We start from the raw sequence: 141075 nt of genomic DNA, 5'->3' as shown, positions 1-141075 counted from the left end.
CTCGAGAGCTCGAGAGGAATCCCCCTCGATCCCTAAGTCCAAGCCTTGAGCTCTTCCAGTCTGAGCTTTGGGTCATTGAGAACATATCGACTGGGGCTGATGGGAGCTGTGGGCCTACACGCCGACATTTTGTGTCCCTACAAGAAAGAAGATTCCACCTAAACATTAGGAAGAACTTCCTGACAGTAAGAGCTGTTCGACAGTGGAATTTGCTGCCAAGGAGTGCGGTGGAGTCTCCTTCATTGGAGGTCTTTAAGCAGAGGCTTGACAGGCATATGTCAAGAATGCTTTGATGGTGTTTCCTGCTTGGCAGGGGGTTGGACTGGATGGCCCTTGTGGTCTCTTCCAACTCTATGATTCTATGATTCTTAATCTAGCCTCTTCCCCACCACAAGGCCCGCAGAGGCACTCTGGTGTGGCCCTTTGAGAGGGCCATCGCACCATCCCAATAGTCAAAGGGATGCGGCAGGGCAAAGGGACTTCATCCTGGCAAGTCCCTGGCAATGTCAGAGCGATCCCAGAAGGTGCTCTGACACTCGTCAGCAGGGTCGGGCGCAACCCTACTGACTCGCGCCAGGGTGCCAGTCTTAAACACAGCATTCCGGGATCCAAACAGAAGCTGGGATTGACTTCTTTTTTTCTGGGATGTCCCGGTTAAAACGAGACAATTTTTTTGGGGGGGGGATTTATGGCTATGGGTGGTCCCAAGTTGGCGAAGGCTATACTAAGTAAGACATAAATAATCTTTTGGGAATTATAGGGACAGAACTACCTAAACTGTATGGAAATTTACAGCAGCAAGAATGCTACCCGCCCCAAAATGGAAAGAAACAAACGAAGGATGGACACAAAAACTTATGGGATATGCAGAAATAGCAAAACTTAACCGGAAGAATAAGAAATAAGAAATCAAGATAACAAACTTTTAAAATAAAAGAATGGAAATGGTTTGTTGAATATTTACAGATAAATTGCAAACAGATAAAAACATTGGCAGGATTATTGTAATAACCTGCAGTTTCATAAGAGTATATATATATTAAAGTAGATAATTTAAAGAAGATAATTAAATGAGCAAATTAAATGAATTTGGATATGCAGAAGAGATAGATAGATAGATAGATAGATAGAGGACCCCAGAAAGAGGGGGAAGAAAGTCAAGCTTTGAAATGTTAAAATGATTGTAAAACTAATGAAATGTATAAATTTGAAATGTATAAATAAAAACTTTTTTAAAAGACATAAATAATTCACACCCGTGCATACTTAAATCCCTGTCCATACCAAAACTCGAGATGAGCATGGAAACTCTGGCAAACCGTGACGGTTTCACAAGACGGGGAGTGCTCTGCACGTTGTTAATTAAAAGCAGCTTAAAATAGCACAAAAGAAAAGCAGAAGTTGGAAAACAATCCAGAACATGCAAAATAAATAAATAAATTACTTGAGGTTGGCAAAAAAAAAAAAATCTCTCCAAGGCTCATGTGATGCACACCTGCTGAGAGAGGGTGTCTCATCACATGCTTGCTTGGCCACTGCAGAACTCAACACCAAGATGCAAGGGGTGTGTCTGGCACAATAAACTAACCTCCACCCACTGTCAGCTTGAAGACACTGAGGTTGTGACAGAGGACTGCCGCTGCAATATATAGGGCTGTCATGATTCAGCTCCAGCCCGTGTAGCAACAGATCTGTGGCTGGCATTTTTCGCAGCTCCCCAAGAGGTGTCGTTTTCTACCTGTCTGCCTTCCAGTTGCCTCCGTTGTGAATATTTCGGGGCTATGGCCGGGAGAGCTGCCGCTGCCTTGCTTATCACAGCATCCATCTTGCAAATAGGTAAGAAGCACGGGGAGGTGGAATGTGCTTGGACCAGACTTGCACACCCGACTGCAGCTGTGGGCATTGCTTATTTCCAATGAGGGTCTGTGAACTGCAAGGTTGGCAGGTCATTTAGGGGGAACCTTAGGATCGGTGTGTGTGTGTGTGTGTGCGCAAAGGCAGTTAGCCTCTCTAACTGGTCCTCTTCCCAGACCACAGCTTGACACCCCCTCGCTAACCCTGGTACTCACTCTTCTTGAGTGGCTGGGCTCTGATCATGCTTTCTGCTTGCCTGGATGGGAGATAAAGACGGGGATGTGAGAGTGTGCAGAGACTAGCCTACTGCACAATAATGGTTCAGTTTTGGCAAAAGATTCCTGCATCTCAGGGGGTTAGACTAGATGATCCTTGTGGTCCCTTCCAACTCCACAGTCCTGTTGTTGTTGTTGTTGTTGTTTAGTCGTTTAGTTGTGTCCAACTCTTCGTGACCCCATAGCACGCCAGGCACTCCAGTCTTCCACTGCCTCCCGCAGTTTGGTCAAACTCATGTTGGTAGCTTTGAGAACACTGTCCAACCACCTCGTCCTCTGTCGTCCCCTTCTCCTTCTGCCCTCAATCTTTCCCAGCATCAGGGTCTTTTCCAAGGATTCTTCTCTTCTCATGAAGTGGCCAAAGTATTGGAGCCTCAGCTTCACAATCTGTCCTTCCAGTGAGCACCCAGGGTTGATTTCCTTCAGAATGGATAGGTTTGATCTTCTTGCAGTCCATGGGACTCTCAAGAGTCTCCTCCAGCACCATAATTCAAAAGCATCCATTCTTCGGTGATCAGCCTTCTTTATGGTCCAGCTCTCACTTCCAGCCCAGCCCTCACTTCCTATGAATCTATAAATATATGTATTTACATATGTTGCTCAGCCCACTTTTTTAAAAAAAATATTTGATTTTTCAGCTTAAAATTTTTCAGACATAAAGCATAAAGCAAGATTCCAAGGAATCTCCTGGACTTCCATCCTCCCCTATGTGGGTCCTATTATTAACCAGTTCCTCCCGCATCTTTTATGACAATCCAAACCCTTTACTTCTTCCTTTATGCTCAGAGTCAACCTTAAAGTACAAGTGATATTCCAATCCTACTAACAATTCTAACTGTTCACAGTGGTCTTTAAGATACGTTATAATTTTTCTCCATCCCTTATTAAAATTTTGGTATTCCTGATTTCTGACTCTTCCAGTCATTTTAGCCATTTCAGCATAGTCCATCAACTTCACCTGCCATTCTTCTATGGTAGGAACTTTACCTTCTTTCCATCTTTGGGCCAGTAACATCTGTGCAGCCCGTGGTCGCATACATACATAAATAGTCTTTTCTGCTCCTTTGGGATTTCGGCACCTAAACCCACTTTGGCCCTCTGGCCATGTCAACCACGAGCATGTCTTCCACCCCCCTCCAAGTCATTGCGAACATCCGAAGGACCTATAGAAAATGTGTGCAGGAATATTTCTCCCTGGAGATCTGGTTTAAGAGAGTCCTTGAACTGTTGCCTGGCTGGAGTGAGTCTGCTGCTTCCCTCTCCTTAAAAGAGGATGGGACAAATTTATAGAGGAGGGTGAAAGGTTGTTTTCTGCTGCTCCAGAGAAGCGGACACGGAGCAATGGATTCAAACTACAAGAAAGAAGCTTCCACCTAAACATTAGGAAGAACTCCCTGACAGTAAGAGCTGTTCAACAGTGGAATTTGCTGCCAAGAAGTGTGGTGGAGTCTCCTTCTTTGGAGGTCTTTAAGCAGAGGCTTGACAGGCATATGTCAAGGATGCTTTGATGGTGTTTCCTGCTTGGCAGGGGGTTGGACTGGATGGCCCTTGTGGTCTCTTCCAACTCTATGATTCTATGATTCTAAGGCTATTGATGGCTACTTGCCATGATGGCTGTGCTCTGAATGCTTCTGAATAGCAGCTTCTGGAAACCAGAGGAGGGGAGAGGGCTCTTCTTGGGCTCAGATCCTGCTTGCTGGCTTCCAATGGACATCTGGTTAACCACTGTCAGAAAAGGATACTGTGCAAAAATGAGCCTCTGGCCTGATCCAGCAGCCTCTTCTTTTTTAAAAAAAAATATATTTTATTAATTTTCCAATTAAAACCAATTATATCACATTCATTATTTCAAATTATACACATATATATATCAATCAAACCGAATGTTATGCCAAATCGTCTAAAGAATTTTTTATTTGGGTTCCCATGCTTCAAGAAATTGGGGATTCCTCGCAACCGTCCACTGCCGTCTTTTTTCTAAAGTTCAAATCGTCCTCCAAGTTCATAATAATCCAGATCTTCCCCTTACAGTCACATAGATGTTTTCCACTTTCAACCGATTGTTTCCCAGCTGCTGAGATAAATATCAAACAAGGTTTCACAAATGTTCTTTCTCCTGTGTGGGTTAATCAGTCCAGCCTCCCCATAAATCTTCTTAGTCTGGAGCTCCCTGTTGCGTCGAAGCAGCGCCATCTTAAAAAGCTCAAATCACTTTCGTTTTCTCTCATAGCCATGAAGATTAACGATCTTTATAAAATTTACAGCTTTTCCAGGCAGAAGACCCAAACATCAAACCATAAACTCTTGGTAAATTAATGGATCTCCTTGCCCTATAGCTGAACTTAGCTTCAGGTCGCTGCTCCAATTCAAAGTGCGTCACAGCTCATAAATCCTCCGAACGCGTCCAGGACTCCTTCCGTCCGACTAGGGGGGGGGGGCTTTTCTCATCGGCAACTCCACATCTTTAAAAAATATGCTCAGTAACAACAGTTTATAAAGTTCAACTCACACAGTCTTTTGCTTCTCTTTCACTCCAAACAAGCCAGGACATCGCGTCTGGGAAGGTACGAAGTAACTCATATGAATAAAAATTAAAAAAAACTCAATTCCCTTATCGCTCCGTCCCCATCAATCCTTCTTCCAGATGATATACAGCCTTTAACTCCTCTCCCTCAGCAGCATAGATTTCTCAGCAGTAAACAGCGCTTCTTCCCCTCCTTCTGAAGTATGTCCATAGATTTAAGCCTAATTATCTTCTTTAACCATGGAAATCCCCGCCATGCAGATTAGCGTCCGGGAGTCCTGGCCCTCGTAAGTGCTTTTCAGCCCAAGCTCCCCCCACTCCATAAACAGTCGGAGTGGGTCTGGGGGCATCGCGGGCCAGCGGCCCCTCTCCGTAACCCCCGGAGAGGATAGGGGGTTGCCATTTACTCCCCTAGCAACCGCCAAATTCCTTACGAAGGTCAGAGGGATGGAAAACAGGTCCGCCATTCCTGCCGGCGGAAACCGGAACCTTTTGTATTTTTATTGTTCGGCTCCTTTTGTATGATAAAGTGGCTATGACATGAATGCTAGAAGCCTCAGACAAGAGAGGGGAGTTTTGCACTTTCCCTGCCTTCCACTTTTTCAATTGCAACGCTCCTCAATCTGATCTCACCACCACCCTCTTGGGGAGGGTGATTCCCCCCCCCCCCGGGAGCATCGAGGAAAGAGAGAAAACGCATCACCCCAGATGAGGACACATATTTGCGCATGACCGTTAGCAAATGCAAATTTAGAAATACCACTGGTCCTGCTAGCTAGGGTTGATGGGGAGTGCAGTCCGACAGCAGCTGGGGACCCAAGTTGGAGAACTTTGTGTGGGTCTCTGTGTGTGTTGGGTGCGGGCAGGGGTATTTATAACATTTTAAACAAAGGATTTCAATTTTAACCAATCGTGTGCATCATTATCTCATTTCATGTTCAATACGCATGCGCAATAAGCATTGCTAACTAAACTCTGGTTCTCACCGTGACCTGTTACATTGTGTTAGTATGCATGTTGGGAACCTGTGTTACGTGTAGCCATTTGTACCATGTACCAACTTATGTTCCAGCTTATGAGCTGTACCTTTGTGATTGACGTATTAGCTGTCCTTCTGTCCCAGTGGGGGACAGCATCTTGCCAAATCATCAGTTTCTTAAAGCAGCGGGTTACCATAACCTCTCTATTAGAAACATAACCAAGGATTTATAGGGGTTCACATTATCACATTCATTATGGCCCTTTGGGCCACTACCACATTGGGGGCTTGGGGTCCCCTCAGTATCTGGGGGCAAGGAGTCAGCTCCCCTGAATGTTGAGGGGGTGGAGGAGGGCAGGTCTGGCCTTTCCAATGTGGGAAGATTCGAAGTGCACTGTGTTCCCCAGCAAGATCACGCTCTCTGAGGAGCCCTGAGTGCCTTTCCTGTGCCCCCTACCTTGAGAGAGAGGGACAGATAAAGAGAAGGGGTTGGTTTTTTTAAAAGAAGCTAAGTAGCTTCAAAGAACAAGCACTTCAGCCCAGACATATACAAATTGCACAACCACAAGGAAGTCGCCCAAAAAGAACCGGCAGGCAGGCGTCAGGGTGAGGTGAGTGGCAGTGTGATTTAACTCGTCCCTCCCCAGGGAGATCTCAGAGCACAAGAATCTTGCTCAAGCACTCCTTCGGGTGCTAAAGAAAACCAAGGTGTGTACGTGTGGGGTCAGCCGAGGTCATTCCCAAGGGCCCCACCCCTGACATCTGCGTAGTCAGGTTTCGAGTATGAAAAGAGACGACGTTACTTCTCCCAGGCGCACAATCCTGTCATCGGGGTGAATGGGGTATCCCAGATCTAGCAGGGAGGAAGACCTGGGGTGACCTTCAGTTTTTAGGTGTGCAAGCTCTGCACAAATGGGGGCGTTTGAACTTGAAGAGCTCCCGAGTGGGGCTAAAGAACACTGTTGATCTCTCTTCATTTGCACCCAAACACTGTTGATCTCTCTTCATTTGTACCCAAATAAAGGCCTAGACGGGGATGAAGAGAGAGACCTGTTGGGTCCCCGGATGAGATCAGATTCTGGATGAGATCAGATTCTGTCTATCTCATCTTGTTTCCCACTATGGCCAAACAGGAGTTTCTGGGGAAACCAAGAAGGAGGCTTCGGGTTTTTTTTTTTTTTGCTTGTTGCTGTTATGAGCCTTACAGAATTACAGTTCCCCCTCCCCAATATTAAAATCTGTGGTACAGATGTGTCTGTAGAGGCTCGACTTCCTCTCTGGGCAGAATCCAAGGGGAAACTTAAAGGGGAAGCTGGTTGGGATGGTCAGTGCTTTGAGCTCAGCACTGGGTTTCACTTCTTCATTTCACAAAACGTAGGTGCCACGTGAAAAGAACCTCAAAGCGGTTTGCAAGCTCGCATCTCTGTGTAGATCGAGCCAAACATCACAAAGGCAGGAGCACCCTCCCCCACAACCTTTGTTCTAAGGAACCCAGACCCTGAAGGCATGTGCTGGGGCCACGAAGGTTTCTCCACACATGGAAGGCAGGGTCACAGCATGATTCTCCCTCTTTCCTCACTTTAGCCCTGGGCCAAAACATCACCGAGCCACGAATGGGGCTCCATTGCTACAAATGCGACTTCGACCGACCCTGTCCAACCTCAGAGATGAGCGTGACCTGCAATGAAGGAGAGAGCTGCAGCACCATCAGAGGACATTCAGGTTAGTGCCACTGTCCCAGGGATGGGCTTCCCTCCCTTCAGCCTCCAGCCAGGAAGCTCATTGCAGCCGTGGCCTGCCCGGAGGTGGCGTGGGGCTTCATGGGTACCCTGCAGGCCAGTCCAAATGTCTACCCCAGTTGGCAGACTGGCAGGAGGCGGAGGCAGGAGGCAGGAGAGAGGCATGGCCACCGCCCAGGCACGTCCTAGCAGGCCCTCTCCCCGGCTCCCTGTCCTTCCCTGCCTGCTGCCGGGGGTCCCTGGGTCCCAGAGTCTGGCCTGGTCTTGTTGTCTCTGGCAGGGGCCAGCAACTGTGGAGGTGCTTGCTTTCTTGCTCGGCATGCTGCTCTCCCCGCACGGTTGCGGAAGCAGTCCAGGCCCATGGCGAATGGGCAAGGAAGGAGGGAGGCGGGCAAGGGGCGATCCCAGTGCAGCCTCTCTGCAGGCATCGGGGGAATTTACCTGTCAAAGGCCGCATCAGCCGATCGAACTCTGCCCTGTGTGGGCGGGCATTCAAGCTGGCTCCAGAGGAGGGAACACTTCAGCAGTGTCGGTGGTTTGCCTGCCCCGGGCGCTGGCAGCCCATGCTATGCCACTGCCTCTGTGTTCCCCAGTAACTACCATACAGTATATATACTGCCTCTGCTGCTGGAGTTCATAGAGAGAGCGCTGTCTTGTGTCTAAATCCCCTTTTCTGAGCCAGCCTCTGTGAAATCCCTTTTTAAAGATGGGGATTAGGCAAGACCTGTGCTTGCATTCTGGGTGCCGTGCAATGATCTCATTCCCACCACCACCACCCCGGGCTTCGTCTCTCACAGTGACATTTCTGGCTACAACAGGCTTAACATGCCTATGTGCTCCCATTATGATCATCAGTATCTATCAGCCCTGGCACGTCCTGCTGATCCTCAACCTCTGTAGGAATATAGGTACTGTCTTATATTGACAGGTAGGTAGCCATGTTGTTCTGCCGTAGTCCAAAAAAAAAAAAAATCCTTCCAGTAGCACCTTAGAGACCAACTAAGTTTGTCATTGGTATGAGCTATCGTGTGAATGCACACTTCTTCAGATGCACACGAAAGCTCATACCAATGACAAGCTTAGCTGGTCTCTAAGGTGCTACTGGAAGAAATTTGTTTGTTTTGTTTTGTCTTATATTGAGTGAGACAACTGGTCCATCTAGCTCAGCACTGCCTACACAGACCGGCAGCAGCTTTCTGGGATCTCAGGCAGGACTCTCCTCCAACCTGGAGATGCCGGGGATTGAACCCGCAGCCTTCTGCTTGCAAGGCAGGTGTTCTGCCACTGAGCTGCAGCCCTTGTAACTTTGCACCTGCTTGCTCCTTGCAGATTATAAAGTCCACGAATCCATCTACGGGAAGGGCTGCGTCTCCGCCAGGAAGTGCAGCGGCCTGGACAGAATCAGCTACTCCAACAACCCTTTCCGCGTCACCTACTCCTGCTGCAACACCGACTACTGCAACGGCGGCTTCTCTGGGGCACCCCGCCTTCCCTTGGTCTGTGTGGGCACTGTCTTGACCATGCTGCTTGCCTACCTCTTGTGAGACACAGAACCTGCCTGCCCTGTAAGGATACTGACCTGCTCCCCGCAGTGACTGGCTCCTCTTGCGCATGTCTCCTTCCGCCTCCAGAACAGCCAAGGCCCTGTTTCTCGTAATGGACGCCATGCCATCCTTTCATATCTACAATGTCGCTCCCGGTTTATATTTCTGCCTTAGCTTCTGGCCTACAAGTTAGCCCACTAAACTGTCACAAACCAGCTCGTTTATTATCTCCATACCAGAAGTGATCTGTCAAGTTTCCTACAGATGCAGGAAACTGCTGCTCGTCCGCCTCGCTTCTCTCTCCAGCCACTGGCCGTGGCTCCGCAGGGCTTCTGACAGCCGGTCCCGATCCTATTTATTTTATTTATTGACAGAGATCAAAACCGCTTCACGGCCAAAAGTAATTGATATCCGGACCACCTGCAGATGTTTTCCTGCCGAGTTATGGCCGCTGCCCTAACATTGACATGACAGTGAGTTGGTTTGGTGCTGCCCCCTGGTGTGCAGTTCCTGAATTGTTGCATATCACACAAGCGTCCGTCCGTCCGTCCGTCCTTTTGTGTGGGATTTGCAAGCTACTTTCCCCCAAACAAAAGATTTTGGGAGAACTTCTTAGAACCTCACAAGGTGATCAGGTTTCATGACATAGCACAGTAGTTAAGGCTGCAATCCCAGGCATGCTTTCTTGAAAGCAAACCCCATTCAATTCATTGGGACTTTCTTTCGAGTAGCCTAAACATGCGTAGGATCAGGCTGAAAGAGCCGCAAAACTTTCTGGTTCAAATGTGGCCTCGGCTAGGAATGCGGAATGTGGAACTTGGAATAATCAGGTCCCTATTCTCTAGCACTCTCTGACTGGCACCATCTCTAGGGGCCCCCACATTTTTTTTCCTGTGGGTGCCAGGCCTCCACCCCCTGCCACGACTGCTGCCCGCCACCTCTGTGGCCGCCTCTGCATACCACCCGCCGTGGCAGTGGCAGGGCCTGAGCACTAGAGGTAAGGCAGTAGGTGGTTGTGGGGGGTTGGCGCGCGGAGGCAGAGGCCCCCGTCCAGTCACTGCCACAGCACCAAAACACGAGCACTGTGCCATCATGTCAGCATGGCATGATGTGACATTATGACGTCACGTCATGCCATCATGATGGCACAGTGCACGTGTTCTGGCATCACGTCACGTCACAACATTATTATGGCACCGCGGGGCGCACACCGAAACCACAATGTGGAGCCCAATGTCGGTGCCCCTGCTGATTGGCAACATGGAAATGATAATAATACTGACCTGCTTTACAGGTCAGGGCTGTTTGCAAAAGGGCTTTCAAACAGCCCCACACCGAGCTTTGACTGTGCGTGCCTGTTCCCAGCAGAAGAACAGGGATGTCTCACCAAACCTAACCCCCACTGGTCGGTTGATGAGCGGGAACTAAATCCTGCTCAGTTTGACTGCACCAACAAGTGCTCAGCTGTGAAACCGGTCCGTGCAGTCAACGCAGGATCAAACCCTGTCCCATCAGCTGGCGTCACCCCCTCATTGGAGGCGAAGGTAGGCATGGTTTATTTAAAATACCCTTATGGGCCAAATCCCCCACCCTAACAGGCCAAGGCTGGCCCATGAACTGGAGGTTGTTACCCACCCCTTGTTTAAACACAGATTACTACATAGGGTTAGCCTATATCACAGGCTCTCACCAGCACAACCGTGCAAGGGAGTTGTTTTTCCTTCCCAGATTGCAATCCTTCACAAGCTCTTAGACATGTCCAGAGCTTTAAAGAAAGAAAAAACTTTCTCAAAATCGTTTTGCCTATGTCTACACCACTAGTCTTCAAAAATACAGTTATTATAATACTGTAGAAACGACGTCTCCTGCGAACAGACTGCTGGTGCACTAAAAAAAGATCGTGTATGTTTCTGTTTGTCTATCTACAATTCCCAATTAAAACATTAAAAAATGTTCCTTGCAAGTATTGTTTTGCTTGAAGGGACCCATGTGAGCCTGAGAGCATGATTCTTTTGCCAGCAACAAGAACAAGGTCAAAGGAGCGGCATGAAGAGGTGCGAGGAGGAAATTCAGTTCAGTTCACATTTAAAGGCAGACATGCCCAAGTCACACTTTCCGAGACAATGTGCGAACCAAACCACAGCCACCCTTCAATATTTGCACCCCTATGAATTGTGCAGTGCAGTTCTCCAGCCAAGCAGTGTGCACAAATGACGCATATGTGAGAGAAAAATGCATAAATTACCCAGGTGGCGCTGTGGGTTAAACCACTGCGCCTAGGGCTTGCTGATCAGAAGGTCAGCGGTTTGAATCCCTGTGACGGGGTGAGCTCCCGTTGCTCGGTCCCAGCTCCTGCCAACCTAGCAGTTCGAAAGCACGTCAAAATGCAAGTAGATAAATAGGAACCGCAACAGCGGGAAGGTAAACGGCGTTTCCATGTGCTGCTCTGGTTCGCCAGAAGTGGCTTTGTCATGCTGGCCACATGACCTGGAAGCTATACGCCGGCTCCCTCGGCCAATAATGAGAGATGAGCACCGCAACCCCAGAGTCGGTCACGACTGGACCTAATGGTCAGGGGTCCCTTTACCTTTACCTAATCGCAAGGGATGCTTTGCAAAGTGTAGATGAATTTTCATGAAGACTTTTCTTTTCTTTCACAACCACTGAGCATGTGAAAACGAGGCACGACTTTAAGATAAGGTTACCTACTAGAAGAGTTTTTTCAATGAATCCGGGGATACTTTTCAACTTCAGTCGGAATGATAGTAGAAGTAGAAGAAGAAGAGTTTGGATTTGATATCCCGCTATATCACTACCCTAAGGAGTCTCAAAGCGGCTAACAATCTCCTTTCCCCTCCTCCCCCACAACAAACACTCTGTGAGGTGGGTGGGGCTGAGAGACTTCAGAGAAGTGTGACTTGCCCAAGGTCACCCAGCAGCTGCATGTGGAGGAGCGGAGACGCGAACCCGGTTCCCCAGATTACGAGTCTACTGCTCTTAACCACTACACCACACTGGAAATGATTTGTAAATCCGGGGACTGTCCCCAGGAAATGGGGATGTCTGGTAACATTATTTTAAGACGGGGGAAAAATGAGAAACAGAGAGAAACATAGATTGAGAGATTTGCACACTCCACACACACACACACACTCACACCTCTGAGGTAGAAAATCCCACAAGCACCTCCTCTCTTCCTCCCTGTCAGTGAAAAGGCAACAATCTTTTGCCCTCTCAGAACGAACCATCTGAGGCAATTGCCTGTCACTGTCTAATGGTACCGCAAGCTCTTGGGTTGGAAGCAATTCCAAGCACATGGCTTTCCCCTAGAGAATCGTGGGAGCTGTCCTTTCTGAAGCGGGCTGGTCGTTGTGGCTGTGTGAGGGGCAAACACCCAGGCAGCACAAATGTTCATAGATTCCAGAATGAGGTGCTGGGACACTGTCGCTGCTGTTGTTTTAAATAAGTTTTACTCGATCCTCATTTCACAAAGAAACAATAAACAACAAATATGTCAACAACTGCAGAGAGAGGGGTCAGGATTGTCCCAGCAGTGTATCTCAAGTTATGGGTCTTTTCAGAGGTGAGTCAAAGGAAGGTGAAGTCCATGTTGGGACATTGTTGTTCTTTTGACTATCTCTTTGCAAAGGGGACCTGAAGTTTCACATATGATGAAGTTTCTTCTGGAACTGTGCATTATACTCCCTGCCGTTACGTTAACACTGCTGATGTGGTTTCTGTTTTCCTTTGGGTGTCTAGATGTTTTTGCTACTGTTGATTTAAGCACTTACCCCTCCTTTTCTGAGCTGAAAAGTGCCCTACACCCCTCGTATTACTAGCAGAACACGTTTCTGCCACCACATTCTGAGCACATTACCTGTGTCTGTAGGATTTTTGTGCTTATAATCATTCCCGGGTGAGATTGTTAACACCCTTCTTCTTGTAGTCACATGCACAGCTGCATTTTGGATGTCCATGACCGGCATCTCTCATCGCCCTCTTACATAAGATGAACTTTTCTCACAAGTTGTGAGAAAAACAGTTGGCAACTGTCCTATTCCAACCTTCAGCAATCTTATGAACTTAGAGGAAGGTATAGGCAATATTCCAGCCTTCAGCAATCTTATGAACTTAGAGTAATGTATATAGGCAATGGAGGCTTCAGGACTCAAACTGTCTCCTTCGGTGGATGATGGAATTTGCAGGATCCCATTCCCACCAACTCTGAGGCTGGGCTAAATCCCATGTCCTGGGGGGTGAGAGGGGAGCTGTCCAGCAATAGGAAGGGAGCTGTACAGACAAGAGTGGGGGGACAATGCTCTTGGGTGGTTGACCAGAAGGGATCTGACAGGTATACCTGATTCTGACAGGTAAAGGTAAAGGGACCCCTGATCATTAGGTCCAGTCATGGACGAATCTGGGGTTGTGGCGCTCATATCGCTTTACTGGCCAAGGGAGCCGGCATACAGCTTTCGGGTCATGTGGCCAGCATGACTGAGCCGCTTCTGGCGAACCAGAGCAGTGCACGGAAACGCTGTTTACCTTCCTGCCGGAGCAGTACTTATTTATCTATTTGCACTTTGACGTGCTTACGAACTGCTGGGTTGGCAGGAGCTGGGACCGAACAACGGGAGCTCACCCCGTCATGGGGATTCGAACCACCGACCTTCTGATCAGCAAGCCCTATGCTCTGTGGTTTAACCAACAGCGCAACCCGCATCCCTTTTCTGACAGGTATACTAAGCTAAACCTGGCATATACCTGAAGGAGTGTCTCCACTCCCATCGTTCAGCCCAGACACTGAGGTCCAGTCTGAGAGCCTTCTGGCAGTTCCCTCACTGCAAGAAGTGAGGTCTTTTCATTCACCCAACCCTTTCAAGCAACTAGCACATTTAAACAAACCAAATAATCTCAGAAAAGCTGTGTTTTGTTTTACGGGTCTGCTAACGGATAGTAATGCCTCTGCCCCCCCCCCAAAGTATTTTAAAAATCAAAAGTGTTATCTTGCTTGTTGTTGCTTTTGTTTACTCTTTTGTATATTCACTTGCATTTTAACATTGCATATAAGTCACACACACACACAAATTATTATTAAATTTTCTGTTTTGCAATTTAGAATATTTATTTAAACAACCTGAAAATATCAATGACTTCCCTTCTTCTACCAGACTTTTAGGAGACATCTGAAGGCAGCCCTGTTTAGGGAAGCTTTTAATGTTTAATAGATTATTGTACCGGTATTTTAATGTTTTGTTGGAGGCCGCCCGGAGTGGCTGGGGAAACCCGGCCAGATGGGCAGGGTATAAACAAACAAACAAACAAACAAACAATAACATTATTATTATTATTATTATTATTATTATTATTATTATTATTCCATGGTTCATTTTGCGTAACATAAATCCTGCATATTTTACATAAACCAAACCACTAAATATTCCATTATTACATCTACCAAAACATATTTACACTGTTGAATTTATCGTAATGCTGCCGAGCGTTTTCAGCTGTATAAAATTGTTTTCCCATATGTTCAATTAAAGGTAAAAGTATTGAAAAATTGAAAGTGTTATGTTGCTTGTTGTTGTTCTTGTTTACCCTTTTGAGTACCTAGAAAGAAACTCTGTGATCACTAAAAGTCAGCATGGGTTTCTGAAAAATAAGTCATGTCAGACTAATCTGATCTCGTTTTTTGACAGAATTACAAGCCTGGTAGATGAAGGGAACACTGTGGATGTAGCCTATCTTGATTTCAGCAAGGCCTTTGACAAGGTGCCCCATGATATTCTTGTAAAGAAGCTGTTAAAATGTGGGTTAGACAATGCTACCATTCAGTGGATTTGTAACTGGCTGACTGACCGAACCCAAAGGGTGCTCATCAATGGCTCCTCCTCATCCTGGAGAGTAGTGACTAGTGGGGTGCCACAGGGTTCTGTCTTGGGCCCCGTCTTATTCAACATCTTTATCAATGACTTGGATGATGGGCTTGAGGGCATCCTAAACAAGTTTGCAGATGACACCAAATTGGGAGGGGTGGCTAACACCCCAGAGGACAGAATCACACTTCAAAATGACCTTAACAGATTAGACAACTGGGCCAAAGCAAACAAGATGAATTTTAACAAGGAGAAATGTAAAGTACTACACTTGGGCAAAAAAAAAATATGAAAGGCACAAATACAGGATGGGAGACACCTGGCTTGAGAGCAGTACATGTGAAAAGGATCTAGGAGTCTTGGTAGACCACAAACTTGACATGAGTCAACAGTGTGATGCAGCAGCTAAAAAAGCCAATGCAATTCTGGGCTGCATTAATAGGAGTATAGCATCTAGATCAAGGGAAGTAAGAGTACCACTGTATTCTGCTCTGGTCAGACCTCACCTGGAGTACTGTGTCCAGTTCTGGGCACCACAGTTCAAGAAGGATATTGACAAGCTGGAACGTGTCCAGAAGAGGGCAACCAAAATGGTCAAAGGCCTGGAAACAATGCCTTATGAGGAACGGCTTAGGGAGCTGGGTATGTTTAGCCTGGAGAAGAGAAGGTTAAGGGGTGATGTGATAGCCATGTTCAAATATATAAAAGGATGTCATATAGAGGAGGGAGAAAGGTTGTTTTCTGCTGCTCCAGAGAAGCGGACACGGAGCAATGGATTCAAACTACAAGAAAGAAGATTCCACCTAAACATTAGGAAGAACTGACAGTAAGAGCTGTTCGGCAGTGGAATTTGCTACCAAGGAGTGTGGTGGAGTCTCCTTCTTTGGAGGTCTTTAAGCAGAGGCTTGACAGGCATATGTCAAGAATGCTTTGATGGTGTTTCCTGCTTGGCAGGGGGTTGGACTGGATGGCCCTTGTGGTCTCTTCCAACTCTATGATTCTATTCTATGATTCTAATTCATTAGTTTATTTATTTATTTATTTATTTATTTATTTATTTATTTATTTATTTATTTATTTATTTATTTTGCAGTGAGAATGGCTGCTGAGCTCAGTTCGTGCTTGCTGCCTTCCCACGATATGGCTTTAGACAAACAGTGTAGATGGAGCCCCAGACAGAAGTTGGGATGGTAAGGGAGAACAGAGTGCGAAACGGCCTTGCTGATAGCTCAAAGCACCTCCACGTGGTGTGCAGATCTTGCTGGTGAGAACAGGCAAGTTATTGCCACTGAATGAGGTAGCTGAGAACAGTATGGCACACCCTGCTCGGGGACGACGACGGACAACAGTAGATTTTAGCCCTCTGTCATGGATGCTTGAGTTCAGATTCCTGCATTGCAGGGGGTTAGACTAGATGACCCTCAGGGTCCCTTCCAACTCCACAGTTCTATGATTCTATGCCTAGCAACAGCTTTTTAGGGGTTTCAGGCAGGGGCCACTCCAGACCCTGTCTGGAGATGCCAGGGATCAAACCTGGGACCTTCTGCGTGTGGAGCAAATGCTCTACCGCTCAGCCATCGCCCTTCCCCTAAAATCCATACATTTCCATGTATGTAAGCATGCCAAAAGTTCAGCCACGGCTTCTTCTTGCGGCAGCTTTCGCAAGCGGCTTGAGCAAGGTGTCTGGACAGGCCTGGTCACTCAGATTGCTTCAGAAACGATTGCATCAAGCACAGCTGCTGTTTCTGGGTATGCAGCGTCTCTTCCAAGTTGTGCATCGTTCCCTGTTCCCCAAGCAGTTTCGTTCAGAGAAAACAGGCCTGGGGTCCTCGTCCAGTTTAAATCACCATTGAGCAAATCTTTTGCTGCTCCCATGCCTTGCCTTCAGTCTAGCACGCCATGTATGAGAAAGTGGGATAATAATAATAATAATTATAATTATAATTATAATTATAATTATAATTATAATTATACCCCGCCCATCTGGCTAGGTTTCCCCAGCCACTCTGGGCGGCTTCCAACCAAATATTAAAAACAGTATAGCATCAAACATTAAAAACTTCCCTAAACAGGGCCACCTTTTTGTCTTCTAAAAGTAAAATAGTTGCTTATTGCCTTGACATCTGCTGGGAGGGCGTTCCACAGGGTGGGTGCCACAGGGGGTGGTGAGGAAGGCCCCCACTAGGGGCGCAGGCGAGGGAGGGCACAAAATCAGCTAAAAAATATGTCCATAAATAAAAATATTGATTATTGCCTCATAATAAAAGGTTTTAAATACAGTGGTACCTCGCTAGACGAATGGCTCGCAGGGCAAATTTTTCGCAATACGAATGCGTTTTGCGATTTCAATGGAGACTCGCAAGACGAAGTTTCCTATGGCGCGCTTTGCAAGACGAATTTTTTCCATCCCATAGGGTGCCTCGCAAGACGATTTTTTTTATTCGTCTTGCGAGGCACCCTATGGGAAACCGCACTTCAATGCGTTCCCTATGGGAGCCGCTTCGCAAAACGAATTTTTCCGCTGTATGAAGCGACTCGCGGGACGAATTAAATTTGTCTTGCAAGGCACCACTGTAGTGGGTCTTTATATGATATGTGGGGGGTGCGGGGGCGCTGTGGGTTAAACCACAGAGCCTAGGGCTTGCCGATCCGAAGGCTGGCGGTTCGAATCCCCGCGACGGGGTGAGTTCCCGTTGCTCGGTCCCAGCTCCTGCCAACCTAGCAGTTCGAAAGTACGTCAAAATGCAAGTAGATAAATAGGTACCGCTCCGGTGGGAAGGTAAATGGCGTTTCCGTGCGCTGCTCTGGTTCGCCAGAAGTGGATTTGTCATGCTGGCCACATGACCTGGAAGCTGGCTCCCTTGGCCAATAACGTGAGATGAGCGCCGCAACCCCAGAGTCAGTCATGACTGGACCTAATGGTCAGGGGTCCCTTTACCCTTTACCTTTTTTTCCCTCTCTCTTTTTTTCCTGTGCCACATTCCTAGGGGGTACAATCTGGATGGTTTTGCCAGGGGTGCAAGATCACCTAGCTACGGCTCTGCCCCACCCCACCCCAATTCCTTGTTCTCACCCAACCCTCTGGAAGCCATGCTCTTTCTCGCCTCCACCCACCCAATCTTCGTGCTGCAGCTGCCCCCACCCGCCGCCTTACCAGCTGTCTCTCAGCCACTGTCGCCACGGCAGCCAGGCCTCGGCCATAAGGCTTCTCCTGGCCTCTTCTGCCTCACCGCAGCTGGAAGAAGTTGCATTCCTGCTTCCAGTAGTGTGTTTCTGGATATGCTCTGCCCACTTCTGGATAGCAGAGGCCATGACGGAGGCTGCCACGACAGCTGCAGCCACCCCAGAGGAGGCAGTAGAGGTGAGGTAGTGTAAGCGGGACATCCCAGAATTCAAACAGAAGCTTCCATGGCTTTTGTGAATCTTGTGATGTCCCACTCCATTTGGGACTACAGAGTGGAATGACATGTTGGATCTCTTACCAAAACTTTCTGTTCAAACTTTTCCATCCCGGCAATCCTTCTTCTGTGGCCTTTAAAAATTTTTTTGCTTAGGTCTGTGAACCACCCAGGCTTACCTTCCAAGTCCCGGACTGCAGAATCCGGGACCGGCAGCCGTGTGACACCGGAAGTTGCGTCGACGTAACTTCCGGCGTCGCTTTGCCCTTCTATGGGCACCAAAATGGCCGCCACTGACTTCGAAAGTCGCTTGTACGCATGTCAGGAAGTGCGTCGACGCAACTTCCGGTGTCGCTCCGCCCATCTATGGGCACCAAAAATGGCCACCGCCGACACCGGAAGTCGCGTCAATGCACTTCCGGACATGCGTAGATGCAACTTTTGAAGCCGGCGGCGGCCATTTTTTGTGCCCATAGAAGGGCAAATCGGAAAGAAATAAAATGGCCGCCGGCAGGAGAAAATAACGGAGAAAAACGGGAGACGAAGTGATACGGGGGACCACCGGGAAAAGGTAAGTAAAAACGGGGTTTCCCGGGGAAAACGGGGTACTTGGCAGCTATGCACCCATGCGGTTTTTGGACTTACTGTTGACACTGCCATGTTTCTCAGGTGGAATACAACTTGATTGCCTCTCTTACGCCGTGAGTTCTTGCAATCCGGAATATGCCATGGGATCATTAATTTCACATGTGGACTCTTAATGCAGTGAGTGCTAACTTCTGTGTTTTATTACAGTTTTTAACCAAGGACAAAAATGTTTTCTTATGCAAGAGATTTGGACTAAATGCGTCCTGGTGGAAGAGCTTTTTATGAACCCGAGTTTGATTCCAGGGGCAGGGCTTTTGTTTTCCTCTTCTGCGTTGAATCTAACCATGTGTGGAAAAACTGAGCAGCCAAAGTTCTCTTTGCAACTTCTTCTGGCTGTGTTTTCTAGTGATGCTTTAGCCCAGCTTTAAATTGAAGCTTTACATCATCTTCGCCTTGAATTGAGCTAAGAGTTAAAAAAAAAATTATGTTCAAGCCCACAGAACCATCAACAAGAGATTGTGGCACTTAACTTTGGAATTCTTCAAATTAGTGTACTCCTGTTACGTACTTCTCTCCTATGAAATCATTTAATGTGCCTTTCAGGAAAATAAAAACATCCTCTTGGGTCTTTTAAAATCCCATCTTTTAAAAACGAAATATGGAAAATCCAAATACTGACTCCTCTTTTGGGGGGGAATTTCCAGCAGCAGAATACCACATTCCCTTGCCTTGATTTATTGATGGTTTTTAATTCTTTTCCTCTCCAATAAATATGATTAAAGTGTGAGATTAAGAGTCTCGCGCTCTATTGACTGAGCTATCAGTTTATAACAAACAACAGCACATGTGTAAAATAAATTCAAATCCAACACAGGCACCATCTGTGAATAAAACATATCCACTCAGAAGGCACCTGTCTGGTACATAAAGGGAGGGATACGGTTTCCATTATGTAGTTTCTGTTTAACGAAGAGGCAGTAGAACCCAACCCATTATGGTACAATTCTGTTAACCCTTTAGAGAACAAGCCAAACTCCCCCACCACCCCCTGACCTCCCCAGCCCTGTGGGGCTTTACAAAGCATAGAATCATAGAATAGAATAATAGAATCATAGAGTTGGAAGAGACCACAAGGGCCATCCAGTCCAATCCCCTGCCAAGCAGGAAACACCATCAAAGCATTCTTGACATATGCCTGTCAAGCCTCTGCTTAAAGACATCCAAAGGAGACTCCACCACACTCCTTGGTAGCAAATTCCACTGCCAAACAGCTCTTACTGTCAGGAAGTTCTTCCTAATGTTTAGGTGGAATCTTCTTTCTTGTAGTTTGAATCCATTGCTCCGTGTCCGCTTCTCTGGAGCAGCAGAAAACAACCTTTCTCCCTCCTCTATATGACATCCTTTTATATATTTGAGCATGGCTATCATATCACCCCTTAACCTTCTCTTCTCCAGGTTAAACATACCCAGCTCCCTAAGCCGTTCCTCATAAGGCATCGTTTCCAGGCCTTTGACCATTTTGGTTGCCCTCTTCTGGACACGTTCCAGCTTGTCTGTATCCTTCTTGGATACTGACAAGCAGCTACAGTCCTTCTGCGTGTGGACAGGCCAATTATGACAGCCATCCCTAAACAGGTTCAACACGCAGGGGCATCTTACCCATAGGCGCTAGGGGTGTGGGGCACCCTGGCGCCGGGCTCTCAGGGGCACCAGGCCGAGAGTCCGGGGCCCGAGAGTTGAGACCTGGGAAGAGCCCGCCCGTCGGCCGGAGCGCCACAGCAGGCTCTTCTGCTGCGGGCGGCTCTGCACCATGAGTTTGGGGGTGACTGAGCCAGTGAGATGCTGAGGGGGCCGGCCCAGGCCGCCCTCCTGCACACCTGGGACTGGGCAATCGGGGGGGGGCACCAGACAGATCTTTGCACCCCAGCACCACATAGCCTTAAGATAGCCCTGTCAACAACACGTGTCTTGCTTTACAGAGGAATCATAGAATCGTACAGCTGGAAGGAGCCCTGAGGATCATCTAGTCTAGGGTTGCCATATTTCAAAAAGCTCTTTTAGGAAGCCCCCCCAATTGTTGAGCCCTTTTAAAAGGAAACCACCGGAATTGCCGAGCCATTTTTCGAATGACTTGACTAACGTCCGGCGAAATCCGGCAGCCCTCTGTTTGAAGTGGTTTGGAGAGCCTAGTCGTTGTGCCATCAGGACTCTGTGTGTGTGTTTGTGTTTGCATGCACCCACCCAACGCCGTGAGTGGATCCCTCTCCCGCTTGCTCCAGATACCTTGCTCTCTGACTCACTCTGCCCTTGTGGTTATTCTCTGCCTCCGAGGATCATATGCCACTCAGAGGCAGGCTGTTTACTGCTGGGAGACCCACCCAGCCAACCTAGCCTCAAGTGGGTGGGGCATGCATATATATAGCACAGATGGAATAAACCCCTTCACTGACTCATAGCCACCGGGATTGCTCCTCTTGGAAAGTCTGCCATTCCCGACTCTTCTCAGCTCAGAAGCTACATGATGGCCAGGCTCCTTGTCCTGTGTGTTGCAGTTCTTGCCTGCATCGGTATTGGTAAGGCGCACGTCCAGCTTAAGTGTTTTATCCCTGTTCTTGTATATTTTCTAATGAATTTGTTTCTCATATCTTTACCTCGCCGCCACCCACAAATTCCTTTACTTTGTGGCTTGCCAGAATCTTCTTAGCTAGTAACAATTTCTCATTCGACTGACCAAACTAGGAAAATTACCTGCAGGGAGAGCAAACTCTTTATTCTTGGTAGAAATATTCTCATAAGGGGGGGTTCAAAGGTATTGCCCTTTATATATTTGGGCAGGGGGTAACTGTCACTAAAGCTGTCATTCCCCTAGCTGCTGGATAAGAGAAGTAGAAAACTTCTGCTTTTGTGGCAAACTATGTGTTTCCCACTATATCTGAACTGGATAAAGAAATATGTTTTTTTTTAAAATAATAATAATGGATGGATTGCACCAAAATGGGCAGCTGGGGAGGAAAAAGGTTGTTTTTTCCTGTGCCAAATAAAGGCTTGACCTTTTTTTTAAAAACACAACAACAAACCCTCCAAACTGGACAGCTCTAAGGAAGACAGAGATCAAGGGCAACCCCCCACCCCCACCCCGCGCTAAATAAACTTCACACCGGATTATTTGTGAACATATGTACAATATTTTTGAATGCGATGTTGTGCAAATATTTTGTAAGTTGCTCTGAGAGCCCCTTGAGGCTATAAACTGGGATAAACGTATTCTCAATAAATGCATTAAAATAGTTCTACATTGCAAACTAAAAAGGGAGGGTGGGGAATGGGCTTAGTGCCATCCCTTAGAAAATAAAGAGTCCCAGTCTCCTGGGTTTTGGCTGTTGTTGTTTAGTCGTGTCCGACTCTTCGTGACCCCATGGACCAGAGCACGCCAGGCACTCCTGTCTTCCACTGCCTCCCGCAGTTTGGTCAGACTCATGTTGCTGGCTTCGAGAACACTGTCCAACCATCTCGTCCTCTGTCGTCCCCTTCTCCTTGAGCTCTCCATCTTTCCCAACATCAGGGTCTTTTCCAGGGAGCCTTCTCTTCTCATGAGGTGTCCAAAGTGGGCTAGCACCTCTTTCCCCCAATCTTATCTTTGAGTTGTCAGGATGGTCTGCCTCCTCCTTATCTTTGAGTTGCCAGAGTTGTGCCCTGCAGATGTTTTGAACTACAGCTCCTACCAGCTCAGAGGGTTTACCTCTGTTAGTCTTCGGCAGGGGAAAAAAAAGTCTTGTTGCGGCATCTTAAAGACACAAATAGATTTGTGGCTCTAACTGTTGTGCATCTCTTGAACTAGGTTCTAATCTACAAAAGCTTAAGCCACAGAGTAAGCCAATGTTGTGATGTTGTTAGCTGCTGCCCCTAGGGTCACACTGGTGACAGAAGAATGGGAGAGCTGTATTTTGACGATAAACAAAAAAAAACAAAGAAATCTGTTATCCTTAAAGTTGCCACAAGACTCTCTCGGGGCAAAACTTTCTCACTTGTCAAGACTGATTGATCTGAAAGTCAGCCAAGGTGGATTAAGAAGGAGATACACACATACAGATCTTTGGGAGGTATCCAAGTAAGCCTTGCTCAGAGTAGACCTTATTGAAATTAATGCACGTGACTCAGTTTTCTCCATTGGATGGGGTGGGGCTACTCTGAGTAAAACTTACTTGACTACCACCCATTCCCCCAAAAAATATATTCCAGTGGCCATTTGAAGAGGTGATTTGTTTTGCTTTTTTGCACACAGTATACCGTATTGGCTCAAATATAAGCCTCACTTTTGAAATTAGAGGGGTGGGGTGGGGAGAGAAAGCAAAGAAAGAAAAAATACCTGAATATAAGCCGCTCCATTCCTCGCTGCTCTTGGTTGCATACTGGGGGGGGGGGGGGACGACGACAAGCCATGCTGTGTTGCCAGTGGCCTTTTCCCTTCCTCGCTCTCTCCCTTCCAGGCCTTGGGGGAGAGGATGGTGGACTACGTGTAGGGCGGGTGCCGCTTTCCCCATGCTTCTGGCTGCATACTGTAAGGTCACGAATATAAGCCGCGCCTTAACTTTTCAGGGTCGGAATTTGGGGGGGGGGAAGTGAGGCTTGTATTCAGGCCAATACGGTAGTTAAGCTGTGGAATTTGCTCCGGTAATAGGTAGTGGTAGCCCCTAACTTGGGTGGCCATAAAAAAGGACTAGACAAATTCATGGCTATCGATACCTACTAATCATGACCTTTGATCCAGCAGAGTTATTCTTGTGTTCTTATGCCCCTCTGGCCATTTGGGGATGGTCCCCCAAGACCACTTGCACAGGCAACCGATAACCTTACTGCCACGTGTTCCTATTGCGATTCAGAAGGAACCAAGGCATTACAATGTCCCCTCTCTAATTCACTTTAGCAAGCCCTGAGTGTTGTTGCTTTTTTGTAATGGCACCACCAATTGATCACCTCCCTATTGGGATCACCCGCAAACCTCCATATTTCCGCTGTGCCAAACACTGTATTTTTCTGTGTATAACACGCCCCCGTGTATAAGACGCACCCCCTATTTGGGGGGACTCGAAATTAAGAAAATGGGGGGGGGGGAATTGCCCAGTTGTTGAGCTTTTGGGGGGGAGGATTGCCCAGAGTTGTTGAATCACCCGCACTACCATCGCTGACAATCTCCTGCTCACGGCAGCAACCAATCCCAGGTCCCCACTCATATATTCCGTGTATAAGAAGACCCCATTAGTCTAGCGTACTAAAACATTGTCTAATACATGGAAAACTACGGGTAATTTGCCTCCCTGGTGCTGCCTTGCCCCACCCTGCTATTTAAGAGTCACGGCTTTGAAACTCTCTTTGAAACTGTTGAGAAAGCACAGGAAAATAAGTCAAGGAGCTTAAGGAGAAAGGGGGCAGGTGGAGATCTTGAAAGCATCGGACTTAAGATGGAATGGGCGGGGGTCGTAATCAGGTAACAAGTTTCTTTTAAAAAAGAAAAGAAAAGAGGAATGCCACAGACAAGACAAAGGATATATTGTGGAATCTCTAGAGAGAGTGGTGATCTCTAGAAAACACCCATCAGGGATGGGCCAGGGATAGCTCCCGTGTTTAAAGACTAATGCATATCCAAACATGTAGCGTTTTTGTTCCTCTTCTTAAGACATCTATTTTTCCTTCCCCAACACCATCACTCACACACCGTGGTCAGCCAACTTGAGAAAAAAGAACATGAAGAGTCGAAACAAATCAGGGGGACTTTTCTTCTTCCCCAAGCACTTATTCTTCCTTTAACGATGGGTGATGGTGAGGGAAAGTCTTGGGCCCAGCCTTAAGATTACCAAATGTATTGCAGCGTTGCGTAGGCAAGGCTTCCTCCCTGGTAATCGTAAGCTGGTGTTCATCCAGGAAAGTTGATGTTCCAGTAAAAATGACTAGCCCTTAGGGTGCCACACAAAACTCAGTCGCTGGGAGTAACTTCACGCTTTTGGAACTGAGGGATATCGCACGCTTCTGCTTGCCCCGATTCTAGACAACGCAGGTCTGAGCGGTTTCCCACTCGAACCATTCCTTTCCCAGGGACAATTTGATTGCCACTTGCTCTGATTTGAGCACTAAATAGCGGTTCCCCCCCACCCAGGGGAAAGCAGCGGGATAATCCCAGGTTATTCACGGTTTCAGCCTGCACTGTTCCAGATTATGCTCTTGAGTTTTTAGAGGTGTTTTGAAATGCAGGGCTGAGAATGGGCTGTTTCCTTAACATTTCTTCAGTAAAAACAAGATAGTTTTTAAAAACAAACAAAAAAACAAAACAAAAAAACCCTCACCCTCAGCATTCACATTTCTGCTGAAATTCAGAAGTTGGCCTTGGTTTTTTTTCTATTGGCAGATGTGAATTCAAAATTCTTTGTGAGTAATAATAATAATAATAATGTATTATTTATACCCTGCCCATAATAATAATAATAATAATAATAATAATAATAATAATAATAATAATAATTTCCCCAGTCATTCTGGGCGGCTCCCAACAGAATATTAGAAACACGATAAAACATCAAACATTAAAAAACTTTAGGGAAGCTGCCTTCAGATGTCTTTTAAAAGTCAGGTAGTTGTTTATTTCCTTGACATCTGATGAGAGGGTGTTCCACAGGGTGGGCGCCACTACCAAGAAGGCCCTCTGCCTGGTTCAAAGTGCAAGTAGATAAATAGGTACCACTCCGGCGGGAAGGTAAACGTAAAGCGCATTTCTGTGCGCTGCTCTGGTTCGCCAGAAGTGGCTTAGTCATGCTGGCTACATGACCCGGAAGCTGTACACCGGCTCCCTCGGCCAGTAAAGCGAGATGAGCGGTGCAACCCCAGAGTCGTCCGCGACTGGACCTAATGGTCAGGGGTCCCTTTACCTTTACCTTTTATGTTGTATACTAACATGAGTTTGACCAATCTGCGGGAGGCAGTGGAAGACAGGAGTGCCTGGTGTGCTCTGGTCCATGGGGTCACGAAGAGTCGGACATGACTAAATGACTAAACAACAAAACAACAAATGTTGTATATCTTGCTTATCTCCCTCTCACTGACAATTAACTCATTCAATGAAGATTAACGTTGGCACTTCTTCACACAGTTAGACTTTGGGTTTTGCTCCCACAAGACATGGTGATGGACATAGACAGGATTAGGCAGATTCCTGGAAGATACAGCTATTAGTGCCTCCTAGACCCAATACCTCTGTTCTTCCTACACTGTCTGCATGCCTCTCAACATTAGTTGCTTGGAATTACAAGTGGGGAGAGCCTCATTTCTCTTTGGTTGACCACCGTGAGGTCAGGATACAGGACTAAGTGGGACTTTGGCCTAATCTTGTAGGGCTTTTCTTCCGTTCTTTTGCCACGCAAGGTGGTTCGTGTCAGGAAGCAAAAGAGCAAGATGCAAATTTCGCAATTGCGGATGAGGAAAAGAAGCAATGGGTTGCATAACCAGCTAAGTCAAGGGTGGGGAACTGGATCCAGACAGCAAGTCAGAACCTGAAGTCCCCTAATAGCTATGTTGGCCAGGCAGGACCACTTACCTGTCAATTCCCCAATATCACAATGAACTATTTTCCTTTGCAGACCAACTTGAGTTCACAGCCCATTGTCTTGGGTTGGTGAGTCACTTAGTCCCTAAAGCATTGAAATCCGTGGATTTTTGTTAGTCACCAGCTGACGCCCATTGGTTTCAATAAGTCTACTCCAAGTATGAATGATACAAACTGATGAATTGCTTCATTTATTTCATGAGTTATTGTGTTACTGTCTTAAGTACGTTTGTAGGGAGAAGGGGAGAGGGGCTTCTATCACATCACCATCACTGGGCAGACCTCCAACCACCACTGAGTGTACTAGAATCTGCTGTCGCATCTTGGGCTGGTTGCTGTTGAGTTCACGATTATCTCTGTCTGCCACACAGATGGGTGATCATGGGATCAACTCAGCACACATGTAGCTTAGAGATACACTGAGAGTCTGCGTCATTATTGACTTTCAGAGAGATTCAAAAAACATTCCTCCTTACCCAAAAGGATACTGATCCTGGCAACCCTGAGAAAATCGTTCTTAGAATGTTTTAAACTGTTTTTAGAATGTTTTTCTCCTTTTTATTATTTAAGCATTTTGCAACCGCCCCCCCCGGGGGGGGGGCTCTTCCTGGAGGAAGAGCAGGATATAAATGGAACAAGTCAATAAAAATAAATTTATTTGTGTGCCCTGCCCTTAGGAGTAACCACAGGTAGGCACGCCCTAAGTACCTAAATGGGAATAGATGTTTCTAGTAGGTTTCAACCAGGAGAAGAAAACCACCGTTTTGGAATTTATTACTGTAAAGACCGAGGTCGTGCTTTTCGACCGAAGTCATCATTGTGTTTGACAAGAGCTCAATGGGACTTATTGCAGGATAATAATATGTGAGATTGCAGCCCTCCGTGTATCTGCATGGATATTATTGTTTTCCTATGAGGCCCCTCTTCTGGTCCGCTTCACCTGTGGAGCTGAGAGAGAGGGTGATGAGAGAAAGAGCCTTTTCACTCACGACACCCTATTTTTGGAACAGTTATCCTCCGTTGGCTTGCTTGGCACGCTTCCTGAGCCTCCTGGCATTTTAACTACCAGATTAATACCCCCCCCCTTTTCTCTTTTGGCCATGGCCTTCCAGATCTCCTGTTTTCAGATTTGTACTTTTAACCTAGGGCATGTTGTTTCGTTTCGTGTTGCTCTGTTGCTGGTTTCCTTGCCATTTTCTTAAACCAGCTGTTTTGAGGTGCAGGATCAGGACCAGGGCCGGCCCTATGGCAAGGCTGGGTGGCGCCGGGCCACCAGACAGCTGTGCTGCAAAATGGGGCGGGGGGGGGGCGCCGGAGGGATCTTCGCACCACAGCGCCAGGGCGCCAGGTATGCTTAAGATGGCCCTGATCAGGACAGAACACAAGAAGAACCCATTCGGATCGGGCCAGTGGCCCATCTAGTCCAAAATCCCATTTCCACAGTGGCCAACCAGTTGCCTAGGGAAAGCCCACAAGCCACACAGGAGCGCAGGAATAATAGAATTGTAGGATTGGAAGTGACCCTGGGGGTCATCTTAGTCCCACCCCCTGCAATGCAGGAATACGTAGCTGTCCCATATGGGGATTGAACCTGCAACCTTGGTGTTACCAACACCATGCTCTAACCTCTTGAATTCCCAGGCAACTGGTATTCAGAGGGGTATTCAGAGGCAGCATACCACCTCAAATATCAGAGGCAGCACACAGCCATCCTGGCCCACGAACTTGTCTAATCCCCTTTTCAAGACTTTTAAAATGTTAGCCAGAAATATAATAAATGAAATAAATATGTAGCCCTACTGGCTTATGTTAGGGATTTAGTGTTCATTCGATCTAGGCTTTCCTCCAAAAAATATTGGGAACTGTAGTTTGCCCCCTCACAGAGCTACAGCTCTTTGCACCCTTGACAAGCTACAGTTCCTAAGATTATTTGGCGGAAGCTGTGTGGGTTTCAATGTACAGTGGAGATGTGGCCCTAGACCAACGGTCTACCTTGAAAGTTTACCCTCTGTGAGAAGATCGTTGTGGAAAGCTTGCACAATGTGCCTGAAATTCCCTTGCGTTGTGTGGCTGCTACAGAGGAATGTTATTGAGGGGTGAGAACAAGGCGTAACCCCGCAGCCTGGCCAAACTGTGTTGCCACGCCTTAGAATTCACCCCAGGCAGCTCTCTTTGCAGTGCTCAGGGATTTCCCGGCCAAACCACAACACTTCCTTGGCAAATCAAGGCTGAAAAGATTCCTGAAGGATGGAACATTTGAAGTCCACTGGTCTTGAGAGGCTGAATAATAATAATAATAATAATAATAATAATAATAAATAAATAAATAAATAAATAAATAAATAAATAACATCCACTTTCCTCAGCCAGGGCCCTCCTCCAAAATGTCTTCTTCACATGGTCCACTTGAGTCATCACAATCCGGCCCCCGCCTCTTAGGGCAAGAATTCCAAAACTGCACTCATACAGAGAGAGTCGAACACCTTCAAGAATGGTTTCACAACTTGTGGGGGTTCCCCCCCCACCCCTACAATAAATTGCAATCCTCCTTCGCTTTGCAACCCAAACACGTCTCAACCAGTTTCCATGGGTCACAGTATTGTCCCGCCAGGAACTAGTTGTTGATCAAAGGCTGCCGCCCGCAGAGAAATCTGGAAATTTCTGCCTCGAGCTAAGCTGGAGTGTTGCGGTTATTTTCCCGTGGAGAACTCAGGCAGGGAAGCGCCCTGGGGGTTGTGATGATGACTCAGAAACACACGGGCACCCTTCTTTGCCAGCATCCCTACTGAGTGGAATTCTTTCAACTCGCTCGCTCGCATTTTATCGAAGAAAGCCATTGCTAAAATCTTCCCCCGTTACTCACTTGCCACACCCCGAAACATGCTGCCTGTTATGCAAACCCTTTTGGCCGTTTCTCCCTGTCTTGCGGAGAATGGAAATTAAAAAGCTGAAAAGCCGTTTTCATAAATCACAAGAACAACTGGGCCGCGACGACCGCACTACAAAAAGAGAAAAGGCGTTACGTGCAAGACTTAAACTCTGGTTATCAGGGAGGGGGAGGCGCCATAGCTGCCAAGTTTTCGCTTTTCTCGCGAGAAAGCCTATTCAGCATAAGGGAAAATCCCTGTAAAAAAGGGATAACTTGGCAGCTATGGGAGGCGCTAACGTATGGCCTTACAGATTTCATTAAAATTTTAAGAGAAGCCCCACTTGATCTGGCCTAAGAGGGGGCAACTAATCCATCATCTTCTCAGTGTGCCCAACCTGATGCCAATGGGAGAAATAAAAGTAGCACATGAAAAACTTAATTTTTATCTGTTTCTGTGGCTGGCTTCTATGCAGTAACACCAAAACATGAAGGCAGTCTTTAAATAAACATACTTAGTTGTTATAAGATTGAGGATTGGGGGGGGTCTTTTGGGTGTCCTCTGGGGGACCCCATCAGTCTAGCTGTCTCCTAAGCTTTAGTACTGGAATCTACTTTGTTGTATTAATGGCTCTAGCCCAGGGGTCCCCAGACTTACCCGGCTTTGGGCCGGAGGGCAGGGGAGTGCGCGCCCGTGTGCATGCGCACACACACTTACTGGCGCGGTGGCGCGCTTCCAGGTCGGAAAAAATCGCCAAGAATCGTTTGTGTGCATGCGTATGGACCTCCCCCGACCCGGAAGTGCACCGGAAATGACCTCTTCTACGCATGCGCACAAACGATTTTCGGCGCTTTTTTCCAATCTGGAACTGCGCCGCCGCACTGCGCGCCGCAAGAGCGGGCGGCGGCAGTGGGCGGCAAGGGGCGTTGCGGGCCGGATTGGGAGGCCAATTGGTTCGCATCTGGCCCGCGGACCGTAGTCTGGGGACCCCCTGCTGTAGCCAAATCTTTTAAGTGCCAGCAGCACTTCCTGAAACCATTATTTTTTCCTCCCTCCACCCTTCAGGGCAGGATGTAATTGTTATTTTCCTGCCTGAGGCTCTGTCCTCTGTGAGCTTGCCCTCACAATTCGAAGCAGTAAAAACACTGCAACACACACTTTTCTGTGCTCCAAATTGCCCTCTTGCTATTTAAAAACAAACCCAGGAACTGGTAGCGGATGCATGTGTTAGCATATAATGTGTCGTTTGGGATTGGCCCCAGAACTATACACCCTATGAACAGGGCCTCCAAATCTGATGGCGGTGCCAGGCTCAGTCATGAGGAAAAACACAGTGGGGAAGGACAGGGAGTTTTACAAACCACAGTGTGGCTTCACAGTCTGTGGGAACCACCCGGGTCAGGCAGGTGAATGCTCCCAGGTAGATTTCAGACGCTTTACTTCTCTCGTTTTCAAGGCAGAGCTTTCTGCCATCTTACCAAACAGTGTCTTGTCAGCTATGCAAAAGGATTCTGATCATCAGGGAGGGACAGCAGGCAAGCAAATATTATTTTTCCCCTCTGGCCTGACTCAGAAAATCCTGTCTCTCCCCACGAACATTGCCATCGCCGCCCTTTTCAAGGATGCGCGCAAACAGGGCATACTGCTCCAGTGTGCAGGAAACACACATTTTAGAGGCCCTGGGAAAGGTCTTGTTTTCCACGAAGGGCTGTGGTTTGGAGCAGAGCTGTTTTTTCCATACTGGGCATCCACCTCGTTCCTGTCTGCAATGTTTGCTTCTTGCAGCAAAGCTCACCGCGGGCTGTTTGCTAGTCCTGCCGACTGTTGTGTGTGTGTGTGTGCTTGAGATTATAGTGTCTTATTTGTGTGTGCCTTTGGCAGGGCATCACTTGCTTATTTAAAAGAGCTTATTTTAAACTTATTTTATTTTATTTCAAAGAGCTTATTTTGCTTATTTAAAAGAGCTGTGAGTGCCCATTATCCCACTCTGCAAAACACTGGTGACATGAGGGAATGGTGGGTTAAAGGGTGCAAAAAGCACGGGCAATTCTGACCCATGTCCCTGTATCTCTTGGGACCAAATCCTACTTGTGAGATTATATGTGAATCTTTTGTGATGGGTATGTGTGCCTTCTTAAAATGCCTACATTTGGTGGGGCATGCACCTTGGTTTCATTTTTTTCCTTATTTAAAAAGGTTTTATTAAAAAACTTTTTTCATAATGCAATGAGATAAAATAATGCAATAAAACAAGGGGGGGGGAGAGAAGAAAACACAGAGTCCTCTCTCAAAGGTAGCTCTTAACCCTTTTCTCACACGGAAACTTGTGGACCGGACCCTACCGACTCCAAACCTGGGAACTTTCCTTCCTGCTCCCAGTCTCTCACCCTGGGAGGTCTTCCCCTCCCTGTATTTCCTGAAAAACAATACTATTTAGGTCTATTCAGTCAAGTAGGGTGGGTCCTTCAATTCTACAGTGTAAAGATTAGACAACATAGGCAAGACCGTGCAAGTACATTTCTATGCTATTATTATTATTTTATTATTGCATTTATTATTATTATTATTATTATTATTATTATTATTATTATTATTATCATCATTATTATAGTATTTATATTCTTTACTCCAAGGCACTCAAGGTGGCAATCATGGTTATCGTCCATTTCAGTCCCACAGCCCAAAACGTAAGAAGAGTCTGCATGGGCGTACCCAGCACGGGGCGGGGCGGGGGGCAGCTGCCCCCCTAGAAGAAAAAAAGGGGGGAAATGGTATAAACAGCTCGCGGTATGCGCTGACGTCAAAGCAGTTCACTTTCTCCGTTGGGTGCACGATCTTGCCACAGCGGGCAGGGCCATCTTAACTATACCAGGTGCCATGGTCTGGCGCCCTGCCAGGCAGGGCCAGGCACAGCGGGCAGCTGGAGAGCACGGCACAACAGGCAGGGAAGCTGCCAGCTGTGCTCCGCCTCGGCCTGCTCGGTTGAAGCGAAGTCGCAGCAGTGGCAGCAAAGCTGCCTCCGTCGAGGGAAAGTGCTGCCCTACAATGCTCCGCGGCACTTCATTTGCATGTATGCAAATGAGGTGCTGCGGAGCATTGTGGGGCAGCACTTTCTGTGTTGCGCTCTCTGTGAATTGAAGGAGTGTGGGCTGAAGTTAGCCCAGGTCCAGGTCCAGGTTTCCCTTGACGTAGGCAGCTTTGCTGCTGCTGCCTCGTTTTAGTCACCACTGCTGGTAAAGGAGCGGGCAAGGCAGAAGCACAAGCGTGGGTGGCTCCATGTGCTGCCTCGGTAATGGCTGGAAATGGGCTCCCTCCCCTCTGGGGTGTGTGGATGTTGACCACGCCTCCTGGGGGGATCGGGTGGCTGGGGTGTGTGGCTGGGGGTGGGGGCGTGGCTGGCGTGCCCCCCCCTAGTTTTAATCCTGGGAATGCCCACAAGAGTCTGATGGATCAGGCCTGTAGCCCATCTCATCCAGATTGCCACTACAGTGGTACCTTGGGTTACAAACACTTCGGGTTACAAACTCTGCTAACCCGGAAGTAGTACCTCGGGTTATGAACTTTACCCCAGAACGGAAATTGTGCAGCGGTGGCACGGCAGCAGCGGGAGGCCCCATTAGCTAAAGCAGTACCTCGGTTTAAGAACGGTTTTGGAAGTACAGAACAAATTATGTTCGTAACCCGAGGTACCTGTAAAGTTAACTATTTGTCTGGAAGCAACACTTTTCGCAACTTGTAATTAAGCCACAGTTCTAAAGACAGACAAGCCCAGATAGCTGGAACAATTGCTTTTAAAGGTCTTGCATTAGCCCGCCTCTTAGTGCGTCGTTTTCTAATCCCACCGGCAGCAATGATGGAATTAAAAGATAGACTTTTTCGTAGCTTGCTAAGTTTTCAAATGCCGCTACAGTGACAGTATTCAAAGGCTGCGTTCACCGCAGAGATCTGTTGCTCTTTTAAAGGGGGAGGGGGCTATGAATCTCTAGCAGTGATGTCTTTCTCCGTATCTGAAGCAGAGTTGCCCCCAGATTTCACTTCAAACGGAATCTGAGGCGGATCTGGAGAGCCCTTCTCGGGCAAAGCTTCCAAAGGAATTTCAAGGGGAGCAAAATGGATCTGGGCAAGATTAGTCACCATCTCTAAAGACAGCCCTATCCGTTGCCTGGCGTAGGCTGATGAGGACTGTGGTTCAAAATATCTGGAGGGCACCAGGTTGGCAGAGACAGTGTGGTGCTTGGCTCACAAATAGGCAGAGTGCTGTCACACTCCTTTTAACTGTTTTTACAACATTTTGGAAACATCTGAAGGCAGCCGTGTATAGGGAAGGGCCTTCTCGGTAGTGGCGCCCGCCCTGTGGAATGCCCTCCCATCAGATGTAAAAGAGATAAACAACTACCGGTCGGTACCTGACATTGGCTAGAAGCCACCCAGAGTAGCTGGGGCAACCCAGTCAGATGGGCAGGGTACAAACAACAAATCATTATTATTGTTATAACTGTTTTGTATGTGTTATCAGGTTGTCACAAAAGTCGGGTGCCACCCCCGATCTCTACCAGAGATGCCCAGGGTAGCTACTCCCAGCTTTTGAGGCCCCTAAGCATAATAAATATTAAAAGTAACAACACATGAAACCAAAATAAAGCAATAGAATCGAGATATTTCTTAAGGAAGAAATGCTTTTCCAGCTGGGAGAGTATGCCACAATTTGGTCTGATCCACCTAAAATAAGAAATTGCAGACCTTCTCGAAAGACAGAAAGTCAACAAATTTCTAAATCTGAGGTCCACCTTTCAGCTAGAGGCCCTGGCAAAAGGCCCCCCCTGCCCCCCCGTTAGCCCTGACCAGAGTCCTAAGACTTGTGCCCTAATGTCTGGTCAGTAGAATTCTCAATTATCTCTCTCACCTTTTGAAAATATATATTTCTCTGTGCTTCAGGATCTGCTCTGCAGTGCTTGAAATGTTCGTTCACGTTTCACGGAATGCCCTGCCATACCACCACCACCACCTGCCAAGCTGGAGAGGTTTGTGCTACCATCCGGGGATCATCAGGTAAAGATACTTCTTTAGTTTCTCAGATTATTCTCTCTCCCCCCCCCCTCAAACCCCACCCTTTCCCTACTTCTGTTGTCTGCCCTGCTGTTTCCCCCCCATAAGCTGTTCCTGGCATAATTTTGTTCCCTCCCTGAGAGAGCGTTTGGGCCAGTCCCCATGAAAAAAGTCACGTATGTGGAATAAATTACATTGCTATTTAGAGTCTACATGCATAAGCCTGGCAAAAAAAAAAAAAAACCTCTCCCATTTTGTCAAAGCTGCTCAGCCATCTTAAATCTGGCTGACTCAGGTTCATTAAAAACACTGTTTATGTAAGGGAGATCCATCCGCTGAAGCCAGATAGACCAGCGTTTCTCAACCGCTGTTCCGCGGCACACTAGTGTGCCGCGAGACGCTGGCTGGTGTGCCGCGACGTGCGGCGACGAGAAGGGCGATTTGCATTGTCACGTGCCTGGCGGCCGCCAATACACACCGCTGACCCGCCGGAAAGCAATATTTGGCAAGTGTTTCTTACAGTCATAATTATAATATAGGGCGGCACAGAGTTAAATTTTTTAACTTTTTAAATGGTGCTGTGCCTCGTGATTTTTTTCACGGAACAAGTGTGCCGTGGCCCAAAAAAGGTTGAGAAACACTGAGATAGACCCTAGTAACATGAGAAGGGGATGTGGTGCATAAGATTTCTCTGAAACGCAAGATCAAGCTTGATCCTGGTTTTTTGGGGGTGGTTTTTTTTTGCGGGGGAGGAGGGAGTCAGGCTTGTGTTTTATCGCTGGCATATTCTGCAACATGTTATTGCACAATAACAGTGCATTAGTGATGGAGATAGTCTGCTTTCGTTCGTGCTGTAGTGCAACAGAAGTGTGAGGGGGAAATAGCCAGGACATTTGTGCGATGTCAACAGGAAGTTACAGGATATGCACTGATTGGAAACGAAGCAGTGTGACCACCACAACACTTCCGTAGGCACAAACAGCAGCGAAAGAGGGATTTTGTGCGGCATCCCATGCGCGCGCACTCCGTACAGGCTGCTGCACATGCGCAGTCCGTATGGGCTGCCACTGGCGCACGGCGGCCCGTAACGGGCGGGCGGCGGGGCTCGGCTGAGTCGCGGGGGGCGCGCCGAGTGTCACCCCCTCCAGGGTCGCGCCCGGGGCGACCCCCCTCATCGCACCCCCCCTGCCAACATGCCAAAATGTTTGCCTTCCTCAACTAGGGCACCCTCCAGATGTTGTCGGGCCAAAGTTCACCATCCTCCCTAACCATTGGCCATGCTGGCCTTAGCTGTTGGAAGTAGAGAAGCTCCCAACATGTGCTGTTCGATAAAATGCACCTTATTCATTGCCTTTTGTTTGTTTGTTGTTCCTTGCTGCAGGTGGCCAGGGCCTTATCATGAGGAGGAACTGCGTTGCTGAGGAGAAATGCAACAGGAATGACACGGAGAGTTATGTGGGCCTAAAGTACACCACCACTTACTACTGCTGCCAGGGCGATTTCTGCAACTCGGCTGCCACCCTGCCCACCAGCCATCTCTCCCTGCCAATGGCTCTGGCTATGCTGGGCGTCTGGCTCATTCGCCTCCTCTAAGACCTCTCCTGAGGAGGAGGAAGCAGCAGCAATTTCCACAGGATAGCAAAAAAATAAATAAAAAGGCCCCTAAATCATAATAATCCAATCATACCAAACACTGTATCAAGTAGATTTAACCCCTTCCTTCCTTCCTTTTGTTTCTTTATACTTTTTTTAAAAGGCACTTGTTAATGAATCGTGGGTTGTGTTTCTCTCCTCCCTATCTCAAATAACAAGAACCACGTGCAAGTGGGTAAGGTTCCAGGCTGGAAGGGAGAGACTGGGGCCATGTTGGGAGAAGAAAACTTCCTTGCCTTGCCTGCCAACACTTTACCCATCCGCTTTGTTATTTTATTGCGAGAAGATGCAGAGGCGGCATTTTATTATATGTTTTTGCCGCACATCTGCGCCGGGTGCATGGCGAAATTCTCCTTACCATTTGACAGGAAGACACAAAGCCTAGTTGCGGGTCGTTTTTAACCACACATTTCACCTTGACAAGCGGTTAAAGTAAAATTCTTGTAACCGCATGGCAGTTCGCTTGTTCTCCTTGGGCACAAGTACAAAAGTTGCCTCTGCACTCGCATGTGTGTAAAAGAGTGAATATGGATGTTGATTTGTACAGCTCAGCTGTTGTGTACCGGTCGAACGTTGCGTGTGAATAAATATATCCACCTACAGCTCAACCCTGAATGAAGCGTGTAAATACCGCTAAGGATGATACAGAGAATGGTTGCGGACAACCTTTTTACCTCACATCTAACTCCTGAGGTGTGGTAAAATTCTGCTTACCGCCTGACAGAGCAATACAGAAAATGGTCGGAGATGATCAACGTGCCACACATTTCGCCACACCTGTGCCCATAGTAAAAATTATTCCTGTCCTTGGCGGGATGATACAGATGAAGAAGCTACCTCAGGGTGAGAGCGTTCACCCTGAGGTAGTTTGTCAGATCATCCGGGTGGCTTTAGACAATTGGATAACGTGTGGCATTGTGACAAAGCCATTGGCTGGTAAAGCAGTTGCCTCCATCCACTCCCTGTCTGAACTTTTTCCAGGTCCGGCAGTACCCATTTTAGGTGTGAAAGTGCCACAGAGTCCCTTGTGCTTTTTTTGCATGGGGTTTGTGAGCATGGGATCTACCTAGGCCATAGGCAGTGTACATATTTTGCCTGGGCCCCATAAAAACCCGAAACTGGACCCTCTTCCTCCCTTTCCATCTTCTTTGTATTTTCCCTTATTCTTTGTTTCTTTCTCTTGTTCCCTTCCCTTTTCACTCATTCGTGTCCAGTGCCTTTCTTTCTTTTTATAGATACGCTTTCTCCTCAGGCTTTCTTTTGGTCACCTGTTCTTGGGCCTTTTCAACCATTTACACCAGGCATCCCCAAACTTCAGCCCTCCAGATGTTTTGGACTACAATTCCCATCTTCCCCGACCACTGGTCCTGTTAGCTAGGGATCATGGGAGTTGTAGGCCAAAAATCTGGAGGGCCGCAGTTTGGGGATGCCTGATTTACACTCTGTTGCTCATTCTGCTTCTCTCTCTCTCTCTCCCTCGCTCTCTCTGTCTCTCTCATCCTTTTTTTGGATTGTTTATGGACTCTTTATGAGTTGTTTCATTTTATAGCCGCCTAGGGCGGCAAAAGGGGTGTTGTGCTCCCCTCACAACCGCCTGCGGTCTCTTTTTCACATGAATATGGCTAACCATAACCACTCCTTCCCTTCAAAGTGGCTGTGGGATCCATCACATATTTTTTGACTCTCCCCTGCCTTCTCCTGATGACAGCAGCGTGTCAATGAGGGAGACAGTTGGAGGGCGATCCCAGAGGACAGTTAAACCCCCTCCCCTCTCCCCCCCACATACAAAAAATGTGCTTTTACAACATGGGTAGTGTCCAAGTGCTTATATGCAGAAAGAGGGGGGGGGAGAAACCCTCACAAAACTTATCTGAGCTGCAAATACAGCGATGGGCTCACAGCTCCACATTTTGCCTGCCCTAGGGGTACACACACACACACACACACACACACACATTGAGCTTGTCCACACTTCTGCTGGTGCCACCACTTCCCCATGGGAAAACCCAGTCGTTGCGGCTGATTTGGTGCAAACGTCAGTTGGGTTTTCCTGGGGGAAGCCCAATAGGGGAAATGGAAAACTTCTCAGCCCTGACATTTGCCTCCAGCCTCATCATTTCATAGAATCGTAAGATTGTAGAGTTGGAAGGTACCCCCAAGTGCCATCTAGTCCAACCCCCTGCAATGCAGGAATCGCAGCTAAAGCATCCATTTCAAGAATCGGTTTCCTGTCTTTTCTGTTTCCCTTCACACCTTGCATGTGGACTTTCTGAAATCATCTGGAAATAGGACACTGGATTAAAATGGACCCTTTGGGCTGATCCAGTAATGTTATTCTCCTGCCTTTTAGTTCCTCAAAAACCACAATTTTTTTTTTTTGACCACAAAACATACATTTCATGCCGGCCACATAATCAAAGATTTGGAGACAGGAGTTTGCAAATATCCAGACACTGCAGGGCATTGAATTAGGTAGGGAAATGAGTTTTGTAATTCATGTAGCAGGGGGAAATGTACTTTGGCTATGCTTTTTAAAAAATAATAATAATCTAAACTTGTTTTCCATGTGCAAATCCAAACATGTTGATTGTTTGAAGAGGATTTTTTCCCTTCCAAAGTGTGTGTTAATTAAAGCACCTTAAATCACATATTTCTGTTTTCTCACTAGCAAAGAGCTCAAATTATTATTCATGGAAAAAATGCTTTTTTTTTAGAAGAGAGGAATTTTATACTAGAGTTTTAATATTTGTTTATGAGGGCAGCGGGGAGAAGAGACATCCCCAATAGCAGGTGCGATCTCACCTTAAAGAGTTGAACACTCACTCGGGTTTCAACATTCAAATGTATTGAATTGTTCGTTTAAAAGTTGGGGGTTTGAACATGGAGGTTTCCACATGCAAAACCAAAAACGTGAGGAGGTTCCCCTCGCCGCCCTGCTTCCTCGACTTTCTTGTGGCTCCAAACAGCAACTTTTATTGTATCAAAATAAATATGATTCCTCCATATTTGAGTTTGATTCCTTTGTCCTTTTTCTCATTCCAACCATGGGCATAGCCAAGATTTCTGTTGGGGAGGGGGACAGGCTTTTGTTAGGGGTGCAGAACCTCATATTTGTATTGATTTAGGGGGAGCAGCTGCAACATTGCCTTATTTTGCACCCTGCTTAAAAACACAGACAAAGCCATTTCCAAAGCCAAGGCTGACCTCTGTTGACCTTTGCACAGCTTGAGTTGCTCCTTCCAGCTGCATTCCAAGTGTCTCTATTTTCCAGGGACAATCCTGGATTTACAGAAGCCGTCTTGGTTTCTGATTTGATCCTGGAATGTCCCACTTTTCCTTAGGATATTCCTATTTCCATCGGAGAAACACTCACTCGGTGGTTTGTGTTTGCCTGAGTTTGAGTCTGGACTAAGGATTCTGAGCCCCTGTGTTCTGATTCGATACATGATGTTCAATCACAGAACATTTCAGGATTTGGGCCTCTGCCATTGGCTCTTGAACTCTGAGCTGTGATTCGCAGCTTGGAAGTTTAGGCAGCCAATCACATTTGGAGTGGGAGTGGCCCATGCTTTCAGGAATGTATATAAGCAGTTGCTTTGCCCCCTTTCCCCAGTTATGTAGCTCAATAAAGGTTCTTGCTGTTATCACTATATATTGCCTTGTGGGAACCCACCTACACTTCGGAAAGGTAGGTAGCCGTGTTGGTCTGACGCAGTCGAAATAAATTAAAATATTTAAAAAATTGTCCAGTAGCACCTTAGAGACCAACTAAGTTTGTTCTGGGTATAAGCTTTCATGTGCACGCAGAGTATCTCAATCTCAATATACTTTATTCGACCGATAGTCAGAAACAAAAAACATTTCTCAATACAAAGATAAACATATAAAACTGAAGGCATCAGAGGGATACATAAAAATATAAAAATATAAAACTGAAGGCATCAGAGTATCTGAAGAAGTGTGCATGCACACGAAAGCTTATATCCAGAACAAACTTAGTTGGTCTCTAAGGTGCTACTGGACAATCTTTTTAATTTTTAATTTATTCAGAAACATTGGTGGTTTCGGAGTTATCTAAGCCCCCCCCCCCAGAACCACCTGAAAGCCCTCTATAGGGAAGTGGTATTTTTTTAATTAAAAATGTTTTATGTTTTATTATGTTTTTAAGTATGTTGTAAACCGCCCAGAGTGGCGTGGCCCCTCCCTTCCCATGCCTTGGCCCCGCCCCTTGCCCCCCTAATTTTGATCCTGGGTACTGTTGACATTACAACCGCTCCTGAAATCCTGATGCTGAAAGGGTGGCCTCCCCAAATATTTGACATGAGACCATGCAGGAAACTGCTTTAAATGAAAAACGGACACAGATAATAAGATTGCTTGCAGGGAGAACTGCTTTCTGTGCCTGATCCTTCCATCTACAAGCATTATGCAGGAATCTAGGAAAGGTTTGGCAAGGTGGAAAGTCTTCCCTGGAAGGACAGACAAAATCAGATGCCTGGAAAAAGTTTATGCTGGAGGGTCATAACAGCATACAAGCTCCACTAGGTATGGTCCAGGGTTGACTGACTCATGGGGAACCAGAGGCTTTCCCTCGCCACAGCAGCCATCTCTGATCAGGTCCTGACATTCACATAGACTTGTGATGTGCCGTCCAGCTTGGAAACACCTGTGAAAGGCATATACAGAGGGATGAGTCATTCTGTTTTTCACCTACAGGTAGGTAGCCGTGTTGGTCTGAGTCGAAGCAAAATAAAAAAATTCCTTCAGTAGCACCTTAAAGACCAACTAAGTTTATATTTTTGGTATCTGTTTATATTTTGGTATCTGGTTTATATTTTGGTATCTTCAGGTATCTGAAGAAGTGTGCATGCACACGAAAGCTCATACCAAAATATAAACTTAGTTGGTCTTTAAGGTGCTACTGAAGGAATTTTTTTATTTTGTTTTTCACCTGTGTATGCTCTGGGCTTCACAATCAAAATCCCGCGCAAGATAATTATATCAAAACAAGCTGTGTTTGCCACAGCCAGAATCAATTATGCAAGTGGTTGTGTTTGCTTAGTTTGCAAAATGCATTATTCTGCTCAGAATTTTGGGGAGGGCATCAACTACTATCTGCTTCTGTTTTGAAAATAAAAAATAAAACATTTCTCTGCTGAATTCTGTGTCTGATCACAAATTCCACATCCGCTGCGCGGTAGAATTGCAGAACTTACAGAGACATGGGAGCTAAAATATTTCCGCTCTCAGAAACCCTATAACGAAACATGTAGTGTGGCTCCACAGACAGACACAGAAGCGATAAACTATTGTCCTACCCCAGGCGCGAAGATCCGCACCACGGATTCAAACCGCAGGACTTCCCCAAAAGAATCCCAGGAACTGCATAGTTCCCACCTCCCAGCTACAAATCTCAGTACCCTTGACAAACTACAGTTCCCAGGCTTACCTTCCAAGTCCCGGACTGCAGAATCCGGGACCGGCAGCCCTGTGACACCGGAAGTTGCGTCAACGTAACTTCCGGTGTCACTTTGCCCTTCTATGGGCACCAAAAATGGCCGGCACCAGCTTCGAAAGTCACTTCTACGCATGTCAGGAAGTGCATCGACGCAACTTCCGGTGTCAGTCTGCCCATCTATGGGCACCAAAAATGGCCGCCGCCGACACTAGAAGTCACATCTATGCACTTCCGGGCATGCGTAGATGCAACTTTTGAAGCTGGCGGCGGCCATTTTTGGTGCCGGCAGGAGAAAATAACGGAGAAAAACGGGAGACGAAGTGATATGGGGGACCACCGGGAAAAGGTAAGTAAAAACGGGGGTTTCCCGGGGAAAACGGGGTACTTGGCAGATATGTTCCCAGGATTCTTTGGGGGAAGAAGCCATGTGCTTGAAAAGTATGAAGTACGCTTGAGTCCAGTTCACACAGAAAGCAGATGCGGTTCCTGGACAGGGCTGAGCCACTTCAGAGGGAGGTGGGGGACTGCGTAACTGGACGCTCTCTCACTTAAAAAAATAAACAGACTTGAGGAAACTTGAGTTTCTAAGATAACCTCTCACTTCTTTTAGTTCTGTATGTGCTGTGATTTTATTTTATTTTTAATGGGAAACCATGGATTCTACATATCTGCAATCTGACACACAGACCAGTGCAGGAACAATTTTACCACCTCATCAGTTATTTGTGCAGAGTCCGTCTTACTTGCCAAACACTCCCACCTATTGGATCACAAAATTATGGCACCCTATACTTCTTCTTTTTCACTCTTATTTATTTATTTATTTATTTATTACGAGGACCAGCTCTTGAAAGTAAAATAAAAATAAAAATAAAATGGATCCCTTTGAAAGAACAGTTTCCGGGAGCGTAACGTATATAAGACGCTATGTGCAACATTTAAAAGAAAATGGTTGATTATATAACTATGCTAAAAGTTTAACCCTTAAAATAGGAGCTGCAGAAAGCTGAGCCTAGCTCGCTCGGGGTACCATATTTTGGGGAAATTCAGGCGGACTCGGGAGAAAGCCTGTGTCTGCATATTTGGGCACAGAATCTGGCGACCGCCCTGGTTATCTTCAGGTCTTTGCCTAGCAAGAGCAGGTTGTATAATTGCTTTTCCGGGAGGCTTGCTAACCTCACCAGTATGGGATCCAGGATCTCCCTTCGAGCTTCTTCATAGAGGGGGCACCTGAAGAACAAGTGCTCTGGGCTTCCTATTTCCCCTAGTGGGCATACTTTTTCACTCTTTAGCAGAAGAAGCAGGAGGACTCCTGAATTAGCAGTGGAGCATGGGAAACTGCCTTATACTGACTCAGACAATTTGGTCCATCTAGCTCAGGACTGTCTACCCTGACCGGAGGTTCCTCTCCGGGGTTTCTCTGCCAATCCTACCTGCAGATGCAGAGGAATGAAGCCAGGATATTTGACTCTGCAAACACTGGGATTTGGCACTACCCCAGGGCTGGTGTACCCCATTTTGAAATAAGTGAAATAATAAGCATGTTCGTCGAAAGAGCTTCCCACGCAATCCAGAGTTTAAAGTTCCTCTGTATCCCATCCTACTGTTGGACAACCTACAACCCTCTCTGCTCCAACTCACTAGAACTCTCCCCTAGCCAACCCAGAATTCCTTGCTCCAGCTGCATTGCCAGCCACACCCCAATTTCCTTTGCACTTTCCACCCCCACCAAATCATCATCATCATCATCATCTTTACCATATTTTTCAGTGTCTAACACACCCCCATGTATAAGACACCCCTATTTTTGGGGGACTCCAAATTAAGAGAATGGGGGGGAGATTGCCCAGAGTTGTTGAGCTTTTTTTTACGGGGGTGGCCCATTCTTCTGGAGCTTTTTAAAGGGGGGATTGCCAAAAATCGCTCACCTGACTGACATATGCGTCGCAAGAGCCACGTATTGTCTGCTCCCTCGGTGGCAGAAGCCGGCAATTGCCCGCCCAATTGCTGCGGTGACAGCCAATCAACAACAGCCCTTGCCACAACCATCAATAACACGCCCAGTAGCCACTGACCATCTCCAATTTGCGGCAGCAACAAATCACACGTTGTCCCCCCCCCATGCACTATCTGTGTATAAGACGACCCCCAATTTTTAACATTCTTTTTTAATTTAAAAAACCTCATCATATACACGGAAAATTATGGTATATGCCAACCACCTGATCGGGTTGTCCCAGCCACTCTGCCAGGTTCCCCAGCAAAATATTACAAACGCTATAACTACAATAACATATTGTAATTTCCACACAATATCTTTTTTCTGTTTTGTTTTGTTTTCCAAATGGGTATTATTTCTTGCTCATTCTTCCTTTTTGTGTCTTACTCTGCACACTTGTAATTTTGCACGTTTTACTTTTCAATAAAGATTTTTTTAAAACAACAACAACAACACCACAATAAAACGTCAAATGTTCAAAACTTCCCTGCCTTCAGATGTCGAAACATCCTTGAGTGCAGGCACAAAAGCCAGAGATCCTCCGAGCACATACCTTTTCTGAGCTCCCCAAGGTGGGCTGGATGCTTCTGGCTGCAAGGAGAGATGGGAATCATAGAATCATAGAGTTAGAAGAGACCACAAGGGCCATCCAGTCCAACCCCCTGCCAAGCAGGAAACACCATCAAAGCATTCTTGACATATGCCTGTCAAGCCTCTGCTTAAAGACCTCCAAAGAAGGAGACTCCATCACACTCCTTGGTAGCAAATTCCACTGCCCAACAGCTCTTACTGTCAGGAAGTTCTTCCTAATGTTTAGGTGGAATCTTTTTTCTTGTAGTTTGAATCCATTGCTCCGTGTCCGCTTCTCTGGAGCAGCAGAAAACAACCTTTCTCCCTCCTCTATATGACATCCTTTTATATATTTGAGCATGGCTATCATATCACCCCTTAACCTTCTCTTCTCCAGGCTAAACATACCCAGCTCCCTAAGCCGTTCCTCATAAGGCATCGTTTCCAGGCCTTTGACCATTTTGGTTGCCCTCTTCTGGACACGTTCCAGCTTGTCAGTATCCTTCTTGAACTGTGGTGCCCAGAACTGGACACAGTACTCCAGGTGAGGTCTGACCAGAGCAGAATACGGTGGTACTATTACTTCCCTTGATCTAGATGCTATACTCCTATTGATGCAGCCCAGAATTGCATTGGCTTTTTTAGCTGCTGCACCACACTGCTGACTCATGTCAAGTTTGTGGTCTACCAAGACTCCTAGATCCTTTTCACATGTACTGCTCTCAAGATCATGTGAAGATCGACTCAAAAGGAAAGCAGAAATGCAGGTGTCCCCGTCCAGTGTCACCCACTGGCCAGCAGCGCAACGTGTCACATAGGTCTCATGCTCGCCATACATTAAAGGTAAAGGGACCCCAGACCATTAGGTCCAGTCGCGGACAACTCTGGGGTTGTGGCGCTCATCTCGCTTTACTGGCCGAGTTAACCGACGTTTGTCCGCAGACAGCTTTCAAGTCATGTGGCCAGCATGACAAAGCCGCTTCTGGCGAACCAGAGCAGCACACGGAAACACTGTTTACCTTCCCGCTGTTACCTATTTATCTATTTGCACTTTTTGGCGTGCTTTCAAACTGTTAGGTTGGCAGGAGCTGAGACCGAACAACAGGGGCTCACCCCGTCGCGGGGATTCGAACCGCCAACCTTCTGATCGGCAAGCCCTACACATTTACCACTTTAGTGACGCTTTGATGGCTGTAAGTTGTGCTTTAATGTAATTTTGATGGCTGAATGTTGTGCTTTAATGCTGTAACCTGTTCTGGGGACTTAGGGTAAAGGAAAGGTGTGGAACGAATAAAGAGACCAATAGATCACAGAGCTAACATCCTTAACAGTGTGCAGGATCCTCATGCAGTTTAAATGTCTCCCTGCTTGAAATCAAAAGTGGAATTTTACAGCTGCATCAGAAGAGTTGAGAACAAAAGGAGAGACCTCTCCAGAGTATCTCTGAGTCAGCAGAGCCGTAAGGCACAAAAGAAATCAGGAATAATTAACACGGACATAATATTTGATGAAGAATTAAAAGGACAACTGATGGAAATTAAAACCTCACACAGGAAATGGAAATTTATTTTCTTTTTGTGTATGGCGTGTTAATGTGAACGGTAACAATAAAATTTAATAATAAAAAAACACCTCACACAGGAAGAAGAAAGGAGAACTTCACTTGCGAACTTACAAACTACTATATGTGTTAATGCGAATTGAAATTAATTATTGTAGCTGTGGTATAAGGGTTTTTATCAATAATGGATTGTATTTGGTTTGAGTGATAGTCTGGAAGCAGATTTAAAGGGAATCTGACCTTGAAGTACAGCATGTGGGAAGTCACACAAAATTTGTAATTGGCTATGTAATTGATTTGTATTTGAATTGGTGTTGCTGTTTGGCATTAATATAATATGGCGCATATTGGATTTTTTGAAACTGAAAATTATTTTTTAAAAAAATTAACAAAACATATAAACGTGTGCAGGATGTGGGTTGAAGTGACCTGTGTCTGGTGTACAATAGGGGCTGGAAAGCTGTGGCCCAGAAGCCGATTGCAGGCCTTTCTGTGTGGCCCTCAGCACTCTCTCCAGACTGCCACCCCCTCACCAGTCCTGATTTGAATCCCCAAGTGGCTGGGATGTTCCCTTGAACTTGGCTGAGGCCTCTTTCCTCTTTTAACGGAGGACACAGTGGGGTGCCGGGGTGAGTACATCAGCTAGCCTACTGTGGTAAAATGTACATTTATTGAGCTGCCCTCCAACCCCGCCTACCACTGAATAGGAGCAGCATTTGTGCCTTTTCCTCCTAGAGGAACTGCTTCAGCCCCTGGGTCACTCTGTCCGGCTTTTTCTGCACCTTTCCCAGCTCTGCAATTCCCTTTTTTGAGATGCTGTGACCAGACCCATATACGCTTTTTCCAAACATGGCAGCCACACAGATTTGCACCATGGTGTGACAGTTTCAATTATTGATCCTTTTCCTTCTTATATTTCATGCAAGTTCACTGGGTCAGCTCTCAATCTTGCTCCTCGCTGGGTCCTTCAGACCAGCTATCTGCCTTTTCTTTTCTTTTTCTTTTATAAAATACCATTAATAAGAGACGCAGGTGGCGCTGTGGGTTAAACCACTGAGCCTAGGGCTTGCCGATCAGAAGGTCAGTGGTTCAAATCCCTGTGACGGGGTGAGCTCCCGTTGCTCGGTCCCAGCTCCTGCCAACCTAGCAGTTCGAAAGCACGTCAAAGTGCAAGTAGATAAATAGGTACCGCTCCAGGGAGGAGGTAAATGGCGTTTCCGTGTGCTGCTCTGGTTCGCCAGAAGCGGCTTAGTCATGCTGGCCACATGACCTGGAAGCTGTACCCCGGCTCCCTCGGCCAACAACGCGAGATGAGCGCCGCAACCCCAGAGCTAGTCACGACTGGACCTAATGATCAGGGGTCCCTTTACCTTTACCTTTACCATTAATAAACCAGCACAAGGACACTTACCTGTTTACACACCCATTCTTCACCTGGACACTCAAAACACACAAATGCCACCAATGCTTTGCAGAGGTGATGACGTCCCAAGTGCTGGCCAGTAGCCACTCTCCACAGCTGACTTCTGGCTCAAACCGACCGTGTTGGGAATGAGCAAAACTGGTTCTACAGGACTTAATGCAGTTCGTGGAAAGTTTCGTTTGTATTGAATGCAACAAGGACCCTTTGAAACCAGCCCCGCTTGGTTTACCAGCTCTGTAGCATCTTTTCTGACCAGCAACAACTCCCTATGGCAGGCATAGGCAACCTTGGCTCTCCAGATGTTTTGGAACTACAGCTCCCATAATCCCTGACCACTGGCCCTGTTAGCTAGGGATCAGTACAGTAGCTAGGGAGCTGTAGTTCCAAAACATCTGGAGAGCCAAGGTTGCCTATGCCTGCCCTATGGCCTCGATCCAAGGTCTTCCCTTCCTCTTGATGCTCACCAGCCTGGTCAGGACAATTCTCCACTTACCGACAGCTTCTCCATAGCAGCACTCCCAGCACGAATATGATTAGAGACTGGAACGTGACACAAACAGCCAGCGGGATCCAGGTGCCCCCACTTCCTTCACTTTCTGGGCATGGAGGCGTTAAGCAACCTTTTACTTTTCCTACAGGAGAGAACAAGGCCATGAAATCCTGGCTCCAGCTCCCCCCCCCCCAGTGCACCAGAGAATGTTGGTACTAGAGTGTCAGGATCAGGTCTGATGCGGCGCGGTGCCGGAAATGGCTTCTGCAAATGTGTAGATGTCATTTCCGGTGCACTTCCGGGTCGGTGCGACACCAGAAATAGCTTGTGCGCATGCGTATGGGAGCTCGTTCCCCCACACTATGGCCGGTGCATGCGCACAAGCTATTTCTGGTGCCACGCCGACCCAGAGATGGGCAACCGCACCGCGGTGCGCCAGTAAGAGCAGGCGGCGGGGTTATCAGGGGCTGCACAATTGGCTCACGCAGGCCGCATTTGGCCCCCAGGCCGTAGTTTGAGGACCCTGGTGGAACCGGCCCAAAGCCGGGTAAGTTTGGGGACCCCTGGTCTACACTGACTGGCAGCAGCAGATTTCAGGTAGGGGACAGTCCTATTCCTTTCCGGTGACTGAACCTGGGACCTTTGGCATGCAAAGCAGATGCATGCCCTGTTACTGAACTCGGGGTTCCTTTCCAGAATACTGGTACTATTAAACAATACAGTGTTGACCAGCTGATGCATTAGTGGGGGACACGATTCAAGCATTGGATCTAGGACCCCTCCAGACGTCTTTTTAAATTGTGCATTAGTGGTGATTTGTGCTCATGGTAGTTTTGGAGTAGGTCTATATTATCCTGCTCTCAATACAGCTTGCACCTGCAAAGGTTTTGGGGCAGACACGCGGCTTCGTTTCCAGTTGGTTGCATGTTCCACACAGCTTCCTGATAAAATTCCATTAACTTTTGATATCACGAACATTCCAGAGGTTTTGCTTTTTTGTTGTTTTTGTCTCTCATTTTGTTGTGCTGAAATGCAAAAGTGCACCACTAGATGGCAATGGCACCATAAGTAACGGTCCCAGCAGAACACTGCAGAACCAATAAAGCAGAATTATGTGTGGATGGTCAGGAATAAATCTAACCGAATGCAAGATGACTACTGTACATACACACCAAATGCAGGCAACGCGCAACTTATGCATATTTAACTTGTGCACCTTCAACTTTAGGCTTTTTTTTTTTTACAAAGGGTTCAGAAAGCCAGTGAGTGTCCAGGGGGAAGGACCTTAGCAATCCCACCCACCACTGAATACAAACAATTTTGGCTATGCATGCTAACCGCGGAACGTAACCCCCACCTAAGTTGTGAATCACCTATATTTAAAGCACATCCCCACCCCAAGAATCCTGGGAACAGTAGTTTACCCCTCACAAAGCTGTATTTCTCAGCACCCTTAAAAAACTACAGTTCCCAACATTCTCTGGGGTGTGTGGAAATCTGCTTTGAAGGTAAGGTGTGCAAGCAGCCTATGATTGCACCAATAAAGGTAAAAAGGTAAAGGACCCCTGGACGGTTAAGTCCAGTCAAAGGTTACTATGGGGTTGTGGCGCTCATCTCCCTTTCAGGCCGAGGGAGCTGGCATTTGTCCACAGGCAGCTTTCTGGGTCATGTGGCCAGCAGGACTAAACCACCTCTGGTACAATGAGACACCGTGGCGCAGGGCCGTCTTAAGCATACCCGGTGCCCTGGTGCGATCCCTCTGGTGCCCCCCCTTTCCCAGAGTTGACACCCCCCCACTGGCGGTGGCGGCGGGAGCTGCGTGGGGCTCGGTGGTGATGTCTTCATCGCCTTGCGCTGCCGCCGCTGCGGCACCGCTGGCCGAGCTTCTGGGTGAGGCGCTAGGGCGCCCGACGGCTCGGCGGTGCCCGTGACCTCGCTCGTGGGGCTCTACTGCAGCGCCGGCAGCAGCGCAGCCAGAGCCGCCGCCGCAGCAGGAGCCAGAGCCGGAGCTGAGCCGGGCGCGCAGCTGGCCGCTAGCCTGGCCGCCTTCTACACGTGCTTCCAGCCGGCCCGAGGCAAAGCTGGAGCCGGAGCGGCACCGGAGCAGCGGCAGCGGCAGCAGCGCCTGGAGATCAGTGCTGGCAAGAAGCCATACGGGCCATGCCGACAAGCGCCGGAAGGTGGGCTCTGCAGAGCGAAGCAGGGTCCTAGTGCCCCTGCTCCGCTTGCTTTGCTCCCTGCTCTCCCGTGAGCGGCGTGGCTGGCGGAGGGAAAAAGGAGGCCGCCGCGCAGCTCCCCCACTTGCTGGGGCGCCCCTCAGCGCCCCCTGAGCACCCAGGCGCCATGGTGCTGCGCCACCGGGGGTCTACCTAGAGCGGAAACCAGAGCACACGGAAATGCCGTTTACCTTCCCGCCACCTATTTATCTGCTTGCACTGACGTGCTTTCGAACTGCTAGGTTGGCAGGAGCAGGCAGGGCCGTCTTAAGCACATCTATCACCATGGTGCAAAGGTCCCTCCAGCGCCCCCTCCCTGAGCAGCAGCAGCGCAGAAGCAGGAGGGCTGCGCTTGTCTCCGGTCCCGAGCCTCCAGGGGCGCCTCTGCAAGTCCTGTCAGGGGCGCTTCTTCCCGCCGCGGCCCCGGGAACCCGAACCGGTCCAGGCACCGTGGAGGGGAGCCTTGAAGGTGTTTTCCGGTTGCTGCCTCCTCCCCCCTCCCTGTCCCCATTGACTGATGTTCTCCTGCTACGAGGAGACAGTGCAGCTGATGGCCAACTACTTGCAGCACCGTCTCGGTTGCGCCACGCTGCCACCCAGCCACACGGCCAAGATGCTGCGCCGGGAGGCTGATGAGCTGGAGAGTCGTGAGCGGCCGTTCTTCCACAGCGCCTGCACGGCGGCTGCCTTGCCCCAGGAGCTGGGCCGGGTGGCGGCACAGATGGAAGCCTAGGGCGGCCTCAACTGGGGGCCGGGTGGTGGTGCTGGCCGTGTTTGCCGGCAACTTAGCGGCGCTGGCCGAGCGCGGCATTTGCGATGAGATGGCCGCTGTGGCGGAGGCGCTGGCCGCCTACTTGGCCGGGGAGAAGTGAGAGTGGCTGGAGGCGCACAGCAGCTCGGTAAGCGCACGGTGGCGGCCCACCAATGCTGGGGCGCCCCCTAGTGGCCGGGCGCCCTGGCGCATTGCGCCACCCAGCCCAGGCCTAGAGACGGCCCTGGGAGCAGGAACCGAGCAACGGGAGCTCACCCCGTCGTGGGGATTCAAACCGCCGACCTTCTGATCAGCAAGCCCAAGAGGCTCAGTGGTTTAGCCCACAGCACCACCGGCTGTTACTGCAACAATAACATGTTGCAATCTACAGCCGTGCAAACATGTAGCCTTTGAAACACACAGGAGTCATTTCTTCACAGGGCGCTTTTGTACTAAGCAGCTTGAGACTGTACATACCTTTGTGCAATAACATTGCCTAAAGCACCAGCTACTTTCTGTGTTGTCTGTACACAGACTTAGGTGTGTTTTCAAACTAGTGTGCCACGGGGCTCTCTGTTCCCTCCCCTCAGTTAGTGATTCCGCAGCCCTTTCAAATATATGCATACAGTCATCAATATCTCAGAACTTTAGCTACCCCCTCCCTAGCAAGCGCATTCCTTGCAAAGTAGCCCAAATACAGGTGAAACTCGGAAAATTTGAATATTGTCGAAAAGTGCATTTATTTCGGTAATGCAACTTATTTTTTTATTTTTATTTTAATCTTTACAAATGCTTATTTTTGGAAATTCCACAGTAATAAAACAAATAGTTACAATAACACAAAAATAAACAAAAATAAAAATCGCTATTACATTTCATGAATTCCATTCCGTTTATAATTGACCCGCCTAATGACAAATAATTACAATTACAACAAATAAAGCCTGACATATCTTGCTTTGCATGTCATGCATCTATCTCATATATTGGTTTCACCTTTTAAGTTGCATTACTGAAATAAATGCACTTTTCGATATTCTCATTTTCCGAGTTTCACCTGTACCTAGAAAGCCCCTTACCTTGAGGAAACGGCAGCCAACCGCAGCAGCCGCACGAATCCTGTCCCCTCGCCGTCAAACGGAAGGTGATCTCCTGCTTCTCTGCAAAGCTGCACTTCATTCTTCTCTCTTTGGTCTCCTTCCCTTCCCTCAAGCAAATGTGGAGCTGAGATGCCCTTTGACCTTTGAAGATGCTGTAGCCTCCCTCCTTCTCGCCTTGCTCCCGGAGAGCTTTCTTGCCTTCCCACCAGCTCACCACAGGAATGCCTGATTCCTTGCTCAAGAAAGAGCAGCTCAGGACATAGCACACAAGATCGGACCTTCTGCTCTCCAGCATCCACTTATTGCCTGGATGGGGAAAGAAACATCTCTGATGTGCCATGTTCACTGCCAGAAGCATTCGGAACTGGGACAGGAGGTGAGACGGTCTTGGGGCCTCTCTCTTCGTTGCCAGGGATCCAGGACTGGCTGGTTCAGAGGCAGGAGGGTCCGCTAGGGTAGGGCTGGCCTAGCCAGCTCATTATCCCACCAATGGCAGTGGTTATTGGGAATAGGGAACATAGGAAGCAGGGCCGTCTTTAGCAGGTGTGGTGCCAGGGTACAAATATCCGCTCAGCGCCCCCAAATTACCACGGATAGTGAGGTGTGTGTGTGTGAAACTGCGCACTGCCAGCCATGGGGAGGGGTGTGCACAACTCTTCCCCCCCCATGCCACTGCGGAAGAGCAATCCCCATGGAGGCTTGAGAAGGAAGCTGCACGCCCGCCAGCCAGCCATATGTTTGATGGGGTGCAGCTAGCGGGCATGCAGGGAAAGTGGAGGCCGCTGGCAAAGCCACGCAGCTCCCCCACTTGCTGGGGCGCCCCTGAGAGGCCGCCGCCCTGGCGCAACGAACCACTAAGCCGTATTGGAAAGACGGCTCTGATAGGAAACGGCCTTATACTGAGTCAAACCATCGGTCTATCTATTTCAGCATCGCCTACACTGACTGCCAGGGCCGGCCCTATGATGAGACAGAGCGAGGCAGCCGCCTCAGGCGGCAGATGCTGAGAGGTGTGGAGCGGAGAGAACATTGTTGTGCCACTTTGCCTGCTCTGCCCCTCCCAAGCTATTCCGCTGCCCTCAGGTGCGGCAGAGGCATAGGAGCCAACTCCTAGGGGCTGAGGTCCCTTCACACACACCCAATAAAATATTTGAGGGGGCGCTCATCCTGCCACAAAGATAAGAGGCATTGCCAATTAAATGGTGCGTGTGTACTGAATCTTGTGATTGATTATGTGGGGATTACCTTACTCCCCCACCGCCCCCCCTTTTTAAATTCAAGTTGGCACTCCTGGCCCTGGGTCCAGTTCCAAAGTAAGATTTAACTTGGTAGACTTCTGTACATTTAAGGAGGAGGGGAGGCACCACCTTGTCGTCTGCTTCAGGCAGAAAAATATCTTGGACCAGCCTTACTGAATGGCAGTGGCTCTCCTGGATTTCAGGCAAGGATTTTACCCAGTCCTGCCTAGAGAAAACAAGGATTGAACTGAGCTACAGTCTTATGGCCAGTGCTTTTTTTCTAGGGAGACGCAGGGGCACGCATACCCCTAAACATTTTGTGAATCTAACTTTGTGCTTATTGAGGGGCAGTTTTTCAATATGAGTAGGAAAATGAGGGTAACCCTAAACATTTTTAAAGAAAAAACCACTGCTTATGGCGCTATAGAAAGGGGTCAGAATAATATAGGAGCAGGGGATTAGAGAATTTAAATGTATTTTATTATTTTTCCATAAGACAATATACATACATACATACATACATACATACATACATACATACATACATACATACTCTGCCCATCTGGCTGAGTTTCCCCAGCCACTCTGGGCGGCTCCCAACAGAATAATAATAATAATAATAATAATAATAATAGTAATAGTTGTTGTTGTTATTATTATTATTATTATTAATCAATAAAACATCAGACTATAAAAACATCCATAAACAAATGTCATAAATACTCCACATATTAGGAAAACAATAACAGGTATGAGGGGGTCCCTAAGTGCGTTTTCAGTCTCATTTAATGCTGGTCCACTCACCTGTGATGACCACCAGGTCGTAATAATTGCCCGAGCTGCACCAGTATCTGCCGTGATCGCTGTCCGTCACATTGCTAAACCGAAGGGAGTAATTTGGAAGCATGCTGAGTCGATCCCAGGCCTCTGGGAGACGAGACACGGGGCTGTTCTCCGGCTTCGAAAAGAGAGGGGTGGGTCTGCCTTGCTGCTCATGGTACCAGGAGACTTCCCCGCGTTCGCCAGAGCAGGACGGACATGAGCATGGCAGCTCCTGCGAAGAGCCTTTCTCTGCATATATCACTTGGGGGGGGGAGAGAAGGCTTCATTAGGCCCCAGAAGGTTAAGATACACAAGAGAGACACCTCAGATGTTTTGGACCACAGCTCACATCACCCAACATGGCCAACAACAAAGGATTTTGGGAGCCTGCAGTCCACCACACCTGGAAGACACGCCATTGGTAACCCCCTGAACTGGCATTGCCATATCTAGCATTAAAAACAGAAGAAGCTGCATTGTTTGGAGTCGTACCATTGGATTTGGGAGGGGTGGAACAGGACATTCTCTTAAAAGTTTGTTTTTTGGTCAGGCTCCCCCTGAGAGTGGACATTGGTGAACCTCAGCTGGATAATGTTAAGTGAGATGCCCTTCCACGGGTGGAGAATTTCAGCCAACACTGTGGCTCCCACCCGGCCAATTTTAAGATTGCCATGGGCTTGGCCTCTGCTCATTACAGCCCTCCTCATTGAGCCTGTCACCTCCAACATCCACAGCTATGCCCTAGCAACAGTGTTTTGTTCAGTATTACAGAGCCAAATCACTCAAACCACACCTGCCAAGTTGCTGTCAGAGAAATAAGGGACCGGGCCGGAAATAGCAGACTGGAAGTAGCGCTGCCGCCATTATGGAACTGGGCGGAGCATGCTCAGAAGTGACTTTTGATGCTGCTTTGCCCAGTTCCAAAATGGCCACCGCGCCAGAAGTCGCACTGCAGCCATTTTGGAACTGGGCAGAGCAGCATCAAAAATCGCTTCTGAGCATGCTCCGTCCAGTTCCAAAATGGCCGTCACGCCAGAATAAACCAGGGGAAAACAAAAATAAATCCGTTTTTTCAGCTAGGAACAGCTGGAAAATGGGGATTTCCTGGGGGAAACGGGAGACTTGGCAGCTAAGACTCAAACCGAGAGAATTTTTCAGAGAATATTCCCACCCCCTTGCCTTCCCAAGAACTGTTGGAGAACAATTCCCCTCCCCCCACAAACATACACACCGCTTGCTTCCTGCCCCACCCTCCGGCCAACTGAAAATAATGTGGAGAAATGTGGAAGGCCATTTGACCAGTGCGGCCCCCAGGGTGAGCCTCGGCCATCCTATGAATAATTCCTTCAAATTATACAATCGGAATCATTGAGTGGGAAGGGTTCCTGTGGGCAAGTCCAGAGCTATAGCCTCCACAGCAGCCTCTCCTTGAAGACCTCTAGCAAACTGCTCCCATTGCCAATTTTTTCCTAGCCTTAAAGAGTTTCTCCTACTACTTAAACCTACTCTCCTGCAACCTTAGATCTTGCCCAGCAGCTCTTTGGGTTTTGGAAGAATCCATTTGTGTGTGTGTGTGTGTGTGTGTGTGTGTGTGTGTGTCTTTTTCCCCCTGCAGTCTTAATAGTCCTTTCCCAGCATGGTGCAACACACCAGCAGAGCCAGTCCCAGACCTTCCAAGAGTTCCTTCTGTCCAGGATGTACAGGAGCTGTCCTGGTTTCTGATTTGATCCCGGAATGTCCCGCTTTTCCTTAGGACATTGCTATTTTCATTGGAGAAATGTTGGAGGGTATGGAGTTATAAACACACACACACACCCCAAGCCAAGGAGATGAGTAACTATACAACCTGTAGAAGACATCTGAAGGCAGCCCTGTATAGGGAATGTTGTGTATTGAGTCAAAGGATTTTATATCTGTATTATTATTGTCTGTATTTGCATTAGGATAAAGTAACTGCCTTTTGGTTCCAGAGGGTACAGCTACTATTGGTTCATTTAAGCTGCTGTATTTGGATCCTCTGTCTTATTGGTTTCCTCCAAAAGGCAGCACTGTGATTGCTTGATATTGTTCCCTCCAAAATGTATCCCTTCCTAGCTAGTCCCCTGTCCCTATAAATGTAGCTTTCCTCTCCTCAGTCTTGAGTCTTGTTCACTTAAATAAAGAGCTGTTACTAGAGAACTGTCTCCAGCATGTTTTGTCAAGAGAGCTGAAATCACAAACCCCACGTCACAACAACTGGCGACGAAGGTGGGATCCGGAATGCTGAGGAGCGGTTAAATACAACCCTGCCTCAGAGTCCGGATTGCAGCTGAGAACAAGACTCACTGGCCAGCTGAGAAGACGACCCTGCCCGCTAGGACAATGGAGAGTCCAAGGGTATTGGAGCCCTTCCAGCCATCAGAACCCCACACCTGGGAAGACTACGTCGAACGCTTCGAGTTCTTCGCAGTGGCTCAAGGGATCACCGATGCCAGCAAAAGAAGGGCCACATTCCTGAGCTACTGTGGGCCCGAGACCTTCAAGCTAGCCAAGGCATTACTTGCTCCAGCGAAGCTGAGTGAGACGTCTCTCCAAGATATTCTTGCCTGCCTAACAAGCCACTTGGCGCCTACTGAGACCAAGATGGCCCGGCGGATGGAGTTCCATAAGAGGCAGCAGCATGCTGGGGAGTCTGTATCCGCATTTCTGGCTGAACTCCGGAAGCTCGCTCAGCACTGCGGCTTCCAAAATCTGGAAGAGACTCTCCTGGATCGGTTTATTGGTGGTCTGAGCAGCAAGAAAGCCAGAAGACGCATCGTGTCTAAAGAAGAGGTTACCCTTGCTTCAGCCTTGAAGGAGGCCACCACCATGGAGAATTATGAAAGAGAGGAGCTTGATGCCAGTCGCAAGGCCACTAAGCCACAGATAGAAGTTGCGCATGCCATGGACGAGCTAGAGGCTACTCCGAGCCAGAGCCCAGTCCGTGGGGTCGAGTTGGTGCGTCAGGCCTGCACAGTGCACAAAGATCGCGGAGGCAGTTGCCCAGGTTGTGGCGGAAACCATGGGCGGAAGAGTTGTCGTTTCAGGGATGCTATGTGCCGGATGTGCGGGAAGACAGGTCACATCACCAGGGTCTGTAGATCAGCGGCGTCAGGAGCAACAGGAGCACCTATACTGGAGCATCGCAGACCGCCCACAGCAACTCATTTTCGAAAGGACTGCCACTACATAACGGAGATCAACGGGAGGGCCGTGCAGTTTCCAGCGCAAGGCAAGGCACACGTCAAGGTGAAGATTGAGGGTCAGCAGTGCGACATGGAGGTGGACTCTGGATCTGCATTCACCATTGTGTCGGACCAGACCGCGAAGACATTCTTCTCCAGGGGTAAGTTGCCCCCTCTGGAACCCTTCCCGGCAACCTTGCAGTCGTACTCAGCAGGCCGCATCCATGTTATGGGAATGTGTGCCGTGAGAGTACAGTTCCGGGACAAACAGGCTGTACTCAAACTGGTGATTGCGAAGGGCAGTCGCCCCAGTCTCCTGGGCACTGACTGGTTCCCCGCCCTGGGACTGAGTATCTCAGGGCTTAATTCAATCCAAACCTGCCCTGAGATGAGTGAGACATTATGCAAGGAATTTGCTGGTCTCTTTAATGGAAAACTGGGTTGTTATAAAGGGCCCCCAGTTGACTTCGAGTTGGACCCCGGGGTGTCCCCAATCCGACTCAAACCAAGGCGAGTGCCATTTGCACTGCAACCCAAGATCGAGGCAGAGCTGGATAAATTGGTCAAGCAAGGAGTTCTCTCACCTGTGGACTCTGCTAAGTGGGAGACTCCAATCGTCACGCCCCTTAAAGCAAATGGGGAAGTCAGAATATGTGCAGATTACAAATGTACTATCAATAAGGCACTCAGGGGAAACTCATACCCCATTCCAGTCGTATCACATCTGTTGGCTAAACTGGCTGGGGGCAAGGTGTTCGCCAAAATTGACCTGGCACAAGCTTACCAACAGCTGCCAGTAACCCCACAATCAGCGGAAGCACAGACTATTGTCACACATAAAGGGGCGTTCAGAGTTAACAGATTACAGTTCGGAGTTTGTGTGGCCCCAGGGATTTTTCAAGGGCTCATGGAACGCCTGTTAAGGGGTCTGCCGGGGGTCTTGCCATTTTTTGATGACGTTTTGATTGCTGGAAAAGACCCACAGGAACTGGTTGCGCGTGTCCGTGCAGTGTTGCTCAAGTTCAAGGAGGTGGGGTTGCAACTGAAAAAAGAAAAATGCAGTTTTGGGGTGCCAACTGTGGATTTCTTGGGGTTTAAAATTGATGCATCAGGCATCCCCCCCACAGATGCTAAGATTAAGGCCATCATCGAGGCACCACGACCACAGAACAAGACGGAGTTGCAGTCATTCCTGGGACTTATTAACTTTTATCATTCATTCTTACCCCAGAAAGCTTCGGTAGCTGAACCATTACATAGACTTTTGCAGAAAAAGAATGTGTGGCGCTGGGGGCGGGAGCAGCAGAAGGCTTTTGACTCCTTGCGAGAAATGCTGAGTAGCAGGAGCGTCCTTGCTCATTATGATGAGTCGAAGCCGCTGGTCCTGGCATGTGATGCCTCTCAATACGGCCTGGGGGCTGTGCTGAGTCATAGGGAACCGGATGGGTCGGAAAAGCCCATCTCTTTCTATTCCCGTACATTGTCACCCACGGAGCGCAACTATGCTCAAATTGATAAAGAGGCACTAGCAATTGTGTCAGGAATCAAAAGGTTCTATGATTATTTGTACGGTCGCCATTTCTCCATTGAAACGGACCACAAACCACTGTTAGGGTTGTTCAACCCAAACAAACAAACGCCACAAATTCTCTCCCCCAGAATGTTGCGTTGGTCAATATTCCTGAATGGGTTCCAGTACACCTTGACCCATGTGCCGGGGAAACAGTTGTGCCACGCTGATGCGCTGAGTCGATTGCCCCTTCCTGGCGGGAGCAATGAGGATCCTGCTCCGGCGGAGCACATTATGATGCTAGAAACACTTCCTGGGGCTCCTGTAACAGCTACTGATATAGCTGAGAAAACGAGGAAAGATGCTGTTCTCTCCCGTGTGCTCACTTGGGTGGGGAGGGGGTGGCCAGGTGGTCCGCATGAAGAAAAATTCAGGCCTTATGCGACAAGGCAGCACGAATTGTCCATGCATAAGGGTTGTCTCCTATGGGGAGATAGGGTGATAATCCCAGCACCACTGAGAAACAGGGTTCTTGAGACGCTTCACATGGGACACCCGGGAATGGTCAGGATGAAGTCGCTAGCCCGATGTTATGTGTGGTGGCCTGGAATGGACCAGAACATAGAACAATGGGTACGAACATGCAAGGCATGCCAAGAGGTGCGGCCAGAAGTGGCCAGAGCACCAGTCCACTGGTGGGAGCAGTCCAGGACTCCCTGGAGCCGGCTGCACATAGATTTTGCTGGGCCATTCCAAGGGAAGGTCTTTTTGGTTATCGTTGATGCATATTCCAAATGGTTAGAAGTGGCGATGGTCCCTAGCATGGCATCAGCTGCCGTAATCAAGGTGTTGAGGCAGCTATTTGCTACCCACGGGTTACCTGAGACCATTGTATCAGATAATGGGGCAGCTTTTGTATCCCAAGAATTCAGGGCATTCTTGGCTGATAACTTTATAAGAGGGGTCATATCCGCGCCCTTTCACCCATCCTCCAATGGGCAGGCTGAGCGCATGGTAAGAACAGCCAAAGAATCCATTGCGCGCTTAATGGAGGGTAACTGGTCGGCTCGCATTGCGCGAATGTTATTTTTGCAGCATGCGACGCCGTGTACTGCGACGGGCAAGTCGCCAGCCGAGCTGCTCTTAGGTAGAAGACTGGTAACGGTGCTGGATTATGTCCACCCAGATAAAATGCCAAACCGTAATTCAAGAGCAACCCCCCAGGCTGAGACTGACACAACAAGGTATCTCGCCCCTGAAGATCTGGTCTGGGTGAGGAACTATTCACGAGGTCCGCGGTGGGTGGCCGGTGTGATCACCCGGGCTAGTGGACCTGTGTCCTATTATGTGACCTTGGAAAATGGGCAAGTTTGGAAGAGACATATAGATCAGCTGAGGCGCCGGGCGCTCAGCAGGGAGGAGCCAGATAATTCATCCCTGGCTAATGACGCACAGCTGCAAGACCAGAGTGAAAATGGTCCAGAGGTACAGTCACCAGGGGCTTCAGCAAATGAACCAGGGTCTGCTAGTCCTCATGATGACGAGGTACAGGTCGGGGACCCTGAGATGTCTGGGACTCCATCTGTTCCTGATGAAACCCCTATAGCAGCCCCTCCACCACAGGTAACACCCAATCCAGAACCTGCAACACCTGTTGTCAGGAGATCAGGTAGAAGTTGTAGGACCCCACAGTACCTGAGGGATTACGTCTGCTGTGCTCACTAGGGGGGGAGGGGTGTTGTGTATTGAGTCAAAGGATTTTATATCTGTATTATTATTGTCTGTATTTGCATTAGGATAAAGTAACTGCCTTTTGGTTCCAGAGGGTACAGCTACTATTGGTTCATTTAAGCTGCTGTATTTGGATCCTCTGTCTTATTGGTTTCCTCCAAAAGGCAGCACTGTGATTGCTTGATATTGTTCCCTCCAAAATGTATCCCTTCCTAGCTAGTCCCCTGTCCCTATAAATGTAGCTTTCCTCTCCTCAGTCTTGAGTCTTGTTCACTTAAATAAAGAGCTGTTACTAGAGAACTGTCTCCAGCATGTTTTGTCAAGAGAGCTGAAATCACAAACCCCACGTCACAACAGGGAAGTTTCTAAAATGTTTAATGTTTTATTATGTTTTTATATACAGTGATACCTTGGTTCTCGAACTTAATCCGTTCTGGGAGTCCGTTTGATTCCCGAAACGGTTCGAAAAACCAAGGTGCAGCTTCCGATTGGCTGCAGAAGCTTCCTGCATTCAATCAGAAGCCGCAGAAGCCGCGTCCGACATTCATCTTCCAAAAAATGTTCGCAAACTGGAACATTCACTTCCGGGTTTGCGGTGTTCGGAAGCCGGTTTGTTCAGGAGCCAAGCCATTTGAGTACAGCGGTACCTCGTGTTAAGAACTTAATTTGTTCCGGAGGTCCATTCTTAACCTGAAACTGTTCTTAACCTGAGGTACCACTTTAGCTAATGGGGCCTCCTGCCACTGCCGCGCTGCCGCTGCGCGATTTCTGTCCTCATCCTGATGCAAAATTCTTAACCCAAGGTACTATTTCTTTTTTTCTTTTTTTAAAATAATTTTTTATTGGTTTTACAGAAAAACACAACACTTTAAACACAAAAAATACAAACAAAAATAACAAGAAAAAATAACATTACAAAAACAACAATAAGAAACACAAAATTCAAAAAACCATAATTCTTTTCCTTTAACATTGTAAAAAGGGACTTCCTCGAGTTCCCTCTGTCTGCGGTTCATTTCTCCTTTATCTTTAGCAATTTCCAATTCATTGTTTAAAATTCCTTGCAATTTCAAATCTCTCATACATCCATTTACTTAACATAATTCTCAAACCCGCAGTTTCTATAAACTTCTAAATCTAATCTCAATATACAATTTTACCATATTTTTTAAAATAAACTTTAAAATCTTTCCACTCTTCTTCTGTCACTTCTTCTCCCCGGTCGCGTATTCTCCCGGTCATCTCAGCCAGTTCCATGTACTCCATCATTTTCATTTGCCAATCGTCCACTGTTGGTAATTCTTGGGTCTTCCAGTTCTTGGCTAGTAATACTCTTGCCGCCGTTGTGGCATACATAAAAAATGTAACATTTTTCTTGGGAATCTCTTTTCCAATTATACCCAATAGAAAGGATTCTGGTTTCTTGATAAATGTGTTTTTCAACACTCTCTTAAGTTCATTATAAATCTTCTCCCAGAAATCCCTTACTAGTGGGCAAGTCCACCACATATGATAAAAAGATCCTTCCTCTTTCCCGAAGTACTATTTCTGGGTTAGCGGAGTCTGTAACCTGAAGCGTCTGTAACCCGAGGTACCACTGTACCAAGGTACCACTGTATGTTGGAAGCTGCTCAGAGTGGCTGGGACAATCCAGCCAGATGGGCAGGGTATAAATAAGACATTTATTATTATTATCATCATCATCATCAATGATGATGATGGAATAGGATGCCCCTATTTTCATCAGCAAAATGTTGGAGGGTATGCAATCCGGTGTTCCTGCTAGTGTGTTTGCACCATGCCAACCAGCCCACCACCTCTCCCCTCCCAGTAAGCAACAGCGACCCACCTGCCAGGAAGCTATGGCAGTACCCCCACCACACCCAGGAAACTGCTTCTGATGTCTCCCCAGCAGAGCTGCCTGGCACCGCTTCCACCCCCTCCAATCCCAAATATATGCAAACCAGCCCATCACTTCTATCTCTAGATCCATGGGTTTTCATTAACGTCATTATTCCTGTCTAAAATAAATGCAATTCAGAAAGTTGGGAGAGGAATCTTACGTTCAGCACCACCAAGCTGCAAGAAGATGGCAGCCACAGCAGCAAGGGCAGCCTTGAAATTCTGAGGGCCACCATCCATTTTGGAGGGGAGATGTCTCTGGTTGGACATTGCAGGGAGCAGAATGCGTTCTTCTACCATCTGGGTTCTTACGGTGGTGTTTTGTTGACTCATACGCTGTATTTATTTTATTTCTTTCAAACATAAACTGCTGAGGCATCAAAGGAAGGCAAAGAATACAGACATCAAGCTATATCTACATCCGACATACCCTGAGGGTACTGGTAGGATGGCTTATCAATAAGGGCATGAATTTGTTTGTTGTGGGGAAGGCGGAAGTAGCAGGAGGGAGATGATATATATATAGAAAGACCATCATAGAATCATAGAGTCAGAAGAGACCACAAAGGCCATCCAGTCCAACCCCCTGCCAAGCAGGAAACACCATCAAAGCATTCTTGACAGATGCCTGTCAAGCCTCTGCTTAAAGACCTCCAAAGAAGGAGACTCCACCACACTCCTTGGTAGCAAATTCCACTGCCCAACAGCTCTTACTGTCAGGAAGTTTTCCCTAATGTTTAGGTGGCATCTTCTTTCTTGTAGTTTGAATCCGTTGCTCCGTGTCCGCTTCTCTGGAGCAGCAGAAAACAACCTTTCTCCCTCCTCTATATGACATCCTTTAATATATTTGAACATGGCTATCATATCACCCCTTAACCTTCTCTTCTCCAGGCTAAACATACCCAGCTCCCTAAGCTGTTCCTCATAAGGCATCGTTTCCAGGCCTTTGACCATTTTGGTTGCCCTCTTCTGGACCATTTTGACTCAAGAAAATCACCAATTTATAGTTCAAATCGGGAGAAATAAATACAGTAAATGGACAAAAGGACAAATATTCAAATGTTTAGGGGTATGCGTACCCCTGCATCCCCCCAGAAAAAAGCACTGATAATAATCATAACAACAACAACAACAACAACAACAACAACAACAACGTTTGTGTAAATAAGGTTGGGACTGGACTGTATGCCTAAACATCCTTAGCTGGGTTGGAATTGAATCCCACTAAACTCAGTAGGATTTATTCTCCAGCAAAATAGGGCGGCGATTCCTTTAAGGGCTAGAGCGACGCGGGCGCCCCCTTGCATTAGCGGCCCTAGAAAGCAGAAGGGAAAAGCAGGCGCCGGAATCGCGTTCTGGGAAGAAAAAGGGGGAGGGGACACCAGAAGTCTTTTGTCCCCGTTCCCTTCCTGTACGAAACCCGGAAATGTAGCTCCTCCCCACCCTCTCCCTGCCGGTGCCGTATTGGCTTCAGGTCCGTCCCAAGATGGCGAAGCTGCTGAGCTGCATTCTGGGCCCACGGCTGTACCGGGTCTACCGGGACCGGGACCCCATCAGACCCCGTCGCATCAGGGCCGAGGCAGAAGACACGTCGCAGGCCCCGCTAGAACCGTCTTGGGTGAGCTTTATCACCTCTTTTCTCCCCCCCCTTTCGGAGACTTGGTATCTCCCACGTCACCCTTTACCTGTATAGGGTTGGGGAGCGAAACCATTACTCTTAAGGGGGTGGGCATTGCCCTGTTTTCCTTGATGTCAACGTAGAGCAGCCTGAGTCTCATGGAGAGTCCGGGATACCAGTGGGCGATACCATTAGGATTGCGGGGGAAGGGAAGGGGAAAGAGGTATGAAAAAATCCAATTACTGAGCCCCCTTATTTAAACATGGCACACGCCCATCGTGGACAGTGTCATCACTGAGGGTCTGGGGCCACCTTTCTGGGATGAGACCATCATAAAACACGGGGGTGGGGGTGTTCTGTCCTTGAGGATATTTTCCAAAACAGTGACTAGCCTCGAAGGAGGAATGGAGAGAGAACGGTAGCTGGAATATTGCATCTTTTTGTACAATACTTCTTCTGTTCCCCCTCCCCTGTTCAAAATTAGCATTGCCACAACAATATCCTTACAGTTGCATTGCAAAGATCCAACAGGTGTAACTTTTTTTTTGACATGGCACTGTTGGGATAGAATAGGCTGCCCCTGATGAATATCTGCCTGGTGAGAATCTGTTTCTCTGTTTTTAAAAAAAGATAAGCCCCATCTTTCTGTGTGAAATCCCTCAATGCACCTCTCATTTATAAGAAACAAATGGAGACAATATTTTAAAATTTAAGAAAGGAAAAGCAGAGAGAATAAAAACAAAACTACCAGCAGTTTCAAGCAGTCAGCGAGCTGGAAGGGGAGTCACCGCCAAATGCCTGGCCTGGGGATATTAAAGTGTACCGGTATGCACTTGGCCCCTGCAACCTTTCAAAGTTGGTACATTTCCAGTATCTTAAGAGAGTTAATGTACTTGGCATCTGCAACCCTTTGAAGACGGTTCCTTTCCAATATCTTAAAAAGAGAGGCTGCCACCACAGTCCCCACCTGCTCAGATTAAGAAGATGGGGTACCTGGAGCCAGGTCAGTGAGGAAGATTCCCAAAGATCAGACAGGTTAGGAATAATGTAGAAAGCTGCCCTATAACTTCGTCAAACCGTTGGCCCATCTAAGTCAGCCAGCGGTGCTGGGAGGCACTGATGGGAATTGCAGCCCCAAATATATGGAGGGCACCAGGTTGACAAAAGCCGGTCCACACTTCATAGCGAACACTGTCCAAGGTTTCAGGCAGTCGCATTGCCCAGCGCTATCTGAAGATGAACCTTTTACATGCAAGGTTACAGTCCCTTGATTAGCTTCCATGAAACCCCAGGATTCCTGTTTGGAAATCACTGTCCTAGTTCATTACTGATGCCTCTCTGGGCAAACCTGTTGGGGGGGAAAAGGCTGTATCAGTTACATGCTAGCACACACACATAGCTTGCAGCATGGGAAATGAGATATTTTTGTTTCCAAGGCTGACTTAACTTTTGCTTATATTCTTCCTGGCACACATGGCTGCAATGCCGCATCTTCCAAAAGCTGTGCCTTAGTGACTATTTTGCTTTTGACATGTGTTTTGTACGGTGCCCTGCATCAGGAGGGCCTATCCTGCATCCCTCCAGGTGCTGGACTCCCAGTTCCCATCATCCCCAGCCAACACAGCCAGTGGTCAGGAACCAGAGCCTCATCTGAAGGCCACCACCTTGTTGAAGCTAAGCAGGTTCATGGGTGACTGAATCGGTAGAGAGTTGAGAAATTAGACCGATGCTTGGAGGTGGTAATAGGATGGATGCAGGCCAATAAATAGAAGCTGAATCCTGAGAATATGCCTGTGTTCCATGTCCCGAGTTTTCAAGTCAGAGAGGTGGGGAGATTGCCTGTTCAAGTCAGAGAGGTGGGGGGGGGTTGCCCTCCTCTAGAAGGAGCAGGTCGGTCGCTATGGGGTACCCCTAGATTTGGCACTTTTCACTAGTAATGTCTTTCCATCTCTGGCTGGTTCGCCAGCCACAGCCCCTTTTGGACAGAAATTACTTGGCCCTAGTACTCCATGCTCTGGTAACTTAAAGATTGGATTGTTGCACTTGACTTTGTGTGGAACTACCCTTAAAGATGGCTCAGAAATTACAGCTGATTCCAAAATGTAGCAGCCAAATTACTGACTGGGGTTCCATTATGGATCTCTCACAACCTCTGTTTTAAAAGAGCTATACTAGTTTCCAGTTCAAGGTGCTCATGCGGTGTTTAAAGCTCTAAACCAGGCATAGGCAACCTTGGCTCTCCAGATGTTTTGAACTACAATTCCCACGATCCCTAGCTAACAGGGCCAGCGGTCAGGGATCATGGGAGTTGTAGTTCCAAAACATCTGGAGAGCCAAGGTTGCCTATGCCTGCTCTAAGCAACTTAGACCCCGGATTATCTAAAAGACCACCACCTCCCCTACAGACCTCCTCAGGTGTTAAGATCAGCAGAGGAGACCCTGCTAGTTGCTCCAGCACCTTCAGAAACTTGTCACTTTGGCCTAGTAGGATAAGACTTTTATCCGTGGCAGCCCCTAAGTTGTGGAATTCCTTCCACACAGAGGTAATAAATAAAAATGGTGGCAGGTGGAGAACAAGCAACATCTTCAAGTAAAGGTACCCCTGACCATTAGGTCCAGTCGCGGACAACTCTGGGGTGTGGTGCTCATCTCGCTTTAATGGCCGAGGGAGCCGGCGTACAGCTTCCGGGTCATGTGGCCAGCATGACTAAGCTGCTTCTGGCAAACCAGAGCAGCACACGGAAACACCGTTTACCTTCCTGCTGGAGCGGTACCTTTTTATCTATTTGCACTTTGAGGTGCTTTCAAACTGCTAGGTTGGCTGTGTGTTGTTGTTGTTTAGTTGTTTAGTCGTGTCCGACTCTTCGTGACCCCATGGACCATAGCACGCCAGGCACTCCTGTCTTCCACTGCCTCCCGCAGTTTGGTCGGACTCATGTTCGTAGCTTCGAGAACACTGTCCAACCATCTCGTCCTCTGTCGTCCCCTTCTCCTAGTGCCCTCAATCTTTCCCAACATCAGGGTCTTTTCCAGGGAGTCTTCTCTTCTCATGATGTGGCCAAAGTATTGGAGCCTCAGCTTCACGATCTGTCCTTCCAGTGAGCACTCAGGGCTGATTTCCTTCAGAATGGATAGGTTCGATCTTCTTGCAGTCCATGGGACTCTCAAGAGTCTCCTCCAGCACCACAATTCAAAAGCATCAATTCTTCGGCGATCAGCCTTCTTTATGGTCCAGCTCTCACTTCCCTACATCACTACTGGGAAAACCATAGCTTTAACTATACGGACCTTTGTAGGCAAGGTGATGTCTCTGCTTTTTAAGATGCTGTCTAGGTTTGTCATTGCTTTTCTCCCAAGAAGCAGGCGTCTTTTAATTTCGTGACTGCTGTCACCATCTGCAGTGATCAAGGAGCCCAAGAAAGTAAAATCTCTCACTGCCTCCATTTCTTCCCCTTCTATTTGCCAGGAGGTGATGGGACCAGTGGCCCTGATCTTGGTTTTTTTGATGTTGAGCTTCAGACCATATTTTGCGCTCTCCTCTTTCACCCTCATTAAAAGGTTCTTTAATTCCTCCTCACTTTCTGCCATCAAGGTTGTGTCATCTGCATACCTGAGGTTGTTGATATTTCTTCCGGCAATCTTAATTCCGGTTTGGGATTCATCTAGTCCGGCCTTTCGCATGATGAATTCTGCATATAAGTTAAATAAACAGGGAGACAATATACAACCTTGTCGTACTCCTTTCCCAATTTTGAACCAATCAGTTGTTCCATATCCAGTTCTAACTGTAGCTTCTTGTCCCACATAGAGATTTCTCAGGAGACAGATGAGGTGATCAGGCACTCCCATTCTTTTAAGAACTTGCCATAGTTTGCTGTGGTCGACACAGTCAAAGGCTTTTGCATAATCAATGAAGCAGAAATAGACATTTTTCTGGAACTCTCTAGCTTTCTCCATAATCCAGCGCATGTTTGCTATTTGGTCTCTGGTTCCTCTGCCCCTTCGAAATCCAGCTTGCACTTCTGGGAGTTCTCGGTCCACATACTGCCTAAGCCTGCCTTGTAGAATTTTAAGCATAACCTTGCTAGCGTGTGAAATGAGCGCAATTGTGCGGTAATTGGAGCATTCTTTGGCACTGCCCTTCTTTGGAATTGGGATGTAGACTGATCTTCTCCAATCCTCTGGCCATTGCTGAGTTTTCCAAACTTGCTGGCATATTGGGTGTAGCACCTTAACAGCATCATCTTTTAAAATTTTAAATAGTTCAGCTGGAATATCATCACTTCCACTGGCCTTGTTATTAGCAGTGCTTTCTAAGGCCCATTTGACTTCACTCTCCAAGATGTCTGGCTCAAGCCGAAAGGTTGGCTGTGTACCAAACGGTTAATCTAGCCACTAAAATATATCGAGTCGTCACAATACTAGGGAGGGTGTACTTATTTCTAGAGTCGCTGCTTTCTGTTTCACTTTTCATCCTCTCCTGTATTGTGCAATTCTCGTGCCTTTCTGTTTCCCAGAAATGCAGAATTGCAATACATCACGTTGTGCTTCCTGCCTTCTCTCCCCACCCCCACAGCGCCCTCAGATCTGCTCTGATAGGTTGGCTGGAAACCTAGAGCAGGTATGGGGGTATGGGGAAGGTTTGCCGGGAGATGGAGGGGAGGTTCTGCTGTGCTCACAGAATTTGTTCTGCGTGTGCAACGATTTTGTTGGACGCAGCCCAGTCATTACTGTCTGCCTCGAGAAGTGAGCTTAGTGCTTATTGAATTTTGAGAAACTCTGAGCTCTCCAGCCCCTTCCCAGCAAGGGAGCTGGTGTGCGGTATTGAAGATGAATAAACTTGCATCCTGTATCCATAAACATCAAGCTTTGTAGAGGAAGAGCTACTAACTATATGTGTCCCCCGCCTTTCCGCCAGGGAGCAAAGGGCACCATGCATGAGGTTAATCCCTTAGCATTTAGAAGAGAACACTTGGCACTTTCTTTAACGCTGCAGCAACAGCTTACTCGCCTGCCTTGATCCTTGGCCGCTGCAGCATTGCACCATCCCATTGCAGGCAACTGGCTGTATATTGCATGTGAAGCTGTGCAGTGTTGCTGGCTTGAGATGCATCCAGTTTGAGGAACCTTTGGCTCTCCACGTGTGCCTGAGCTATAACTCCCATCATCCCAGCAATTGGGGCTGGCGGGAGTCGTAGTTCAGCCACACCTGGAGGGCCAAAGATTCCCCGCACTTGCCATACGTCATCATGAAAAAGATGGTGGCTAAGCTCCCCAAATGGCTGCTGTGTTCGTAGGACAGCCTTCCCCACAACCTGCTCCCCTGTAGTTGTTTTAGGCTACAACTCCCACCAGTCCCAGTAGCCCCAAGCTGCTGGAGGGCCGGACCGGGTTGGGAAGGGCTGCCCCAGGGGGCAGCCCTGGAAACGATGCAATAGAAATATGACAAGTCACTGTGGAGTCAAAACAGTGCTACCGGTAAGAATTTCTGCTTGCCTGAGGAGATGATATCCCCTCTCCTCCTTCATCCCCTGATGACGGGGGTTCTCCTGACCCTTTGGGGCTGACTGGGGAGCAGGGAGTCTAACTGCATGATCAGGAATAGTGGTTCTGGCTTCCACTGGCACAGCAATTTAATTTACAGTGGCCCACGATAATTCCAACCCACCACCGCTAGGCTAAGGCCAAGAGGCATGGCTCCCAGGTCTGTGGATGTGGCTTTTCAGACGGGTGTGTTTATTAAAGCAGTCGTCCCATTATGCGTACTGTTTTGGGGGGACAGGGGCGGGCGGGCGTGGGGGACTCCCTGGTCCTGAATGGGGTAACTGTGCCACTGAAGGACCAGGTGCGCAGCCTGGGAGTGATTTTGGACTCGCAGCTGTCCATGGAGGCGCAGGTCAATTCTGTGTCCAGGGCGGCTGTCTACCAGCTCCATCTGGTACGCAGGCTGAGACCCTACCTGCCCGCAGACTGTCTCGCCAGAGTGGTGCATGCTCTGGTTATCTCCCGCTTGGACTACTGCAATGCGCTCTACGTGGGGCTACCTTTGAAGGTGACCCGGAAACTGCAATTAATACAGAATGCGGCAGCTAGACTGGTGACTGGGAGTGGCCGCCGGGACCACATAACACCGGTCCTGAGAGATCTACACTGGCTCCCAGTACGTTTCCGAGCACAATTCAAAGTGTTGGTATTGACCTTTAAAGCCCTAAATGGCCTCGGTCCTGTATACCTGAAGGAGCGTCTCCACCCCCATCATTCAGCCCAGACACTGAGATCCAGCGCCGAGGGCCTTCTGGCGGTTCCCTCATTGCAAGAAGTGAGGTTACAGGGAACCAGACAGAGGGCCTTCTCGGTAGTGGCACCCGCCCTGTGGAACAGCAGGTGTCAAGGCAATAAGCAACTATTTTACTTTTAGAAGACAACTGAAGGCAGCCCTGTTTAGGGAAGTTTTTAATGTTTGATGCTGTACTGTTTTTAATATTCAGTTGGAAGCCACCCAGAGTGGTTGGGGAAACCCCGCCAGATGGGTGGGGTATAAATATTATTATTATTATTATTATTATTATTATTATTATTATTATTCTGCCCATGAGCATACATTGGAGTGAGAGCTAAGGTTTTTGGTCCAGTTCTGGATACTGTACTTTAGTATGCCTGTGTTATAAGAATTCTAAGGTTCCAAATATAAAGTAAACTGTTGCAACAGTTTAATAAAGATCAGGCTTACTAGCTGCTTTGCTTCTCAATAGTCTCTGGTTGACCTCTGTTATTTTCTCCTACCAATAGGGAACCCACTTAAGGACTCTATACGAGCTCTTGGATACCCCATAAAAGAAAAGGAGCAGGTCTTTTTCTATATCACTTGCTCGGTTTATCTTTCTCCCTCCCATTTTTTTTCTGCTGCCATTATATTATTATTATTATTATTATTATTATTATTATTATTATTATTATTATTAAGTAAATTTGTATACCACCCCTCATTCGTAGATCTCGGGGTGGTTTGCAACATACAAATGCTTAGTCACCAGACATGAGGCTGCAGTCCAGGCAAGAAGCCCTGAAGCCAATATGAGAAATCAGAAAGATTTCTGTGGTTTGCATGAGTAGCAATATAGCATCAGTAAAAATTTCCTTTCATTTGGGAATTAGGGTTGTGTTGCCTACAGATACAAATGCAGGGGTTAATTGGTTAACTTCTTTGAAGCACCAGGTCCACCCCTCCCCCCAAAAAACAAACAAAACCATGCACCAGCTTTTCAAAAGAAAAGTGTCCTTCTCTCCCTTCCCTGCTCCAGCCTTTCTTCAAAAGACTTCAGCCCAAATTCAGCAACTGTTTTGTTTCTTTTCAACAGGAATCGTACTACCAGCCACGGACGCTTGAAAAACATGCAGACAGCATCCTTGCGCTGGTGAGTACATACTCTGTGCATTCCGTCTGCCGAAGTACTCTTTATCTTCCAGCTGTTCTAGACGACCTGGTGGCAGTGTGCTCATTCTGCAAAATGTGTTGGAAGCTTAGGGGCTTCCACTTAACTCAGGGGCGTAGCTAGCTGCTTTAGCACCCGGCACACAGGGGGGCACTGCCGCAAGCTGCCCACAGAGTCTGCCTGGTGGACGCAAGCCCCACGCTGCCGTTTCAGGCAGCGTGGGGCCCCGAGCCGCTGCGTCACTCCCAGGAGAGATGCGTGGGTTGAGTGCGCTGCAGGCCAGGCCCCGTGGTAAGTGCCGCCCCCTGTGGGGTGCCGTTTTGTCACGCCCTCAGGGATGACACCCGGGGTGGGCCACATCCCCTGCACCCCCATTCCTATGCCCCTGACTTAGCTCGCAGGTACTTCAATAGTCCCCCCATGTTAAAGCAAAGCAAAATCCCAGAAGCTTACTGCAAGTTAAATATTAAGCCATGCAGCACATCAGGGACAGCCCAGAATATAGTCCAGTCCCTGCTGTGCTTGTTTTCTGCTGGCAGGAAGGTTTTGAGATGTGTGTGTGTGTATACCAGGCATCCCCAAACTACGGCACCGCGGGCCGGATACGGCCTGAAGGACTCATTTATCTGGCCTGCAGCGCCCCCTGCTGCCGCTTGCTGGTGCCGCCTGCTCTTACCGGTGCGGCGTGGCGTGACGCGGCTGCCCACTTCTGAGTCACAGGAGCACCGGCAATAGCTTGCGCGTATGCGCAAGTGTCATTTCCGGCGCACTTCTGGGTCAGAGAAGGCCCATGTGCACAAGCTATTTCCGGTGCTCCTGCGACTTGGAAATGCACCGGAAATTAGTGTGTGTGCACGCCTATGGGTGCTCGCTCCCCGCCCTCCGGCCCACCGCACGATTGGTGCTGCAGGAACCGGCCCAAAGCGCGGTAAGTTTGGTGACCCCTGGTGTATACATACATACATACATACATACATACATACATACATACATACACATACAGAGAGAGAGAGTGTGTGTGTTCAAATTGGGGGAAATAAATACAGTAAATGGACAAAAGTACAAAGATTCACAAAATGTTTAGGGGTCTGCGTATCCCTAGAAAAAAGCTCTCTCTCTCTCTCTCTCTCTCTCTCTCTCTCTCTCTCTCTCTCTGTGTGTGTGTGTGTGTGTGTGTGGCAATATTCAAAACCATGATTCTGGCACATAGTGAGGTAATAGATTGATGAGATCACATTCTACACTGAACCATTGGTGGAGGGCTCAAAAAATAAAATAAAAACCAGTCTTTTTTCTTGCATGTAATAATCTAGCACGGCAGGGAAAGAATGCATTTAAACCTTTCTCCCTGTTGTTCTAGTTTTCTACAGGCGTGGAGGGCTGTTTGTTTGTTTGTTTGTTTGCATAGGGAAGCATTCAAGAATCCCAGCGCACGTCCCTCACATGTTCCTCCATTCTGTGACGGTGCAATCCAGAGTGCCGTTATGATGACCCTGCATGTGTAGGACAGCTGGTGCCCCTCCCGGGGAATTTGGGTTTCCACCTCTCCTTGGCCCAGAATGTAACCTTTTGCTAAGAGGTTGTTGAGAGAAGCAAGACCTCATTAGGAGCAGCTCAGTGAAAGCATGTTTACTCGCAACCCAGTCCCCCTTGGCTTCCGCCAGTAGCCATGGATGCAGGGCTGCACTTTGCAGGCTTGATTCTCTCTGAGCAATAAACTAGCTCCCTTGGCTCCCTTCTCTCTGTCGCTTAAAACACCAGGGCCTTCATCAATGAGCCCCCAGAAATGCCTAGGAAAAGCCTGCTCTCCATGTGACTTAAGCCGTTCCTTTGCTCTGTCCCTGCAGGCTTCCGTACTGTGGTCCATTTCCTACTACTCTTCCCCGCTCGCTGTGTTTTACCTGTACAGAAAAGGTAATGGGCTGCTGCTCTATGGGCAAACTCTTTGGCAACGTGCTGCTGGCTCAAGCATAGCACTAGAAAGCTTCCGACGCTGTGAGGTTATGGGGGTGCGGGACTGTTAGCTCAGGGGTAAAGCACTTGTTTTGCATGCGGAAGGCTCCAGATTCAATCCCCGGCCTCTCCAGGTGGGTCTTGGAAAGATTTGTATCCAAAACACGGGACGTCCGCTGCCTGTTAGGATGAACAGGGTGCAGGAGCTGCCTTACGCTGTGTCAAACCTTGAATCCATGCATCTTAGGATTCTTTATACCACGTGCAGAGAAGCTGCGGCTCATCAGATGTCGCTGAACTACAACTTCCATCATTCCCTGGCCATGCCCACTGGGGTTGATGGGAGTTGGTAATTCAGCAACGTCTGGAGGCGCCCACGCCTGGCACAACCAACCCTAAGCTACAGGGACTGGTGGGATGACTGTGGTATAAGGCAGCGTCCCATGCAGGGAAGAAAATCCGAAACTTTTCACTGGAAAACACTACCATTGCCACCAGAAAATGGCTGGTGTGCTATGGAAAATAAATTTAAAGTTGCTGGCAAGCCAAAAGTACCCCCTGACAGCAGAGGCTGTGCACCACGTCATGTTTTTGTTTTTAAACTCTTTATTTCACGCTTTTACCCTGCATTTTCATCCTGTGAACCACCCCGAGATCTTCGGGTGAAGGGCAGTTGTCTAAATTTAATAAATAAGTAAACCTTCCTGCCGGCTCCTGTCAGGGGTGACTCTGCTCTTGTCCTTGTGTTTCATATTGTTGTTGGGTTAGTCGGGCAAGAGAAAGCACTTCTTCACACAACGCGTACTTAAAGCTGTGAAATCCACTCCTGGCAGAGGCAGCCAAGGCCAGTAATGTGGGCGTCTTCGAAAGAGGAATATTGCCAGCCTAGAGACCTCCCACAGAAGAGGCACACAAAGAAAGGTTTATATGAAGAGAGGCAGGGACACGGGTGGCGCTGTGGTCTAAGCCACTCAGCCTCTTGGGCTTGCCGATCAGAAGGTTGGTGGTTCGAATCCCCTCTGTCCCAGCTCCTGCCAACCTAGCAGTTGGAAAGCATGCCAGGGCAAGTAGATAAATAGGTACCACTGTAGCGGGAAGGTAAATGGCGTTTCCCTGCGCTCTGGTTTCTGTCATGGTGTTCTGTTGCGCCAGAAGCGGTTTAGTCCTGCTGGCCACATAACCCGGAAAGCTGTCTGTGGACAAACGGCAGCTCCCTCGGCCTGAAAGCGAGATGAGCGCCGCAACCCCATAGTCGCCTTTGACTGGACTTCACTGTCTAGGGGTCCTTTACCTTTACCTTTATGGAGAGAGGCAGTCCCTGAGGTATTGTGGTCCAGAGCCATTTAAGGCTTTGAAGGTCAAAAACTAACACTTTGAATTGGGCCCAGAAACTAATTGGCAGCTAGTGCAGTCTGGCCAGGACCAGCACAATATGCTCACTGCTCCAATAAAAGTTTGTTCCTTATAGGAGATTGTTGTTCTCTCTCGGGGAACTGCCTTGCATCACGAGGCAGCTGCCATTCAAGGTCAGACAAAGGATTCCTTGTGCGCATGTTGTGTGGAGAATGACAAAGTGATTTTGCAAGGCTGCCTTCTGCCCTGCAAATGTTTCCTCAAAATTTTTGGTGTAGGGGGTTTACCCCTCCTCCACTTCCCAAAGTGCGATAGTCTCCCAGTGGTAATCTTCCTCCCTCCCACCCTTCATATTTCGGGGAGGGGTGAAGCCGGGGCCTCCTAGTGAGTTCATAGATGGGGTGGAATTTGAATCGGTGCGGTGAGCCGCTTCCTGCATCACGACTTGGTCTGGTCTCTTAGCAACTTGGCAAATATTTTATTACACTTGGAAAACAGGCCCGTATCATTGGACGTACATTGGGCTTCCTCTTTTCAAAGCTCAGGTCAGCTTACGTAGGGCTCCCGGCTGTCTCCCATCTGGGCACTAATCCTGTCATGTGTTTGTGTTTCAATTGCAAGCTGCCTTGAGCCTGTTTTCTTTAGAAAGGTGGCTAAACTCATTCAATAAGCAGCACAAGCACTACAGGAGCAGCAGGTTTTCCCAGACTGCCCGTTCCACACAGCGAGAGCCTTGCTTTTCCTACAGTTTTAGTTATACAGTGGTACCTCGACTTACGAAGACGATCCGTTCCGCGGCCGTCTTCGTAAGTCAAAGTCTTCGGTTGTCGAAGCGCCCGTTCTGCGCATGCATGAAGCGCGATTTCATGCTTCTGTGCATGCACAGCAAAAAGACATTCGGGTTTGTCGACTTCGGAAGTTGAAACCTTCGGAAGTCGAGGTATGACTGTATTATTTTTAAAATAACTCCCGCAGCACGAGGCATTTTTAATCTTCCTAACAGCATGGTAAAACATAATTTATCCCCTCCCCCCGGATTTGTTATTGGCAGAAGAGTTTTTGTCAGTCTCTACGAATCTGAGGCTACCCTCCTCGCTCCCCCCTTTTTTGGAGGGTCGCACAAGTCTGAAGCCTTCATGGTTTCAGGTGCCAAAGTCACAATACCACTGGCCTATTGACGACCTCACTTCTGAGACTGGTGTGGAATTCATCTTAAATGATTATTACTTTCAGTCAGCTCAGTGTCTGACACGTTGCATTGTTCCTATTTAGTTGCATGAGGTGTCCATATCCCACGTGAATAATCATTTAATGCGTCCCTCCCTTTAATCGCAGTCTCGGGTAATGAGGGCCAATAGAATACAGTGGTGCCTCAACTTACGAATTTAATCCATTCCGAAGGCACCTTCGTAGGTCGAAAAATTTGTTAGTCAAAAAGCGCCATTGGAAACGTGATTTCCCATAGGAATGCATTGGAAATGGAAAAATTCGTAAGTCGAAGCAACCCCATCTAAAAATCGGAAGTTGAAAAAACCCTATCTAAAACCGCCGCGGTTTCCATTCAGATGTCGAGAAATTTGTAAGCGTTTGGCCATTTGCCCCATTCGTAAGTCGAAGAATTTGGTTGTCGAGTCATTCGTAAGTCGAGGTACCACTGTAGTTGCCAAAATGGGGCAAACGGGGTGAGGGGAGAGTGAGTTAACATGTTCAGAGGAGCCTTCAGCTTTGCAGAAGGACAGAAATTGTTTTTTAAAAACAACAGCAACTGAGGTCCGGGGCTGCCCGGTAGCTACAGAATAGTGATTGTTTTAAAAGAAAAATGGGTGTGTTATGCTCTGCTGGAGCCTAACAGCATATAGCATCCTGGAAAAAAGGTAGAGCCAGCTGGCAGATCCCTGAACAAAAGCATTCCTTCCAGGAAGTGAAGGTGCACAGCAACATTTTGTGGCTGGCCCCGTTTGTTGCGTTTTTCGGACCCTGCCGTCCTATTGATGTGCACAGTGCAACTGCCAAGGGTTTCAACATGCATAGGCCGGATGAATCGCGGCAATGTGACGGGTAACGGGGGCGGTGGAGGGGCCATTCTCATGCAGGCACCCCTCTGCTGGCCGCCGATGCTCTTTCATGTAAGCACGCCAAACGGGGTTGCCGACTTTCTCGTTGCAAGCGCTGTGCTCGGGAGCTGTTGCCCTTTGACCTTTGTGCACTGATGACAAATCACATGCTTGTGTGTTCTTCCCATGGGATAGAACAGGGGTAGGGAACCTAAGACCCCGGGGGCTGGATGTGGCCCATTCGCCTTCTCAATCCGGCCCATGGACAGTCCGGGAATCAGCGTGCTTTTACACGAGTAGAATGTGTCCTTTTATTAAAAATGCATCTCTGGGTTATTTGTGGGGCATAGAAATTCGTTCTCCTCCCCCCCCCCCTCCAAAATATAGTCTGGCCCACCACATGGTCGGAGGGACTGTGGACCAGCCCATGGCTGGAAAAGGTTGCTGACCCCTGGGATAGAATAAAAGTTCTGAGCGCAGTTCTCGCTGTAAGAAAAGCATCCCAGGCAAAGCAGCCTCTTGAGGTTCCGAGTGCTTGTTCTGACTGCCTCCCCCTCTTTGCTTGCCTCTCTTTCCAGGGTATTTGACGATGTCGAAAGTTGTTGCTTTCTCTCACTATGCCGGGACCATGCTGCTCCTGCTGGCGGGAATCGCCTGCCTCAGAGGTGAGCGTTTCCTGGAGTCTGAAGGCTCTTGGCAGAAGAGGGGAACCTGTGCCCCCTGCCCAATATCCCCAGACTACAACTCACACCTTTCCTGGCTAGTGTCGATGCGCACTGGGGCTGACGGGAGCTGGGGGTTGTATTCAGCTACGTTTTACTCAGAGCCAAGGCCATTGAAATTGAAATGTTCATTCATTTCTGCGGGTCTACTCTAAGTAGGACCAGCATTGACTGGAGCCCAACAATGTCTTGGAGACCTTATCCATTGAGTCAGGAGCCACCATGCCTTCCTTGGATTTTGGTGGCATGAAATAGTCTGATTCATATTTTTTTATGTAGGGCCATCAGTGCATTTGCATGTTTCCTTCCTCGGTCTTCAGCTCACAACATGTTTGGGGGGGGGGAACAACCTAGAAGCTATCACACCACACCACAATTATAAAATCAGTAAAACAGAAAGAAAACAGCAGATTAAGCAAAGTAAACATGATGGTTTGCGACCAGCTAATACGCAAAAGCAGGCTGGCTGAAATCATGGACTTTTTTTCAATTAGAATTAGAATTAGACTTTAGTTAGTCGCCACTGATTTCAGCAAGTCTGCTTCAGATTTTGACTTACTTGGATTCAACCCACCTTGGCAGGGTAGCACAAGGGGGAAAGTCATGTCTGTGCCCCAAGGAGCTTCCAAACGACACTTCGACCGGAGAGGGAACAGGAGAACGGCCAGTAGGCAAGAACGACAGGAATAATATTTGTGATATCAAGGGGTTAAACCCAAAGGCTTCATAGAAGAGAGAGCTTTTGAGGAGGGGTGGGGATAAAGTGAGTGGGGAGGTGGTGCTTTGTTGGGGGCTGAAGCAGAAGAGGCAGCCAGATGCTGTGGGGCTTCAGTCCCTGAAAGCTTTTCCTCCTCTTTTCAGGCATCGGTCGCTGGACAAACCCCCAGTATATCCAGTTCATCACCATCCTAGAGGATGCACACCGGTATGGCACCCCGGAGCACAAGGTAAGAGTGGCTGTGATTGACAGGCCCCATCCTGATTGACTCCCAGGGCCATCCCATCACCCCCTGACTACCCTCTGGGAGCTGCACTCCCAACATCTAGAAGGCCGCAGATTCCCCATTCCTGATCTGTTTAGACTTACTCCTTGCCTTTCCCTTGGCTTCTCTGTGGCTTGTAGTTTTAAGGAAGTGCTGTTCGTACCATGCTGAGGAGGGCTGCACTGAGGAAGAACGGTGGGAGCCCCCCCCCTCCTCCTGTTCCTGATCCTGAATCTTCCTAGGAGCAATATAGAGGACAGTATAGATTTGGAACAGTGCCTTGCAGAGGGGCATAGTTCAGAAGCAGAAGCCGGGAAATATTGGATGGGGAACAGCTTGGAGAAGAAACACTGGGAGAGAGATGGTTAACAGATTCACTGTCTCTGGAAAGCATCCATCCACTTCCCCCAAAGTCAAGGAGAGCTGAGAAAGTGGCAGAACAGAAAGCACAGAGGGTACAAACTCAGGTTACAAGACATAGGAGTGATGTAGATTAATAGGGACGGAAGGGGAGTAAGCCTTAATTGGGAGCACCGCTATTCTAGAGAGATGCGTTCTGTTGCCTCTTGCTGTGATTATTAAAGATTCTAACTGGTAAGAAGACTCCTTTTCCTTTGTTCCGCTTATCTACGGCCAAGGGGGAGGAAGCCGATTCCCTGAAGCCTGACACATGTTCCGCAATTGATCCCGGGAAAGATTGGTTGATCCCAGGGGAAATATTGAGTGCCAACTGAAATAGGCGAAAGGTTTGCCTCCTGTCCAGCCTGTGTCTGAAAGCCCATTGAGTCAGAAGCTTTGTTGACCCATTGATTCAGCATCTACATCCGTGATTTTTCTCACGCTTTCTCCGCATTGCAGAAGAAACTCGCCAGTTACAACTTTGATTTCCGGAGCTGGCCTGTGGATTTTCGGTGGGATGACGCTACGAGTCGGTGAGTGGGTTGGGAGGAAACAGGAGTCCGTCCTCCTGGTCTCTTCTCCACTCTCCACATTCCTTGCCCTTGAAGGCAGCTCTTGCTTAGGAAAAGCCAGTGTTTCCTGCTATAGGCTTCCCTGCTATAGTTAATCATGTTATGTTCCAGTAGATGTGATTAGAATGTGCATAAAAGCCCAGCAATGTGCACAATCACAGGATTGTGAGTTGGAAGAGACCCTGAGGATCATCTATTCTAACCCCCTGCAAGGCAGGAATATGCAGCCGTCCCATGCAGGGATTGAACCTGCAACCGTGGCATTATCAGACCACGCTCTAACCCACTGAGCTTTCCAGGATCTCCAGACATATTGGAAAACACATATGAATGGCACCAGCTGGGGATTTGCATGCTAGCCAATGCATGACGTCTCCAAGTGATGTGGAAAGAGCATTCATGAATTGAGACATTTCATACCTTTCTGGTTGATGTGCACATTCTTCCTTGGAGACTTTGCACATTCACCGGCAAATGTGTGTAAATTCCAGCGTGTCATTTTTGCACATTACCTAGTTGGGGTACATAGCTGCCTATTTACCTCCCAAATATGCATATGTTCTCCGCTATCTCTAGGGCAACTTTCACCAACCTGTTGCCCTCCAGATGTTTGGGGCATGGAACTGACGCGTATTGTAGCCCTCGGAGCACCTGGAGGGCACCAGAGAAGAGAAGTCGGGGTATTCACTTCCCACTCCCTCCTGCAGGTCAGATTCCCGAAATGTTCCCCTGTTGCGGTCAGAACCAAAGCACCGGAGTGCTGTCAACGGCTTCCTCCACACCCTTAAAAAGCTGCCCTGCCAGATTGCCAGGTAAACCTCCTTTTTCGCTCTTTGCCCTTTTGCAAAGTATAGCTTGGAAGCATGAGCCCCTGCCTGCTGATGCCCACAATTATCAGTGTTTGGCCTTTTGACATGCCAGGAGCCCAACTTAAACGTGCTCAAAGATTGGCTGTCTCATATTCTACTCAGCAGCTTTGATTGGTTGATTGTTCAGTACAGTGGTACCTTGGTTCTCAAACGCCTTGGTACTCAAACAACTTGGAACCCAAACACTGCAAACCCGGAAGTAAGTGTCCAGAAGCCAAACATGCTCCGTTTTAAATGTTATGCTTCTGATTTGAGTGCCACACTTCCGTTTTGAGTGTTACGCTGAGGTCTGTCTGTTTTTGCTATTTATTTTGCTTTTTTGTGGCTCTTTTTGTTTCGTTTTTGTGACTGTGTGGAACCCAGTTCAGCTACTGAATGATTGATTGTGTGACTGGAGTACACTATTTATTGTTTTCATTTTATGGACCAATGGTCTCGTTAGATAGTGTAATTCATGTTAAATTGCTGATTTAAGGGTTGTTTCTAAAAGTCTGGAATGGATTAATCCATTTTGCATTACGTTCTATGGGAAAGCACGCATTGGTTTTGGAACCAACTTCCGGAACGGATTAAGTTTGAGAACCAAGCTACCACTGTACAGTGAAACCTTGGAACTTGAATGTAATCCGTTCCGGAAGACCGTTCGACTTCTGAAACGTTTGAGTTCCGAGGCGCGGCTTCCGATTGGCCGGCAGCTAGGTTTTTGCACAGTGGAAGCCACATCGGACGTTTGTGTTCCGAGGAACGTTCAAAAACTGGAGCACTTCCTTCCAGGTTTGGGGCGTTCAGGAACCAAAACGTTTGAGAATGGAGCTGTTTGAGAACCGAGGTTTGACTGTATATGAGGAGGGCTGGATATTAAGTTGAAAGGAGAATGAATGAATGAATGAATGAATGAATGAATGAATGAATGGCTGGTGGGGGGAAGAGAGTCTCTTGGACTCTTGGGTTCCTCATTGGCTGTGGTGGGAACGGGGAGGGCCAGCTAATTTTTTTAAATGGTTTTTATTAAAGGATTTTCATAGTTAACAAGGGTCTCTGTTTTCAATTCATAGAGTCCTTTCTACAGGTCAGTTATATTTGCTCTAAGACACTGTTGTCCTAGACAGGGTGAGGTTGATGGGGAGAAAGAGGGAAGATAATGAACCTTCCTTCTTTTGCTTAGTATATGTGCAGAGTTTTTGTGTCGGGGTCGCGAGGGTAAATTCTTCATTTGTCTGCTTGTTTGTTTTTGTCAGGGATGCGAGAGGTTGGGGAGCCCAGAGCATGGTTTGCTGGCGATGCAATGAGCCGCAAACTTTCCACTGAGTTTTCCATCCATGGTTGGGGACTCCCCCAGTGCAAAGCTCAGCATGGCGGTTGCATGTTTTGCAGACACCGATCCCTTATTTCTCCTTTTTTTTCTTTTTTCCTTGACAGCTTCCTAGTGGCTCACACCTTTGGGCGACGCATGCTGTACCCAGGCTCTGTGTATCTACTGCAGAAGGCCCTCATGCCCATGTTGCTCCAAGGGCAGGCCCGACTGGTGGAGGAAGTGAGTGCCAGCTCTCCGAGAAGCTGTGATCAGTTTCTCCGTAGCCGGACGACACGGAGGTGCTACTTCCCGGCTTCATTTTGCACCTGGGGAGCTAAGAGGCTTAAATCCCAATCGTGCTCTGTCCCTCTTGTATGTTGCAGTGCAACGGGAAGCGAGCAAAGCTGGCGGCTTGCGATGGAAATGAAATCGACACCATGTTCATGGACCGCAGAGAGACCTTTGAGCCGCAAGGCAGGAAACTGGTGAGCTGACACCCAAGGACCAGCACCCAATATCTTGTTCATTCATCCAGTGCTGTGCAGGGGCAAGAGATGAAGGAAGGGTGTAATAATAGTAGTACTGTAGTAGTAATCATATATATATATATATATATATGTAAAAACGGCATGTGGGTGTGTTTCCACTTTTCACCGAAACCGCTTGACCGATAGCCCTCAAATTTGCACACAACGTCCCATGCTACCGTAAGATTAATCTTATAAAGTTTGCTAAGACAGATGTCACACCTACGCCACATAAAAACCCCAAACCCCCGTGTTACAGAACACACAACTCACCCAAAAGTGCATGCTGGGAAAAGAACCTTCCCTCTCAACAGCATCTTGGCTGCCGTTTACATACTAGGCCGAAGCCTTTACAGATTAGGCCGAATGGAGGTACTGACTTGCTTGGGTGGGTGTTGGGGGGAGGAGGGGATGGGATAGGTCAGGACACGGTGGGGCCACTCACAGGGATGACCCGGGGGTGGGGGGAAGAGGGGACATGATACGTCATGGATCGACACAGGGTGGTGGCAGTCACAGGGATTAGCCACGGCAACGCGTGGCAGGGCCAGCTAGTAAATATAATTTATACCCCGCCTGTCACAGTGGCCGGAGTGGACTACTTCAGAGTAACGACGCTACGCAGCTCTGCATTTTATTCTTTTATTGGTGCTGCGTATTTACAGTGCTCAAGTCATTGCTATTTACACGGAGCGATGTTGTCAGTCGGTTTCAGAACCTCCTAATGGCTTTTGGCGCGTCTTTCTCCAACACAAAAGCTTTGGCAGACCCATCCTCTTGCCCCTCCTCTTCCTGCGTAATTCTGGAGTTGGGGGGATGGGTCTTCCCCCCTTACTTGCCCCTTCCTGTCCCACCTGGGACCCTGGCTCCTCTACCTTGCCTGAGCCTCGGACACGACTTCCTGCTTCCCCACTGGAATCGGAACTCTCCCTGCTTTCCCCTTTGCTCGGGGACGGGCTTGAACTCAGGAGGGGAGGGACTTCGCGATATCCCCTGTCCCTCACATCCACCCCCCTCCCAAGCTCTCCTTCACCCCTCCCCAGGCCCCCCCCATGTGTCGGTGACGACTGGAAGCCTAAAAACTCGGTGCTCTCCGAGCCCGTTGGTGTGAACACCTCCCCCCAGTCCTGCGAGCCCCCCCCTTCCGCCTGGGAGGACGGGAATCCCAAAAAGTCCGTGGCGTCAGAGCTGGTGGGGGTAAAAATGTTTTGCCAATCTGCTCCTTCCTCTGACTGGGTGGATCTTGGCGACACCCATACCTCATCCTCTGGTTCCTCAAACTCCGCTTCCCAGCGCCATGGTGAGCTGTTCTCCCGTGCCTCCTCCTCCTCCCCCTCCCTTTCCATGTGCCAGGGCTTGGGTCTGTGGGGAAAGAGGGCGTGAAATTCTTCCACCAAGAATTCCTCCTGTATCTGAGTGGCGGGAACCCATTCATTCTGGGACGGTGGAGCATCCTCCCATGCCATGAGGTACTCCAGGCCCCCCACCCCCCACCTTGAATCCAGGATGGCCGTGGCCTCATTGAGTTGCTCCCTGCTTTCCCTCTCCCCCCCTCCCTCGGGGGTTTGTTCGCTGTCTCTGAGCCTGCTGCTTTCCCTGTACGGCGACAGCAGCGATCTATGAAACACTGGATGCACCCTCATGTCCTCTGGCAGTGCCAGCCTGTATGCCACCGGGTTGACCTGTTGCGTGACCGTGAAGGGGCCCAGCCATTTGGGTGCCAGCTTTTTGCACCTCCCTCTGGTGGGAAGGCCCTCCGAGGACAACCACACCTTGTCCCCCACCCTGATGACCTCCCCTTGTCGCCTGTGGCGATCTGCCCCCTTTTTGTACGCTTCCTTGGCCCTCTCCAAGTGTTCTCTGAGCTGCTGGTGCACCGTCTCCAGTTCCTCTGCCCAATCCTCAGCCTGTGGGCCCTCCTCCTCCTCCTCCCTCTCCCTCTCTGGGAAAGATCTGAGGTCGCGCCCGTAATTGGCCTTAAAGGGCGACACCCCTGTGGAGACGTGCACTGCATTGTTGTAGGCAAATTCTGCTAGTGGCAAGCGATCCACCCAGTCCGTTTGCCGCTGGCTGACGTAGCATCTCAGGTACTGCTGCAGAATGGCGTTGACCCTCTCCGCTTGTCCGTTGGTCTGCGGGTGTCTAGCCGTCGACAAGCTGACCTCCACCTGCAGGAGGTTCATGAGCCGCCGCCAGAACCTGGAAACAAATTGGCGGCCACGATCCGAAATAACCCTTAAAGGTAATCCATGCAGTCTGAAAATGTGATCAACAAACAGTTTGGCTGTCTCTTCTGCCGAGACTGCCCTGGCACACGGTATAAAGTGACACATTTTGGACATGAGGTCCACCACCACCAACACTGCAGTCTTACCCCTGGACGAAGGCAGATCTGTGATGAAGTCCATGGACACCACTTCCCACGGCCTGTGTGGTGTGGCTAAGGGCTCCAGCAACCCTGGTGGCGCTGCTCTGACCACCTTCGCCCGCTGGCAGGTGGTACAGCCCCTTACATAGTCTCGAACATCTTCCCTCACCCCTGGCCACCAGAAGTGTCTCATGACTAGGTGAGTGGTCTTGTCCCTTCCAAAATGCCCCGCTGTAGGGTTGTCGTGCATCTGCTTGAGGACCGTACGTCGAAGCTGGGTGGTGGGTAGGTACAGCGCACCCTTGTAGAAAAGCAGCCCTCTGCGTTCTGCAAAGTCTTTTGCCTGCTCCCTCCCCCCTCTCAGTTCTCTGAAGATGCGGTTGGCAAATTCATCCGCTGCCGTCAGTGCTGTGAGTTCTGCCTCGCTCACCACTGCTGCTCCGCAGGACCATGCCGACGGGGGGAAAATGTGCCTTGGGGCTGGTGGCGCCTCCTCCTCCATGTACTCTGGCTTGCGGGAGAGGGCATCCGCCCTGACATTCTGCTCTCCTGGGATGTAGTGTATGGAGAAGTTGAAGTTCGAGAAGAACTCCGCCCACCGTATCTGCCGCTGGTTGAGCACCCTGGCAGTTCTCCAGAACTCCAGGTTCTTGTGGTCTGTGCACACCTGGATGGGGTGCTTGGCGCCCACCAGGAAGTGTCTCCAGTGCTGGAACGCCGCGTGGATCGCAAGAAGTTCCCGATCAAAAACTGTGTAGTTTCGCTCGGGCTGGGTCAACTTCCTGGAGAAGAAGGCACAGGGTCTCCACTCTCTGTTGGCGTCCAGTTGCAACAAAATGGCGCCCACAGCCTTATCAGAAGCATCTGTTTCAATGCGTAGGGGCGCGTCCTGAACCACGTGGAACAGGTTCTGGTCTGAGGCGAACACCCTCTTGAGGCTTTCGAACGCTGCTTGCGCCTCTGGTGTCCACCTGAACTTCTGCTTGCCTCTCAGGCAGTCAGTGATGGGAGCCGTAACTCGAGAGAAGTTCTTGATGAACTTCCTGTAGAAGTTGGCAAAGCCTAGTAGGCGTTGGGCATCTTTGCGCGTCCTGGGGCTGTGCCAGTCCAGGATGGTCTGCACCTTGTCCTTGTCCATTGCCAGCCCCTTGTCTGACAGCTTGTAGCCCAGGAAGTCCACCTCCTTGGTGTGAAACTTGCACTTCTCCAGCTTCACATACAGGTGGTTCTCCTTCAGGCGCTGTAACACCTCCCTGACGTCCTTCACGTGCTGCACTGGGTCGTTGGAGTAAATAAGGATGTCATCCAGAAAGACCAAGCATTTCCTGAAGAGTAGGGACCCCAGGACGTGGTGCATGAAGGCCTGGAAGCATGCTGAGCCCCCTTGCAACCCGAAGGGCATCACCAGATATTCAAAAGAGCCCAGAGGCGTGAACATCGTGGTTTTCCACTCATCGCCTTCCCGGATCCTGATCAAGTTGTACGCCCCCCTCAGGTCTAGCTTGGTGAAAATCTTGCCTCTGCGTGCCGCTGTCAGGAGATCATCCACTCTGGGCATGGGGAAAGCCACTGGCTCTGTCACCGAATTCAGCCGTCTAAAATCCACCACAAGACGGCGCTGTTGCGTGTCTTTCTTGTCCACCCAGAAGACCGGGCTGCCCCCTGCTGCCTTGCTTTCTCTGATGAACCCCCGCTTGAGGTTCTTGTCGATAAAAGCGCGCAGATCCTCCAGTTCCTGGTCTGACATGGCGTACAGCTTGGCTGGGGGTATAGTTGCCCCAGGCACCAGGTTGATCTGGCAGTCAAAAGGCCTGTGTGGGGGCAGGTGGTCGGACTCCGCTTCACTGAAGACCTCCTGCAGGTCCCAGTATGGTTTGGGTATCGCCTCACCCCCTTTGACGTGCATGGTGGCCACCGTGGCTATCGGAGGCCCCTCCCCTGGTTGGTGCTGCATGCAATGTTCCAGGCAAAAGTCCGATCCAAAAGTGATGCATCTCTGATGCCAACTTATGGAGGGGTCGTGGCGCGCCAGCCAGCTCATGCCCAAAACGATTGGGGGGTCTGAGATGGTGGTGACGTTGAATGCCAGTGTCTCTGAGTGCCGTCCAACCGTCATTCTCATGGGGGGGGTTTGATGAGTGATGGCCCCTCCCAGCAGCTCTCTGCCGTCAATGGTTGCCACGTGCAGAGGAAAATCCAGCTGCAGAAGCTGGATCTGGTGCTCTTCTGCAAAGTTTCTCGAGAAGAAGTTGGCTGAGGCACCACTGTCAATTAGGGCGAGGACCGTCAATGGATAGCCATTTGGGAGCGTGAGCGTCACTTCTAGAACCACTCCTGCTCTGGGAGGGGTGGGCTGGCTCTGCTCCTCTCTGTGCGGGTGGGTGGGCTGGGGCTGTTGTCTGCTGACTGTGCCTGGCTGCCGCCCCTTGTCTCCTGCAGCCAGGCTTTCCCGTTTCCCTGCTGTGGTGCTGCGTCAGTGGGGGAGGGCACAACCGTTCCCGCCTTTCCTTGCCACTCCCTGCGATGTGGGCAGTCTCTGACGAGATGCTGGGGGGAGTTGCAGAGAAAGCAATTCCCACCCCTTCCCTCCTTGCGTCTTGGCGCCGCTGGGGTTTGAAAAGCCCGCGCGCGCGCGCGCTATCAATCTGCATGGGTTCCTGGTCCTGACTGGCCCCAGGCGTGGCTTGAAAGGGTTGTTGAGGGAGTGGCTTCTCCTGCGACCGTGGGAACCAAGCCCGCTTTGCGCGCGTTGCTTGCTTGTCGCTCCATCTGGATTCCTGCCTCACCCCCACCGCCAGAGCCGCTTTGCTCAGTTGATCCATATTACTGGGCTTTGGACCTCTCGAGAGCTCATCCTTCACCTCCTCATGCAACCCCAAGTAAAACGCCGCTTGCATCGGGGCAGACTCCAGATCCCACCCCAATCTGTGCACCAGCATGGTGAATTTCGCCCAATACGCGCGAACTGTCATATTTCCTTGGCGTAAATTATGAAGTTCCTCCTTAGTCTGGTCCATATGACTATCGGACGAATACATCGTTTTCAAACCTTCTAGAAATAGTTTGACATTCTTCATGCAAGGATTCCTTGTTGCAATTAACGGTCTTAGCCACTCCCTGGCCGCCCCTGTAAGGTGCTCCACAATAAACGCTACTCTGTGCTCATCATCAGGGAACTCATCGTGGTGCAGCTCAAGAGCATACACAATCTCAGTCTCAAAGCCCTGAAACTCCTTCGGGTCTCCATTGAACTTGCTTACTAGGGTCCCGGCTCTCCTTCCTGGCAGCACTTGGACTTGGGGTGCCCCTCCCGCCTTGTTTTTCTCTGCATCCAGCTTGTTTTGGAGGTCTACCGCCACCGCCCTTAAATGCTGCTCTTTTTCCTGGAGCTCTCTCACCTGTTCCGCAAGTTGTAGCCGGTCGTCCTGGACCTTCTTAGTCTCCTCTTTAGCTGCCTTCAATTCTCCCTGCGCCTGCAGCGACAGCTGTTGCAGTTCTAGCTGGGCTTGCTCAGCGATCTGCCGCCACTTCTCCGCCTCTGACACGCTCATCCCGGCAACTCCAAAGTAGCCCAAAAATGATTAGGAGGTTGCTGTCACAGTGGCCGGAGTGGACTACTTCAGAGTAACGACGCTACGCAGCTCTGCATTTTATTCTTTTATTGGTGCTGCGTATTTACAGTGCTCAAGTCATTGCTATTTACACGGAGCGATGTTGTCAGTCGGTTTCAGAACCTCCTAATGGCTTTTGGCGCGTCTTTCTCCAACACAAAAGCTTTGGCAGACCCATCCTCTTGCCCCTCCTCTTCCTGCGTAATTCTGGAGTTGGGGGGATGGGTCTTCCCCCCTTACTTGCCCCTTCCTGTCCCACCTGGGACCCTGGCTCCTCTACCTTGCCTGAGCCTCGGACACGACTTCCTGCTTCCCCACTGGAATCGGAACTCTCCCTGCTTTCCCCTTTGCTCGGGGACGGGCTTGAACTCAGGAGGGGAGGGACTTCGCGATATCCCCTGTCCCTCACACCGCCTATCTGGCTGGGTTTCCCCAGCCACTCTGGGCAGCTCCCAACAGAATATTAAAAACACAATAAAACATCAAACATTAAAAACTTCCCTAAACTGGGCTGCCGTCAGATGTCTTCTAAAAGTCGGATAGTTGTTTATTTCCTTGACATCTGAAGGGAGGGCATTCCACAGGACAGGCGTCACTACCAAGAAGGCCCTCTGCCTGGTTCCTTCTCTTAGCAAGGGAACCGCCAGAAGGCCCTCAGAGCTGGACCTCAGTGTCCGGACTGAACAATGGGGGTGCAGACGCTCCTTCAGATTTCGCTTGCCACAAGGTACATCTCCTGCTGGCTTCAAATGTAATAGCTTCCCTCTCTCCCTTTGTCTCTGCAGGTGATTTGCTGTGAAGGAAATGCAGGCTTTTATGAAGTTGGCTGCCTCTCCACTCCGCTGGATGGTATGCTTCAAGTCTCTCGTTTCCCCCACCAAAAAACAAAGCAAAACTGTTAGGGTTATAATGGAAGGTTCTCCTGGAACTTTTCATTGTACTGTTTGAGAGAGAGAAGCACATTTGGGCGCAACCATTCTAGTTCCATTTTTCCATCTTGGACAGTGTCGCTTAACGTTCTGAGTCAAGACCTTCTGATTCCCAGAACCTGATGCAGGAATTTTTGACTGTGAATTGCCTTTTTTGCTGCCTCTTCAGATATTTCTGGGACTGAGCCAGAGAGCAGGGGGTTTTACCATCTGTGCAACTCTCCACTAATACGTGCCCTTCTCTGGGATGCAGAGATATGCTTGGCCCTGGTACGTTCCGATCTAGCTGGGGAGAAAATAATAATAATAATAATAATAATAATAATAATAATAATAATAATAATTTATTATTTATACCCCGCCCATCTGGCCGGGTTCCCCCAGCCACTCTGGGCGGCTTCCAACAAAACACTAAAATACAGAAATCCATCAAACATTAAAAGCTTCCCTAAACAGGGCTGCCTTGAGATGCCTTCTAAAGGTCTGGTAATTGTTGTTCTCTTTGACCTCTAGTGGGAGGGCATTCCACAGGGAAAAAAACTGAGCTTCCCTTCTTCTGCTCCCCAAATGCTGCACTTCAGTTGCTCCTCCACTTGATAAAATGAACGGCAATTCCTCGTTTATTGCAACTTGGAAGCGGTGCCGCACGAACAGGCTAACAAGCAAAAATGTCCTTCAGCCAAAGAAGCAGAGGCGACATTTTGTAAAGCTCGTGGGGACCTGCTTAGGGCAGAACCTGTTGCTGCTGGGCTTTCCAAGCCCTTATTCATGAGATGCATTCCTCATAAATCAGGCCTTTGGCTGATTAACATACGATGCCCTTTTAAAATGTGTTGTGGGAGAGGGGAGGATTATTGGGTTGTCTTTATTTTTATTATGTATTTTTAAAGCATATATTGTGATTTTATGTTGTGGATCACCCTGAGATCTACGGGTATTGGTAAAGGTAAAGGGACCCCTGACCATTAGGTCCAGTCGTGACCGACTCTGGGTTTGCGGTGCTCCAACTCGCATTATTGGCCGAGGGAGCTGGTGTACAGCTTCCAGGTCATGTGGCCGGCATGACAAAGCCGCTTCTGGCGAACCAGAGCAGCACACGGAAACTCCGTTTACCTTCCCGCCGGAGCGGTACCTATTTATCTACTTGCACTTTGACGTGCTTTCGAACTGCTAGGTTGGCAGGAGCCAGGACCGAGCAACGGGAGCCCACCCCGTCGCAGGGATTCAAACAGCCGACCTTCTGATCGGCAAGCCCTAGGCTCTGTGGTTTAACCCACAGTGCCAGCCGCGTCCTGGGTATTAGGGCAGTATACAAATCATATCATCATCACCATCATGCCAGCCACCCATGACAACACCTCTCCCCACTTGGGATTTCCAGCAACCGATGTTCAGAGATGCACTGAATGGTCGAGTTAAAATGCAGCCATCATGCCCAGTGACAGCCTTACCTCCCATGAATTCACCCTCTCTCTTTCTCCCTTCTAGCTGGATTCTCGGTGTTGGGATGGAATCACCCCGGATTTGCAGGCAGCACGGTGAGCTACTTCGAGGCTTTAAATTGGATTACTTTTAGGGCATTTGGTTGATGTTGTCCGGATAAATCCAATTTAGGTGGACCCATTTGGAATCGGGTACAGGGACTCTGGGCGCCTGCCTACTTTCACCCGGCAACGGAATTAAGGAGGGGGAGAAAGGGGAGGAGATTCGCTGTCCTGCGACTCTTATGTTGGTCCAGGTCCCGAAAATGGGGCAGTGCCGGATTCTGACACGGAATAAGCGGACATGAAACCGACAGCTCACCACACTGTAAATAGCGTGCACCAATAAAGACAAGTATGTGGAAGGTCGTTACTCAAGAGTAGCCATAATAACCTCTGATAGTTTCCATGTGTTGAAGCTGCCTCTTCTGTCCTAAAGTCTCTCATTCTCTACCCAGCTTGGCTTTTAAACAAAGTAGCATTCCAGTACATCGTGGGAAATTGCAAAAGCATCTGGTCCTGGCCCACCTAGCGTTGCTTGAAGCATCAGGCCAGAAAATATATTTTACGGGCTGCTCAGGTCAGACACCTGTGGCAGACCCTGCTGAGGCATTCGAGCCCTGGCAGCTGTTGCCAGTTGCCAATGACAGCCCTGCAAGCACAGCAGAGTAAATTCTTGATCTCTCCTTGGGATACCATGGGTGCTTGTCTCTGAAGATTCCTCATTTGCCTAAAGAGAGCAGGCAGCCTTAAAATGCACGGTTGCTAAATCCTGTCAAATGAAATCAAGCATTTCTAGCAATTGCATCCATTCAACCCCGAGATTGACTCAGAGGGGTGAAGAGACCTCATATTGCTGCGTCTGGGACAACTGATTTTAAGCCTGTTCTGTTCTGCCTCGTAGAAACCTGAGCAGTGTTTTGCTTGCAGCTCAGGGCAACGCTATTTGCTACTGCATGCATGTGCACACTGTGGGAAATGCGGGTGATCTTGAAGGAGCTGTGATATATGGCACTGCCCTGCACCTGTTTGCACAGAAATCCCAAACTCGGAAAACCCTAAATTTCTGACATGTGTGGCTTAGAAGTGAGGCCCTGTCAGGCTTTGCGGAATCAGATCCCTCCCACGATGGCAGCCAAGAATCAGAGAAACGATAAAAGTTCTTACCAAGCAATTTATTCAGTAATTCACAGAGAGTGATGAAGGAATGCAGCCTTCCATAAATAATGGTGTTGCTCCAAGTAAAGTCTCACCCCCTACGTCTCCCCTATTAGACGTCTCTCCTGCTTTGGCTGATCTGAGCTTTCTGCTTCTGAGCTCTCTGTTCTAATACCCTCAATGCCTGCCTGGTTCTGGGAGAAGGGGGGGGGGGTCAGGAATGCTTTCCAAGGACACGTGAGTCTGTTAGCTGTCTCTCCCCTGGTGCTGCTTCTTCCTGCTGTTCCTCTTCCAATGTTTCCTAGCTTCTGCCCTCTGCAGCCCCTTCTGCAAACCACTGTTCTAAATCTATACAGTGGTGCCTTGGTTCTCAAACTTAATCCGTTCTGGAAGTCCATTCCAAAACCAAAGCATACTTTCCCACAGAACGTAATGCAAAATGGATTAATCCGTTCCATATTTTTAAAAACAACCCCTAAAACAGCAATTTAACATGAATTTTACTATTTAACGAGACCATTGATCCATAATAGACAATGTACTGCAGTCACACAATCAATCAATCAATCAATCAATCAATCAATCAGTAGCTGAACTGGGTTCGACACAGTCACAAAAACAAACAAAAAGAGCCACAAAAATGCAAAATAAATAGCAAAAACAGACAGAACTCAGCATAACACTCAAACTGAAGTGTGGCATTCAAATCGGAAGTGTAACACTCAAAGCGGAGCACGTTCGGCTTTCGGAAAAAGTTCGCAAACCGGAACACTTGCTTCTGGGTTTGCAGTGTTTGGGTTACAAGTTGTTTGAGAACCAAGTTACCACTGTAGTGTCCTCCTGTTCTCGGGAAGGTTCAGGAGAAGAGTGGGGGCGTCCCCACTATTCCTCCTCAGCCAGCCCCTGACATGCCCCTTCTCAAGAGGCAAGCAAGCAATTGAAAACATTTGTTTGTCCCTTGTTATCTGAAGCATTTTTACCCTGCCTTTCGGCTGAGATGGTTCCCGGGACATTTTACAAAGATCGCTTAGGTAGCCAGCCCCTGCTTTTGGGCTCATAGTCTCTAAAAGACATGACACAAAATGAATAGGGAAGGAGGAAGAATTGGAAAAGGAGGTTTGCATGAAGTATAAAATAAAAAAGAGAGAGGAAGCAGAGAGGAAAGCAAAGCTCTCCTTGATCATGATACCCTCCCTACTCTCCCAAGAGTCTTCCCTCCCAGCTTCTCCTTGCGCTCACCATTTCCCTCTCCTGCCTCAGGGAGTGCCGCTGCCTCAGAATGAAGCCAACGCCATGGACGTAGTGATGCAGTACGCCATCCACCGCTTGGGCTTCTTCCCTGAGGACATCATCCTCTATGCCTGGTCCATTGGGGGCTTTACAGGTGAGAAGCACAGCTAGCCAGAGCTGTGATGGGTGGATAGGCAGGGGGAATGGGATTAGCCAGAGATGGCCTGGAACAGGCAGGAAGACGACAGTGCACGATTTGCCACTGGATTCCTGGGAATATGTGCAAGGCCTTGTGAAGGAAACCCTTCTTGAAGGCCTAATGATGATGATGATGATGATGATGATAAATAATTTATTATTTATACCCTGCCCATCTGGCTGGGTTTCCCCAGCCACTCTGGGCAGCTCCCAACAGAATTAAAAGCAAAAATAAAACATCAAATATTAAAAGGTCCCCTAAACAGGGCTGCTTTCAGGTGTATTCTAAAAGCCAGATAGTTGTTTATTTCCTTGACATCTGATGGGAGGGCGTTCCACAGGACGGGCACCACCACCGAGAAGGCCCTCTGCCTGGTTCCCTGTAGCCTCACTTCTCGCAGTGAGGGAACCGCCAGAAGGCCCTTGGAGCTGGACCTGAGTGTCCAGGCTGAATGATGGGGGTGGAGACGCTCCTTCAGGTGTACTAGGCCAAGGCCGTTTAGGGCTTTAAAGGTCAGCACCAATACTTTGAATTGTGCACGGAAATGTACTGGGAGCCAGTGTAGGTCTTTCAGGACCGGTGTTATATGGTCTTGGCGGCACACGATGTCATCCCCCTGGAATTGGGCGAGGGGGGTATTTAAGCTCAGAGATTGAAAGTCCAAAGAGCACCCATCCTTTCCCCCACGAGTTGACACAATAGACAGTCCGCCAGTAAGTTCTCTTTCTATAAGCCGGTGCAAACCATGCCTTCAAGAAACCTTGCTAACAAACAAACGGTTCTGATGTTTCTAGCCATAGACAAGAGCGGAGAGTTGGAATGATAGAAGTTTTGGGAGCAGGAAACCTTAGCCTTAGGATGGGAAGGAGTCAAAACTTGGTGGCAGTCAAACAGGGGAGCGGAGTGGCGTCGAGGCTCCGTCCAGTGAACCTTTGAGTCCTCCAATAACTCCTCTGTGTCTCTCTCTTCTCTCCTTCAACCCAACAGCCACTTGGGCCGCCATGTCGTACCCGGATGTCAGTGCCCTTATTCTGGACGCCTCCTTCGATGACCTCGTTCCTCTTGCCCTCAAGGTCATGCCGGAAAGCTGGAGTAAGGGGAAGCAAGCAGAAAATGCACATCTTTTTTTACTATGGTCAAATGCTTTCAGACCCTTTTATTTGTTTGGGTTTTAAATAAAATCCACCCCACCACAGAGAGTTAATATGCAATATTTCTCAGTGCAGGGCTTTCCACCCCCCCACCCCTAAGTGCTCAGGCCATTCATCGCGCGCACCCTAGCAGTAACCCTTGAAAGCCTTGGTACACGATTTGGGGGGTCGTGCTGAGATTTCAGTGGCTGCCTGTCAGTAAATGCGTTCCCCATGATGAGATTTGAACCAGGAACTCCTGGTTTCACAGCCCATGCTTATAAGCACTGTTCCCTGTTCACTAGCAGGCCATCCTGGGGATCTCCTTCTCTTCCACAATTTGGACTCAGGGGACCCCTCACCTTGATTTTTGTTCTGAGTCATGGTCATATATCTCCCCCCCAAAAAAATGTTTGCCAGGCTAGGGATAAAGTGTTTCTCCCTCTGCCACCTAAACTCTTGTCTTCGCTATTTTAGCCATACCTTTGTGCAATATGTCACTCTGCCCCACCAAGATCCCCAGTCCTGGACAGGCATTCGTATGGACCAGACGTCTTAGTTTACATTTCCCTTTCCATTTCCTCATAGTTTAAACCCACCAAGGGTGTGTGGTATTTGTGGTTTCTGTTGTGGCTGCCGTGTGTTTCCCCAAAGAGTAAGGGGAGGGTGTTCTAGAGAGGATCCCACCCCCCATTTGAAGGGGATGCGGTGTTTACAAAATGTACAGGTTGAGCAGATATTTACTAGTGCACGGTAAATGTGTGCAAGCAGCGAATGTCAGCCCAGAATCCTGATATTCTAAAAAGCTATGGGTACAGTCCTCTGGGACGCGGGTGGCGCTGTGGGTTAAACCACAGAGCCTAGGGCTTGCCGATCGGAAGGTCGGCGGTTCGAATCCCCGTGACAGGGTGAGCTCCCATTGTTCAGTCCCTGCTCCTGCCCACCTAGCAGTTCGAAAGCACGTCAAGGTGCAAGTAGATAAATAGGTACCGCTCCGGGGAGAAGGTAAACAGCGTTTCCGTGTACTACTCTGGTTTGCCAGAAGTGGCTTAGTCCTGCTGGCCACATGACCCGGAAGCTGTACGTCGGCTCCCTCGGCCAGTAAAGCGAGATGAGCGCCGCAACCCCAGCGTCGGTCACGACTGGACCTAATGGTCAGGGGTCCCTTTACCTTTACAGTCCTCTAGATGTGTACTTTAGGGGTAAACCCCATAGATTTCAAAGGGAAACAGTGCTGTCTTACACAGTCAGACAAATAAACAATCTATCCTGTCACTGTCTGTCCTAATGCACAGTGGATCTATAAGATTTTCCCAGCCTGGTTACCCAGAGATCCTTTTAAGTGGAGATGTCACGGCTTGTACATGAAGCCATTCACATGCAAACCCTGTTCTCTTATTGGTGGGTTATGATCCCTTTCCTTTAATGCCACGTCAGTGTCATAGAACTGTAGAGTTGGAAGGGACCCCGAGGGTCCTCTAGTCCAACCCCCCTGCAATGCAGGAATCTCAACTAAAGCATCCATGATGGATGGCCACCCAACCTCTGCTTAAAATCCTCTAAGGAAGGAGAGTCCACCACCTCCCAAGGGAGTCCATTCTTCACCACTCTTGGCTTTGAAACCACTTGATCCCCTTGATGCCCTTTAATGAGAGATATATCCTAGGTGACAAGGTATCCAAACAGGCTTAGGTGATCTATTTATTATTAATTAATTAATATTAATGATTAAATTTATATACTGCCCTATACCCACAGATCTCAGGGCAGTTCACAACATAAAATAAAAATGCAGTCGTGCCTTGGTTCTTGAATTTAATCCGTTCCGGGAGTCCGTTCGACTCCCGGAACGGTTCGAAAACCAAGGCGTGGCTTCAGATTGGCTGCAGGAGCTTCCTGTATGCAATCATAGAATCATAGAATCATAGAGTTGGAAGAGACCACAAGGGCCATCCAGTCCAATCCCCTGCCAAGCAGGAAACACCATCAAAGCATTCTTGACATATGCCTGTCAAGCCTCTGCTTAAAGACCTCCAAAGAAGGAGACTCCACCATACTCCTTGGTAGCAAATTCCACTGCCGAACAGCTCTTACTGTCAGGAAGTTCTTCCTAATGTTTAGGTGGAATCTTCTTTCTTGAAGTTTGAATCCATTGCTCCGTGTCCGCTTCTCTGGAGCAGCAGAAATCGGAAGCCACACGCCAGATGTTCGGCTTTTGAAAACCGTACGGAAACTGAAACGCTCACTTTTGGTTTTTGATAGTCCGGGAGCCGAAACGTATGAGTTTTGAGGCATTCAGCTTCTGAGGTTCCACTGTGTAAAAACACAAAATGCATAATAAAAACAAAAACAACCCAATAACACCCTCCCTCTCCCCAACACATTTTTAAAAGGCACTGGGTGTCAATCAGCCCAAGGTCTGGTTAAAGAGGGACGTTTTTGCCTGAAGTTGTACAATGAAGGTGCCAGTCGAACTTCTCTGGGGAGGGATCTACTAATTGTCCATTTTGTCTCTGCCACTTCCTGTCAGTGACCAGCCCTCCCTCCCACCCACCTCCACTGCACAATAAGTGGTGGTTTTGGGTGGGGAAGAGTTAAGCCAGATTACTGTGAAAACTCTGGAAGAGGATTGAGTTGCGGACGTGCTTGCTGGTGGACGAAGCCGATCTAACGCCTTCCCTTCCTTCCATAGGGGGCTTGGTCACCAGGACTGTGAGGCAACACCTGAACCTAAACAACGGGGAACAGCTTTGCAGGTAGGCGGCAAAGGAAAAACTGGATAGTCGAAAAAGCGCCAGCAGGAAAATGAGGAGGAAGTAGCAAACATGTTGACATCTAATCTGTGGAATAGTGAAGCTGGGTTTTGCACATCAGTGAAAAGCCGGGGTGGAAATGAACTGGTGTTAAAAAACAGGCAGGCTGGCAGCCCCCAGATGGATAGGGTGGTTTTTCCTTCCCAGGGGAATGCAGCTGTCTGTCCGCCTTTCAAGGGGGTATTTCTAGCGATCTCACCCCTTGCTTTTTCCTGTAAGACCAATTGCAGTCGTTAACAGTCGTCCACAGGTTTACCACACCTATCAGCCAATCACCCATTCCCACAACCCTTCTGAGTAATACCCCCTCCCCACCCTCTCACTATATATAAGCGTCTGGTGACTTCTGTTTCAGTGCATCTGAAGAAGTGTGCATGCACACGAAAGCTCATACCAATGACAAACTTAGTTGGTCGCTGTCAGAGGTGTTTGCGGCTACTCCTGAGTAAAGACGCTCCACTCCGTCTTGTCTTTCAGAGTTTTATTGTGCATATTATTTACAGTGCAAAGATATCAGCAAACATGACTGCTTAGTCCATGTCAGAACCCCACAATGGCTCCTTCCAGGTTCTCACCCAGCATAAAAGCCTGGGCACCCCAAAGCGCCGCCCCCTGGCCCTACGGGTGGGCGTGCGCCTCAATTCTGGCATCGGAGGGAACGGTCTCCTTTCTGGCGGCCCTGTGTCTGACATCTCTCCAGACTTCTCCTCCCCTGGCCCTCTCTCATAGCGGCGCTGAGGCTCCGACACCCGAAAGAGCCCCCTCTCCTCCCCGCTCACTTCCTCATTCCTTTCTCCTGACTCGCTGCTCGTGCTGACGCTGGGTGAGGAGCTTGTAAGGATGACAGGGGGCGGCTCTCTGTAAGGCGTCCCCCTGACAGTCTCTAAGGTGCTACTGGAATGAATTTTAAAATTTTGTTTTGACTACATCAAACCAACACGGCTACCTACCTGTAACTAAATCTTCAGACAATGCACGTGCCTTGACATGGTCTCATCCTCTTCAGATATCAGGGCCCCGTGTTGCTGGTGCGCAGAACCAAAGATGAGATCATCACTACGACGTGAGTAAAAACTGCAGTGGAGAAAAAATAGCCTGCTGTCTGGGCAGCATTGCTAAGCCGTACCTGTCCCAGCTGAGATGTGAACGATGAGATAGTGGAAATGTTGCTTTTACATAATTGCTGTGCCTCAGAGAAGAGGGTGGCCTAGGGGAAAATCGTTGTCATCTTTGGTGGAATACACAAGAGTTATACAGTCCTAACTCTATGCACTTCTGGTTCTCTAGGGTTCCTGAAGACATCATGTCCAACAGAGGGAATGATTTGCTTCTGAAGTTATTACAGCACAGGTGAGCAGGTGTTGAAATCACAGTCTCAGCTGCACCATCTCAAAATTATTGTAGGTTCCCTTGCTCTCTCATTTTCTCCTGTATGACAATGACTGCTGCCGGGGTGAAGCTAAAACCCGCTTTCCCACTAACTTGAAAGGGTTCTAAAAATTAATTACGTGGTGCTTTTGTGGGTTGACATGTAGCCACATACCCTGATTTTTTTGGTAGCCCCCTTTTTTACTATCTCTTAACTTCTCCTCTGTGTCACTGCCCTCCCCTTCCCTCTGTACCCAACACTGACCCTCCTCGCTTCTCTTTCTTTTGTTGTTGTTGCTGGTTGTGATTTGTTTCAACAAGCTTCTCCGTACCTCCAGGTATCCCAAAGTCATGGCCGAAGAGGGCATCCGAGTCGTACGAGAATGGCTGGAGGCTTCCACACCCATGGAGGAAGGTAAAGTTGGCAAATGCCAGGACAGGAGCAGACAGCCTGGTCCGCCTCCAGGTCTGGTGAGCTACAAACTTCCCATCAGCCCCAACCAGCATGGGCAGTGGTCTGATGGAAGTTTGGGGGCCACGACATCTGGAGGCTAATATCACGTTGCCTTTGTTGTTGTTTAGTCATTTAGTCATGTCCGACTCTTCGTGACCCCATGGACCAGAGCACGCCAGGCACTCCTGTCTTCCACTGCCTCCTGCAGTTTGGTCAGACTCATGTTGGTGGCTTCGAGAACACTGTCCAACCATCTCATCCTCTGTCCTCCCCTTCTCCTTGTGCCCTCAATCTTTCCCAACATCAGGGTCTTTTCCAGGGAGTCTTCTCTTCTCATGAGGTGGCCAAAGTATTGGAGCCTCAGCTTCACGATCTGTCCTTCCAGGGCTGATTTCCTTTAGAATGGATAGGTTTGATCTTCTTGCGGTCCATGGGACTCTCCAGCACCATAATTCAAAAGCATCAATTCTTCGGCGATCAGCCTTCTTTATGGTCCAGCTGTCACTTCCATATGTCACTACTGGGAAAACCATAGCTTTAACTATATGGACCTTTGTCGGCAAGGTGATGTCTCTGCTTTTTAAGATGCTGTCTAGGTTTGTCATCGCTTTTCTCCCAAGAATCACGTTGCCTGCCCTTGTGCAAATCTGTAATAGTGCCTTAGGTTGGGCCAGGTATTGCGCACAAGCATAAAAGTTAGCAGCGGTACAGAAGTACCTCCAAAAGCTTTAAAATTTTACCGAATGAGGCGGGGCAACACTTGATTTATAAGGGTTCAGGCTTGGGGAGGGGCACTCACATCTAGGAAGGAGCCCCCCATCACCCCATCATCATTCTTTGGGAGCGAGTTAGGGGACCGTTCTGGGGATGAGTCAGGCTGGTGTAGAGTCGCAGGTGTCTCCCCCTTCTGCAACAAGGTCCCCCCCCCAGTGGAGTCCCAGAACCAGACAAGGCATGAAAAGGGCAGAGGAGAGTTTGGCTGCATACAGGTGCAGTCTCCAATTGCTTGGGGAAAGCTCAGGAGAGGAGGGGTCTTAGCTGTGGGGAGGTAGGGACTTTCAGTCTCTGTAACTGATGCATGGGGTAAGACCTCGGCCCTCCAGATGTTTTGAGACTACCATTCCCATCAACCCTGACCACTGGTCCTGCTAGCTAGGGATCATGGGAGTTGTAGGCCAAAAACATCTGGAGGGAGGGCCAAGGTTGAGGAAGCCTGGGGTAAGACCTACCGGAATGAGCTGCTGTCCTCATTTGGTCTGATGCTCAGCCAAGTGAATATCGTGGTGTGTGTTTTTACTAATAAAGAGTTAATTCCAACTTTGTTTTTTAAATGATTTTTATTTAATTTTATAGAATAACAACAAACACAACACAACACGCAAACAGAACATAATAAATTCCACAATTCGTCACATTGTTACTTTCATTATATTGGGACTTCCCTCAGTCCCCCCCTCTGCGCTACATTGTCCATTGAACACATTTAGCAGGTTCCTCTTCTAAAATCTTGAACTAAAATAAAAAGAAAATCTATAACTATCCATTCTATCTATCTTATGCTTTACCGAAAACCTAACTACACTTCCTTAAAGGTAAATACTGCAATATTTCTTCAGATACTCTCTAAATTTCTTTCAATCTTCTTCTACCTTCTCCTCCTTCTGGTCGCGGATCCTTCCAGTCATCTCGACGAGTTCCATGTAATCCAACATCTTCACCTGCCAGTCATTTATAGTAGGCATCTCTTGCAGTTTCCAAAATTTGGCTATTAGTAATCTGGCTGCTGTTGGGGCATACAAAAAGAATGTACAATCTTTCTTTGGGATCTCATCTCCTACAATTCCAAGCAAAAAGGGCTTCTGGTTTTTAAGAGTTAATTCCAACTTTGAACGGTGTGATTTACTGCCGGCTTTCTCTTTGACAACCGCAGTTGCTCAACAGAAGGGAATAGCACCCTCTGTACAATAGCGTGGGGGAACCTCTGGACCAGGAGCTGTATGCAACCCCTCTAGACTCTCCCTGGGCCATACAACTTTGCCCGGCTGGAATGTGTCTGTGAACCCTGATTACTCTGACAACGCCTCTTGCTTGCCTGAATGGATGACGAGAGGGACGTGGGAATGTTTATCAAAACTTTCCCACTGTGCAAAGATTTTTATATATTTTTTTAAAAAAATACTCCCTCTTTTCCCTGGCCCTGCCCACCGCCGGCATATGGATACTGGAAGGTGGCCCAGCAGAGAATGCAGCCTGTCAACTGAAATGCATTCCCCATTGGTATGCTCAGTTGTCTTTTCAAAAAGAAGGTGTGTGGCCAAAGATGAGAGAGAGAGAGAGAGAGTGGGGCTAAAGTTGGACCCAAATTAACCGCCTCTGCAAGGGTAAAAAGTTATTAAATAAACTAGAATTCCCAGATGTGCCACAGTGTGTCTAGAAACTTGCCATGTAGCCGCTAAGGCAGCGCACTTGGCTCTGAAAACCTACCGACATTCAGGCAGCCAGGCCCTCACTCGCTCTAACTTCTTCCTTGCCCCTGCAGCCTCTGTTTATAGCCGCTACGAAGTGGAGGATGACTGGTGCCTGTCTGTCCTGAAGTCGTACAAAGCCGAAGATGGAGACGATTTCCCCTGGAGTGTCGGTGAGGCCTGTGCTAGAGGGGGAAAGAGCAACCAGGAGGGAATAACAAGGAAGGGAAATGGAAACGGGTTATGGGATAATGACCAATCGGGCTTGAACTGGCTAGCGGCCACGTTAGCCACCAGAAGAGTAAGGATGAGGATGATTGGCCGGGGGCGTTGTCCTTCATGGTACCTGTCCAGGAATTAGCCAGTGATTAACTTGGAGCCACCCGTCCCTTTGAACGTAACTTGGCCAATGGGGAGTTTAGAACAGACCACTCAGTGTTGGAATGGGTGGGTGTGAGAGGTGCCAATGAAGACTATTTGAAGGGGGGGAACTTGAGTGGCAATTATCCACGAGGAAGTTGAAAACTTTAGGAATGGGCCCCAATAGTAAGTGGAGCAGATAATGCAGGAAACTGGTCAGCTGTATATATAATTTCCCCAAAAAACCCCACAATTTTAATGAATTTTCATTGAATTTTATACAAATTAAGTTTTCCAATAAAAATGCAGTTTGACTTCCCTCCCCCCTTTATGTGATATCTTATTTTTAAATTTTCATTACTGCATCTCTCACTCTGTTCTGCTTAATTAATTACTCCCTTTCTCTTCCTTAGTAAATATGTAACTGCTTGTTTTAGATTAGTCCTGCTAATGAGCTTAGTTGTTTACAAAAGCTTTTTTTCAGACATTCCACGAATCTTCCCCATTCTTTTTTTAAAGTTCTTGGTTTCTTATTCTTCCAGCAAGTTTTGCCATTTCAGCTTAGTCCATTAATTTGATCTGCCCCTCCTCCTTGGATGGAACGGTGTCTAGGCTGGCTCATGATGCCTGGGAAAGCATATGAGGTGGGGCCAATGAAACCAGGACCTGGGGGTGAAAATGTAAGAGGGTCCTTTCTGGCTCATGCCAAAGGTCCATCTAGCCTAGCATCCTGTTTCCTTCAATGGGCGACCAGAGGCCTGTGGGAAGCCCCCAAGCAGAGCATGAACACAAGACAACTCTACTCACTTGTTTTCCCCAGTAACTGGTAGTCGGCGGCACGTTGCCTCTGAATGTGGAAATGACGAGTCATTATCGATAACCCTATTTCCCACTGATTGTTTATTTCATAAAACTTATACACACTGCCTGATTGCAAAACAAAACCCCAAAGCGGTTTAGGGAAAGGTAAAGAACCCCTGGACGGTTAAGTCCAGTCGAATTCGACTATGGGGTTGCGGCACTCATCTCGCCTTCAGGTCCACAGACAGCTTTCCGGGTCGTGCGGCCAGCATGACTAAACCGCTTCTGGCACAGCAGGACACTGTGACGAAATCAGGGCGCATGGAAACGCCGTTTACCTTCCCGCCACAGTGGTACCTATTTATCTACTTGCATTGGTGTGCTTTTGAACTGCTAGGTTGTCAGGAGCTAGGACCGAGCAACGGGAGCTTTCCCCGTCGAGGGATTCAAACCACCAACCTTCCGTTCGGCAAGCCCGAGAGGCTGAGTGGTTTAGACCACAGCGCCACCCGCTGCGGCGGTTTACAAATAGATGAAACCATAAAATCAGGGAAAGATTGAAACCATACTTTAAAACATGGGAAAGTTAAAATACTAAAACAGCTTAAAATTACCTCGGCTTTCTTATTAGCCTGCTTTGCAGTTTTAGCTTCTCCTGTGGGCTGACAGCTAGCTATTCTGTGGTTTTGTTATCACGGTTTGTATGGTGTTGTACCTCCCCCACCCCTCTGGTATCTGTACAGATGTAGAGTGGTTAGTAAATTATGCGGTTTTAAAGCCATCTATCCCCACATTTTGTGGTATCAAATTATCCCCATAGAAGAGGCAAGCTGGACTGTGTTGGGTTGACTATACCAGTCCTGGCTGCCTGTTTCAATCCCGTTAACCTCATCCCTTTATTCTTTTTTTTTCCAAACAAGGTGATGACATGACGTCTGAAGGGAGACGGCAGCTTGCACTGTTCCTGGTGAGTTCCAAGACACATCGCCCCTCCTCAATTGCCCTGTTGGAGCTAGGGCTGTCTATTTATTTAGGGTTCTTGTATACTGCTTTCCATGATGAATGACCACAAAGCTCTTCAGATCTCAGGGTCCTGCCTGCGGCATCATCCCCAGGATGCCATGCAGTGAATGGTCCTGAGATTTAAGAGTCTCATGTTATACCGACTGAGCCAGGGCTTTCCAAACTTGGGTCTCCAGCTGCTTTTGGACAACAAACAAACAAACAAACAAACAACAACAACAACAACAATTTATTTGTACCCCGCCCATCTGGCTGGGTTTCCACAGCCACTCTGGGTGGCTTCCAACAAAGATTTAAAATACATTAACATTTCACACATTAAAAACTTCCCTGAACAGGGCTGCCTTCAGATATCTTCTAAATGTCAGGTAGTTATTTATCTCTTTGACATCTGATGGGAGGACATTCCACAGGGCAGGTGCCACTACCGAGAAGGCCCCCTGCCTGGTTCCCTGTAGCTTTGCTTCTTGCAGTAAGGGAACTGCCAGAAGGCCCTCGGCGCTGGACCTCAGTGTCCGGGCAGAATGATGGGGGTGGAGACGCTCCTTCAGATATACTGGGCTGAGGCCGTATAGGGCTTTAAAGGTCAACACCAACACTTTGAATTCTGCTCCCAGCGTCCGTAGCTACGGTAGTAGGACCAGTGGTCAGGTATGATGGGAATTGTAGTCCAAAAACAGCCGGAGACCCAAGTCTGGAAAGCCCTGGCAGATGAGATGGAATCCTCTTCCTCTAGGTCAGGGATTGGGGACGTCACCAGATGTTACTGGACTCCCAGCTCCCATCAGCCATGGTCAGCATGACCAATGGTCAGGGATGTTGGGAGCTGGAGTCCATCAACATACAGAGGACCAAATGGAGCACATGGCTTGTTCCATCACTGCTGACTGTGATCGCTCTCTATTGGCTTGAAATGGCCCCTTTCGGCATGAAGGGGGCAGATCACTCTTGAAGTAGGCATGGCAGCTGCCATCAGCCCTTGCCTGGGTTCAGTGTAAGTGGAACTGGCCTCAAGGGAAAGGGGCCCTGGGAAGCAGTGGCCTGTGTGCTGGTATTGTGGTCTGCCCTGCAGGCAGCAAAACCCAAATGCTTGTTTACAAAGCTGTTGTCCTACCAACCTTACTGTATGCTTGTGAAACATGGACCGCTTATAAATGCCATCTCCAACTCCTCGAAAGATTCCGTCAACGGTGTCTCTGAAAATTTCTCCACATCACTTGGGAAGACAGGCGAACTAATATCAGTGTACTGGAAGAAGCAAAGATCACCAGTGTCGAAGCAATGATTCTTCAACATCAACTCCGTTGGACTGGTCATGTTGTGCGGATGCCTGATGATCGTCTTCCAAAGCAACTACTCTATTCCAAACTTAAAAATGGAAAGTGTAATGCTGGTGGTCAACAAAAGAGGTTTAAAGACTGTCTCAAGGCAAATCTTTAAAACTGGGAAACACTGGGAAACAACTGGGAAACACTGGCTTGCGAGCACTCCAGTTGGAGAACAGCCTTTACCAAAGGTGTCATGGGCTTTGAAGAAACTCGATCTCAGGACGCAAGGGAGAAATGTGCTAAGAGGAAGGTGCGCTTGGCAAACCCTCACCGTGATCAACTCCCGCCTGGAAACCAATGTCCCCACTGTGGAAGGACGTGTAGATCCAGAATTGGCCTCCACAGTCATTTACGGACTCACTGTTAAGACCGTGTTCATGGAAGACAATCTTACTCTGCTACGAGTGATCATCAAAGCAGAAAATTGTGGTCTGCCCAGCAGGCAACAAAAGCAGTTCTGGGTTTTGCCTGGGGAGAAGGGAGGAGTTTGATTCTCATGTTAATATAATTTGTGCTTCCCAGCACAAACCAAAACACTACCGTCCTTCAAAATTCATTCTTCTCCAACCGTGTGTGTGTGTGTGTGTGTGTGTGTGTATGTAAAGGCAAAATGTGTACAAATGTGTACATATTGGTGAAAATAACATACAAAAATGTGTTAATGGGGGGAGTTCCTTGCAAAAACTTATTAGGCATAATTATATGCAAACCCTGTTGATTAGGAGAAAGAAAAAATTTGTGGAGACTTTTAAAAGAATAAAACAAAATTGCAAACTGTGCAGAAACATGAACTGAAAACAGGAGAAAGGAGAAATTTGCCCACCCCTAGTTTCACCTCTGACCAGTTTTTTTTTTTGGGGGGGAGCAGCAGAGATCACAAAGCTCAGCATCTTTTCCTGTACTGCCCTCGGATTGTGTCCTTCCATTCCCCCCCCCCCCCCGGTGTCCTCACAATTGGTTACTGATTCTCCGGCAAAGCTAGAGGATTATTGCTTCCGTTGCCCAGGTTTGCATGTTGTTTCCCCACTCCCTTCCTCATCCCATCCTTGGAAATCCATTTTAACCTTGTTTTCTCTCCTTCCTCACTCCACAGGCCCGGAAGCACCTCCAAAATTTTGAAGCGACGCACTGCACACCGCTCCCTCCCCAGGAATTTCACCTCCCTTGGAGCTTATAGCACCTCCATCACCCCTGCGCCAATCAAGGCCTCCTGTATTGACATCTGCCCATCCCACGTAGTGCATCTGCTCTTCTTTTGTGTGTGTGTGTGAGTGAGTCTGATCATCTCTGCTACGCTTCTGCTGCAAGCTGTAAATCTGCTTCCTCTCCCCTGTAATATTTATCCTCCAACACCCTCCTTCGCCCAGAAAATAAAACCACACACAGTTGTAGAGGTTCACAATAAAGATGGTATTTTTTTATACTTACTGAGTCTTTTCCTAGCCCATGTAAGTTGGAGAAGGTGGGTGGTGAGTAAGGGGCCTGCCAGCATTGCTGTATGCTTGTGAAACACGGACCACTTATAAACACCATCTCTTAGAAGATTCCATCAACGGTGTCTCCCAAAAAGAATTCACATCACTTGGGAAGACAGGCAAACTAATGCCAGTGTACTGGAAGAGGCAAAGATCACCAGTGTCGAAGCAATGATTCTTCAACATCAACTTGGTTGGACTGGCCATGTTGTGCAGATGCCTGATTATCGTCCTCCAAAGCAACTACTCTATTCCAAACTAAAAAAAATGGAAAGCATAATACTTGTGGTCAACAAAATATGGTTAAAGACTCTCTCAAGATGTAGCAGTCCTGAGTGGGACTCCCAGGCTGAAGGAAACTTCACCACGCAGCAATAGAGAAAAGTAAAGTAATTTATTGTTTGCTGACAGCAAGCAGTGACTCAGGATACTTCCTAAAAAATTGAGCCCCAGAGCATCAGTGCTCTGGGTTTATATACCTTTTCCAGACAACATTTGGCATTACAAATGTAAACCAATAAAGCATGGACACAATAAGCTTCCGTATGTCCTTATAAGACTACATGAGAGCAGTACATGTGAAAAGGATCTAGGAGTCTTGGTAGACCACAAACTTGACATGAGTCAACAGTGTGATGCAGCAGCTAAAAAAGCCAATGCAATTCTGGGCTGCATCAATAGGAGTATAGCATCCTGTTCGAGGGAAGTAATAGTACCACTGTATTCTGCTCTGGTCAGACCTCACCTGGAGTAGTGTGTCCAGTTCTGGGCACCACAATTCAAGAAGGATACTGACAAGCTGGAACGTGTCCAAAAGAGGGCAACCAAAATGGTCAAAGGCCTGGAAACGATGCCTTATGAGGAACGGCTTAGGGAGCTGGGTATGTTTAGCCTGGAGAAGAGAAGGTTAAAGGGTGATATGATAGCCATGTTCAAATATATAAAAGGATGTCATATAGAGGAGGGTGAAAGGTTGTTTTCTGCTGCTCCAGAGAAGTGGACACGGAGCAATGGATTCAAACTACAAGAAAGAAGATTCCACCTAAACATTAGGAAGAACTTCCTGACAGTAAGAGCTGTTCGGCAGTGGAATTTGCTACCAAGGAGTGTGGTGGAGTCTCCTTCTTTGGAGGTCTTTAAGCAGAGGCTTGACAGCCATCTGTCAGGAATGGTTTGATGGTGTTTCCTGCTTGGCAGGGGGTTGGACTGGATGGCCCTTGTGGTCTCTTCCAACTCTATGATTCTATGATTCTTCCTCTTCTAAGAAAAACTTAGCATTTCTATAGCATACCCATTTAAAGCACTTCCTTAGCATACCCATATAAGGCACTTCCTTAGAGCTGTGGTTGGTATCTAATGCAAAAAAAACCCCTTACGTATCAAGCATCCTGCTGGCCATCAAATAGAACATATCCTGACCTGCTGTATAAACATCCTATCTGGTCTTATGGCCTTGATGGCAGAACATTCCGTCTAACCGATGGCATACTGAAAACACAGCTAAAATACAAAGGCAAATCTAAAAAAGGTAGTATAAACACTGGCAACTGGGAAACATGGACCTGCAAGCGCTCCAATTGGAGAACAGCCTTTACCCAAAGGTGCCGTGGGCTTTGAAGACGCTCAAACTCCGGACGAAAGGAAGAAACGTGCTAAGAGGAAGGCACGCTTGGCAAACCCTCACCGTGACCTGTGTCTCCACTGTGGAAGGACGTGTGGATCCAGAACTGGCCTCCACAGTCACTTATGGACTCACAAGTGATCGAAGAAGAAGAAGAAGAAGAAGAAGAAGAAGAAGAAGAAGAAGAAGAAGAAGAAGAAGAAGAAGAAGAAGAAACAACTACCTGTGCAATACTAAGGCAATTCTCGGAGACGGAGGGAAGAGATGACGCTTTTTATCACTGCCGTTAAGTGGGGCATCTTGAAACTATTTTTTTTGCCTTCCTCCTCAAACCAACTTAGCAGGGCTAAGGTTAAAGATGGGGGAAGCTCCTCTGGCCAGGGGGCCACCAACTTGAGTGCTTTTAAGACACGTTTGGGCAAATTGGAGGAAAAGGTTGCTGACGGTTAAAGGTAAAGGGACCCCTGACCATTGGGTCCAGTCGTGACCGACTCTGGGGTTGCCCCTCATCTCGCATTATTGGCCAAGGGAGCCGGCGTATAGCTTCCAGGTCATGTGGCCAGCATGACAAAGCCGCTTCTGACAAACCAGAGCAGCACATGAAAACGCCGTTTACCTTCCCGCTGTAGCGGTTCCTATTTATCTACTTGCATTTTGACGTGCTTTCGAACTGCTAGGTTGGCAGGAGCTGGGACCAAGCAATGGGAGCTCACCCTGTCACAGGGATTCGAACCGCCGACCTTCTGATCGGCAAGCCCTAGGCTCAGTGGGGTTACCAGCCACAAATTATGGGTTCTGTTGGTTTAAAAAAGTATTTATATGCACTGCCCTCTCGCAAAATACCAGGGCAGTGCACAGCGATATGGTTGGCATCTGTCTTGAAAGACAGCGGATTGCGCCTTTGGAGGTGAAGTCAAACCACTTGGGAATCGCAGCGCCTGCTGTGGCTGCAGAGACTCGTAACTGCTGCCTCCTGCATTGTTTTTGCTGTGTTAGCACCAACTTCACCTGTCTGGGGCGCCAGCCTGGGCAGTTCGTATGGAGGCCTCTCAGTGAATAGGAGGCCCTGGTGGTCTCTGCCCACTGGTGGGGGCTGCCCTCTGGGGTCTCCTAGGCTCTGGCAGCAAGTGAGACAGAGATACCCCTGGCAAGGCATCGGCCCAAGAGAACGGACACAGGCCATGAACTCACCCGCTGCACCAATTCTGCTTCAGTGCTCCCTCGTAATTCCGAAGCTCAGCAAAAACAAAATGAAAAACGGGACTAATCCAATTCTAGGCTGCGCCAAGAGTGTTGAGGTCGAAGGGTATATGACTAGAGAAGCAGCGTTAGGTGGGCCAATGTGCGCGTAGCTTAACACCCTTCTTGTTATAGGTCTGTGGTTCCGCACTGCTCAAAATGGTGATTCAGCATAAAATCCAATTTATGCAAAGTCAGCAAAGACAGCACAGCAGAATTTGTAAGAGTTTAGAGACCACTTCCAGGGCGGACAGCTGCAACCGCTTGGAGCATCTCTTAAGTGCTGAAACAAACAAAGATTGCACTGTTCACGATGACAGTCGTCCCCCCCCCCCCGGGTCCTATATGTTCTTTCCTTGTAAAACCTAGAATATGGCAACAACAAAAAAGTTTGGCTTCATTCATTGCACCCTCATTGGCACTTTAATGTCTCTCTTTTTAGTTGCCCTCTACACCCTCATTCCACTTGCAAATTTGCAGGTGCCCTTGTTGTGGAAAAGCAAAGTTAGGCAAAAACAGGCCAGTTTAGTAGCCGCAGGGTGCTAACAACTTTTTTTTTTAATTGTCTTTATTTCTTAATTAAAAATTTACATATCAACACAAATTATTTCAACATAACATAATCAAACATAATCGATAATAACACAACATTACATACCATAATCAAACATAATCAGTACAAAAAAAGCACAAAAAAGAGGAGAAAAGGGAAAAGAAAAAGAAAAAGAAAAAAGAAAAAAATCGAATTAAATAGAAAAAAGGAAAAAGATAAGAACAAAAAAAAAATACCTCCAAACATTTAATATCGGTTCCCTTATTATATGAAATTTCTTCTGTCATTTAGATTCTTTATCATATCTCACATCTTATTGTCTTTTATATTATTAATTACTTATTCAGCTTATGCATTTTAATTTAAACAGATCACCCATTTTGAACTTATACCTTCTTTATAGAAAAAGTCTTCCACCACCTTTTTTGAAGGTGGTGGGGAGGGATCCCGCAAAGTAACATTCCACACTGCACCATTTTGTTGCATCTCCCACGTGTCATATAATGAAAGCATTCATTTGCTCCCTGTTTATGGTATCCTCATACTGTTGCTTGGCCATCTCTGTTCAAGGCACTATGATACCACTTTTATCAGTCCTGGCTTTACCACCTGGGAATTGTAGTTTCTTAAAGGTGCTGAGAGTTCTTGAGAGGCTACAATTCCCAGAGTTCCCTAGGAAGAGGGATTGGTTGCTAAAGCACTCTGGGAATCGTAGCTCTGGGAGGAGGAATAGGGGTTTTCTAACAACCCTCAGCACCCATAACAAACTACAGTTCCCAAGATTCTTCCTTTTTTGGGGGGGGGGGGAAGCCATGACCATAAAAAGTAGCATCATAATACTTTATATGTATAGTGCTGTTTGCTAAAGAGGTTCGCCTAAGTGGTAAAATGACTGAATTTTAAACTCTGAGTTTTAAACTCTGAATTTTAAACCCATTCTCAGATGGTAATGTCTATTACAGACCCTCCAAGTGTCCCTATTTTTCCAGGGATGTCCCTGATTTAGAGAAGCCATCCCAGTTTCTGATTTGATCCCGGAATGTCCCACTTTCCCTTAGGATGTCCCTATTTCATTGCAGAAATGTTGGAGGGTGTGGAGTTCTATGACCCCCGAGCCGTCTGAAGGCAATCCTGTATAGGGAAGGTGTTTTTTATGTTTAATGTTTTCTTAAATTTTTATATATGTTGGAAGCTGCCCAGAGTGGCTGGGGCAACCCAGTTGTGTGGGGTATAAAAAGTACAATTATCATTACAGAATGGGACATCTCTTATTTTCATCGGAGAAATGTCGGAAGGTGTGCTATCATTTCGAAACGTGGTAAATGTCGTACTTCGGAATTTGGTAGCATCTTCCATCAGGAACAGAGTGTTGTTTTCCTAAAGCCCTCAGAGATGAGGAAGGGGGCATAAATAGAAAAAAAATCATTTTTTCCAATAATTTTTTAGTATTTTCTCATATTCATTGACATCAAACAAATTATAATCAACACATATACAACAAATAGCTTTGCCAAGCTTTGACTTCCTCCTCTCCCTCAGCAGGTAATCTATTTCAATCTACTCGCACATTTTATCACTTTTCAATACCAAATCAACATTGTAGGATCTATTACAATCCCGCCAGTGTTTTTAAATTCTTATAATTATCCTTCACATAGTCCACAAATTTACTCCACTCTTTATTGAATTTCGTATCATCCCGTTCCCGGATTCTCCACGTCAGTTTGGCCATTTCCATATAATCCAACATCTTCGCCTGCCACTCCGCAATCGAGGATAACTCTTGAGATTTCCATTTTTGGGCGAATAGAAAATAATCCTAAATGACTGTGAGCCAGCCTTCCAGGCTCTCATTCTCCTCTCCGGCGAAGAAGAGAAGAAGAGTTTGGATTTGATATCCCGCTTTATCACTACCCTAAGGAGTCTCCAAGCGGCTAACATTCTCCTTTCCCTTCCGCCCCCACAACAAACACTCTGTGAGGTGAGTGAGGCTGAGAGACTTCAGAGAAGTATGACTAGCCCATAGCTGCCAAGTCTCCCGTTTCCCCCGGGAAACCCCCGTTTTTACTTACCTTTTCCCGGTGGTCCCCCATATCACTTCGTCTCCCGTTTTCTCCATTATTTTCTCCTGCCGGCAGCCATTTTTTTCTGATTTGCCCTTCTATGGGCACAAAAAATGGCTGCCGGCGGCTTCAAAAGTTGCCTCAACGCATGACTGGAAGTGCGTAGATGTGACTTCCGGTGTCGGCCATTTTGGTGCCTATAGATGGGCGGCCCGACACCGGAAGTTGCGTCAATGCACTTCCGGTCATGCGTAGAAGCTACTTTTGAAGCCGGCGGTAGCCATTTTTGGTGCCCATAGAAGGGCAAAGCGACACCGGAAGTTACGTCGACGCAACTTCCGGTGTCACACGGCTGCCGGTCCCGGATTCTGCAGTCCGAAACTTGGAAGGTAAGGACTAGCCCAAGGTCACCCAGCAGCTGCATGTGGAGGAGCGGAGACGCCAACCCGGTTCCCCAGATTACGAGCCTACCTCTCTTAACCACTACACCACACTGGCTCACATCCAGTTATACTGTGTCTGCCGGGAGGTGATTAAATGTAGCTCTTTTCCCTTTGACTTTTCTTAGAAAAGCCCAAGACACCACCACAGGGAGAGATAACATTTCTTGGTGAATAATGCTTTCCTTCCTGTTCAGCGCAGTTCACCCTCTCGCTTCGGGAATTATTGTTATGAAATAAATGGCAGAGCACTGAACAATATGGAGTTTTGTTGGCTGAGGATACTGATAGGATTATTCGTCCTGAGGAAAGAGAACGGTAATAGATCCTTCTGTGAGGATCAAGAAGGAGAAGGATGGGTGGTGGTTGGGAGAAGATGTCATTTGGCCCCGAATGTTTGCTTTCCAAACACGGATGTAATCAGCAGGATTATTTTATTTCTTTATATATAGGATTTTTTTGGGATTTTTTTGGTAAGTGAAAGGTTTGGCATGGGAGAACAGAGAACAGGACACAGATCTGTATGGTTAAATAATGAAAAGTGGGCGCCGTGTTGATGCTTGTGAATAAAGCGTTTGAAGAATCCTGGCATGGAGGGGTCTGCTGTTGCCAAGTCAGAAAGTGACTGAGAGGAAGGGCAGGGCAGGAATACAAGGCTTTTGGGAATTATAGGGACAGAACTACCTAAATTTATTCATGTATGCAACTGCAGTGGCAATAATGTTACTTGCCCAAAATCTGAAAGAAGAAGTCCCAGCAAAATTTTATTGTTTAAATTTTATTTTTATTTTTATTTTAAATTTTATACCCAGCAAAAGAAGACCGAATACAAAAACTTATGGAAAATGCAGAAATGGCAAAACTCACCAGAAAAAAATAAGAAATCAAGATAACAAACTTTTAAATGAAAGATGGAAATGGTTTATTGAATATTTACAAATAAACAGATAAGAACATTGGCAGGGTTGTTGTAATAACCTGCAGTTTTATATGAGTATATATTTAAAGTAGATGGATAAATGAGTAAGTTAAGATTAATTTGGAATATGCAAAAAAATATAAAATAAAATAAAGGGACCGCAGAAAGAGGGCGGAAGGAAGTCAAGTTTAGAAACGTTAAAATGATTGTAAAAATACTGAAATGTATAAAATTGAAAATCATAAATGAAGAAATAAAGGAAGACAAGGCTCAAATAAGCCAGACAGCAGACTCTCCAAAGCAAAGATTGAATCAAGAGGGCGGATCAGAAGTACAGAGTCACAGCTCCGTGGCAGAACACCTGCCTCGCATCCAGAGGTTTCCAGGTTCAATCCCTGGACTTTCTAGGTAGGGCTGGGATATAATTGTGTGTGAAATCCCAGAGAGCTGCTGCCAGCCAGTGTAGACACTTCTAAGCCAGATGGACTGATGGTCTGACTCGGTATAAGGCAGCTGCCTTTGTTGCTTGGGGGGGGGGGCTTGCAAGTGTGGGGTGAGGAGGGATGGGGCTTGGGCAGAGGAGACGTCAAGACTTCCATTTCTCTTCTCCACCAGCTTTCGTCCCCGAGAGAATTGTCCGCGCTTCTGGGGAGCAGGCCACGCTTCCCTGCGAGTCCGTGAGCCCCCGAACCCGTTGGTTTTGGCTCCCTCTGAGTTCCAGGTGTGCCGAGGTCCAAAGGGGTTACGTAGAAATAACCTGGAGCCTTACTGGGAATGAAGTGCTTCCTATTCGGTTCAAGGAGCGGCTGGCAAACCAGACATCAGGGTCCCTGGCCCTCCGGAATCTGGTCATGAGCGATTCAGGCACCTACGTCTGCCGTTTGCCCAACGGCTTGGAGACTCGTACCGTGCTGGAGGTGACCGCAGGTACCGGTATGTTTCTCAAATAATAACAAGAGTCTGCCTTCTCTCCAATGACCTTCAAACATGGGACTTCTTGAAATAGAAGCAGTGCCGGATTTACAAACACAGTGGTACCTCGACAACCGAACGATTCGATTTCCGAAGGTTGTGACTTCCGAAGGCGACAACCCTGGGAGTCTTTTTGCCCCGCGTGCAGTTCTGCGCCTGTGCAAAGCGGTGCGCGCGGTCGGCGCAGGCGCAGAAGTGGCGCTTCGACAACCGAAGACTTCGACTTACGAAGACGGCCGTGGAACGGATCATCTTCCTAAGTCGAGGTACCACTGTATGCTAAACAAGCTGTAGCTTAGGGCCCCACTCCCTTGGGGGCCCCCCAAAAAATTAAAGGAGGAAAAAACTGGATGTAAATTTCCAAAATATAAGATAAAAAAAACAAATAAAATAAAACCTACATACAGCAACAGTGTTTGGTGTTGCGTAGGCTCCTATGATGTAAGACATGGGCCCTCAATCATTTTAAGATAGAGCTTAATAATTATTTCACTATTAATATACTTCTTCTTAATTGCATTTCACTATTAATATACTACTTCTTAACTGTACTTCAATTCAACAATTACTTAAATCTGGCCCTGAATAGAAGAGTGGCCTCTGTAACACAGAAGACAAGGCCACCTTGTTCTTGGCTTGCGACAGAATTACAGATTTGGAGAGTTGGAAGGGACCCCGGGGGTCATCTAGTCCAACCCCCTGCAGTGCAGGAATCTTATTGCCCAAGTGGGGGGCTGTTTAAAAGGCTCATCCCTCGTGCACCCTCTTGCTTTCCATTTGGCTAATACGTCTCTCCTTCGTTTCTTGATCTCTGCTCTTCTTTTTTTTAAAAAATAAAATATATTTATTCGGTTTTCAGATTAAAATTTTACAGCCATGTATCCAACATACAACATTGAAACAAGATTCCAGAGAATCTCCTGGACTTCCCTCCTCCCCATTGTGTGTCCTACTGTTACTCATTTCCTCCTGCATCTTTGATAATAATCCAAATCTTTTACTTCTCCATTGTATCCAAAATTCACCATTAAATTACAAGTGTTATCCCAATCCTATCACTGTAACAATTTTAACGGTTTACAATGGTTTTTAAGGTAAGTTATAAAATTTCCCCATTCCCCATTCCCTATTAAAATTTTGGTCTTCCCGGTATCTGATTCTTCTGGTCATTTTAGCCATTTCGGCATAATCCATCAACTTGGCTTGCCATCCTTCTCTGGTAGGGACTTTTATCTTCTTTCCATATCTGGGGATCTCTGCTCTTTTTATCATGGCCTTTTATCCTCTTCTCACAGCAGCTGCAAGCCCACCATCTTAAGCTATAGGAAGGCAGCTAGCAAAAAATTAGCATAATAAATGCAGCCACTTCTAGGATCTCTCCCACAAGTGCCCTCAGCCAAGCGATGCTGTTCATCAGGCCAGGTGCTGGCACACAGCACCCTTGTGTTTCTGCTGGGTCCCAGTACCTTGACAGCACCCCTCCTGACTCCTAGCACTGACCCTTGCCTTGGAATGGCCAAGTGAGTCATCATAGTCAACTCCGCACAATTCTGTTCATTGACAGCGCTATGGCGCCACATTGAGAGTCATGGCTTCCCCCAAAGGATTCTGGGAGCTGCGGTTTGTTAAGGGCGCTGAGAGTTCTTGGGAGACCCCTGTTCCCTTCACAGAGCTACAATTCCCAGAGTTCCTTGGGAAGAGGGGTTGACCACTCCGAGGAAAAGCACCCTTAATGAGCTTTATAATGCTTTAAAATTATAGTGTGGATTTGGCCCGTGTATAATTGCTCCAGTAGGGGCATTGTGAGTAAGGTTTAATGGCAGATCAGAGATGCCCTCCATTGCTAGCAAAAAAAGGCCAGAACCATAGAGGTCGACGTACATGGGGGCGTCTTATACACAGGAAAATATGGTGCTTTCCTGAGGACCTCTTTGAACCTGGAGCTCGGCCTGCTAATTTGTTCCCTTTTCCTCTTCTCTCCCCAGGCTGCCACAACAACGTCTTCGTCTCCTTCTGGTGGCTCAACGCCTCCTCTTTGCGACTCAGCTGCCGTCACTGCCGCTCGCCAGGCAACTTCAAGCCAAACTCTTTTCGCTGGATGCTAAACTCAAAACCGCTGGGCAACGAGCACTGGTTCGAGAAGAGCAATTTCGGGTCCTTTGTCCAATTACTGTCCACCCGGCGGAGGGCTTGGGGGCGCTGGGAATGTCACTCTCTTGCCAATCACACTTGGGTATCTGAAATTTGCTTGGAGCCACCCGTCCGAGAGAAGGGCGCAGGTAATTTTGAAATACTCTGTGCGGTTGTCTAGCTTACATCCAGCCTCTGTATTAAAGCAAGCATGGAAAACCTGTGGCCCTCCAGATGTTCTTTGACTACAACTCCTATCCTCCCTGGCCATTGGCTGATGCTGGCTGGGGTTGATGGGAGTTGGAGTCCAAAAACATCTGGAAGGCCACAGGTTTCCCCACCTAGGCGCTGAAGACTTGCGCAGAAAAGGAAGACTGCAGTAGGTACAGCTTTTTTCCATCTCAGTGCCAAAGGGAGGGAAGAAATCCCACCTAGTGCAACGCTACTTATTCCATTTGATTTGATAAGATTGACATACCACTTAAATCAACAGGAACCTCTAAGCATTTTGTGTATAAAACAATACCTACCTTGCAAGTGTCCTGGTAAAACCAAGATATCCCATTTTCAGGCAAAAGCATGATGGCCGTTTTGGGCGCTGCGATCCCACACAATTTATCCCGCCCCAGAAAAAGCACTTTTGCAGGGGCTCAATCTTTCACAGTGCCCCAAAATGGCTTTTGTGGTGTAGTGGTTAAGAGCAGTAGATTCATAATCATAGAATCATAGAGTTGGAAGAGACCACAAGGGCCATCCAGTCCAACCCCCTGCCAAGCAGGAAACACCATCAAAGCATTCTTGACATATGCCTGTCAAGCCTCTGCTTAAAGACCTCCAAAGAAGGAGACTCCACCACACTTCTTGGCAGCAAATTCCACTGTCGAACAGCTCTTACTGTCAGGAAGTTCTTCCTAATGTTTAGGTGGAATCTTCTTTCTTGTAGTTTGAATCCATTGCTCCGTGTCCACTTCTCTGGAGCAGCAGAGAATCTGGGGAACTGGGTTCTCATCTCCGTTCCTCCACACGCAGCTGCTGGGTGACCTTGGGCTAGTCACACTTCTCTGAAGTCTCTCAGCCCCACTCACCTCACAGAGTGTTTGTTGTGGGGGAGGAAGGGAAAAGAGAATGCTAGCCACTTTGAGACTCCTTAGGGTAGTGATAAAGCAGGATATCAAATCCAAACTCCTCCTCCTCCTCCTCCTCCTCCTCCTCTTCTTTTGGGGGGCTCCATGCTCTCATGTGAGAGCACGCCTCCCAAAAAAGCGTGTCTTTTGGGCTCCATGATCTTACGTGTGTCATGCGCGGAAGCATGTCTAGGAAGATGCGGGTCCCAGTTTTGGGACCCAACTTATTGGAGGGTATGACAATATGAAATATCCATCTCCCTTCTCCTCACCCTACAACACCACTGTGGTGACCTAGCTGCTCTCAGAAGTCTGTGGTCATGCTGTAGTTCTCAGTGCCATCTGTGGGCTATCAAGGGAACTGCAGCGTGATGACATACTTACATTTTTTGTTATATGTGTAGCGATAAGCAGTGTTAATAATAATAATAATAATAATACCCCGCCCATCTGGCTGGGGTTCCCCAGTCACTCTGGGCAGCTTCCAGCAGAATATTAAAATGATTAATCCAGCATTAAAAGCTTCCCTAAACAGGGCTGCCTTCAGATGTCTTCTAAAAGTCAGATAGTTGTTTATTTCTTTGACATCTGATGGGAGGGCGCTCCACACGGCGGGCACCACTACCGAGAAGGCCCTGTGCCTGGTTCACTGTAACTTTGCTTCTCGCAGGGAGGGAAACGCCAGAAGCCCCTCTGAGCTGGACCTCAGTGTCCGGGCTGAACGATGGGGGTGAAGACGCTCCTTCAGGTACGTACAAAAAGTTGAGGTTTCAGCTCCCCAGGAAGTTCAACTAAAAAAGGTTTAGCGGAGCAGGTCAGGAAACAAACACACATGCCATTTTGTCTGGGTCGGCTTGCCTAAATGAAAATGCTTTCAGTTATGTGAATCTTGGATGCACAAGAGCCAGGCCTGTAGCCCTGAGCTGGATTGTCTCCTACTATCCCTTGACAAAAGTGCTATTCCCAGCATCTCAGGGCTGGTATTCCACCATGAGGGATCAATTATGTTACAGAGGTTCAGGAGTGAGGACCAACCAAAGATATTGCCAGAGCACCTGCAGAAGATCCCAAGTCCATAGGAGCATATGAAGCTGCTAATGCAGAGTCATGCTATTGGACCATCTAACTCAGGATGGAGATTCCTGCTTTGCAGGGGGTTGGACTAGATGACCCTCAGGGTCCCTTCCAACTCTGCAATTCTATGAATCTATGACTGCTTACACTGGCTGGCCTTCTTGCTTCCAAGGAAGGCCAACGGGCGATTTTGAGGTTAGGGTGAAAAGCGGCATTTGTTCCTCATTTCAAAACAATATCCAAACCCTTCCCTGAAGGTTCTGCTTCTGCTGAGCAGCCTCCCTATTTGGTGTCATTTCTCTCGCCAAGTCCTGCCACTGCCGAGACTACGGACGCTGCGCCTGCAGAAGCCGGTGGAGTGAAGGGCACCAAAATCTGGATTTGGGCCTTGCTGTTCCTTGGTCTGGCTCTGGTCCTGGCTGCTTTTGGAACAGCCGTGTGGATGTGGAGGAGGCAGCCGGCAACCAGGTGAGTCATGGACCCCTGACCATTAGATCCAGTCGTGACCAACTCTGGGGTTGCGGCGCTCATCTCGTGTTATTGGCCGAGGGAGCCGGCATACAGCTTCCAGGTCATGTGGCCAGCATGACAAAGCCGCTTCTGGCAAACCAGAGCAGCACATGGAAACGCCGTTTACCTTCCCGCTTGGTGCGGTACCTATTTATCTACTAGCACTTTGACGTGCTTTCGAACTGCTAGGTGGGCAGGAGCTGGGACCGAGCAACGGGAGCTCACCCCATCGCGGGGATTTGAACCGCCGACCTACTGATCGGCAAGCCCTAGGCTCTGTGGTTTAACCCACAGCGCCACCCACGTCCGTGGATGGACTTGACGGCGGTGAACGCAGTGCTGTCTGGTGTCCATGGAGCCTGGTAGGGTGGGAGACAAGGAGGTCAACAGTAGGTGGCGCCAAAGCCAATGACAGGAGAAGCCAACTCATTCTAGTTTAGTCCCCATCCTCCAAGGTCAACACTGAGACTAAGGAGGAAGAAGCTGACAACAGTGGTGGAGCTTGGGTGTCTAAAATTTAAGCAATGTGGACTAAATTTGCTTCTGGAGCTCCTCCAGGATTAGAGGCCCTGAAGTTTTAGTTTCATGAGTTTCAGAGTAGACCCACCCCTGGGGCTGATGGGAGTTGAACAATATCTGGCGAGCCATAGGTTCCCTCATCCCTGCAGCAGACAGACCAGTGCTCTGACATTTTAATGCAAGACAGTTTCATATCCCTGCTCTATGTTGACACACATCTGGGCCTTCCTGTTAGTACCAGGCGGGGTTAAGATCAAAACAACCCCTTAGAACCAGCAGGTATAATGAAATGGCACTTGTATTATGATGACATCATGGTGTGTCATTCTCAATCCCCATCATGGATAGGGGAAAAACACACATTATGAAGACTTAATGACTTAATAAACAGGTGCAGGAGAAATGGAGAGTTTAGTTCAGAGTACCGCTGTTGCTGATGTTGCCATGTCGACCATAAAATGTATGTAGCCCTAAGACCCCTGCAATTTTCTTTCCAGGAAGCAGAGAGGAAGAAAGGAGAGGGCAGGTGAGGAATGAATGAGAAGTTCTTCCTTTTGCCATTTAACAAAAGCTTCGTCTCCACCTCCATCATTCTGCCCAGACACTGAGGTCCAGCACCGAGGGCCTTCTGGCGGTTCCCTCGTTGCGAGAAGCCAAGTTGTAGGGAACTAGGCAGAGGGCCTTCTCGGTGGTGGCGCCTGCCCTGTGGAACGCCCTCCCAACAGATGTCAAAGAGGGAAACAACTATCAGACTTTTAGAAGACATCTGAAGGCAGCCCTGTTCAGGGAGGCTTTTAATGTTTAATTGATTATTATTTTTCTGTTGGAAGCTGCCCAGAGTGGCTGGGGAAACCCGGCCAGATGGGCGGGGTATAAATAATACATTATTATTATTATTATTATTATTATTATTATTATTATTATTCGTCTTCCAAACTGTTCAGTGGTCAGGGGTTGGTGGGAGATGCACTCCTCCAACAATATCTGGAGAGCATCGTGTTGGGAGAAGGGATCTTTCCTCGTGAAATTCCCACAGTGGGGAGTTCCACAAACGGCCCAGAGAGATTGCACTGATAAACGATTTCATGTTTGTTTCATCCCACGGCGACCCCAAGGCTGCGCTTCTGTGATAAATCCAGCCAGAGTGAATGAGGAACTTTACAAGAGGAAGAGTCTGGAGGAGGTAAATACCGGCTGGGCATTCCTGGCGGAGCTCGGGGCTAGGATATAAGTCGGGGCAGGCGCTGCACATTCCACTCCCTAAATCACCCTTTCTCTTTTCTTGCCGGCTTCTCCTCCCAGGGACCTGCTTCCCTTCATTATGCACAACTGGAATATCCCCGGAGGAAATCCGCCTCTGCTTGCACTCAAGACAGCAGCACGGTGTACGCGGTCATTGTCTGACGCCGTCACTTCCGACACCCACACTTTAACATTGGCAACCACAACTTCTACATCTCCTCGGCACAGTTCCTTTTGCTGCTTCCTCTCAAAGCCTCCGGAAACAGTGAACAAGAGGTTACCACATATGACTTTTGCTCCTCAGACTCCATGTCCCCGAAAGCCACCCCAGCCTCCTGCTTCCTTTAAACAGGCCTGCTTTTTGTCACCTTTTCTGCTTGCTGCCTCTCTCTCTCTCTCTCTCTCTCTCTGGCTGTGTACACACTATAAAAGAAAAAGAAAAAGCTCAACAACTTTGTTCGGATTTTCACTTTGGGGAATATGGCAACCCTATTTTAAGACATATTCAAAGCGCATTCTTGCCCCCTCAAAGAATTCTGGGCCTTGTAGTTTGTTAAAGCGGCGCTGGGAACTGAAACTCTGTGAGGGGTAAACTACAGCTCCCAGAATTCTTTGAGGGAATGATGGTGCTTCTAAGGCGTTTTAAAGGTATAGTGTGTGTGCACACACCTTTCCCATCAAATGCTTTATCTCCCTTAATCTCACAGTCAGGGCCAGATTAAGACCTTTAGAGGCCCTAAGCACTGAAAATGTCATGGTGCAGCCCGCCACCTCATTCAAAATGAAAACCATGCTAAACTGTAAAATAAAGTTGTTGTTTTTTAAAAAGTAAAACATTGCAACACATGATTTCCTCACATTATTTCAATTTGTATCCGTGCCCCCTGGTTTAGGTAGGAATAAGTAATAAATAAAAATAGAACGGGGGGGGGGGGGACAGGGCAAGGGTGTGGAGTGAACTGTAAAGAAATCTAACAAAATTCTGATTTTCTCCCCCATTATGACTACTTCATTCATTTTTCAAAAAATCAAATGTCAAATTATTATTATTATTTCTTAATTTTTTTTGTGCTCCTGCTTTTCTGGTGTCCTGAGCATGTGCTTAGCTGTCCTGTTGGTTCATCCAGTACTACATAAAGTCAAACGAGAGTTGATGTTATCTACCACCAAACCCCTTACATCCATTTTCCTTCCATCAGCTGATAAGAATGGATGCAAGTTCCCAGTGGGTTTTTTTAAAAAAAACCACTCTTTTGCACAGAGGAGTTTTTGCACAAAGCAGCTGCATTAAAAAATAAAAATAAAAAATGCCCCTGCAGGCAAGGAAGGAAAGGAAGAAACAGGCTTTCATGAGAGAAACTCCAAATCCTTGCTGGACTTGGAGCAGCAGCAGTTGTTGTTGTTGTTGATTATTATTATTATTATTATTAGTAGTAGTAGTAGTAGTAGTGCTTTCCCCCCTCAAGGGTATGCAATACCGGCACCTTTTTTTTCTAGCGAAAAAAAAGCACTGATTACAATCATTACTTCTGCCGTTTTGTGCCGATCTGGAATATTGAGGAAATGTTATTAAAAAATGAAAGAAGAAGAGTTTGGATTTGATACCCCTCTTTACCCGAAGGAGTCTCAAAGCAGCTAACATTCTCCTTTCCCTTCCTCCCCCACAACAAACACTCTGTGAGGTGAGTGAGGCTGAGAGACTTCAGAGAAGTGTGACTAGCCCAAGGTCACCCAGCAGCTGCATGTGGAGGAGCGGGGAATCGAACCTGGTTCCCCAGATTACAAGCCTACCACTCTTAACCACTACACCACACTCAATCAAAGGTATCCAGGCATCTACAGAAATGCCTCAGTGCATGCCCAAAAAAGACCTCACGTTTCCTGGCAGGAAGAAACACAGATTTACTGATCATGACTGAGGCTGTTTGCCTGCTCCTCTTTCCTTTGCATCTGGTGTGTGTGCACAGAAAATAGTAGATCTACCTGACGGCCAACCCAGGGAGACATTGCTATGCATAATAATAATAATAATAATTTATTATTTATACCCCGCCCATCTGGCCGGGTTCCCCCAGCCACTCTGGGCGGCTTCCAAAAAACAGAAATTCTAAAATACAGAAATCCATCAAACATTAAAAGCTTCCCTAAACAGGGCTGCCTTGAGATGCCTTCTAAAGGTCTGGTAATTGTTCTCTTTGACCTCTAGTGGGAGGGCATTCCACAGGGTGGGTGCCACTACCGAGAAGGCCCTCTGCCTGGTTCCCTGTAACTTGGCTTCTCGTAATGAGGGAACCGCCAGAAGGCCCTCGGAGCTGGACCTCAGTGTCCGGGCAGAACGATGGGGGTGGAGACGCTCCTTCAGGTATACCGGACCGAGGCCGTTTAGGGCTTTAAAGGTCAACACCAACACTTTGAATTGTGCTCGGAAACGTACTGGGAGCCAATGTAGGTCTTTTAGGACCGGTGTTATGTGATCTCGGCGGCCGCTCCCAGTCACCAGTCTAGCTGCCGCATTCGTCCCTGTGAGGTAGTTTAGGCCAAAAGCGTGTGGTTGGCCCAAATGGCTCAAGGTCATCCAGGGAATGGTATAAAGAAGTGTGAGATACAGCAATTAATGATAAATTAATCTCTAAGTATTATTATTGAGTGATTATGAAATGGTTGTATAATCTTAGCAGGTTGTGGAATTTTAGAAGGAGTATGGCTGTGACCATCACGAAGCGGCACTTCTGAACTTGCCACTGCGCAATTCACAGGAGACAGAAATGTATTGCAGTGCGTGTGGTTTCTAATATTTTGTAATCCAAAGGCAGGAAATTTCATTTCAAATGGCCGCCACTTGTCCGCCTTCTCTGACCCCAATAGTTCACGGCTGCTAACACTTCCTGCTCACACTTCTTCAGATGGTGTCCTGTCAAGCTTCCCTGGCACCCGGAGCTGTTAAAACGTTTGCAGAAATTCCTAAGTTCGTTGGAAGGAATTGTTTCCGCTCGCGATCCTTGAAATGCGCAGCAGCAGCAGCAGCAACAACTAGCCAACCCTCTGGGTTAAGTCATTCTTGGGCATTTCGGCGTATACAACCGTTGGCGTCCCGTTATGCATCTTAGTCTGGCACCCTCCAGCCTCTCTGAACTCTAGAGCTGAGTATTCGATTTGATCGGCTCCCTGGATGGCATTGGGTAGGGAAAGAGAAAAGAGACACAAGGCATAAACAGATAGTTTTAAGAAACAGCCTGGCTAGATCAGACCAGAGACCGATCTTGTCCAGTATCCTTTTGGCCACAAGGGTCAGGCGGGTGCCAATGGGAAGCCTGCAAGCTGAACTTTCTATATTTATTTATTTAATATCCTACCTTTCCTCTGAGATCAAGTGACATGTACATGAATCTTTCCCGTCCCCAAAACAATCCTGTGAGGTAAAAGGTAAAGGTAAAGGGACCCCTGACCATTAGGTCCAGTCGTGACCGACTCTGGGGTTGTGGTGCTCATCTCGCGTTATTGGCTGAGGGAGCCGGCATACAACTTCCGGGTCATGTGGCCAGCATGACTAAGCCGCTTCTGGCGAACCAGAGCAGCACACGGAAACGCCGTTTACCTTCCCGCTGTAGCTGTACCTATTTATCTACTTGCACTTTGCTGTGCTTTCGAACTGCTAGGTTGGCAGGAGCTGGGACCGAGCAACGGGAGCTCACCCCGTCGCAGGGATTCGAACCGCCGACCTTCTGATCGGCAAGCCCTAGGCTCTGTGGTTTAACCCACAGTGCCACCTGCGTCCCTGTGAGGTAGTTTAGGCCAAAAGCGTGTGGTTGGCCCAAATGGCTCAAGGTCATCCAGGGAATGGTATAAAGAAGTGTGAGATACAGCAATTAATGATAAATTAATGTGCACTATCAAAGTAAGAAGGGGGAAATGGAAGAGAAATGACTTTGACGAAATAGGGAAGATATTTGTGGAATTTGTAGAAAGGGGTCAAACCATCTCAAGAAGTAGTTTGGTGTTTTTTGGAAAGTTGGATAGTTATGATAAATAATGGTCTCAGGGGTGGGATCTACATTTTTATTTGTATTATTATTACTTTGTTTAATTTTTTTTTTTTAAAAAAAATAAAGGTCACCCAGTGGACTTCATGACTAAGTGGGGATTTGAACCCTGATCTTTATTAAGCCTTTTACCCAAACCAACCCCTCAAGTCCTATAACAATAGGAACAAGCCCCCAGTTTATCCTCAGAAGGAACAGGAGAAGTTACCCTGTTAGAAGTTACCTCCATGTAGGTGTGGTCTTCCATTCCAGGTTCTGCTTCCTCTCTTCTCTTTGAAGATCCTTCTGGTCCTGGAATCGAAAGAAGGGCATAAGACAGGGAGAATGAACCCACAGCCCTGGGGATTGGACTCCAACTCCCATCATCCTCATGCAATAATTGCCGCGTCAGAAAGAGCCATAAGTAAGACAAAAGCCTTGCAACTCACCAGCTGGGTCCTTGCTCCCTTGCATTTCCTTCGCCTTCGTAGTCTCACTGGGGATGAAAAGAATGACAGAGAAATGTTTTCTGCGCGTTAGCTGTTCAGAGTTCATTCAGACAGAAGAAATGTGCTGTGTTTGAGTGGGCATTTTATATAACCACCAACAACACACTTCTGATAAGGCACAGTAAATTGAGACTCTGACCATACAGCTCCAACTGTATGCTAGTTCAAGATTGGCTAGTTACATTTTAGATGCTTGAGCCGAGTCATGGCTTTCAGAGCATGTGATGACAGGGCAGAGATCCTGAGACGGTGCAAGTCCACAGCATCTGGTTGGAGACCAGGGGTTGTATCCAGGGTCAGTTGTCACAAACCTAAGTCAGTTGTGTCCATTGCTGTCAATGGGTATGTTCTAGGTATGAGTAGCATTGGATATGACCCTAGATTCCAAGGAGACCAAAGTTCTGGGGTGACAGAGCACATATTTATCAGACTCTGAGAGACTGATAAATTTGGTCACATAACAGAGTTGGATCTTAGCTTGGACCAATAGCGAGAAAAATTCCATCTCTGATGTAAGTGGACTAGGGGAAAAATTCTTGGAATTTCTGAGAATGCTTCCACTTTAGTGCCAACTTTCCATTACGTAAAAGCTAGTCTTTTCTGTCCACTTGGGTCATTGCAAAAATAAAAAGATCAAACTTGGAATGTGGATTCAGAAATAAAACCAAGGATATTTGCCTATTCATGAGTTCTTCTAAGGCGTATTGAACCTCAGCATCTCTAGGTGGCGCTGTTGGTCTGATTGTATCAGAATATTAATGTATGTGGGTGGGGACACGGGTGACGCTGTGGTCTAAACCACAGAGCCTAGGGCTTGCCGATCTGAAGGTCAGCGGTTTGAATCCCTGCGACGGGGTAAGCTCCCGTTGCTCGGTCCCAGCTCCTGCCAACCTAGCAGTTTGAAAGCACATCAAAGTGCAAGTAGATGAATAGGTACCACTACAGTGGGAAGGGAAACGATGTTTCCGTGCGCTGCTCTGGTTCGCCAGAAGTGGCTTAGTCATGCTAGCCACATGACCCGGAAGCTGTATGCCGGCTCCCTCGGCCAATAAAGCAAGATGAGCGTGGTGGAGTCTCCTTCTTTGGAGGTCTTTAAGCAGAGGCTTGACGGGCATATGTCAAGAATGCTTTGATGGTGTTTCCTGCTTGGCAGGGGGTTGGACTGGATGGCCCTTGTGGTCTCTTCCAACTCTATGATTCTATGATTCTATGAGCGCCGCAACCCCAGAGTTGTCTGCGAATGGACCTAACGGTCAGGGGTCCCTTTACCTTTTAAATGTATGTTACATCTTCATGGTTGCGTGGAGACATATTGAATTCTTTCAGAAACCAGTATTTTGCAGACACACACTGATGTTTTCATAGACTGGAAACTCCAGTCTAAACAACATACATAAAAAACCCAAATTTCAGTACCTGATGCTGTGTGAGCGACGATTCCTGCAGATGAGGAATACGACAACTCCCACCAAGATGAGTGCAAGGATTCCAGCAACGCAGCCCCCAATTATGTGGGAATGTTCAGGAATGTGGATGAGGAGATATTGTTTAATATATCCTATCCCCGCTTGCGCTAGCAAGCACAAAACTTTAGCAGAGTAAAACATTCCCCTTTTGCAAAATACACAGCAGAAGAACGTTTGCGCAGGCTTGATTTAAGCCACTAAAATAAAGTGTATTTTCCTGGTATTTCCCCTTTTTCCCTCTTAAAAGAAAAGACACAACACAATGCTCTTAAAAGTATAAAAGATGTTTACTTACAAGCATCTCGAGGTACAGCACACTCAAGAGGTAGACTTGCTTAGTTAAAAGGTAATATATACATTGTGAAGTTCACTTATAAGAAGTGAGACTCCATCTCATCTCTCTCTCTAGGCTGGAGGCCTTGAGGGAGAGACTCACTAAGATGTGTGTAGTCCAAGAGGTCTGGTCCAAGAGAGGGGAAATGGCTGTTTCCTTCAGGATTTATCTGCCACTTCCTCAACTCATTTGCATGTGAAGGAAGAGGAAACTACGCTTAGTCATATCCTCCTCCTCAGTCCTCCAAGTGGACTATCTAGGGATTGTTGTGACTTGACTGCACTTAACCCTTTGCATCCCACAAACCCCTTCTCAGGCAATTCACAACATACACAAAAACATACATAAATAACTTTAATCAACCACCCAAGAGTCCCAGCTTGCCACGAAGATCCTGGAACTTCTCTCTTGGCAGGGGCTTTGTTAGGACATCTGCAGTCATCTGGTCAGTGTTGCAGTAACACATTTCAACAAGTCCATCCTCGATCACCTGGCGTATGTAGTGGTACCTGACCCCAATGTGTTTGGTGCGTGCAAGGAACTTTTCACTTTGTGTCAGCTTCATACTGCTCTGATTGTCCTCCATCAAGCTGACAGGTCCCGTTCTTGGCACGCCAAAGTCCTTCAGGAGCTGATCCAGCCAGGGGATCTCTCTGCAAGCTTCCGAAGCCGCAATGTACTCAGATTCTGTGGACGATAAAGCTACACATTTCTGTTTATAGCTGCCCCATGCAATAGCTCCGTCCCCATACATAAAAACATAGCCACTTGTGGATTTATAATCCTTATTGTCCCCAGCCCAATCCGCATCAGTGTACCCAAGCAGTTTAGGGTCTCTGACAGCTGGCAGTTTTAATTTACAGTCCATGGTTCCCTTTAGATAACGAACAACCCTCTTAACTCCAGCCCAATCATGCTCAGTGGGACAACTTACTTTCCTACTTAGGATCCCCACTGCACTTGCCAGGTCAGGTCTGCATGTGGTAACCAAATACAAAAGTTTGCCAATCGCTGACCTGTATTGCGTGTTGTTTGGCAGCAACTTCGAACCTTGTTGATTCTTCAAGAAGTCTGTGGCCATCGGTGTCGCAACTGGGTGTGCGTCCTGCATCTGCATGCTTTCAATCAGTTCAGTTATCTTTTGCCTTTGGCTGAGTAAGAACGATCCATCCTCTTCTCTCTCAACTTGAATTCCCAAGTAGTATTTCACTTTTCCAAGTTCCTTGACCTCTACTTCCCTGTTGAGGTGTTTGACTATGTCTTTATAGTCTTTCTCATTTGACGTAGAAATTAAAAGGTCGTCAACAAAGGCTAAAATGTACGAAAACTGTCCATTCCTTTGTTTGGTGTACAAGCACTTATCAGCAGTCCCTTGCTTGTACCCAAGCTGCACCAGCATCTCATGGAGTTTCTGGTTCCAAGCCCTCGCTGCTTGCTTCAAACCATAAAGTCCTTTCTGCAGCTTGCACACTAGATGTGCCTCATTTGGTTTAATGAAACCTTTGGGCTGCTTCATATAAATCTGCTCAGAAATTTCGCCGTGAAGAAAGGCTGTCGCAATGTCAATATGGTAAACTGACATTTGCTTAGATGCTGCAATACTTAAAAGTAGTCTGACACTGCTGTATCGAACTGTCGGTGCAAACACTTGATCGTAATCCTCTCCATACTTCTGGGAAAAACCTTGTGCCACAAGCCTAGCTTTGTAGCGTTGCACCTCCCCTTCTGAACCCTTTTTAACCTTGAACACCCATTTACTTCCAATTGCTTCCTTACCAGGAGGTAGTTCTGTGAGTGTCCAGGTCCTGTTCCGATGAAGTGCATCTATCTCCTCCTGAGCAGCTTTCCTCCAGAGACTGGCTTCATCTGGTGGCATCCTCTCTATCTCTTCCCATTTGGAAGGTTCCTGTGGAGACGCCGACCTTGTAAGGTAGGACAGCCGTAATGGTGGAACACCTCTGTTGGTTCTGGATGAGCGTCTGACCTCTGGTCTTTCGACCGCATCAGCTTCCTCATCCTCCTCCAGCAGTGGCATATCCCCATACAGCTGCTCGTCATCATCTTCGTCTCTGGTGCTGCCAGGGGCCTGGACCTCCACGTCTTCTCGGGTGTCACCTATAGGGGGTGCTACGACACTAGAAGTTGGATTAGTACTTTGTATTGGTTCAAAAGGAAAAATCACAAATTCCTCATCCTGTGGCTCCTTGGAACAATCAATGGCAGTGTCCTTTGTATCAACTTTGCCTTGCTCATCGAAGTAAATTACATGCTGCGAACTTGTCTTGCCAGTTTGCGGATCCAAGACTCTATATCCTTTTCCTCCAGAAGCGTACCCAACTAGGATCCCTGCCTTCGCTCTGGAATCAAGTTTGTGTCTGTGCTCCTTGGGCACATGATAGTAGCACAAACTTCCAAATACACGTATATGTGACAAATTTGGGGCTTTTCCATGCCAAAGTTCAAATGGTGTGCGCTCTGCGCCTTTTGTGGGCAGTCTGTTCTGAAGATAGACTGAGCAACGAGCCGCTTCACCCCACAGCCTGTGTGACAAGTTAGCTTCCTTTAGCATGCACCTTGTCATTTCCAAAATGGATCTAAATTTCCTCTCTGCAATTGAGTTTTGTTGGGGTGTGTAGGCAACTGTGGTCACGTGTGATATGCCTTCTCTAGCCATGACGGCCTGCATCTCATGTGAACAAAATTCCCCACCATTATCGGACATTAAAATGGAAGGGGCTCGCTGGAACTTGTTCTTGACCATGTTAAGATAGTCCCTGAACAATTCCACTGTCTCACTCTTCTCCTTGATAAAGTAGGCTACGCAGAATCTCGAGAAATCGTCCAAAAATATCAAAATATATTTATTACCTCCTAGAGAAGACACATTCATTGGTCCACATAGATCTGTATGGACAATGTCCAATACTTTAGTGCTTCTCTTCTCTGCACAACGTGGGAAAGAAGGTTTAGTTGCTTTCTCACTAACACAAGTTATACATTTTGATGTTGGTGTATTTGTGTTGCTTTGCTTTACCTGCAGACCTCTCACAAGATCACCTTTCTGTAGTTCCAGAATAACGTTGGTGTCTCTGTGTCCAAGTCTCTTGTGCCAGAGTTCCAGACTTCCTTCGTCCTTTTGACTTGGTTGCGCCACCTTTGCAGACTGGTTCTGCTGGTTCTCTGAAACATTAAGCTCATATACACCATCCTTTAGTGTGCCTTGAACATAAACTTCATCATGCTTAGTCACAATACATTGTCCTTTTTCAAATGTAATTTTAAAACCTTTCCTGTCCAAACTGGACACGCTGAGTAAGTTGCAATTAAGCTTTGGTGCAAACTTAACTTCAGTTATCTTAGTATTAATTGTTTCATGATCTACGTTGAATTTCAAATTCACAGTTCCTGAACCAATTGCCTTTACAATGTTGCCATCAGCAATCTCAATTTCAGAGGTTTCATCCCCATTAATCTCATTAAAATACTCCTTTTCATAACAGAAATGAGAACTCGCTCCACTGTCAAGAATCCACTTATTGCGCTTATTTTCACAATCCTGGACAGCTAAACTCCTCTCCTGCATCAACATGGTTTGCTCATGACTCCCCTTCTTAACACCTTGTGGTTTTGAGGGGTGGGATTCAACTTTATCCCCATTTTGACTCTTGCAGTTCCTTGCTATGTGGTTTTTCCCATTGCATTTAAAACAAATTATTTCTCTAGATGTCTGTCTGGACTTTCCAAAATGCTTGGATGCATAGCTGCTATCCTTCCTCCTTGGATTCCTTTCTTGAGAATCAAGGCTATCTCTGCATTCCTCTCTTAAATGGTTGATAAGCTCATTAAAAGTTAAATCCTTTGTGTGATCCATTATACTTTTAAATGGAGCAAACGTAGGTCCCAATGATGCAAGCATAAACGTTACTTTAGTCACATCATCAAAGGCTCTGGGAGTAAGGGCAATTCTTTGAACAATCTCAGAAAAATTCTTAAAATGCTCTGTAAACTCTTCTCTAGAATTCATCTTCAACTTGAGTAACTTATCCAACAAGTATCTATAGGAACTCTCTGTAGATTGTGCATAAATGCGTTCAATGTCCTCTAGGATCTTAGATGCATCATCTTCAAAATTTATCATTGATAGATGCTCATTCCTCAAACTGCTCAAAATTATGTGCTTGGCTTCATCATTTTTAATACTCCAAGCTTCTATCTTAGCTAAAGCTTCTGCATCGGTTCCTGTAGGCTTTTCTTCCTTAATGGCCTGCAGAACACGCCTAGCAGCAAGATAAACTAAAACGCGCTGCTTCCACTGCACAAAATTATTGTCATCCAGCAGCATAAAACTTGGTCTTGCCTCACTATCAAAACTGGAGCTTGCCATCTTAAAACTTCAAAAATTTCCAAAATTCAAAAATCTTTCAAAAATCAAATTCAAAATCTCAAAAATATCTTCACTACCTCTGAGCTTTCTCAGTGCTGTAAACTCTGAGGGAGGGGAGGGGTAGTTAATCCCCCAAGCACACTGCAGAACAAAGAGACCATGTGCTCAACCAGGAAATCCTAACTGGAAAAATCCTACAGAGTTCAAAATCACAATCCAAATCAATCCTTCAAAAATACACAAAATACGCAACTCTGGGCCGCAATAACCCTATGTGGGAATGTTCAGGAATGTGGATGAGGAGATATTGTTTAATATATCCTATCCCCGCTTGCGCTAGCAAGCACAAAACTTTAGCAGAGTAAAACATTCCCCTTTTGCAAAATACACAGCAGAAGAACGTTTGCGCAGGCTTGATTTAAGCCACTAAAATAAAGTGTATTTTCCTGGTATTTCCCCTTTTTCCCTCTTAAAAGAAAAGACACAACACAATGCTCTTAAAAGTATAAAAGATGTTTACTTACAAGCATCTCGAGGTACAGCACACTCAAGAGGTAGACTTGCTTAGTTAAAAGGTAATATATACATTGTGAAGTTCACTTATAAGAAGTGAGACTCCATCTCATCTCTCTCTCTAGGCTGGAGGCCTTGAGGGAGAGACTCACTAAGATGTGTGTAGTCCAAGAGGTCTGGTCCAAGAGAGGGGAAATGGCTGTTTCCTTCAGGATTTATCTGCCACTTCCTCAACTCATTTGCATGTGAAGGAAGAGGAAACTACGCTTAGTCATATCCTCCTCCTCAGTCCTCCAAGTGGACTATCTAGGGATTGTTGTGACTTGACTGCACTTAACCCTTTGCATCCCACAAATTATACGCGGGTCAGCCGTATCGCCTACATCAGTGGGGGGGGGACGACAAACAGCTTAGAAATGCAAACACCACATTGGGCAGGAGGAAGATGGGGTGGGGCAGTTTTATATTCAAAGGGGACTCCCACCCCCAAAATTCCCCTCCCCACCTGCCCTTTCTCCTGAACACCTCCCCATTCTTTTTCAAAGCTGAGCAAAAACAACCCTTTGGCTTTGCTCTAACTGAGGGGTGTGGAGTCTTTGGCTCTCTGGATGTTGCTGAACTTCAACTCCCCCTAACCCTGGCCATTGGTCATGCTTGCTGAGGCTGATGGGATATACCTGGAAGGCCAAAGTTTCCCCACCCCTGCTGTAAATGTATCTCCATGCTGGGAAAAGCAGCTCCTATTACAATACGTAGGAATATGATTTGTACGTATGAATAAGCCATCACAGATAAAACACAATAGGTCTCTTACACGGCCTCGGACCAGTATACCTGAAGGAATGTCTCCACCCCCATCATTCAGCCCGGAAACTGAGGTCCAGCTCCAAGGGCCTTCTGGTGGGTCCCTCACTGCAAGAAGCGAAGTTACAGGGAACCAGGCAGAGGGCCTTCTTAGTAGTGGCGCCCACCCTGTGGAACACCCTCCCTTCAGATGTCAAGGAAATAAACAACTATCTGACTTTTAGACATCTGAATCTGAAAGCAGCCCTGTTTAGGGAAGTTTTTAATGCTTGATCTTTTATCGTGTTTTTAATGGTCTGTTGGGAGCCACCCAGAGTGGCTGGCGAAACCCAGCCAGATGGGCAGGGTATGATATTATTATTATTATTATTATTATTATTATTATTATTATTATTACAACATCACATTACCACTGAAAGGTCAAACTTCTCAGTTGAGAGTCGGTCCACATGTTCAGCTTGCAGCCACCAAGGAATGACCGAATGAATGAGTTATAAGAAACCTTGGAATGAACACTCATGGATGAACTGGGCCCATTTATCGTAGCTAAAATGTCTACAAGCCTTTGCCAAACTTGACACTCACCTTCCAGTTGAGGGTTTGGCTCAGACGGCGTGCCATCCATCATTCTTGGATTTTCTAAATTGCCTTCCAAACAGTAGCCATTCTGACAGGCAGGATGAGAACAGTTCCAGAGACCATAATGGCGTCTTGAAAATTGTTTTATTGTTACGACGTTCCTTATTTCCCGGATATCTGTATTGTTGGATACCGGCACGCCATTTTGAGTCCAGGTGATCTTCATGTCGCCATCAGATTTATCCTCTCTCTGGTCCTTACAGGAATTACAGGAGAGGGTTACCGAACCATGGTGTCGAGGGGGTAGGGCAGAAGGTCTGACATCAATTCCATTTTCTTTATCTGACATAAATGAACGAATGAATAAGAACGATGAAATATACTTGGAGTCGAGAGTGAATTTATTCAGCTTGTAGTAGCAAAAGAAGAATGGCTCTTTCCCCCAAACATCTGCTATATATACATTATTTACACAATGGGCCTTGTGTGATTGGCTACTTCAAGGATGCTCCTGTAGGCCAATCAGGTTGCGGATTCACTTCCTCCAGAAGCCTGATTGGCTGCTCCGGCAGGCCAATCAGGTTGTTGATTCACTTCCACCTGGAGCTGGATTGGGTGGCTCCTGCGGACCAATCAGAATGCTGCATTCTGGATCCTATTGTTCTAGGATTCAGCTCAGTACATAACAAACGATCAGACCAGGGGATCTGACCTCAGTTCTTCCCATGACCAAATTTCCTCCTATGCTATTCCTCTAACAGAGACTACGGTTCCTTCATCCCAATTACTCTACAGTTGGGGTCCTGATCACACTTCCTTCCATCCCTCCATTGTGGCAGTGTTGGGAAAAAGAAAACAGATTAACATTACATTGGGGTGAGCAGAGACGTTTAAATCTCTCTGTCCAGCACAGTGTTCTGATGGGGTTACAAATGGCTCTCGTCCTTCGACATCAGATCACTCAATTTTGCCCCAGCCTACTCTGGGCAGCTTCCAACATATATAAAAACATAACAAAACATTAAACTTTTTATATATATATAAAAAACTTCCCTATGCAGGGCTGCCTTGGGATGTCTTCCAAAGGTTGTATAGTGTTACTTATTTCCGTGGCTCAGCAGGTCACATAACTCCATACTCTCCAACATTTCAAATAGGGACGTCCTAAGGAAAAGCGGGACATTCTGGGATCAAATCACAAACCAGGGTGGCTTCTGTAAATCCAGGACCATCCCTGGAAAATCAGGAGACTTGGAGGGTCTGAAATCATATGAGCTCATGTTGCATCCACACCACAAATTTAAAGCTCATTCTACTTTTAACGGTTACTTACAGCTTCCCCAAAGGAATACTGGGAACTGTATTTTGTTCAGGGTGCTGGGCATTGTCGCTCTGGGAGGGGTCTCCTAACAAACCTCAGCACCTTTGACAAGTAAGAAGAGTTTGGATTTGATATCCCGCTTTATCACTACCCGAAGGAATCTCAAAGCGGCTAACATTCTCCTTTCCCTTCCGCACCCACAACAAACACTCTGTGAGGTGAGTGAGGCTGAGAGACTTCAGAGAAGTGTGACTAGCCCAAGGTCACCCAGCAGCTGCATGTGGAGGAGGAGGGAAGCGAACCCGGTTCCCCAGATTACAAATCCACTGCTCTTAACCACTACACCACACTGGCTCCCAGGATTCTTTGAGAGATGACTTCTTGGCAGTGGTGCCCGCCCTGTGGAACACCCTCCCATCAGATGTCAAGGAAATGAACAACTATCTGACTTTTAGAAGACAACTGAAGGCAGCCCTGTTTAGGGAAGTTTTTAATGGTTGATGTTTTATCGTGTTTTTAAAATTCTGTTGGGAGCCACCCAGAGTGGCTGGGGGAACCCAGCCGGATGGGCGGGGTATATAAAGTTTATTATTATTATTATTATTATTATTATTATTATTATTATTAAATATTAAACCGGTATAACGCTGCATTTAATGTGGATCTGTCCTATGTGCATCTAAGCCCCACCCAGGGCCAGATTTAGGTTTGATGAGGCCCTAAGCTCCTGAAGGTAATGGGGCCCTTTATATGTCCAGCTGTCCTTTGTCAACAACAAATTGTCGCTGTTTTTCATGTTGAATATATGCTATATGGTAATTTATGGACCTAATAGGTATCTAAAGCCATTTGCACATAACAAAATATGTATTTTATCAAAGTAATTGTTGAACTGAAATATAATTAAGAAGAAGTATATTATTAGTGAGAGGTTGTTTTTTTGGGGGGGGCAAGAGAGTGGGGCCCTAAGCTATAGCTTGTTAACTTACACAGTCAAACCTCGGTTTAAGTACGCCTTGGTTTGAGTATTTTCAGTTTAAGTACTCCACGGACCGTCTGGAACGGACTAATCCACTTTCCATTACTTTCAATGGGAAAGTTCGCTTCAGGTGAAGTACGCTTCAGGTTAAGTATGGACTTCCAGAACCAATTACACTCATACTTCGGGTTAAGTACGCTTCAGGTTGAGTACTCCGCGGACCCGTCTGGAATGGATTAATCCACTTTCCATTACTTTCAATGGGAAAGTTCAGGTTAAGTACAGACTTCCGGAAAGCCACTTCCGCATCTCACGGAGGTGGTGTTGTGGGCGTGGCCAGAGCGATCGCTCGCAATGGGGGCTTAGCGCTCAGCCCCCTTGCGAGACGGGAGTTCCCGCCTCCGTCATACCCGGTGCTGACCAATAGGGTCGGCCGGGAAGCGGGGCTTACCTCCTTTTAAACTAGCTGGAGGCGGGAACCTAGCTTGGCGGTTAGGCATTGGAAATTTGCATAAAAGAAGAAAGGGGGCAGATTACATCATCAGCTGCCCACAAATTGGAGATTTAACCCGTTAAAGGGGTTCCGGGGGCGTTAGCTTTGTCCTGAGCCTGCGGAGGTCAGGGCCTTATGGCACCCCCCAACGGTGGCCACAGGAGGTGTTCCAGTAGATGTACATCATTAGGCTCCTTCTGGTGGTTAATTTCTCCCAGACTGTAACACATGGGTTACAGTCGGATATAGCCTGTTAGGTTCCAATGCCTAAGCCAATACCGCTCAACATCCGTAACCAATAAAGTTGTGGCCTTTTCGCCCACTTAAAATTCATTTCACTGTGTCTTGTGTCTTATTTCCTGGGGAGCAAGGGACATCGCCACACAACCAATTGTGTTTGTAAACCGAGGAACCACTGTCTGTAAATCTGGCACTGGCCCCACCCACACTGCTGTGTAACCTCACGGTATTTTTACCAAGCTCCACGGAGACGGAGATCTTTGACGAATTTTTGTTGCCATTGGAACAGTAGAAAGTGCCCGAGTCGTTCATGTGGAGGCTTTTGAGGATGAGAATTAAGTTCCCCTTTCCCTTTTCTCCTTGCTTTTCTGCTTGCCGTTGAAACCGCTCCAGTAGCAGCAGGTCTTCTCCGGCAGAAGTTGTAGAGAATATTTCCTTCTTGCCTCCATGGCTGAAGCCAGCACAGATGGGGTAACGCGGAATCCAGTACCAAGTCAGTCTGGGCCCCTCAAGTGGGCAGGGAATTTTGACCTCTTCTCCAGCCTCCACAGAAAGCCCTGCTATGAGTTAATTTGTATGTTTAGATAGATAGATGATAGATAGAGATAGATAGATAGATAGATAGATAGATAGATAGATAGATAGAGTGGTACCTCGCAAGACAAAATTAATTCGTTCCACAAGTCGTTTCGTGTGGCGATAATTTCGTCTTGCGAAGCGCCGTTTCCCATAGGAATGCACTGAAATTTAATTACTGCGAGAAGCAAACCTACAGGGAACCAGGCAGAGGGCCTTCTTGGTAGTGGCACCCGCCCTGTGGAACGCCCTCCCATCGGAGGTCAGAGAGATAAACAACTACCTGACATTTAGAAAATACCTAAAGGCAGCCCTGTTTAGGGAAGTTTTTAGTCTGTGATATTCTAATGTATTTTAATGTGTGTTGGAAGCCGCCCAGAGTGGCGGGGGGGGGGAACCCGGCCAGATGGGCGGGGTATAAATAATATACAGTGGTACCTCAGTTTATGAACACAATTGGTTCCGGAAGTCTGTTCATAAACTGAAGCGTTCATAAACTGAAGTGAACTTTCCCATTCAAAGTAATGGAAAGTGGATTAATCTGTTCCAGATGGTCCATGGAGTACTTAAACTGAAGCGTTCATAAACTGAAGCGAACTTTCCCATTGAAAGTAATGGAAAGGGGATTAATCCGTTCCAGACGGGTCTGCGGAGTAAGCGTACTTAACCCGAAGCATGGGTGTAATTGGTTCCAGAAGTCTGTTCATAAACTGAAGTGTTCATAAACTGAAGTGAACTTTCCCATTGAAAGTAATGGAAAGTGAATTAATCCGCTCCAGATGGGTCTGCGGCGTTCGTAAACTGAAAATTCGTAAACCGAGGTGTTCATAAACCGAGGTTCCACTGTATTATTATTATTATTATTATTATTATTATTATGATTATGATGATGATGCACCATTTTTCTGGGTCCTTCCTACCTCCTTGCAAGGAGGGGAGGGAACCCTGTTGCAACAGAAAAATAAATATCTGTCTTGCTTTCACTGCATCCTGTTGTTCAAAGAGGGACAGATTTGATGAAGTGAACATGTGTGAGGGCCGACCAAAGTTGTTGAGGTTTTTTTTAGGATTTTACCCCAGGGGCCGGATTAAATCATCCAGCGGGCTGCATTAGGCCCCCGAAACCGACTTTGGACATGCCTGACGTAGAGGTCTTAGTCCCTTGGGGAGTTGGGCAGCAAAAGTAAAAACAAAAAACAAAAACACCTATTTTTTCTATAACAACAGCAGCAATACTGACACCATACAAATATATGCTAAGAAATGAAGAAATAAGTAAAGAAGTTGGAGTTCTTGACTAAAGATCCCACAGAAATAGTAGAAAGGCAAAACTCAGGCCACCGTAGTAATGTATCCCTGATAGTGGTTCAAATGATACAATAGTTTCAAATAGTCTTTTCTGTAGTTGGATTTATTAATAGAAGTTTATATGTCAGATAAGGGGACCCGGGTGGCGCTGTGGGTTAAACCACAGAGCCTAGGGCTTGCCGATCAGAAGGTCGGCGGTTCGAATCCCCACAACGGGGTGAGCTCCCGTTGCTCGGTCCCAACTCCTGCCCACCTAGCAGTTCGAAAGCACCTCAAAGTGCAAGTAGATAAATAGGTACCACTACAGCGGGAAGGTAAACGGCGTTTCCGTGCGCTGCTCTGGTTCGCCAGAAGTGGCTTTGTTATGCTCCCACATGACCTGGAAGCTATACGCCGGCTCCCTCGGCCAATAAAGCAAGATGAGCGCCGCAACCCCAGAGTCAGTCACGACTGGACCTAATGGTCAGGGGTCCCTTTACCTTTATACGTCAGATGAAGTGTATATACCAGGACAGGGCCCTGTTTCGACAATTCTTCTTCAGCTGGAATAAGTTAAGTATACATTCATTAGAGACCCTCTAAGAACATGGGATCTTGGGGGGGGGGGAACAACCCTGTTCAGAAACCAGTTAAGTCCCCAACTTCCTGTGTGGAGCCTGAACCCAGAACACAAGGTTCACACAGTTGCCGCCTCCTAACGGGTGCACATCCAGCTATTTTGTTCAAGGCAGAAGAGCAGGGGCCAGTTGAAAAATGAGCAAACCCTCTTCTCCAGCTCGAATAAATGAATTGCCTCCAAGTGATCAGCTAAGGTCTCCTGCCTCAAAGTTTCCTTGCCCCTTCCTGGGAAGGGTTTGCAGCTTACCCCTGTGAGCGTCTGTCTTCAAAACAGCCAGGGCGGTGGCGGCCAGAATTAAGAAAGGAAAGGGCTTCACGGGGGAAAGCGGAGAGGGGGATTCTCCAACCATGCCTTTCCGCAGCACAGCAGCTTCTGCTTCTCAAGAGGAACTGTGGCAAGAACATGCAAGAGGGAGGCCACAAAACTCGGCAGCAGAGTGGATGAGAAAGAGGAAGGGCAGGACGGATCTCTATGAGGAAACATGACTCCAGGCTGCCCAAACAGACTGTGAGTGGATAGCGTAATTATACTGTTTGGCCACCAGGTGGCTCTGGACTAAATTATATCTAGACTGAGTCTGGGGCTTCTTGAGTCTGTTTTGTTCTTTTAGGAGAGGGGCGATCAAAATTCCTATCCGGCTTCTTGAGTTGTATGTTCTCTTAAGCCTCCCGTGACAGGGCTGGGTGTGTTTGTTTAAAAATGTTTTAAGATAACGGCAAATACATTTATTTATTTATTTATTTATACATACTGAAGCTGTAGGGCCAAGCAGAGGGATTAAATCATAGAATCATAAAATCGTGGAGATGGAATGGACCCTGAGGGTCATCTAGTCCAACCCCCTTCAATGCAGGAATGTGTAGGTGGCCCATATGGGGATTGAACCCACGACCTCGGCATGATTAGCACCCTGCTCTAACCGACTGATAATGTTTTATAAGAGTAATTAATTAATTTATAGACCGCAATTCATTTATGGACAGCAGGGCAGTTTTCAACAGGGAAACACAAAATAAAAACACAAAATACATAACATGAGAGCGAGAAATCCCACCTATAATTAACTGATTAATTGCATCCATTAAGCTTCAAATGTCTTTTGTGAAAATGAAAAAAAAGGGCACCAAGGCTAGCTTTCTATCAGCAAGACCAGTTCACAAAACTTCAAGCATTGGAAAAAAAAACTTATTTCTAAGCATTGGGGGGGGGAACTGTCTTTCCAATGTTCTGTTACAGTGAACAGTGTGTGATGCCTCTAACCATTTGTCATCGCTGCCCTTCAGAAGAACCATAAGGAAGTAACCTCCTCCCCACCCCAAAAAAGCACTGTTAGGACTATAAAAATGCTAAATGTGAAATGAATAGAAAACCAGGGTGCTAGTTGTCCGGAACCCTAAACAGGAGCACTGCACGCTGCAACATTTTGTTGCACATGCCACTTCTATGCCTTCAGATCGGGGTTCTAAATATGAATTTCCCCCTTTTGAGCTGGGGTTCTTAATCTGCGCTTCATGAACCCCTGGCATAAGTGTCTATGGACGGGCTACAGGAAGCCCCATCTATCAGTGCAATAAAATTGTCTGCAAAATTCTCTGTGTATGTATCTACCGTATATGCGGTGTGTGTGTCCATAGCTTTCATCAGATTCTCAAAGGAGTCTGTGACCCAAAACATGTTAAGAAGCACTGCTTTTGAGGGAGGAAAATCTCCCTTCTTGTTGCTGTTACGGTATTACCGTAAATGTTGAGGATTCAGGGGCTCAGGCTGTCTGGTTACAGCATCTCATCTAGAAGTTCACAATTAACCTTCTGCCCACAAGTAACTCATTGCTGACTGATGTAAGTATTTCCACAATGGGGGTTTCTTGACTCCCTTTAAGATTTTCTTTCCATGTGGTTGAGAGTTTCCTCCCCCTCCCCCAGCGCAACACAGAAAGTAGGCATGGTGTGCGTTTTAGCAGGGCCTGGAAATTTGCAGTTGTCCTGGGGCGGGGAGTCCCTCTGGTCGACACGTAAGCCATACGATGATGACAGCAAATGTGGCAACAGAGGGGGGCGAGAGATCACCTGAAATTTACCACCAGAGCTTCCTTTTCTCACTTCTTGCTTCTGCTTTTCTGACCTGAGTGGCTCCCCGCCCCTTCCTCCTTCTTGATCCTGGAGATATTTATATTTCACAGCTGGCCCGGGCAGGTGAGTGGGTGAGTAAACTTAACTTAAGGTTGCCAACTGACTGGAATAAAAACAATTTGCACTTTTAACAGGTGTATTCCTCCTCCATTGTCTCCCACCTCTCCCCTGCCTTTTCTCGAAAGTAAAAAGCCCCCAAATACTGCAGTCTTTCCTCCATCCCCTTGATCATTTTTTCGGAACCTGTTTTCCGAACTCTGCAATATCCTCTTTGAATTGAGATGGACAGAACAACCGTACTCAGCATTCAAAGTATCCCAAGCGAGCAATTCCCCTCCGTTTCAGCTTTGAGGGGATGGGGAGAGAAGCACCCACCGTTTGAGAATCACCCGAGTATCTGATCCATACTCCAGATTAAATCACCCCTGCATTGATCACATTAGTGCTTAAAGAGTGGGTAGGCAAATTGGTGCTGGAGGAGACTCTTGAGAGTCCCATGGACTGCAAGAAGATCAAAC

The 141075-nt window shown here is 47.7% G+C and overlaps 6 protein-coding genes and 1 long non-coding RNA gene across 8 annotated transcripts; 4 read left to right on the top strand and 3 right to left on the bottom strand.

Annotated features, from left to right (window-relative positions):
- Positions 1 to 1534: 1534 nt before the first annotated feature.
- Positions 1535 to 10908, top strand: LOC118076127 (protein Bouncer-like). The gene is made up of 3 exons (XM_035098716.3): positions 1535 to 1836; positions 7217 to 7354; positions 8701 to 10908. Exons 1-3 carry the CDS (start codon positions 1782 to 1784, stop codon positions 8913 to 8915), a joined length of 408 nt encoding a protein of 135 aa, XP_034954607.1. The 5' UTR covers positions 1535 to 1781; the 3' UTR covers positions 8916 to 10908.
- A 10328-nt stretch (positions 10909 to 21236) lies between these two features.
- LY6G6C (lymphocyte antigen 6 family member G6C) lies at positions 21237 to 38937 on the top strand. Its single transcript, XM_035107037.3, has 3 exons — positions 21237 to 21350; positions 34171 to 34284; positions 35663 to 38937. Exons 1-3 carry the CDS (start codon positions 21296 to 21298, stop codon positions 35872 to 35874), a joined length of 381 nt encoding a protein of 126 aa, XP_034962928.1. The 5' UTR covers positions 21237 to 21295; the 3' UTR covers positions 35875 to 38937.
- Positions 21940 to 23283, bottom strand: LOC148687044 (uncharacterized). Its single transcript, XR_015948327.1, has 2 exons — positions 23144 to 23283; positions 21940 to 22714 (listed from the first exon to the last, which is right to left on the bottom strand). It is a non-coding gene; the product is annotated as an uncharacterized LOC148687044 (long non-coding RNA).
- Positions 38938 to 40302: 1365 nt separating the features above from the next.
- LY6G6F (lymphocyte antigen 6 family member G6F) lies at positions 40303 to 62264 on the bottom strand. The gene is made up of 6 exons (XM_035098704.3): positions 62070 to 62264; positions 53545 to 53823; positions 51482 to 51808; positions 47439 to 47577; positions 43945 to 43982; positions 40303 to 40600 (listed from the first exon to the last, which is right to left on the bottom strand). Exons 1-6 carry the CDS (start codon positions 62239 to 62241, stop codon positions 40548 to 40550), a joined length of 1008 nt encoding a protein of 335 aa, XP_034954595.2. The 5' UTR covers positions 62242 to 62264; the 3' UTR covers positions 40303 to 40547.
- Positions 62265 to 63374: 1110 nt separating this feature from the next.
- On the top strand, positions 63375 to 105826 carry ABHD16A (abhydrolase domain containing 16A, phospholipase). The gene is made up of 20 exons (XM_035107034.3): positions 63375 to 63526; positions 70885 to 70941; positions 72807 to 72873; positions 76898 to 76984; positions 77903 to 77988; positions 78883 to 78956; positions 79703 to 79807; positions 81284 to 81398; positions 81542 to 81643; positions 88450 to 88513; positions 90082 to 90131; positions 92493 to 92616; positions 93649 to 93753; positions 96484 to 96547; positions 97611 to 97667; positions 97892 to 97954; positions 98311 to 98387; positions 100966 to 101064; positions 102973 to 103019; positions 105497 to 105826. Exons 1-20 carry the CDS (start codon positions 63395 to 63397, stop codon positions 105578 to 105580), a joined length of 1659 nt encoding a protein of 552 aa, XP_034962925.3. The 5' UTR covers positions 63375 to 63394; the 3' UTR covers positions 105581 to 105826.
- Positions 105827 to 111996: 6170 nt separating this feature from the next.
- LOC118076117 (uncharacterized) lies at positions 111997 to 121118 on the top strand. The gene is made up of 8 exons (XM_060270955.2): positions 111997 to 112112; positions 113329 to 113640; positions 115671 to 115964; positions 117610 to 117687; positions 118271 to 118481; positions 119540 to 119568; positions 120158 to 120225; positions 120345 to 121118. The coding sequence occupies exons 1-8, from the start codon at positions 112055 to 112057 to the stop codon at positions 120444 to 120446; spliced, it is 1152 nt and encodes a 383-aa protein (XP_060126938.2). The 5' UTR covers positions 111997 to 112054; the 3' UTR covers positions 120447 to 121118.
- A 1948-nt stretch (positions 121119 to 123066) lies between these two features.
- Positions 123067 to 138815, bottom strand: MPIG6B (megakaryocyte and platelet inhibitory receptor G6b). Of its 2 annotated transcripts, none has more exons than XM_088662723.1 (8): positions 138675 to 138815; positions 136162 to 136485; positions 132899 to 133234; positions 131869 to 131888; positions 126229 to 126323; positions 124753 to 124799; positions 124548 to 124615; positions 123067 to 123449 (listed from the first exon to the last, which is right to left on the bottom strand). In XM_088662723.1, exons 1-8 carry the CDS (start codon positions 138775 to 138777, stop codon positions 123315 to 123317), a joined length of 1128 nt encoding a protein of 375 aa, XP_088518849.1. In that variant the 5' UTR covers positions 138778 to 138815; the 3' UTR covers positions 123067 to 123314. The 2 variants fall into 2 exon arrangements, with proteins under 2 accessions (XP_088518849.1, XP_088518850.1); XM_088662724.1 differs by having other exon boundaries at positions 136162 to 136482; positions 138675 to 138810.
- Between the last annotated feature and the right edge of the window lie 2260 nt (positions 138816 to 141075).

Source organism: Zootoca vivipara, chromosome 2, assembly GCF_965207765.1.
Source record: "Zootoca vivipara chromosome 2, rZooViv2.hap1.1, whole genome shotgun sequence".
Lineage (NCBI taxonomy): Eukaryota > Metazoa > Chordata > Lepidosauria > Squamata > Lacertidae > Zootoca > Zootoca vivipara.
This window is presented reverse-complemented; position numbering and strand designations above follow the sequence as displayed.

Coding starts and splice junctions, on each gene's coding strand:
- MPIG6B (XM_088662723.1), bottom strand. CDS start 138,777: ATGGTTGGAGAATCCCCCTCTCCGCTTTCCCCCGTGAAGCCCTTTCCT. Junction 133,235..136,161: donor CTCCGTCTCCGTGGAGCTTG/GTAAAAATACCG, acceptor CATTTATGTCAG/ATAAAGAAAATGGAATTGAT. Junction 124,616..124,752: donor AGGGAGCAAGGACCCAGCTG/GTGAGTTGCAAG, acceptor TTTCGATTCCAG/GACCAGAAGGATCTTCAAAG.
- LY6G6C (XM_035107037.3), top strand. CDS start 21,296: ATGATGGCCAGGCTCCTTGTCCTGTGTGTTGCAGTTCTTGCCTGCATC. Junction 21,351..34,170: donor TCTTGCCTGCATCGGTATTG/GTAAGGCGCACG, acceptor TCTGTGCTTCAG/GATCTGCTCTGCAGTGCTTG. Junction 34,285..35,662: donor TACCATCCGGGGATCATCAG/GTAAAGATACTT, acceptor TCCTTGCTGCAG/GTGGCCAGGGCCTTATCATG.
- LY6G6F (XM_035098704.3), bottom strand. CDS start 62,241: ATGAGTCAACAAAACACCACCGTAAGAACCCAGATGGTAGAAGAACGC. Junction 51,809..53,544: donor CGACCTGGTGGTCATCACAG/GTGAGTGGACCA, acceptor TTCCCCATCCAG/GCAATAAGTGGATGCTGGAG. Junction 47,578..51,481: donor TTGGCTGCCGTTTCCTCAAG/GTAAGGGGCTTT, acceptor TCTCTCCTGTAG/GAAAAGTAAAAGGTTGCTTA.
- ABHD16A (XM_035107034.3), top strand. CDS start 63,395: ATGGCGAAGCTGCTGAGCTGCATTCTGGGCCCACGGCTGTACCGGGTC. Junction 76,985..77,902: donor GGGAATCGCCTGCCTCAGAG/GTGAGCGTTTCC, acceptor TCCTCTTTTCAG/GCATCGGTCGCTGGACAAAC. Junction 97,955..98,310: donor CTGAAGTTATTACAGCACAG/GTGAGCAGGTGT, acceptor CCGTACCTCCAG/GTATCCCAAAGTCATGGCCG.
- LOC118076127 (XM_035098716.3), top strand. CDS start 1,782: ATGGCCGGGAGAGCTGCCGCTGCCTTGCTTATCACAGCATCCATCTTG. Junction 1,837..7,216: donor AGCATCCATCTTGCAAATAG/GTAAGAAGCACG, acceptor TCCTCACTTTAG/CCCTGGGCCAAAACATCACC. Junction 7,355..8,700: donor CACCATCAGAGGACATTCAG/GTTAGTGCCACT, acceptor TGCTCCTTGCAG/ATTATAAAGTCCACGAATCC.
- LOC118076117 (XM_060270955.2), top strand. CDS start 112,055: ATGGAGTTTTGTTGGCTGAGGATACTGATAGGATTATTCGTCCTGAGG. Junction 112,113..113,328: donor CGTCCTGAGGAAAGAGAACG/GTAATAGATCCT, acceptor CTTCTCCACCAG/CTTTCGTCCCCGAGAGAATT. Junction 118,482..119,539: donor AGGAGGCAGCCGGCAACCAG/GTGAGTCATGGA, acceptor TTTTCTTTCCAG/GAAGCAGAGAGGAAGAAAGG.